Source organism: Piliocolobus tephrosceles, chromosome 2 (genome assembly GCF_002776525.5).
Source record: "Piliocolobus tephrosceles isolate RC106 chromosome 2, ASM277652v3, whole genome shotgun sequence".
Classification (NCBI taxonomy): Eukaryota; Metazoa; Chordata; class Mammalia; order Primates; family Cercopithecidae; genus Piliocolobus; species Piliocolobus tephrosceles.
This window is the reverse complement of record NC_045435.1, coordinates 168,185,014-168,329,192: the sequence shown is the minus strand read 5'-3', so window position 1 is coordinate 168,329,192 and position 144,179 is coordinate 168,185,014. Positions and strand designations below refer to the sequence as shown.

The 144,179-nt window shown below is 35.4% G+C and overlaps 1 pseudogene; it reads right to left on the bottom strand.

Annotated features, from left to right (window-relative positions):
• Positions 1 to 112,489: 112,489 nt before the first annotated feature.
• Positions 112,490 to 113,275, bottom strand: LOC111544749 (annotated as a pseudogene).
• Between the last annotated feature and the right edge of the window lie 30,904 nt (positions 113,276 to 144,179).

The window sequence follows — 144,179 nt, the reverse complement described above, 5'->3', positions numbered from 1 at the left end:
CACCTGAAAATGTGGAATTGACTTTGGAACTGGGCAACACGCAGAGGTTAGAACAGTTTGGAGGGCTCAGAAGAAGAAACACAAATGTGGGAAAGTTTGGAACTCCCTAGTGATTTGTTGAATGGCTTTGACCAAAATGCTGATAATGATATGGACAATGAAATCCAAGTTGAGATGGTCTCAGATGGAGTTGGGGAAATTGTTGAAAACTGGAGCAAAACTGACTCTTGTTATGTTTTAGCAAAGAGACTGGCAGCATTTTGCCCCTGCCCTAGAGATTGGTGGAACTTCGAACTTGAGAAAGATGACTTAGGGTATCTGGCAGAAGAAATTTCTAAGCACAAAGCATTCAAGAGGTGACTTAGGTGCTGTTAAAGGCATTTAGTTTTATAAGGGGAGCAGAGCATAAAAATTTGAAAAATTTACAGTCTGATAATGAAATAGAAAAGAAGATCCCATTTTCTGAGGAGAAATTCAAGCCAGCTGCAGAAATTTGCATAAGTAACAAGGAGATAAATGTTAGTTCCCAAGACATTAGGGAAAATGTCTCCAGGGAATGTCAGAGGTCTTTACAACAGCCCCTCCCATCACAGGCACAGAGATTTAGGAAGAAAAAATGGTTTCGTGGGCCAACTCCAGGGTTCCCATGCTTTGTGCAGTCTAGGGACTTGGTGCCCTGCTTTCTAGCCACTCCAGCTAAGACTAGAAAAGGCCAAGGTAGATCTTTGGCTGTGGCTTCAGAGGATGCAAGCCCCAAGCCTTGGAAGCTTTCATGTGGTGTTGAGCCTGAGGGTGCACAGAAGTAAAGAATTGAGGTTAGAGAACCTCTGCCTAGATTTCAGAAGGTGTATAGAAATGCCTGGATTTCAAGGCAGAAGTTTGCTACAGGGGTGGGACTCTCATGGAGACCCTCTGCTAGGGCAGTGTGAAAAGAAAATGTGGTCAGAGCCCCCACACAGAATCCCTACTGGGGCATAACCTAGTGGAGCTGTGAGAAGAGGACCACCATCCTCCAGATCCCAGAATGGTAGACCCACTGACAGCTTGTACCATGTACTTGAAAAAGTCAAAGACACTCAACACCAGCCCCTGAAAGAAGCTAGGAGAAAGGCTGTACCCTGCAAAGCCACAGAGGTGGTGGTGCTGAAGACCATGGGAGCCCACCTCTTGCATTAGCATGACCTGGATGTGAGACTGGAGTCAAAGAAGATTATTTGGGGCTTTAAGATTTGACTGCCCCGCTGGATTTCAGACTTGCATAGGCCCGATAGCCTCTTTGTTTGGATGATTTCTTCCAAGTGGAATGGCTGCATTTACACAGTGCCAGTACCTCCATTGTATCTAGGAAGTAACTAATTTTCTTTTGATTTTTACAGGCTCACAGATGAAAGAGACTTGCCTTGTCTCAGATGACACTTTAGAGTGTGGACTTTTGAGTTAATGCTGAAATTAGTTAAGAATTTGCAGAACTGTTGCAAAGGAATGATTGGTTTGAAATGTAAAAAGATGTGAGATTTAGGAGGGGCCAGAGGCAGAATGATTTGGTTTTGTCTCCATCTGAATCTCATCTTGAATTAAAACTCCCCTAATGCCCATGTGTCATGGGAAGAACCCAGTTGGAAGTAATTTAATCATGGGGGCAGCTCTTTCCCATGCTGTTCTCGTGAAAATGAGTAAGTCTCATGAGATCTGATGGGTTTTTAATTTTTTTTTTTATTTTTTGAGATGAAGTCTTGCTCTGTCACCAACCTCCGCCTCATTGCAACCTCCACTTCCTGGGTTCAAGTGATTCTCCTGCCTCAGGCTTTTGAGTAGCTGAGATTACAGGTGCACACCACCACACCTGGCTAATTTTTTTTATTTTTTATTTTTTATTTTTCTAATTTTATTAGAGACGGGGTTTCACCATGTTGGCCAGGCTGGTCTTGTATTTGTGACCTCATGATATGCCCAGCTTGGCCTCCCAAAGTGCTGGGGTTGCAGGCATGAGCCACTGCACCCGCCCCAATCTTATGGTTTTAAAAATGGGAGTTTCCCTGCACAAGCCCTCTCTTTTCCTGCTGACATTCATGTAAGAAGTAACTTGTGCCTCCTTGCCTTCTGCCATGATCGAAAAGCCTCCCCAGCCATATGATACTGTAAGTCCATTAAACCTCTTTTTTTCCTAATTTACCCAGACTTGGGTATGTCTTTATCAGCAGCATGAAAACAGACTAATATACTGCCCAAAGCAATGTACTGATTTCACACTATTCCTATCAAACTACCAACATCATTCTTCACACAACTAAAAAAAAAAAAAAAAAAAAAATTTGTATGGAACCACAAAAGAGCTCAAATAGCCAAAACATTTCTAAGCAAAAAGAACAAAGCTGGAGGCATCACTCTACTTGAGTTCAAACTATACTAAAAGGCTACAGTAACCTATCCAGCATGGTACAGGTATGAAAAGAAAGACATAGACCAATGAAACAGAATAGAAAACTCAGAAAAGAAGTTACACACCTTCAACCATCTGACATCTGACCAGACTGACAAAAACAAGTAATGGAGAAAGGACTCCCTATTTAATAAATAGTGCGGGATAATTGGCTAACCATATGCAGAAGAATAAAACTAGACCTTTACCTTTCACTATGTACAAAAAATTAAGATAGATTAAAGATTTAAATGTAATACTTCAATCTATAAAAAAGAAAATCTAGGAAATACCCTTCTGGATATCAGCCCTGGCAAATAATTTATTTAGTGTCCAGAAGTACCCTTCTGGACATCAAGTCCCCCAAAACAATTATAACACAAATAAAAGTTAAGTCGATCCTAATTAAACTAAAGAACTTCTGTGCAGCAAAAGAAACCAATGGTGTAAACAGACAACCTACTGAATGGGAAAAAAATATTCACAAACTATGCCTCTGACAAAGGTCTAATATCAAGAATCTATAAAGAAATTAATCAAACCAACAAGCAAAAAAACAGCCCCATTAAAAATTAGGCAGAAGGCACAAACAGAAAGAATCGAAAGAAAGAATGTCCTATTTTTCTATAGCCAAATGGATACTTATCACAAATATGTTTTCAACATAAACAATAATTAGATCTCAAGTAAGGGGATGTAACAGCACCATTTATTTTTGCACATAGTTCATCATAAATTCACCTGGTAATTGGGGTGACCATCTGCATTAGTTAATTGGTTTTGCATAAAGGAAGGATAAACTCACATCTTTATTATAGGAGATAGTTTTGCAAGTAAAAGCAAGGTACTAACTAAAGTTATACTCCCATCCTCCCACAGACACTAGGAGAAGGAAGTAGTACTATCTCCTGAAGTTTCATTTCAAAAAGATGACTTCCAGATCCTTGAGGAAAACATTCCTGGGTCACAAAGCTAGCAAGAGGCTTGTATAGCTTCTACAAAGATCTACATGCATTTCAAAGAAACTAAAATAATTTAAAAATATTTTCTAAAGTAAATTTTCTAAGAAGAAGATGTCTCTTCTCTTATTTTGAGCAGGGAGAATTAAACCTTTTTTTAAAAAATATTTATTTGTCCTTATACCCTATAATCTGTGTTTGTTATTAAATTGTGGGTTGTATATTTCTCACGGAACACTATGGATTAGAGAAGATTATTCCTGAAAAAGGGTGAGCTCAAGTATTCCATGTCTCATGAAGGGACACATGAAGAGAAAGTTGGAGAACATAATAAAAGAAAATCAAGATGGTTGCAAAGAGACTTTGAAATCTAATTTTACTCATTCACATCAGGGAGCGAAAGGACCTTTGCTACAATCTCTGGAGAGTTTGAGGACTCATCCTGAGAAAAGAAAAGTGGAGAAAAATAATATGCACTCCAGGGCACAGAGATGCTCTCTTAAATCTAGTATTTTACAAAACTTCGGTCTGCAGTTTGCACTAGGAATCCTCAAGTCTCCATCAAACCTGCAGATTCCCAAGACTACCATGCCTGATACTTAGCAGAAGTCTGCCCAAGACAGGAACCCCAGCTTCCCAGCAGGATGGTGATGGGCATCCCTTGTTTCTCTCAGTAGGAGCCCCCGCATGAGCAGTTTATGTAGCAGTTTGCACAGCTGTCAGGGAGCTATCTTCTCCCCATGAGAAAGCTCATGTTCAAGGAGAGGGAACCCATGTGGGACATGTATGGGAGCTGTCCTGTTTTAAAAGTGTCTGTTTAGAAGCTCCATGACCCGCAGAAGAAAGTATCTCTTATAACAACTGTATAGTTGTAGTGTCCAGGACCCCACAAGGGATAAGATTCACTGAATCCAGAGAAGCTAAAACTATGGTGTCTTCATCAGGCATTTGTAAATCATATGTAGTTTAATAGCATATTTCCTAGATATTTAACATTTAATGAAGTCACAGAGTTAAATGAAAATAAAATGGCAGCAGAGAAACCTTTGGTCCATAATGATCTTGAGCAAATCCTTCAACCTGTTTTAACCTCAACTTTTTATTTATAAAATGATGACCATGTCCTTATCTCAAAGTGTAAATTATGTAGATGTAACAAGACACTGTCGAAGAGATTATGGAGAGTATGAGTTCATCAGTAAGTAACTTTTGAAGCTGTCTATAATGGTCTGATAAGATGTGATAGTTCAGCTCTTCTCAGTAGAAACTTTTGTTTTACAGGAGCTATTGAGAGAGGAAACCTGGAAGGATACAAGCAATCCCCACCTTTAAATCTGGAAAATGTCTTCTCAAACTAATCTTCTGTAGCAGAGTTGTAGGAAACTCATGGTTTGCTAGGAGCTAAGGTGGATCGGAAGTTTCACATGAGTGATGTGCAGGGTGTGAAGTCAGGGAAGGTGGGTTTCAACCTAAACCCTCTTGGCTAGTTGAATAAAAGCATGTAATTTATTTTAAAGACATCTGAGTCACAATAAAGAGGTGACCTATTACATTTTAATATGATTCATGCTTGTATAGGTTGCTTGTGTTTGTATTAGTAAGTGGTTTATGTTTATGTGTACTCACATTGCACCTGTTCAGGCTTTAAGTTATAATGCTTTTTCTCTCTGATCTACGACCAACCTCCCTGCTCAGAATTCTTCTCATTCTTTAATATTTATCTTTCAATTCACCTTCTATGAAAGACCCTGTCCAGGTATCCTAGCCAGTGTTTTCTCTGATCTCTAAACTTGATAACAATATATTCACCTTTTGCAATCGCTAACATACCTACCGGATTTACATTTCTTAGAGAACAGAAAGGCAATTGAAGTACTCTTAATGTTCTTTCAAAAAATTCAGTACTCTATACGCAGTGGCTGAAATTTGATAATTGGCTGACAAAAGATGGTTAAAAGAGATTTATAAAAGAAGAAGGTAATCTGCAAATCCACTTAGTGAATAGTTTTCTCTACTCCAAATGAATGGCAGGTTAGATTAATTTGGTTCCTCGATTTGGAGACGTCTTCAGTTCCTTGAAATGTTCCTAAATACTGTTCTCTTTTTTTGTTGAATTGTATTATCTGTTTTAAAGTCTCAGTTCATTACTTTGTTCTCCTTTTCCGCAGCCTTTCCATGCAGTAATTGTTAATAAACTTCACCTGTAAATTCAACCCTGCGGCATTCTGGAGTCAGGGCAGATGGTATATCAGAAACCTCAGCCTCAGTTGTAAAATCTCAGTGCTCTCTTTGTTATAGTTAGACCTTATAGTTAACATGCCAAGACTGGACCTTGGTTTCATTTGAGCCTTCATTGCTAGTAGTTTGCCTAATTCTTGTCTTACCCTTCCCTGAACGAAAAGGGCATTTCTGAGTCCTGTGATTCTATCAAGCTTTGACATTCACCGCACTCCTATTAGCACCATTTATTTTGGACCACTCTTGCTCTTTCTAGTTACTTGACTGACTCTACATCTCAATTCGTCATCCAATACTATCTTGCAATAATGCTAACTTTTTCTAATAGGTTTAATCACTCACATTTAAAATAATTATACCTTTTCTTGCTTCAAATTTCCAACACATTCTTCATTTCCTCTGCCTTCAACATGAGCTGATGACAGTTCCTTATCCTTCAATGGGAAAAAAGCAGTTTCTTCATTTCCCGGATGAAATCTACAAAACCAGAGTGATTTAGATGCATCATCTCCTTCTTCCCATCTGTAACAGTAAAGGAAGTACCTTCATCACGGCCTATTAGGCTTTGCATGGTCTGACCCCTGTCTGCTTCTACAATTTCCTCTTATAAGTACTTACCTAAATACTCACTATACTCCAGCTTCTATCTGGAATACTCTCTTTTATAATTTTTAAAATTTATTATTATTATTATTTTGGAGATGGAGTCTCACTCTGTCACCCATGGCAGAGTGCAGTGGCACAATCTCGGCTCAGTACAGCTTCTGCCTCCTGGATTCAAGTGATTCTCCTCAGCCTCCCAAGTAGCTGGAATTACAGGCACCTGCTACCATGCCCGGCTAGTATTTTGAAATTTTTAGTAGCGATGGGGTTTCACCATGTTGGTCAGGCTGGTCTCGAACTCCTGACCTCAAGTAATCCACCTGCCTCAGCCTCCCAAAGTATTGGGATTACAAGCATGAGCCACCATACCTGGCCTATATGGAATACTCTTGTCTGTCTTTTCATGACTACCTTTCTCCCATTCATTGGGACCCATTTTAAATGTCACCACCTCAGAGATTGCTTTCCTGGTCACCCAGTCTAAAATAGATACTCCATTGTTATTCCTTTACACGTCAGTCTGTTATTTTTTCCTGCAAAGTACCTATACTTCATCAGTTGCCTCCACTAGATTGGAATTCTTCAAGGCAGGGAGGTGTGTCTCACTGTTCTAGTGCTTACCGTTCTAGCATATAATTCAATATTGGATAAAGGGCTGAATGCTATTTCTCAAACTGTGATATATGGACCTGCCGTCACCACCTCACCCTCTGCCTCCTACACACCCTAATTCAAATGGGCTTGGAGATGTTGAATCTCCATTAAATATTTTCTACATCGTGTGTTGTTGAATCTCAATTAAATATTTGCCACATCATGTGTTGAATTCTGAGTTGCTGTGTACGGAGACAACTTTAAAATAATGTAGGGCCATGTGAAATTTATATAGGAGGGTTCATCAGACTGTCCAATGGCACACATGCTGTCACCCGGGCACCTCATGAGCTCACAGTTCCTAGGTTTCCTTGATTTCTGGACCGGAGCTCTTGAAAGGCTGCAGAATGGGAACTTTTATCGGCATGTGAACACCTTGTACAGAAACCTGATCATATGTTCAGATGCTGCTTCTTATTTTAGACCACTTAACACCAGAATTGCACTGTTTGTCTGAGAAAACCTTATTGGACTCAGTCCCCAAGGCAAGATGTAGTTCTCCGATGCTGTCTGGGTTTGCCCCAACCCCAGCTCTGTGGCTCAGCTCCGCAGTTCTTCCATTCAAATTACTTGAGTTTACAAGAAGACAAAGTAATAATAATAGATAAAAATTCCACTTTTAATTATGTTTTCCAAATCATAGATATTAATAATATTAAATTATCACAAAGTGCTATAAAACAACCTATTGCATTTATTATAATTTACCAGCTATTAAAAGTAATATTTATTTTCTATTTCTTTCTTTTAACTTTACTAGCAAAGAGTGGCAAGAGAAAAGCCAGTCTTATATACAGCTGCAAATATGCATTGTATTTTATTATGGAAAATCTAAGCTGGCCTTGAAGATATAATAATTTTACTTCATTTTGTGGGATACTTAAAAACTTTAATTCCATGAAGAAAATTATTCATTTAGAAACAAAAAAAAATATACCTTTCTTTCTTCTTATTTTTTAAGTTTCTTACTGATTATTTTATTATCAATCTGTGTGGCCCTTGATTTTTAATTAGTTACATGGAATATAAATGTCAATTTTTTTATAAATGTAAATTCTGTGGTATATTGTACTTCCAGAGAACCATCACTTATTCTGGTTTATTATGACGTGATGTCAAGAATTTAAACATATTACTCAACTTTTAAAATAATCACTGTTGGCTACATATACACATGTACATGCACACACTTTATACAGACTCTAGTAGGATGGAAGATATTGAAGCAAATATATGGAAAAATAAACACGTCTCAGATCACTAGTTTTTCTTTTCTAAATATAACCATTTCCCAGATTAATGTAGACATATGCAAAAAATTTTATGAATTTAATTTAGGTACTAGATGAAATTAGCCTATTATCTCATTCAGATGGATTAGAAATGTCTAGTGGTATTATTTTATGTTAACATGTTTTTAAATTATGATCAGTGTGGGAGATGGCTCCAAATAACAACTGCCATTACATTGTGGGGGGAAAAAAGCCTTGTTTGAAGCCATGACACATGCTTGTAAGAAAATGAATGTTCCTACTCACACCAATTTTCATTCTTCTCATAAAAAGATGTTTATATTACAGATTCTAAATAAAAAGTTTTAAAATTTCCTTTCCTATTAGGTAGACCTGAGAGCTTTATTTCTGTACATATTCCCAGCCAAGACCATTAGCCTTTGAAATGAATTTCTTCATTAAATTAATATTCTTTTGGGAAGTGTTTCTGAAAACAATGATCTTTGTGGACTATTTATACCCACAGTAGCCTTTACCTTTGTGGATTCAAGCTTCAGTGTAGTGGTAGCTCATATGAACATTACTGAAAGTTTATTTTTTTGTTTTTTGAAGTCTGATTGTAGAACCGAACTCATTGCAATTTATAATGGCTTAATATGTTACTATTTCATACATTGTGTCTTAACACAACTTTTCCTATATACCTCAATAAAACAATGTCCACAGCAAATAAAAAAAGTTATTTGTGTCTAGCTGTCATTTGTCCCTTACAATCAGAAAAGTAATTTACTGATAAGAAGGGATTTATGACAGGTATCAAGATGTGATTCCCCTTCACTTTGGAATGTCCTTTACACATGAAGCTTTTATTGGCACCTATACCTGGAACTGATAAAAAGAAAGATCTTATCCAAAGAGTAACTTTCCTAGTTCCACAGATTTTGTGGAAATCCCATCATTAATCTTCAGTGTTGATCAGTTAAGACATAGAGCAAATGCCCTTGACATCTGCTTCAAAGTCTTTGTTTTTAATTGATTGATGGTGACAAATCCTGAGAAGAAAGCTGTAAGGCTACATAGGAGAATTTGTTAAATACAAAGTATGTTTTCTGGAAGGTTCTGGAAGTGTTTGGAGATATAATTTTATTTGGCATAATTTTCAATACATTTAGTACTGACTCTGTAAATTCCACATGTAAAACTAAGTAAACAACAGCATTTCATATCAGTGACGATTATGACACATTCACTTTGAATTCTTTACAGTGCAGAAGTTATTTGGTTCATTAGAATTAAGCTCTGTGGGAAAACAGAGAACAAAAAATAATAAATAATGAACCTGCTGCAAATAGTTATGTAAATAAAACCAAAATTCATGAGAACCAACAATACTTTACTAAGTGAAAAATATATTTGAAACAAAATTTGTAGTTAATTTTGAAAAATAACATATAAGAGAAGTTTTAAATACTAAATGAATTGCAAACAAAAAATATTAATGCTTAGTTTTGTTTTAGGTAAAAATTATGGAGTTCTAGCTTTGTAGTTTATATCAGATGCATTTCACTTCCTCTGTTACTATACATTCTCACTCCTTTCTGCTTTCCTCTCATCTCCAAGGCACATTCCTCTGAGGAACATTTCTTAGTACAGAGGTGAATTTAAAAGTTGCGCAATCCACGTGTCTTTTCCCTACCCTGTCCATCATCTTGGTAGTAGAGTCTTACAAAGTTCAAGACCCAAAGATAACAGAAAGGATCTTATTCCAGGGAATTCTCTTTTTACTTCAACTACTGAAATTTAATTTTTCCTGATGTCATTCAAGGGATGGTTACACTTACTTCCTTACATTTTGCTGTGAAATGAAAAATCTTTGTTTCAGTTAGAGGATCGTGAATTATCAGTAGCAGGTGGGCATGTGAGCCTATCTCTGAAATGATACAACAAAATGAGTCAAATATTCTTCCAAAAGAAGATAATCCCCGGTTCAAATTAGTCTAAAGAATGACCCTTAAACTGTCTGTGATATTAAAAAAAATTGTATAAACCAGTAGTAATGACAAAATGAGAAATGTGCATATTTGGTCTCTCTGCCAACTTAGCACGCAGCACATTCATCTTTATGCTTGTGAACACATTCTGTGGATAATTTAACAAATGGGAACCATTTCCTCTCATAATTATCTTTATTTCTACTCATATCATTATATTATTTTCAAGTGATGTCATTTATTGCTGTGATTTGATTAGACTCCTTCAAAACTAATACTTCATTTAACTGCTGTTAGTAGAGTACATTTTTATTTTATTTGGATAAATATGAATAAATATTAAAATCTCCTTTTCTTGGGAGAACTATATATAACATTTTGGAAAGTTGGGTAACAGAGATAAATAATCACTTCAAGTATCAATATAAGAAACCTTAATACTAAACTTGGACTTAAGGTACTACAGTATTGTAAAGGCCATTGATCCATGAATGAAGTAAGCAGTATTACATACACTTCTATTACTATGATGACAAGAACAACTACTAATAAAAAGTGCCCCTTTACAGTGTCTGAAAACTGTCAGATATATTGATAAGTGATTCACGTGCTGTTGTTATCGTTGTTATTTTAGAGATAATATTGCTTTTAAGATGACCGTGGTGAATTTTGCTCTGTGGATTGTGCTTCTGATTTGAAAACAATGTTTAATCTTTCTGCTCTTTGGCGCCTTAAAGCGATGTTTAGTGAAGTCAGGAGCCTGGACTTTGTCCTCAGCTCTGTCATAAGTAGTAGTATGACCTTGATATAACCAATTATATTCTCTGTGAAGGAATTTTCTCATTTTTCAAATAGGAGAAACGTGTGTTCAAACTGCCTCCCAAGTTTCTTATGAGGATTGACAGGATTAACTTATATAAATTAATTTATTAAAATAAGGATATATTATATATATGCTTATATAATATATACTTACACACAAATGAAAAAATATTACTACTCTAAATATTAAATTCTTCAGAAGTTAAATCCTATATATGGAGTAGTTTGATCTTATTGGTTATTGGATCTCAGAAGCTTTCCAATAATATAAACTTCTTTTCTACTATAAATGTTTCTGAGCGTGTTTACAGCTTAAAACTATGAAGATTTCTTGAAGAAGCAGCTGCTTTTCTCCGTGGGCATATAGGAATTATGCATTAATGGGAATTCTTGTTTCTTTTTGTTAAAAAAAATCATTTAAGAGCATTAAATTTATTTGACAGTAATAACGAATTGTTGTTCCTGCTCATTGAGTATTGAGTTAATTAGGCAGCTCAAGTGTTTCAAATCAGTAGAATTTTTGTAATATGACACATTTGAAATAGTCAAACATTTTTATTATATATACTATATAATTGAGAACATTAGCTGTCATTAAAACCATGCGATAGAATATTTAGTGTCTGAGCAACTGGTCAAACTATAAAGTTAGTGAAAATAAAATGCAGATTATATATCATCATGTAAAATGAATTCAACATCATCTGCATTATATATATGTGTGTGTATATATAAGCATAATGATTACATGAAATTATTAAGTATATATACATATATATCTAGATACTTATATAAATATATACACATATATCTAGATATTTGTATATTTATATATACATACATATATATCTAAATACTTATACATAATATATAGATATATATTTATGTTACAATTTACATAAAAATAACAGTGGGGTTTCTCTTAGTGGGGTTATGGATGATTTTTAAATCTATTTTGTGTTGTGCTTGGTAAATTTTTTTGTATTTTTTAATGAAAATTGTACATGCTTACTGTTAAGAGTCCAAGTGCTCTATAAGGTTTGTTTTAAAAAAATAACAGTCTTCCTTCTAATTTCTCTCTCTTCAGAGTTGCTCCTTTCAACTTCTCTAGCAGGTTTTGTGGCTTTTACCTTCTTTCCTCCAAAACTAATGAATTTTTTGTTGTCCTACCTGTTGACTTTTCAGTTTTGGTGTTATTTTTGGACTTTCTTTTCTATATCCCTCTCCAGCAGACACAGAAATCAATTTTCCTGATACTGTTATGTAGTACTTTTGGTTACATAAATATTCAGTGTGCAAATTTCATGATAATATAAATGCTTTTGTCACCTTAGTTATATAAAACACTATGATTTTTATGTCCTCCATTATTTTTGGTTTTCCTGGAATTATTGATGGTCTTGTTTTCTGTTTTCTTACTTTTCTAAGTATTTCTCACTAATGTAAACTTTTCATCAGTTATCTATTTCTACTCTCTAGGCATACAGACATATAATGCACTATGTAAACTGTATCATCTTTGGCTGTACCCTTCAGTATCTTCTGATGTCCTCCACTTTGGGCTGGTTGCCTTTGTACTACCATACTAGCCCCTTTCAACATTACCCTGTAGATAGCTTTGTCTTTTCTATGATTTTGGATCTCCTGTTCATTATGTCTCTACCTTTTCTTGGTTTATTCTCCTTCTTAGGTGCAACAAAATCTTCAGAGCATCCTGAGATAAGATGGGTGTTGAAAATACACTTCTCCACCCACATTCAATAGATAGTTGGAGTGCACATACAATTCTTGACATTGGAAATTACTATCATTCATGATGTTGAGATATTCGTCCATTGTTTGTAGCTTTTGTATTGCCCTTAAGAAATATGATGCATTCTGTTTCTTAACCTTTTGTTTATATCCTTTATATTTTTTTCTCTAACCCTTTAAAAGCTGCTAAGATAATCCTATTCCAAGTGTTTGGAAATTGAAAACATTCAGTTGTCTCATGTCATCCAATATGGGAGCATTTAATGAATATGTTTACCATGAAAACTCATGTCTCAGTTGTTTTTGTTTATTTATCTCCCTCCATTGTTTATGATCTCTTTCTTTCTGTAACTCCTATTATTCAAATATTAGACCGAAAGGCCTGTCATCTAATTTTCTTGTCTTCTCTTTTATATGGCTGTTTTACTTTTTGGTTATTTTCAGGGAAGCCTTCTTAACATTATTTCCAAAAGTTCTATTAATTTAAAAAATCTCTAGAATCAGTTTTTAATTTTCAAGAGTGTTTCTTTTTTTTTTTTTTCCAAATGTTCTCTTTCATAGCATAGTAAGGCTATTGATTTGGTTTTTGATTTTGCCCATTGCTGACTTTGTTTGTAAGACATTCTTTTATTTTCTTGTCCTTCTCTTCCTCCTTCTCTGTCTTGTCCTCCTTTTCGTCCTTCTGTCCTTCTGATTCTCCTTCTCCTCCTCCCCTTCTTCCCTTTCCACTCCTTCTCCTACTTTTTCCTTTTACTTCTTCTCCTCCTCAGATTTTGACTAGTCATTTACCATTTGTTCATTTGCTCTCTAGCTTATAAAAATTTCTGTTATTATCTCCTCTCTTTTTGTAGATTTATTTCTTCAAAATTTCTTTTACTTTTTTTGTATTGAGTATTGGGAAGAAAGTCAAATATTTGCATATCTGTTATGTTTGTCTAGAACAAATACTGCTATATATTTTATGATGAAAATACATTGACTTTGGAATAATAACTACAAAAATCTATACTATGTTACTTAAAAAATATTCCCGACGGATTTCTTTGTTTTTACCCATTTTTGTTTTATTTACAAGTATACTAAATATTTTCTGAGTCTCATAATAAAACAAGAGATGTTTCCATAAACCCAACACATTTAATCCCTTAGAAGCGAATGCTTATTTTTAAATAATATCAACAATATCCAAATTTTGTCCCCAAACTATGAAGACTATAAATCCTTGACTTCCTCATTTAAAGATACTTACTAGACATGTTCTCTGTTCTGGATCCTGTAGTAGGTTCTGAGAAATAGAAAGATGAGTCAGGACAGTCTCCTGTTAAGAAACTGCAAGACTGAACAGAGAATTCTGGAGATAACCTTTATGTTGGAAAAGTTACAATCCAAAGAAAGTTGATTAATATATCCAGGGTCACATATTTATTGAGCTGGGGTTGTGATTTGGGGCCCATTTGCTTTATTACAAATACGTGTGACTTCATCTATTCTATGTTTGTGTGTGATCTTGTGGTGCTGCCAGTAGGTTTGGTAAAACAGCTGTGTTCATGTTGGCTGTTCCAAGGGTGTGCTTTGATTCAATATCCCGTATAACCTAGGAACTAATGGTGCACATGAAGAAGACAATCTACCTATTTTGCTTCCTGTGTAGTTATAAGCATGTTATATAAGCCCTGTGGTGCCTTGATTTGTTTCTCTGTAAATGGGGATGATAATAGCAGCTAGTTGATAGGGGTATAGTGAATATTACAAGAATTAATATATTTAAGGGGTTTGGGAAAAATACTTGGCAATGGAAAACACTGCTCAAGTTTTAGCTATTGTTATGGCCTGAGTTGCACCAGCTTGCCTCTTCCAAATTCATATGTTGAAACCTTAACACTCAATGTGAGTACATTCAGAAATGGGGCCTTTAGGGAGGTAATTAAGGCGAAATGGGGCCATAAGGATGTGGCCTTAACTCAATAGGACTTTTTTCATTAAAAGAGGAGGAAGAGACCAGGTGCAGTGGCTCACACTTGTAATCCCAGCACTTTGGGAGACTAAGGTGGGCAGATAACCTGAGATCAGAAGTTTGAGATCAGCCCAGCAAATATTGTGAAACCCCATCTCTACTAAAAATACAAAAATTAGCTGGGCATCGTGATGGATGTTTGTAATCTCAACTACTCGGGAGGCTGAGGCAGGAGAAACACATGAACCCTGGAGGCAGAGCTTGCAGTGAGCCGAGATCAAGCCACTATACTCCAACCTGGGTGACACAGCAAGACTCTACTTCAAGAAACAAAGATAAATAAAGAGAAGGAAGAGACACCAGAGAACTTGTTTGCTCTCTCCATTCTCAGAAGGAAGAAATTGTATGAGGATACAGTGAGCATGCGGCTATGCACAAGCCAGGAAGGGAGGCCTCCTTAGAAACCAACCCTGATCACTCCTTGACCTTGAGATTCTAGCCTGCAGAACCATAAAAAAATAAATTCCTGTTGTTTAAGCTATGCAGTCTGTGGTATTTTGTTATGGCAGCCTAAGCAGACTAATACAGCTATCATTATTTGCCTACTGACTTGCATTGGATGTTCTTCCTTGATACTTGTCATCTATTCCATCCGTGATAGTGGTCCTTTTGTGACTCTGGTGTCATCCTATACTCTTCAATGATAAAGATTTACTTAAAGTGTTTAGCTAGATTTTTAGAATCGAAAGAGTTATTAGACATTGCCTGAGTTCTCACACTTAATATTTAATAAATTGGTCAACTGACAATGTTAGGGACTATTTTCCTAGGTCCAAAAAATATTCAGGGAGGAAACGGGTCTTGAAGTATAACTCTAAGGAATTATTGAAACAAAGTAGTAAAAATATTCAAATAGTCAGGTGCAGTAGTTCACTCCTGTATTCCTAGCACTTTGAGAGGGCAAAGCAGGTGGACTGCTAGAGCCTAGGAGTTCGAGACTAGCGTGGACCACATAGCTAGACTTCATCACTACAAAAAAAAAAAAAAAATACAAAAATTAGCCGATGTGGTGTCACACAACTGTAGTCTCAGATACTTGGGAGGCTGAGGTGGGAGGATTACCTAAGCCTAGGAAGTCGAGACTGTAGTGAGCTGTAATTCTGTCACTACACTCCCACCTGGAAAACAGAGTAACATTCTGTCTCAGAAAAATAAAAAATAATAAAGCAGAAATTGAGTGAGAACGTCTTAAAATTTGGGAAAATAGTGTCAATTTCTACCTATGTGTTCTTGGAGAAGCCACTTAACCTTGCTCAGTTTCAGTGTTTTATCTGTGAAAGACAAGGATATTAATAGTGCTTGATGAGTTGTCCATTTAAAAATTTCAAAATAGTTGACAAACAACATTTATGAATAATATTTGAAGATGTTTATCACATATTTGAGGTAAAACCAATAAAGCAAAAATAGAAGGAGATCAGAAAAATGTTAGAGAGAAAGGGTGGGTTTCAATTTCGGAGAACCCTATGGGTCAGAAGTTTTAGGGTCATCTATACAGTCCCAGCTACTCTATTGGCACTGAAGAAATCCTGAGTCTGTAAGCATGGACATGGTATGGTTTTAGGAAAATTCACCTGCAACCTTGCAGCAGAATATTTTTAGGCAGCGAGAAAGTAGACACATACAAATTAACAATGTTTTACAATATTCTAAGAGAAAGAGGAGATAGCTGAGTTTTATGGTAATTATAGTAGGAATACAAGAAAGAAATAGTATAAAGATAGTAGCTTTAGGTTTGACTACTAAATAGATGTGAGAAAGTGGGCAGAATCAAGTACGGTTATGAGATTTTTTAGCCTACCCTAGTATCAAAGAAAATGATGAATAATTTGTATTGCAGAGACAAATAACGTTATTTTTGTCTGAAGTAATTATGTGAGTGTATGTGTGTGTGTGTGTATAGTATACAAGTGGAGATACTTCAGCTATAGTTGACCGTAAAGCTGAAGGCAAACCCCTAAGAGTGAATTGTACAGCTGCTGACAACAGAAAAAAAAGACTTTTAGAACCTTACTGGTTAAGATGACAAAAGTATAATTTTTTGGCTGCTTAATCACTTAAGCAATGAAAATTTGAGTCTAATCAGATGTGGTTAGTAAAGCTTAAAATTAATCAAGTGTGGTGGTGCTCATCTATACAGCACCAGCTACTCTAGAGGCTGAGGTGGGAGGAGCGAGCCTTGAGCACAGATGTAGAGGTGCAGTGAGCTGTAATTGCATGACTGTAGTTCAGCCTGGACAACAGAGTGAGACCCTGTCTTCCAAAACTTTTTTAAAAAGGTAGTAACCCAAGACACTTCCAATTATAAAGACTTTATTTTTATGACAGCTTCAAACACAGGTGGATTAAAACAAATCTGTGTTGTTAAATCAAATACTCTTACATAAAACACAGAAAATTTAATCTTTTCTAAAATGTATATTGGTACAGTTCATTGTTCTTCATGTTTCTCAATTTAATTTTTAGATGGCTGGATTCAACAGAAATTTTGTCACTTGGTTAGTAAGTGGAAGGGAATATTACTTCAACTTAATCAAAGTGCAGCAGAGTAAATATCTGTCACACCAGCAAAGATAGGTTCTTTGGAAATTCAAAGATTTTCCAAAAAAAAATATTGAATACTTTGAGAACTCATTATAGCTAACATTTATTGAGTGATTACAAACTAAGATGCTGGATTTTAAAATATTGAGTCATTTACCCACCATGACAACAGCAGATGATATTAACATCTTTACTTTATGGATGAGGAAAGCTAGTTTTATTGTTTTAAATAAATAATTCTTAATCCCAGCACTTTGGGGCGTTGAGGAAGGCAGATCACGAGGTCAGGAGTTCAAGACCAGCCTGGCTAACATAGTGAAACCCCATCTCTACTAAAAATACAAAAAATTAGCCAGGCGTGGTGGCAGATCCCTGTAATCTCAGCTACTCAGGAGGCTGAGGAAGGAGAATCACTTGAACCCAGAAGGCGGAGGTTGGAGTGAGCCGAGATCACATCGTTGTACTCCAGCCCAGCCGACAGTTCCAGACTTCATCTCAAAATAAATAAATACAAACAACATAATAATGATAATTCTTGAACTTTGGTATATATCAAAATCACCTAGAAGAAGGTCTGGCCTTCTTTGCATTTTTATCGAGTCCGACAGATACCTCTGAATGCCACCCAAGTTTTAGAAGCACTGACTAATAGTGCTTCTGGCTAATATGCTAATAACTTACCCTCTTAATCCACATGCTCTATAGTTTCCAACTATATCTGCTCTTTCAAATCACTAGGATGTTTATATAGCTTCTAAAACAAATATCTAAATCACTCCCTCCTTTGAACAAAATGTACTGATGGTTTCTCATCATTTCGGTTTTTAGTTAACTCTATTATAAAGAAGTTTGCCATTAATGTTAGATAAAAACGTAACAAATATATGTTGTATTTTGGTAAACTGTCACTATAAGTTTTCTTATAGAAAAAGGATAAAGGTATTGTAGAAGTCATTCTTATATGGAAAGTGGTGTTTAAGTCAGTGAATTGCCAGATGCCTGCAAATTGTCGTGTCTATAGACCTGTGAGACTCTGCATGAGCCTCTCCAAAGCTTGAAATACAATACAGTGAACCTTGACTAATGAGCTGCCCTTAAACACTGGACATGCAAATAATTTGCACTATTAAGAGTATAAAATAAAGATAAACACTAGCATTAGTAGTTTAACATAAAAACAATCTACTATACTGCTCTTCTTCTGAATCAGTTTTTCAAATGAGATTTTAGGTTTTTATAGAAGCAGGAGTTTCAGCCCTCAAACTTGAGCCAACTAATTTTCTGATGAGACAGTAACAACAACTACATAGGTAGTTGAAGTTTTCTCTTTCTGGCCAGAAGGAATTTTTCCTGTATTTGGAGAAGAAAATGATTTTCAGTTTGTGGAAGATTCTGAAAAGGCTCTGAAAAGTAATGCGTAGGGACACATGACTATAGCACCCCCTGCCGATGACTTCTGGGATTGAAGTTCATGTGATGCTGACTTCAGCTCCAGGATTCCTCAAGTCATTTCACTTTACTGGTGAGACAGAAAAGTAATGTAATCTCAACTTGTCTTATTCAACAATTAAATTCTATTAGGTTTTCATTGAAATTCTAAAGCCTAAACTTTATTGGGTTATTGATAATTTTTATGACCTGTTGGCAATCTATTCATTTCATTCATCCATTCAACAAACACTGAGTGCCCACTCTGACTGTTTATATTTTAGTTGTATGAGGTATAGCTGTAAATAACATGAAGTTACTTCCCTCATGGTGCTTACATACTGGGGTGGAGTGGGGGAAGAGAAGGTTAAAGATAAAGAAAGAGGAAGGAAGGGAGAGAAAGAGGGAGGAAGGGAGAGGGAGAGAAGGAAACGGAGAGGGAGAAAGAAGGAGAGGGAGAAAGAGAAGGAGAGGGAGAAAGAGACAGAGAGGGAGGGGGAGAGAAAGAGAGAAGTTGATATACAGCATGTTAGATGATGATAAGCATTATGGAGATATTAAAAAGAAACAAGGTAAGAAGAAAAGCAAATGCAAGTGAGGATTGGGAATTTTTTTTTTTTTTTTTTTTTTTTTACAGGATGGTCTGCATTTTATGAGATTTTCTTCCCATACATCGAAATAATTCACTAAAAACAAGCAGTTCTCCCTCAGCAATTAGAGTAATAAAAATCCCAATCAGAAGTCAAGCACAGAAGGGAGGCAGCGTTAGGCATGGGAGTTATATCTGTTCATGGAGGGTAAGGCGTATTTTTAGAGAACCTTTTATATTCAAAATCTAACAATCTTGGCCTACCATCAGAACTAAATTTGAAGAAGTATGTGAGACCACGTTCCTTTGTTCTGTTTATTGTTTCAAATTCTGAATTGTTTGTCCCTTACAGAGCAAGGAGAACAGAGCACTGTAAGAATGATCTCAAGATCTTTGTAATCATTGTTACAAGGTCATAGCTGTTTGCACATAATATTTCAAAATCTGATTGTGATATGTTATCACAATCCCATTCTTAACATGAACACATCTATCCAAGGGTGGGGAAGGACTTTAGCTGTTTCCCTGCTCCAGTCCCCTGCCCTAGGACCACTCAGGTGGCAAGGGCCTCACCCTGACCATCTCTTGTGGTCAGAGCACATGGTGACCACATGTATGGAGCTCAAATGAGCCAAGTCCCAAAGCAATGGAATTAACAATTTGTTTCCACTTATGTTAATCCAGGGAAGAAAAAAAATCATTGAATACATTAAATAGCATAGGTCAATAGAAATAAATGGATTTCAAAAAGGATAATCTGTTGTGAACCGCAAGATGACAGCCATAGCTTAGGACGTTGACTGCCTTCAGTTGCCCTGTCTGCTCTCCCTATCAGTGCTACACCCAGGGTCAAACCCAACTCTAGATCAATCAAGGGTCTGCCTTTTCAACATCTACACCCATGCTGCTATGTATGCTCAAGAAAAATCACACACTTTTATGGGATTAGAAAGTGACAAATTCATGATCCTCAAAATAGCCTGGAAAATTCTCATTGCATTTCTAGTCAATTCCATCTCCTATTTTTAACTTTGGCTTTTCTTCTCAACTGCTGACCTTATCACAACCCTTCCCTCAGGAGAAGAGCTAACTTTTTATTTCAGGCAGAAAAGAGAAAATACCTGATTGTTATTCCCTAAGCTTCCTATCACTTATAAAGGTATCTGCACCTGCTTAATCCTTCCTAATTCCTTCCTACTTTAGTGGCAAAGGTCTTCTCCTTGCTGTTCAAGGATGATCCTTTCTCAAGTGTTCCCATATTCTCAGTGACATGGCACCATCCTTCGTCTATTCATCTCTTCATTCCTTTTGCCTACTGGCTTCTAAGGCTCCGTGAAAAATAGTAAGTCAATGGGCTTTGGAGAAAACCTGTAGAGAGTTCCTCTCAAACTCAATTTCCTCATTTGTCAAATGAGGATCAAAGCACCTCTCTTACAGTGTTTTTTTTTTTTTTTTTTTTTTTTTTTTATAAGGATTAAATGATGCAATATGCAGATCACTTGGATCACAGCAAATATTCCAGAAACCTGACAGTTTATGTTACTCCTGTTGCAGTGTACTACCAATGATTTTCCATAACACTCCTTCACAAAGCACGCTTACATGCCTTTCCAATTCTATCCTTACAAAAGCTTATAATATAAGCAGGACAGATCTAGAAATTGATTCAAAGTAACACATTTTCTTTCTCAAGGTCAAAGAGCTAGGTGGTGGTGGAGTTAGGACTCAAAATAAGATTTTCTGAATCCTGCCTGCTTCATTGCTTGTGCACCTACATTTACTGCCTCTTTTAGTTTCCAAATCCTTGTGGGAAGTATGCTATCATTTGTAGATTTGGACTCATTTGAACGTAGGAGCTAATGAACTGCTTTTGTTATAAAATAAAGTTATATTTCTCTGTGCAGATATCACTTGTTTTTCTCTTTGTATTGTGGATTACTTACAAGTTTGATGTGCTTTATGTATGCAAAGTGGGATAGTCATTAAGTGTATTACCTGAAGCAAAGACTACAGCTGTGTGAGGTTGATGAAACTACAATAGATTTCACAAAGTGCTTTTTGTGAACAAATTCTAAACACTTATGACAAAGGCTATATAACGTATGGTCTAGCATCCATTTAAATTTGCAAAGGTAAAACACACACAAAGAGGAAAAGTGTGAGTTTTATTTTCTTTTCCAGTTTTTTTTTTTAGTAGACTCCAGGTTAAAAGGAATTTGGGGGATTAAGTTAGTTCAGTTTGCTGTTTTTAAGAATATATATGGGTCACCTGAATTTCAAGTACTTCATAGTTTGTGTTAACAACTTATGTCACTATGAAATCACTTTATGGAAATGGTTTCTTTATTTTGTTTGGAGGAGACATAACTGTTTATTTATTGACCTACTAAAAAACTGAGATAACAAATGAATACTCAGGAATATGTGTCATGGTACTGGCATAAATTAAGGTATAGAGAGTAGAATTCAAAGAAGTTGTCAGTACCTCAGCACTTATTCTTCTAGATGCTGGAAGGGTTAGGATTGCTATGGTTGAAGAAAACTGCCTTATGTAAGATCACGCCTGATCCTAAGGGCAGCCCATATCCAGTGGCCAATAAATGGAATTGTATAAAGGGTTGGCCTTCTTGCCTCAATTCACAACTTCTCTGAAGGATGTCAAAGAGAAATATTTAATAGCACTAGACGCTTGTTAAAAGTGGCAAGACTTATTTATTCAGCCTTCTGCAGTAGGGAAGAGACACTCCATTATAAACTATGCTCACTTCCAACTAAGACAAAATTCACAAAGAGAAAACAGAGAGAACAAAAAATGGCTATAAGGAAGTAAAAAAAGAGTAACTGAAGGGGACTGGGGACTATGGAGAAGTGAAAAAATATGTAAGCGGGGATGAGTGGAAAATTATTGAAAATAATTTGGCAATGTGCATTGCGACAACGTGCACTTTATTGTCTGGCAGCATTACATTTTATTGAGCAAAGACTTAGCCTGGGGGCTGGTGCCACCTCTAGAAATACCACCTAGGGGAGGTAGGAGTCAGGCTAAAATTTGGCCAAGTCTCTCAGCGCTGTGTTCAGGCAGGTAAACTGCCACCTGGAAGTTCACAGTCCACAAGGTGCACACCTTTGAGACTGCAATGAAGTGCAACTTCTCCCTCGGCTCAATAGGTCCTCCATCCATTCTCCAGTCTTCACAGGTACGGATCCCAAGAGCTCTAATGAACATCCTGCATGCTAGACTCCATCTGAGTCTGCTTCTTAGGTCATCCAGCTTCTTACAATATGTTTCTCATAATTATAACCCATGGGCATTTCACACATTTGAAATGGAAGATTCTTTTTTCTCTCTACAGACATCTTGCCATTTAAGTAAAAGATTAGTATAGCCTTGGAACATGTATCAACTATAGGAGTGTGGCACTTCCTTTCTGCTAAAAAGATGTGGTTTCTTTTGGCTGACACATTTTAAGTCATTTGTGGATAAATTTCTACACATTCTACGCTTGACTTTTTGTATGTTTTTTTTTTTATTACTGCAATGATATATTATACACCTGAATAACAGAAATGGATCAATTGTTCAAAGGCCATCCACTAAATCATAGATATAGAGACATACAACATACTCATACAACATTACAAATATAATCTACTACCTTTTAAGTACAGAATAAATTACATGGCTATAGCAAGTAAATCTGACATGATGTTTTTACACAAGCAGTCATAAAAGTTGCCAACAGGAAGAAGAACTGTATATAATATAATTGGGTTTTACTGGACCAGTGATTCGTCTACCTCTATTCTTTGGAACATTGTTTGTATTGAAAGTTTGTCGAATAGCATCATGAAACCAAAGAAGCTATCACATATTTTTAAAACAAAGCACAGTGATCTCGCTATTAACCAAATTAGATATATTTTTTTAGAATAAGTGAAAAATATTGCTTTCTTTCATGCAATTTATCAATTTAGTTGCTAAAAATAAAGACTTAAAGTTCTAGTTCTTGAACAAGAAATATTTAAAAACAAATGCAAGGTTATATAGCCTCAGAGAGAAGTAGTAGAAGCAATTTTCAGAATTTGTTTTATTAAATAGTGTTGAAGAGCATCAAATAATACCAACTCATACATTGTCCAAAAGTAATAACTCTCTCAGATAGATAATCTTATGATGGGATAAATCCTTGAAATGCAGAGACTGAATGAGATCCTGGCACTTGTGTGAGACACGTGAGAGAGAGGTGGTCTATGAGATTTTGTTTTATTATGAGAATCCTATGGTATAGAAGAAGTGTTTTAATTTAGGTGATGATTACTTGGTGAGCCATAATGAAACCAGGGTAAAGTGTGCTTGCATTGGCACTAAAGAAGCACCATTTATGTAGCGGCAGCAGGAAGACCATTGCTACTTGAATGCAACTCTACATATAGCTTTACCACAAAGTGAATGTGTTATTCAGCAAAAAGTCTTTCTGTTGTTTCTATGTTGAAGGAAAAAGTAAATGTTTTGAATGTGATGAAATTTCAGCCATATAATTTAGTTATTTCCAGGATCCTAGAGAAAAGAAATAAGAACCAATGTAAGATTATTTTTTTTTTCTATTCTGAAGTAAGGTGTCTAGTAGAAAAAGGTTCATATCTAAAATTCATAAACAAATCTTTGAATATTTATGCCCCTTCTAGTATTAGCCCATTTTATTGCAATCCAATTACAGTAAAAATACTCTGTCTTTAAATGTTTTCCTTTCTTCGATATTTTCTCTATAGCCCACTCCAATAGGGTTTTCATTTATACAGTGAAATGACTCAGGGAAGCACTTTTGTCAATGACAAAATAGCTTTCATTTCAGCAAGCCCAAGAGTAAATTTTTAGATTTCTAATCAAATTTCCCCTCAATTGAATTAAATATGTGTCTCTCCCTGTGTGTGTATATAACATGAAAGGCTTTTAATAAAACACTGTCATTCAAAATCTCAAAATCTAACCTTTCCACTCTCTTTTTCTATTTTCAGAGAAAAATATTTTGAATTGTTTTGTTGTTTCTTCTGATATTTACTTCTTCAAAGGTTATTATTCTGAGTTCTTTCATTTAATATACTACCTACTGACTTTATTTTACCAAGATATTCCTATTCCATGACACATTCCAACCCCATGACACAATGCATTCTATCCTGAAACACTTTATCCTTAAACTTTTGGTTAAATCAACATTTACTCTTTATATTATAAATAGTACATAACTATGCACAGCTGAGTCTTCATGTATACCGTGATTACATTTTCCTTCTTTTTGTGACTTTTTTTAAAAAAGTAATAGCTACCTAATTTTATTCATTGGCTTAGTTTTTCTTGTAATTGTCATTAATGCATTAAAAAATATATACAAGAATGGGCCAGGCACAAAGGCTCACACCTGTAATCCCAACACTTTGGGAGGTCCAGCTGGGCAGATCATTTGAGGTCAGAAGTTCAAGACCAGTCTTGCCAACATGGTGAAACACTGTCTTTACTAAAAACACAAAAATTAGCCAGGCTTGGTGGTGTGCTCCTGTAATCCCAGCTACTCAGGAGGTTGAAGCAGGGGAATTGTTTGAACCCAGAAAGTGTAGGTTGCAGTGAGAAGACACCACACCACTGCACTCCAGCCTGGACAACAGAGTGGCTCCATTTCAAGCAAAATAAAACAAAACAAAATATATACAAGAATGATAAAGGCTCTTCTCAGTAATTCCAAACTCATTGTAATTTTGATCAGTTGCTGTTTTCACTTCAAAACCTTCATCGGAAACCCTTTGTCCTCTTCCTACCATCTCTACTGGTTATTTTCTGGCCTGCCATACATCTGTTCACCAAAAACTCCCTTCACTATTGTTTTGTGTTTCCTATACCATATTTGTGTAGAATTTTCTGGTTCTGAGTCTTTTCTCTTTTTCTTATGTTATTTCCTTGCTTAATGATGCATAAAGTAACTCTCTTAGAAAACATGGATGGAAATAAAATTATTTGATATTATACAGTCTTGAACAAGTCTTTATTTTAAATTCACAAAGTTTTTTATTGATATGGAAATCTGGTTGGAGATACAATTTCCTCACATTTTTAGAAGCACGTGTCACTATCAAATTTCCAACGTGGTTGTAAATAAGTACAATGATAGTAAGGTTTCAGAATTTTTTAGTGTGATGTGGTTCCCTTTCTGTTTATCTCCGACACACTCTTTATTCTACTTTTCTTGTCCTGATATTTTATCAGCGTAAGTCAGTTTTCCTTTACTCATTTTGGTGGCATGTGAAGAATAGTTCTGTCTGAAGAGTCATAGTATCAATTTATAAATTTTTATTTTATTATTTCTGTATTTATTTCTTTTCAAATATTATCTCTACTCTTTTCTTCTAATATTTATTAATGTAATACTGGACCTTCAGAATATATTCTAAAACCTCTCTTCTATTGTATTTAATATTTCTATGTCTTTTGATTTTTCTTTCTGGAAGATTAGTTAAATGTTATCCTCTGTGTTTTTTAAAACTGCTGTATTTTAAATCTATAGCAACTCTCTCTCTCTCTTTTGGTATCAAGAAGTTTCCTTAAAAAATCTTGTTATTATTTTTAAAAAGTAGTATTATTATATGAAATATCATACTAAGTATATTTTTTACATTTAAGAGATAAATGCAGCTCTGTTAGCTTTAACAGAACTTCCTCAGTAATAAAATCTAAAAGGAACCAATTTTTTCAAAGAGATAATCATCAACTTATCAGTTTTTCTCCTGAACTGATCCATTTTGCTAGAAAATTATCCTCTGATCTCTTTCCTGGGAAGGTAGAAACTTTTTGTTAACTTTCTAATCACTGAGAGAGGAACATAAGTAGCTTCTCATTTGATTATTTTATTTAAGTTAACTATTTAATTACCTTGTTTAGTCTTTCAGTTTTCAGTATGGTAAGTTATGTTTGATGTCTATAAAGGCAGTTGCTCTCACAGATTGTCAAGCTTCAGTCCACTCTTAACATGGTCTACCAAAAGATTTGCTACTCCCAGTTCATGAGATTTCTGAGGTTGTGCAGTGCTGATCTGCTAGTTTCTTCTTGGCCTAAGATCTGGAGGTGCTTGGTTTCAGTTGCTAAACTAAGTCATCTAAGTCTATGTGCTTTTTGTTTTCTTAAATCTTGTTGATGCCTCTCTTCTGTCACTTCTTTCTTTTGAATTTATTCTTCTGAGTTTATTTTTTTATTCATCTACTCTTATTTTAATGGTATTTTGGGAGGGAATGTAAATAAATGTGTGTGATTTATGGCCATATGTAACCAGAATTATCCCCTCTTTCTTCACGTTTCTTCAGGTATCTCTAGACACAGCACAATTTCTCACACACACCGTATATTCCTAACCACTCTTTCTAAAACTCCTTTTATAGATTATTCTCTTCTTTCCAACTTCTTCATTTTGGAGCTCTAGACCTGAGGACTCAGCCCTGTTCTCTTTCCTTCCTTCTCTATTTTTAGACCTGGGGTCTTATGTAATATCTCTGTACTAGTCCCCAAATATATGTCTGTAGCCTCACTTTAAGCCTACTTTAAGTTCCAACTAATTAATCCAAGCACTCACCAGACATTTGGCATTGCAAACCAAGAGGCCTCCAGCACTAGTACGCCCCAAGAAGAATTTTGTTTCTTTACTTCCCTACCAAATTGTCCAATTTTCTTTTTAGTTACTTTCCTATAGTGCCACAGCTTGAAAGCATAAAACATGTATTTTCACATTTCTCTTGCAACTAGATATGATTTAGGTTCTGTGTAAGATGTTGTGGGCAAGTTTCTGAGTTAAATAGACATAGAGGCAGCTCTGCACTTTGCTGGTGCAGACCTAATGGCCATTAGCTCTGAAGACAGTTCCTGGTCTTCAGATGTCAGCTGAAGCAGTGTGATACTTGGAGCCACACTTGTGTAATGTCAGCTTCTTATTTGGTGAATTGTAAACAAGGTGTATAACCTTGGAGGAATTTGGAGAATGGCTTGTAGGTTACCTGATTAAATGCTGACTTACCATTATTCTGGGTAGACCAGTCCTGTATATGTGTTCCTGGAGTTATTTTGAGGTCAAATTTAAAGGCTGCTGCTCTTGCTCATCCAATGACTTTGGAGAACATATACATTTCATATTTTTTTGCTTAAATATATTTTGGGATTTCTCTGTTCTGAAATAACCCTGATTGATACAGTAGGGATAGACATTATAGATGTCTACTATAGTAGTGCCCATCCTAAAGAGTTTGAGTTGGTGATGATCCACATTTCCTAAATATTTAACAGGTTAAATACCACACAAAAGGTGTTTTAAAAGTAGACAACTTTAATATAAAAATTGTCCAAAATATTTTTAAAATACTAATTTACTTTTGGTTATCACCATAAATTATGTAGAAACAATTTGTTATCTATATTTATTAGCATTTATGCTTGTTTCATATGTAAAATAAAAACATATTTCTATTGATAAATACTATGACTAAACACCTTAAAATATTTTAAAATAGGTAAAAAAATTAATGCATATGAGAGTTACATTTTACATTTTCTTTTAAGGCACAAATGAAATATGAGTAATTCATGATGCTGAAGGGTGAATGAACAGCTCTGAACTAAGACTGCTTTAAAGATCATAACATTGTTAGTGTTGTGGGAAGTAAGGGACCGCAAACGGAGGGACTGGCTGGAGCTGCTGCAGAGAAACATAAATTGTGAAGATTTCATGGACATTTATCAGTTCCCAAATAATAGTTTTATAATTTCTTACGCCTGTCTCTACTTTAATCTCTTAATCCTGTTATCTTTGAAAGCTCAGGACCACTGTGATAATTGTGTTAACTGTACAAATTGATTGTAAAACATGTGTGTTTGAACAATATGAAATCAGTGCACCTTGAAAAAGAACAGAGTAACAGTGATTTTTAGAGAACAAGGGAAGACAACCATAAAGTCTGACTGCCTGCGGGGTCGGGCTAAAAGAGTCATATTTTTCTTCTTGCAGATAGCCTTTAAATGGACATGCAAGTAGAAGAGATATCGCTAAATTCTTTTCCTAGCAAGGAATATTAATATTAATACCCTGGGAAAGGAATGCATTCCTGGGAGAGGTCTATAAATGGTCGCCCTTCTTATGCGGTTAAGATAAGGACTGAGATATGCCCTGGTCTCCTGTAGTACCCTCAGGCTTACTAGGGTGGGGAAAAATCTCTGCCTCGGTAAATTTGTGGTCGGACCAATTGTCTGCTTTTGAACCCTGTTTCCTATTGTTTAAGACGTTTATCAAGACAATACGTGCACCACTGAATATAGACCCTTATCAGTAGTTCTGTTTTTGCTCTTGGCCTTGTTCCCTCAGAAGAATGTGATCTTTGTTCCGATTTTTGACCTTTGAAGCGTGTGATCTTTGTACCTACTCTCTGTTATTACAACCTCTCCCATTTTGAAACCCTTAATTAAAACACTTGCTGGTTTGAGACTCAGGTGGGCATCACGGTCCTACTGATATGTGATGTCACGCCTAGCGACCCAGCTGTAAAATTCCTCTCTTTGTACTCTTTCTCTTTATTTCTCAGCCAGTCAACACTTATGGAAGATAGAAAGAACCTACACTGAAATACTGGGGGAGTGTTCCCCCACTTAGAAGCAAGCACGTGTTTGTTTCCATTTCAAAGATGGTGAAATCAATAGAGGAAATAATTATCTTGAAATTACATGACAGTTGAATCAGGAAGAGATATATGCATTTTGGGTCTCAGAATATATCACTTCCTATAGGAAGCCTATACTTGGGTTGTGAATACCAAAGAAATTAAAGTGTAGATTGACGATTTAACATTTTATCATCCTATTTAGACTTTCTCAAGTGGGCAAAAGCACTTATCTGTGGTAAGATGTTCTCTTCTCAGAAATACTAAAAACTTGCTTTTTTATAATGCAAATAAAGCACCGCAAGGGATAGTCATAAATATTGTGTAATTTAGCTTTTAAAGAAATAAAATTAAAATGTTTATAAACTAATTTAGATATTTAATCTAAAGGTATTAATATCCCAATACATGAATTTATTCTGTCAATACTCAATCAGAGGTAGGTTTTCAGTAATAAGAAAGTTGTAAATTTGTGTTTTTATAGTTATATGTGTGTATGTCTCCATATACATATAGATTAAGTATGTACTTTGTAAATATTTAATCTTTCTATGTGAAGATTTGCATATGTACTTAATAAAAATATTTCTTTGCATGATAAAAATTCAGAGGACTATTCCCATCAGGTGTCTTCATCTCCACAGACGTATTTCCTCTTGAAAAGAGCCACTCTTAGAAGACAAGAGCTATAGGGTGGAGTACTGGATGCAAAGAAAGCCCACTTTAATGGAAGAAAATACCTTTATACGTGTATATACCCCAGCTGGAGTAACAATCTGTATGGAAAAAAGCAGGTTGTAACTGAGTGCTCCACTTTTGTGAGGGTAGCTTTATGGCAAAGCTGTAATTCCTCTACCATTGCTTGTACATCTGAGATCCTAATTAAAAACGAAACAGGTTTGGATTCAAGTAAAGCCCCTTTTAAAATGTTTTAGTACATTCATTGTGCTGAAGTAAAGAAAAACTTCTTGCTTTTTTAGAATCTTAATTTTAAGTTTTGGTTCATCTAAAACTCAACATCTATTTTCTCCTTTGGGCTTCATTGGCATGTTATTTTAATTGGTAAGTTCACCTAGAGGCTACATCTCCCAGATGATAGAAAATAAATCAGGGCAGGCGTTTTCCTCTTGAAGCTTTTGGCTGACCTAACATTTTACAAGACACAATTGGACCCTCTTTTTGGGTCAAATCAGCCCTTCCTGTTGTATGTTCACTTTCTACTTTTCCCAGAGCCATATATGCTAATGTAAAGTCTCTGTCTATTTTTATTGAAACTGAGAGAAATCCATGCCTTCACTTTATAGATGAGTGTACATAGCAGAGTAAATAGAATGCCTGCATATGTCAGTTAATTTTTTTTTCTTTAGTGTCATACTTTTATTCTCCAAAACAATTGTATGATTTATTTAAGGGAAGTTCAACTCTGAACAATTTGAACAAATCAAGAAGTTAATCAGTTACTCAGGTAATAGATTATGGAGTACCTGCGGAATATTTTGTTGTCTGTAAAATGTTCAATGTCAAGCTATTTGAAGGATTTTTATAGACAAATGCTGTGTGATAAAAAGAACAAAGCAGACCAATGAAACCAAGGAAACATAAGCTTCTGTAATTTGTTTAAAAAATTACACTTTTGAGTAAAGCAAATGGAGGGAATGGATGTTTTATTAATACTTGTGAATAGGTTGGTTTATTATGTTGAGAAAGTTGATTTCTCTGATTCCAAACCTTTGTTCTGGAAACCTGTTAACTGGCTATGAGTGATACAGGTTTTTAGTGCATTAAACACTTTCATACAAATCTTTAAAAATGGGCCTGATATGTTTTTTTAATTTTCCCCCCACAATTGAATAAGGTGCAGAAATCTAGACCATGTAGTCCCTAGAGATTCTTCATAAGCTCTACCAGTCTCTAAATCCATTCAATTATAAGAACAAAAGTCACTATTAATTTTTATATTTAAAAGAGTTGACTTTATTGAACCTTTCCAAGCCCAAGATATTTACTAGCTAATCTCACCATAACTCTATGTACACATCTCTTATTTATATTTGATCTGAATTAATTTATGCATACATGAGTTCTGAAATAATTATTTCTTCACTCTTTTGTTATAAAGAAATAAAATAAGGCAAAAGTACCAAACCTAAATTGTACTGCGCCTGGGGAAAACAAAAGTCACTAGAATGTCTCAAAAGGTAAAGAGATCTACCATAGGGGAAATGAGATAAGTGGGCATTGCAAATTGATGTCTTTTGTAAAGTACTTTACGTTCGTGTCTTGTATGTATAAATTCAAAAGATGTGACACCAATCATAATACACCTCTGTTTATACATGTGGAGATCATCTGATCATTCTTGGGGTTTAGAGCTTTTTTTTACTATGACATATACAATATAAAGGATTCACTGCTTCTATGTTGAAGCACGTGGCTGTTAGGTAAAACTACCAGCAGTCAGGAAGGCCTCCCTGTGAATACCAACATCACTACTTAATAGCAGTGACGACCTTACTTGAATACTTGGTCATCAGTTTTGCTCATCGATAAAATGAAGAGGTTAATAAGCTAAATTTATACTCAAAGTTTTATTATCATTGATTTGATTATGATAACCACCGTAATTTTATTTTCTGTTTTGCCTCCATGAAGTTAGTTTTTGTTTTTTAAGGTTCTATAATATTTTGTTGAGGTAGTCTTATATATTGGCTATCTTTTATGAATCAGTAAGGAAATAATACATTCAAATCTGCTACTCTAGGTGTTTTCTGTTTTAAAATGTGTTATTTTTATACTAGATAGCTGAATGTTGAAAAATATTTTATCAAGAATGATTATAAGAATGTCCTCTAGAGGGATCCATTTTATTGCTTTATAGCCGTGAGCTTAGAATTGCCCTAAATTTTTATTTAATACTTACTAGAATGTAGAATATTTACTTCCATGACTATTTAATGGGAGGGAAAAATTGAAACAACAAATTCAGTTAAAAATTCAGTTTTGCAATGGAAGTGGAAGGTTCATTTTATTAAGATAAACATCTTTTAATACAGACTGAAACTGATGATGTAATAGATTTTCATGGAAAAGAGGAAATTTATTTTTCATACATAAAAACTCTTAGAAACTTTATTTAATTTGAATTTATAATGCCAATTAAATTTAATTTTAGTTCGATAAAATGTTTCTCAGTAAAATTAAGTCAGTAGCTATACTTGATAACCTTAAGAACAGATTTAACACAGTGAAAAATTAAAAAATACTGCCTCATTTACATATTCTTTGCATATCCCTGGTTATAATGTATTTTATTACTTAAAAAAAGCAATAAAGTTACAGCATGTCTAAATAAAATTAAGGATTTTTTTTTTTTTTTTTTTTTTTTGAGACAGAATCTCGCTGTGTCGCCCAGGCTGGCGTGATCTCGGTTCACTGCAAGCTCCGCCTCCCGGGTTCACGCCATTCTCCTGCCTCAGCCTCCCTAGTAATTGGGGCTACAGGCGCCCGCCAACACACCTGGCTATTTTTTGTGATTTTTAAAGTATTTGTGTGTAGGGATATAACTATGTTAGATAATTTATATGATTTCTTTATTTATAACTTTGTTTCAATTTCTTTGCAGCATTTTTAAAAATTTTTGTTTTGGCTTTCTAAAGTTGTATTAATAAAGAGATCACAAGCCATTTATAATATTAATGCTATTAAGAAAAATAATGCTAAAATTTCCTGCTTGTTTTCCTCTTTGTAATCCAAATGGGTTCTTCCAGTGAATTATATTGAAATAGAAAATTATATAACCTTTTTATTTCAATTATGTCATGTTTATCTTCCATCAGGTTTTTGATGTATGTGCAAGTATACAAAACATAGGAATGGTCTGGAGCTCAGAAAACACATGTCCTGGTGTAATAATCCTCTTTGGTCAAATGGCCTTGAACAAATTTCTCTTCAAAACTTAGTATCCCGAAATTTACAAATAGAAGAAGGAAAAAATCGAAAGAAAAGAAAATTGTTCTCCAGAGAAAAGAACCAAGGAGACAGAGAGATTATATCTATATATATTTTTTCTATATAGAGAAATGCATATAAATGTATATATTTTTGTTTATATATCATATATAGATATATCTAGATATATATTTTTATAGAAATAAACATATATATTACAGACATAAAATATATATATGTACATAATATAAATATATATTTCTATGGATATACATTATCTATATATAGAAAGATACAGAATCCTTATTATGAGGCATTGGTTCATATGATTATGGAGAGTAAGAAGCAAAATTTGCAGGCTGCAAGGTGGAGGCCCAGGAGAGTCAGTGTGTCGTTCTAGTTCAAATCCAAAGGCCTGAGATCAGCAGTGCCAATGTCTAAGGGCAGGAGAAGATTGATGTCCCAGCTTAAGCAGACATAAAATTTGCCCTGCCCTCATGTTTTTTGTTGGATTCGGGCCGTTAACAGATTGGATGATGCCTACACGCATTGGTGAGGGAGATATTCTTTACTCAGTTTACTGAATCAAATACTAATCTTTTCTGGAAACACTGTCTTAAACACAGCCAGAAATAGTGTTTAACCAGCTATCTGGACATTGCTTAACCAAGTCAAGTTGACATAGGCAATTAACCATCACAGTGTCCTTCCTATGTCATTTCTATTTTTTGAATGTCAATTAAGACCATGTATTCAGAGAAGCTTTGTAAACTAAAAGGAATTTCATAAAGAAAAAGCATCATTAAAAGGCATACGCGTCAGTTACAAAATGTTCTGAGCTCAAAAGTGAGGATTGCGAGAAGTCCTTGACATCCATTAGATGTTTAAAACACTGCTGTATAGAATGGAGGCTCCTTTTGAGGCATTTACAATTATGCTTTATATCTTTCTAGTCATGTTTCCGTTTGTTAGCAATTTGTTAACTTTCATGAAATTTCTCTTCTTCCTGGGTGAGGTTTCCTGTAGTATCTAGTCAATTTACAACAAAGAAGTTAGAGGATCTTGGTTTGCACTGGGGCCACATTTGAAGCCCTTATTACCAACTTTGAAAATAAAATGTATGCAAATTTTACTTAAAAACTAGGAAAACAGCTACAGAATAAATTTGAAAATAAGAGAAAAATTAATAAATATCAAAGGTGAAGTAAGAATGAAAACGATAGAAGGAAATAAAATCAACACATATTTTTGTAAAGGTTCATGACATATATAATATTTTGGCAAATATGTGAAGAAAATGTGAGAAAAGAAAATCAAAATCACAAATATTAGCAATGAAAAAGAAAACACAGCCATGAATATGGAAGTCAGTAAAATTATAAAGGCATATTTTATGAACTACTATAAAATAAAAATCTGTAAGAAATCTGTAAGATAAACTACAGATTTATGTGTAAGAGATCAGGTAAATTTATTTTTTAAACTTTCTAGTAAAATATGAAAGACCCAGACTGAACTCTGTAAGAGTAAGACATTTGAATATAATACTATAAAAAATAAGGAATATATGCTTCCTGATGCTTTTTCAGTGTTTTTTTCTCCTGCAAGTCATATTATATTCATTTTTTTGGTACTGATTCCTCCTAATAGGATAGCATCTTCCATCCTTTCTCTTAAGTAACCACAATATTTTTTAGCTGTAATTCTTGCTTCCTGTTCCTTCTTGCACCAATTCACTTACTGATGCTATTGAGGAAAATTTTGGAAGCTTTTCTATGAGTTATAAACCTAGAATGTCCTAAGTGAAAATATAGTTATCATCTTTAACTTATGCATTATTTAAAAATAAATTCTATGCTATCTGAAAAATATAGAATTCTCAGGCTATCTTATTAAGTTTTTATTTCTCATTTTCAGCTTACCTGACACAAATACTCTATATAATTTTCTAAAACAAAGTAGTAAATTCCATTTTAAAAGTATAAACTTTCACTTTGTAATGAGATAGTAGCAGCTTATGAATCTAATGTGCCTATTATATATTTCATCATCAAATAAATAATTGACATTTTAGTCTCTGATAAATAGAATATAAACAATTATGCCTCAATCTACTCTAAAAAGTACCCTCCTTCATTTTGGTTTAATACATATTTATTGTTTTTTGCCATTAAATTTATTTAACATTCAAATTTTACATATTGACTCATTCTTTCTAATGATTCTTTCATTGGAAAATAACTCTTGAATTCCACACCAAATGTTTCAGTTCAATGAACATTAATTATTCTTTTCTTGTTCTAAACACATATCTAACAGTATAAAGAAAATGGAATCTCAGCAAGCTTTTAAAAATAGGAAATTTAAAATTTTTAATGTTTTTGAAAATATTATAATAGTGCTTATTTTTTCAAAAACACGAGTTTTCAAAAACATTGTGAATGCTTTCATGATATAGTAATTGTCCCACATTTCTATCTCAGTAATTGATATTTTATTTTACCTTAATTCAATTCAACTTACATTCTTCTTGTCCCTGATATGCCTTACCCCTCCTTCCTGGTTAACCATCCCTAACCATGTTCTCCTCAATACAACTTTGTTCTTTGAATTTTCATTCACAAAGCAGCTTTAGTTTAAGTCCCTGTTTATTTTGTCTCTCTCAGCCTCTATTTTTCTCTCTCCCTTTCTCTGTCTCTCTCCCCATCTCCCTCTTCATGCCCCCATCTCTCATTCTGTTTTATGTTTTTCTTCTGCAACTACTCATTTGTGTTTACCTGAAGTTTTGAGAGGTAAGTTTTGGACACATCTGGGATATATTGGTTGTTCTTAATTCTTGCTTTAATAACTCTATCCAGACTTTCTTTTATTAACTAACTCTGGTTAAATTTGAAAGTAACTGCAGTCAGAATTACAGACTGCCTCTTTATCAGGTACCAAGCCTAAGCTTTTCAGCTTTTTGTCTGGCCCGTGTTCTTCCCTTATTTCTGATGAGTCTCCAGGCTGTCGATTGCTTGGCTTGACCCTATGACTATCTCCAAGGGACATTTTAAAATTTTCAGTAGTTAGAGGGGTACACATGGTTTTGATTACATGGATTAGTTCTTTAGTGGTGAATTCTGAGATTTCAGAGCACCTGTCCCCCAAGCAGTGTTCACTGTCCCCAGTATGTAGTCTTCTATCTCTCACCACTATCCCAACCTGCCCTGCGCCGGGTCCCCACAGTCTATTATATTGCTGTATATGTTCTTGTTTCCATATAGCTTAGCTCCCACTTATAAGTGAGAACATACAGCATTCAATTTTCCATTCCTAAATTATTTCACTTAGAATAATGGCCTCCAGCTACATGCAAGTTGCTGCAAAATACATTATTTCATTCCTACTTTTGGCTGAGTAGCATTCCATGCTGTATATAGACCAAATTTCTTTATCCACTCGTTGGTCGATGGGCACTTACATTGGTTCCATATACTTGCAATTGGAAATTGTGCTGTTACAAACATGTGTGTGTATGTGTATGTGTCTTTTTCAAATAATGACTTATTTTCCTTTGAGTAGATACCCAGTAGTGGGGTTGCTGGATTGAATGGCAGAGCTACTTTCAGTTCTTTAAGGAATCTCCATACTCAAACCTGCTTTCCATAGAGGTTGTACTAATTTACATTCCCACCAACCATGTAAAAGTGTTTCCTTTGCACCACAATCTTTGGACTTTTACATTTATCCAAAGATTTTTGAAGAAAAAAAATTGTTTTCATTATTTTAGACTGTAGCTCATCTTTAATATTAGTCTCCTTAATTCCTGCTTGCTTACCTGTTTTCTGACTCTTTATATGCCTCATTTAGTACTTTTAGTACTAAAAAATACACAAACTATTGATCTAACAACTCTGTGTTCCAGTTCAGGCTCTGTCCCACTGATTTTAAGAATTTCTGAGCCACATTTGTCATCAGTAAATGGGGTTAATTACATCTGTGTCACACACATTTGGGGAAACTTACTTGGAAAACATATGTGAATCACTTCGCATAATACCTGGTTAACAAAAAGCATTCAGTAATTGTTACAGCCTTTTCTCCCTTATATGCAGTCTTCTCAATTTTCGTCTTTTTAACGGTACATTTCTACCTATTGCAGTCAGACTGTGACTCTGTATTACACAATTCGGAATATATTGTTTGATGTATATTGGGTATAGGAGAAATGAATTATGGCATCAAACATTCCTTGACCTTTCTACCTGTAGTAACCAGTGAACTCTGACAGATGCTAATGGAATTTGCCTGCCTTGGAAAATTTAATAAAGACTCAAGGTTGTTTCATGTTGATGTGATCAGTCATGCCAAAAGAAATGCTATTTTGGTAAATTCTCCTAATGGCCAAAGGAAGTTTGCATACTATTAGATTAAATATATCTTGCCTAGCCATATTTCAAGGACATATTTAAGATGGGGGAATTTTTCCTCTTTTGAAAAACTCTTTCAATTTATTATTGTCTATTAATAATAATGTAGGGACACAAGAAATGCAAAAACATATAAGGGAAAAATTAAATATAAATGAAAGAGTGCTTGTATTTGAAATACAGCTTGGAAACTGGACACATTTTGACTCCTATATGAGTAAATAAACTAATTTTTTTCATAAAATATTCATGCATTATCATCATCCTCTTATAGTAGATAACAAACATGACTTAATACATATGAGAACTCCCTCTCACCTAGCTATCAAGTATAATCAGAATGTTCTCAGAGAACAAAAATCCCTAGGTCCAAGAATACCTGTTAATGCTGAAGCTTTCCACTGATTAGCTTAGGTCCCTATCCTTTAGAAGCCTGGTCTTCTGACACTCTCCTACACCTTGTTATCTAGAGTTAGGATGCTCATTTTAGACAAGCTGCACCTCAACCTCACTAACTGTCACAGAGCCCCTTAGCTCCAAGGCCTTTTATTGCAGCAGCAGGAAAGAGCACCTAGCCTACAGCAAGTCATCACCTGCATCTCCAGATTGAAGATGGATGGCACCGTGGGAAACACACTGCTGCGAGGAAACCAGGCAACTGCTTCTGATGAAGAATCAGGTGGGCGGTCACAGAGCCCTCGGCAAGCTGGCTGTGTACATGCTTAGAAAAAGTTGCTGTTGATGTTTTTCTTGTCTTGACTACAACTTATTTCTTCTGATTCTTTTGGAGAATGGTTTATTAAGTCACCAATGTTTAGAAGGCACGTGGCCCATGAAATAATTCAAACTTAATTTTATAAGTTATTTACTTATTTCTAAAAGAAAATAAGGCACAAAATATCATCCTATGGAAATGCCTTTTTTTTTTCTTTTCTTTTCTTTTTTTTTTTTTGGTCAAAAGGAGGGCAAAAACTGCATGAAAAGAGTTGTTGCAATCTGCAAACAATCCACCAGGCTGATGTTTCCTGAAAGTAAGGTAACAGTCTCAGTTTTATAATGAGGGTACTTTACCATTCAGGCATGTATTTTATCTAGTTCTTGCTTCACAAGATGTAATTTTCAAATTTTATAAACTTAGGTTAACTACATTTGTAGAAATGAATACAATATGGGACCTGCATATATTGCCATTATTTTAAGGTTATATTGAGTTACAATGACTACATATTTAGGTAAAAATAGAAAGTGATCAAATGGCACAGTATTTATTTCTATAATCTCAAAAGGTTTAACTTTTTTCCTGAATATATGCAGAGTTAAATACAGTGAAACTCCTGTAAAATAATGTTTCCCTATGCCATGGGTTCACTTACATTAGGAATCAATAGTGTGATGTACTGCAAATAGCAAAGGCTTTCAGAATTAAACACATTGTAGTGTGGAACTCAAGTATAAATATGCAGGTTATGTACTCCTGTGGAAGTTACTTGTCCTCTTTGAACCTTAATTTTCTTATCTCTCAAAAGTAAGAAACAGAATGAAATCTATGATCCAATATTACTTATGCAAATTAAAAACACATGCATACAATACAGTACTATATATTAACAAAAGCAATACATATCTAAGGTGATGGATGAAACACATTAAAATAAATGCTATGTAGAGAGAAAAAGGAATATGGATCAAAGATGAAGTGAGGCAGTAAAATGAAATTGGATGCTTTTCCCATAGCAGTTATGAGAGTGCACTTTAAAAACAAGTATATCATTATCTCACCTGGCTGCACCAGTGCTAAAAAAAATTAACATTTCCACAGTTGTTGGGATGATTAGAAATCACGTGTGAAATCCACTGAGCATGGTATTTGCCACACAGTGTAAATTAAACAAATATTATATTTCTCACTGCTGAATATTCTTAAAGTTATTGTATTTTACAATACAACTTTGAGTTTTGTGATGTACTAAAAGCTATTTATTTTTGGAAAAGTCTTTTATACAATTTATTTGAAATTAAAATCACACAAACTATTGATTTATTGAAAAGCACCAGGCCACCTCAAATTATATAAATGTTGGCAAAATATGACTAAAACATTTATCCTTATTTATCTATTGTTAAAGTTGATGTATACTTTCAAATTGGTAATTGGTATCAATTTTAATTAAAATTTTTGGAAAAATTCAGCTAGTGCAATTTTGTGTATAACTGATACCAGTCTAACTGAAAATAAAGTCTTTTTCCCCAACTTTCAAAGTTCTAGAAAAAAAATGGGCAAAAGGATACATAAATAGAGAAAAGCTTCAATATTGCAGACTGATGGTAAGTACCATTATGTATAAAAGTGCACTAATTTTTCCAACTTGCAATTGTGTTGTGCAGTGGGAGAATAAAACTTTCTATTGCATTGAAATCTTTTGTTCTCCACCATCCTCTTCCTTCCTGGCTGATAGATATCTGAACTGATAGTGCAAATTTATAGTAAGTATAAAATATTTAGTTCTTTCTTCCTGAACTAAATGAAATAATTGGGCAGAAATCCGATTTCCTAATAGAACTTCTGATTATAAGCCAAAATTCAGAAAACAGCTGCTATCCTCTAAGAATAGGAAAATAAGAAGATAAACAAACAACTTCTATCGCTAGATTTTTTAAAAAGATACTATAATTTTAAAAGAAGAGGTATCAGATTAATTATTTCCCTTGAAAAAATTAACTGAAGAAACATACAGAAAAATTATTTTAAAACGGACAGAAAAAATATTTTAGAAAATTTGTAAATTATTTTACCAAATTAGACAATGTGCATTTATGAACCTAGGATAAGCTAAGATTGGTAAATAATATTTGAAAACAAATAAGGACAAAGAGAGAAAAATGGTAGTTGTTAAATTAATAACTAATAGAGGCAGTACATGCCAATTGGATATTTCAGAAACCTGGTTAAATTATATGCAGATAGACCAGAAAAATGTTCCAGACTTCAGATAAAAGTGATGAGGAATAAATGAGACACAGAAAACACAATAATTCTCACCAATGTTGTTAAAGGAATTACAGAGAGATAGAACAGAAGAGATACATTTGAACAAAAGAACCATAGAATGTTTCTCTTAAAAAACATATCTTATTTTGAAAATTCAGAATGTATCTTTTGTCTAAAGGTACCTTCCTGAAAAAAACTCTATTAGACAGAAATTTTACATTTTTGTGAATTTGGAAGCAGTTTGAGTGAAAAAATGGGTAACCACAGAGCTCAAATGTAAGATTTTCCTTAGACCTGTTTGCAAAACTATACAGGTATTAAAAAAACGCTATCTTCAGAGATCTAATTTTAATATTTTGTGATCCCCCCAGAATGTTCTCAAAAAGTTATCATTAACGTAAAAATAAAAACACACACTCTCTTTTTCTATATATCTGTCATTTCTTGAGAAGTTATACCTATGAACAAAAATTATATGCTCACTTGGAAATAGTTTATAAAGTAAGAAATAAGATATTGTTTTGTAGCTTCTCCCTAACAGTATAAATTTGGACTTATTATCATTATTGTTATTTTATGTGTATGTGGTAAGAACACTTAATGTGAGAACTTACCAGTTTGATGTACACAATATAGAACTGTCAGCTAAAGGCACTACGCTGCACAGTAGATCTCCAGGATGAATTTATCTTACACTACTGAAATTTTGTACCATTTGACTATCACGTCATCATTCCGCCTCCTGCTAGCTCCTGAAAACCACCTTTCTACTCTGCTTCCGTGAGTTTGAATATTTTAGATTCTACACATCAGTCGTATCATGCAGTATTTATTTGTTTTTCTCTGTCTTATTTCAGTTAGCATGATGACATTTATTTTGAGCTTATCTGTATGAGAATGTAGTCCTTTGAGTACAGGATGTACTTGAGTGCAGGAGGGTAGGTAATGCCTCTTATATTTTAATCTTGAGCAGATCTGGGCAATTGCTTTATTGTCTCTTGTTTTTCGTGAATCTATAAAAATCACATATCAGTTCCCACAATTTAGCAAATGTCCCTAGGGCAATAGTCCTCCAGTACTATGATTAAGTTTTTGGATTTCTACTTTCATGAAGATTTTACCTGATATTTCTCTACCATTTGTTGGCTTCATGAGGCTTTTATATGAAGTTTTTATCTTCAAATATATTTTATGCAATGGATTTAAGAAATAATTTTTAGTGGGAAGTTTTTCATAGATACTTGGCTCTCAATATTACTGATTATATGTAAATACATATGTGTGTATGTATATGTATACATATGATAATTTACATATTATATAAATATTACATATTAAATGATAATCTGAGATGATAAGATCATCTGGGTCCTATCGATATCATAATTTGAATACTATTATAAATGGTAACTTTAACAATGCAACAAAACTCAGGGTGGGCTGCTCACTGCTCGAAAGCCAGACTGGATAGGAAAAGGTTGGTGAGAGGAAAAGCATGTTAAGCGCTGACAACCCGAGAGGATGGCAGACTAATGTCATGAAGACCATCTCAAGTTTCTCAGCCTGGCAGAGGGTATTTAAAAGTGCAAGAGACTTGAGAATCTATGTGTAGGAGTTAGATACACACAGTTCAGCATGTCTTGTTCCAATGATTATCTTGAGTAATAGGCCATCTAGTGTCTGGCTGGTGTCATCTAAACTGTATAGGATTGAAGATTAACTGCTCAGCATTTTTTCCAAGGGGGACTTTTCACAACTTTGGTTTTATCTTGAGGTAAGTTCCTGGAATTCCTAAGCAAGCACACAGTTAGGCATTGTAAAAGACAGAATGGCTATTTGGTTCTAAAATGAAGTGACTGTTTTGGTTATAAATTCCCCACTATTAATTTTTTATTCCGTTTCTTTGGAGAAAGGGATGTCAATTATACTCTAGCTACTTCCTGCTGAATGAGGTATTGATTGAGGATTTTGGAATGAAAAAGCTTGGCATAATGGAGCATATAACTTTTAGTCCCCCTTTTGAGGAGTGGAGGGATTAAGGACAATTGTTGGTTTTTGAAATTTGTTTATGTTTTCTGAATACAGATCATGACTAGTTTGAACCAGTGGTAGATTTCAAGACTAATTAGTATAGTTAACCCCAATTTTATTATTCCTGTTAGTAGAGATTTGATTCCAGAAGGTACCCAGGACTAGAAAATCATTCCTCTACTTCCTGAAGCAGAGGGCATAATGATATAAGATTTACTGAAACTTTGTGGCTTATTGTCTAATCTGGTCAATGCTGGTTTCTACTTGTGAGGAAACATTTATATAAGAACAAAACTAGGAATTAGTTGCTACACAAATGCCTCCTTGCTCAGCTAAGGTAGAATCCAAAGCTATTATATTATCTAGAATCACTCTTGCTAAAGTGATATTTGCTATTCTGGAAGCAAGCTGGTATTCTCATTAGCTATTACAATAAGGGCTTTTGAAAGGTTTCTTAATACATGTTGGTGAGCCACTACTCCCTACCATGTAAGTGAAGAGAATCTAAAGAACTATTCATCCTTGTCTGTGGTTCTTCCAGATAAATCATAAACAACTCCAGTGAAAAGCTTTAATGAGCTAGTCCAGAGTTTTGTATCATTTGCAGGTTGTAAGGTTAATGGAATTACGAGGGAACCTAACAAGCATTGACCTACTCGGATGTCATTCCATAAACAATGAAATGCCTAAGACTAGCCTTTTTTGCCTGCAAACAAATACGCACTCCTCAGGGGGACATTCCATTTTATGGGAAAATCTTCTACTAATTAGTAAAGCAGTTTTTCTTAGCCATGTTAGGTTAGCATTACCTTCTTTTCGTATGCTGTCTGATTACATACAGGCAAAACTGCATTCAAAGAAGCTGTCAGGTAGTTATAAGTAGGAAAGTGTGACACCATAATAGGCTGTATGGGGATGGCCAAACATGGGGCCTGCCAGTTCTCATAGGGCCAGCTAATTCTCATAAGCCAAATTTATAATCCTCACTCAGTATACAACTTGAAAAGCTTGATTTGAATCCCTCAGTTGACAGGGAGGGAACTTGTTAAAGCCATACACTGTAAGTACAAAAGGGTCTCCGTGATCTTCTGTGGATTGGTGCCAGACCCAACCTTCTGTCTTACTGATTGATGCAGCTGTAGCTTGGGTAATTCATGGCAAAACATTATTTTGCCATGCAGTTATGGGTGGGATATTGATTAATAGTAGAAAAAGTGTAAATGGTGCTACTTATCTGCTCTTATAACTAAACGTTTTAGGTCTTCTAAAGGTTCACAATTCCAGGTGCCCCCTGGAGCTGGGTCCGCCGCAGTGTTTGTTTCTTTTCCTGGCAGGGGCTGTTTTTACAAGGGTGTGATGAATCCACAGCTTGAAACCAGCAAATTTTAGAGAATTACGATTTGTCATAATTTATGTCACAAATTATGTTATAATTTGTCATAAGGCCCCAGTTCTTTCTAGGTGCCAATCTGGTCCTTGGTTGTTCCAGGTTTTCAGTAGCACTTTTTCACTCACGTGGAAGGGATGTAGAGGGACATCAGCAGGATACATTTGCTTGGAAAGAGCAAGGTGATGTATAATTGTTAATACTTGTTCTAAATGTTGTATATATTGTTTAATTTTTTACTCATTTCTTTAATCTAAGGGTGGGATTCCTGGCATGGAAGTTTAGAAAGATCTCCCATATACAACTTCAAAAGGGCTCAACCTAATCCCATTTCAGGGTGCTACTCTGATCTGAGGTATCCCACTTTAAATGTGTTTCTTGGCAGAGTTTTTCTAAGGTCTTTTTAAGCATGTGATTCATCTTTTCTGTATTCCCTGCTGATTGTGGTCTTCATAATGAGTGTTAGCTTCTGATCAATCTGTAATGTTTCACTTAGATTTATACAATCTCAGAAACAAAAGAAGATTCTTTATCGCTCTGTATAGAGCAGAGGGGGCCCAAAATTAGGGATTATTTTCTTTAGCAGAGCTTTGGCCACTTCAGTGGCTTTTTTTTGGATCTAGTTGGATAAGCTTCAACCCATCTGGAAAAGTTAGCTACAAATACTAATAGGAATTTATAATTTCTAGCTTTTCTAGGCATCTGAGTGAAGTCAACTTTCCAGTCCTCAAACGGTCACATTCTCTTTCTTGGGAGGATGTCAACTGGTCTTTGGGTTATTTTTGTTACAGATCTAACAGCTTTGAGTAATATTTTTAATGGTTTTCTGTAGGTGGGGCCCTTTAAGGTAGGCCCTTTGTCAAATGTTTAAGGACTGGACACACTTTTTAAACCTCAAGGAGTAATATCCTTCTGTGAGCATTACTTTTTCATAGGACATCAGAATCAGTATTAGTGAAATCCCGTTCTTGTGCTTTTTTTGTCTTGCTTAGTATAATGGAGTTTAAACTCAGATAAGCCAAATAAGATATTAGAACCTCCATAAGCTTGGCCCCCTTAGCAGCTTGTTTGGCTACCTTATTGGTGAGCTGATTCTTTTTAGTTATTTGGGAGTTGTTCTCCTGAAGTTCGGGGAAATGCATAACAGCACCCTCATTTGGAAGTGCTACTACCTATAACAGATTGAGAATTTCTTTCAAGTATTTGGTGTTTTTATTATTGGAAGTAAATAGCTCTCTCTCTCTCCAAATAGCTCTGTGTGCACAAACTATCATAAAGGCATATTTGGAGTCTGTGTAGATGTTAGTTTTCTTGTCTTTTTAGAGTTCTAATGCCTGTGTGAGGAAGATCAGCACAGCCTTCTGGGCTGAGGTGAGATAGGAAGGACATGGGCTTCTATTACTTCATTTGCAGTCACTACAGCATACTGAGTTCAATGCTGTCCATTTCCCATAAAACTGCTGCCATCCTTAAGTATTTTCCAGTCCAGTTGTAATAAGAGGTGGTCTATCAGGCCAAGTCTGCTTGAATAAATGGAGTCAAGGATCTCTACATAATTATGTTCGATCCCTGTATCACTCTCCGATGTTGGGAGTAGGGTGACCAGTTTAAGTATTACAGTAGTTTGTAACTTGACGTTAGGATTATCTAATATTATGCCTTGGTACTTGCCCATGTGCCCCCCTGTAAGCCAATAGTCTCTGTTTTGTTTGAACAAAGTCAATACTTGATGTTGCATGAAAATAGTTATGGATTGTCCCACAGTGAGGTTTTCAGCTTTTAAAATGTCACAGGTGGTTGCCACTGCTTGGAGGCATGGGGAATCATTCTTTTGTAGTGTGTTCTAGTTGCTTGTTGAAATAGGCTGTGGCCTAGGGGATATTTCTGAGCATCTGAACAAGCATTGCCAGCCCTATGCCATGTTCTCCACGTACATACAATTTTAAAGATTTCTAAGAGTTCAGGAGGCCCAAAACCAGATCCATCATCAAATTTCTTTGATTGTGTCAAAAGTGTGTTCACATTTAGTTGTCCAAAGGAAGAGTTCAATATTGGACCTCTTCAAAGTCTCATAGAGCAATTTTCCATTAGTTGAAATTTGGAATCCAAATTCAACAATAGCTTGCCATTGCTAGGAAATGCTGTAGCAGTCTCCTGTTTCCTGGTCTCTTAAAGAACATAATAATATTTTTCACATCATCCATTAGTCTTTGATTTCCTTGTTTTAATTGGAAGCCAAGGTAAGTCACTTGTTCTTTGCAAATTTGAGCCTTTTGTAGGGACACTTCATATCCACAGTGTGCTAAATAATTTAATACTTAGATGGTGTTTGTCAGATACTTATCATAACTTGTACTAGCTATTAACAGTTCATGAAGCATTGTAATAAAATTTTGTTAACCAATTGCAAATGTCTTAAATCTTTGGATAGGATTTCACTGAAAATGGTTGGATAATTTTTAAATCCTTGTGACAAAAACAGTCCAACAATATTGAAGGGTGATTTTTGTCTCTGGATCCTGCCATTCAAAGGCAAATACTAGTTGAGTTTTCTCTTCTATTAGAATACAAATGAAAGTGTCTTTCAAATCCTGAACTGAAGTCAATTGTAATCACTCAGTTTTGCCATCAAAAGAGTATATTGGTTTGGCACTGTTGGGTGAATACCCTGAATGATGTCATTAGCTGCCCTCAAATCTTGCACAAAGTGGTATTCCTTTGAATGTGGTTTCTTAATTGGTAGGATGAGCAGCCATAAGAGGATCTACAAGGCCAAATTAATCCACAGTCCAAAAACCTGTGCAGTACAGGATGCATTTCTTCTAATCCTTCCTTTTTAAAGGAATATTGTTTCTTTCTTTCTCTCTTCCTTCCCTTCCTTTCTTCCTTCCTTCCTTCCTTCCTTCCTTCCTTCCTTCCTTCCTTCCTTCCTTTCTTTCTTTCCTTCCTTCCTTCCTTCCTTCCTTTCTTTCCTTCCTTCCTTCCTTCCTTCCTTCCTTCCTTCCTTCCTTCCTTCCTTCCCTCCCTCCTTCCTTCCTTCTTTCTTTTCTTTCTTTCCCTTCTTTCTTTTCTTTTCTTTCTTTTCTTTCTTCCTTCTTTCCTTTCTTCTTTCACTGTCTCACTATGATACTTAAGCCCAATCTGTGTTCACTGCAACCTCTACCTCCCAAGTTCAAGTGATTTTCCTGTCTCAGTCTCCTGAGTAGCTGGTATTAGAGGTGTGTGCTACCATGCCCTGCTAAATTTTTTTGTTTTTGTATTTTTAGTAGAGACAGGGTTTTACCATCTTGGCCAGGCTGGTCTCAAACTCCTGACCTCAAGCAATTCACCCACCTCAGCCTCCCAAAGTGTTCAGATTGCAGGCATGAGCCACTGTGCCTGGCTGGGGTATTATTTATTATGAGGCATTTCTGCCCCTTTCTTTACTTCTATAACCAGTGGTTGTACATTCTGAGCTTATCTGGTCTTCTCTTCCCCCGAGATCATTTAAATCACACTTTTCGATAGATCTCTGGAGGAAATAATTATTTTAATTGTAATGGATGGACAAGCAACAGCCAACCTCTCTAGTGACAGTGCCTGTTGTGGTGGTTCTTAAACATAAATCTGCTGCTTATGGATAAAGGTTACTTGAGCATTTAGTGTGCAGAGCAGATCCCATCTTAATGATGGAATTGAACTTCCTGGCATATAAAGAAAATTATGCTGCAGTTTTTTATCTTCCAATTGACCTTCTGATAACTGGACAAAAGGTTTTTGTGTTGGACTTTCTATAACTCCTGTAAAGGGCATTGTTTTCTTTTTAATTTTTTACTCTGCTGTTTAAAAACAAGTAAGTTGCATCAGTATCTATTAGAAAGTCAACTAATTTGTTCACTGTCAATTGTAACTAGGACTCCTGTGGGGAAATTACAATTAGCTCTGTACAGTTGAGGGGGACTCCTAGGCCTCTTCCTTTCTTGTCTGTATCACAGTCTTATTCTGTTATCTGTTTGTGTATATTCTCTTTTTTTTAATATTCTTTGTCTTGGATTCTGTTTTTACTTTTTAATTTTGTGCACTCAGATTTCCAATGACCTTCCTCCTTGCTGTAAGCACGTTGATTGTTACAGAGAGATCCCTTTTTGTTATTTCCCTGTGTCTGTTTTTTTTCTTCTTGGATGTATACTGTCTCCCATTGTTTCTATACATAGAGTGGCTTGTTTTAATTTTCTGGCCTCTCTGTCATTATATACTCTGAAGACTATATCCACAAATTGGGAGAGATTCATGCCAAATGCCCCATTTAGGTTTTGTAAATTTTTTCAGATCTCAGAAGGAAATTGTTGAATAAAAGTTATATTTACCATTCTCATGTTCTCAAAGGCTTCTGTATCAGCATATATATATTTATAGTAAACCTGATAAATGCACTCCAGAAATTCAGAGGGGTCCTCATTTGTCTTTTGGAGAATTTCTTGGACCTTATTTAGGCTTTTCTGTTTGGGCATCCTTTTTTTTTTTTTTTTTTTTTTTTAGCCCTGATAAGACACATTTATTTTAATGGTCTAATCAGGCCATCCCTCCATTACTGGGGTCCCAGTTAGGGTCCACAAATGGAGCAGCCCTGGTAGGATTGAGGGCTCTATTTGGTTCTTTTTGATGGAAGTCCCATGCCTCCTCATTGGCTTTATCCAATACTACCCTTCTCTCATCTGCAGTCAGGAGAATATTTAGGAGGGCTTGTATATCTATGCATGTAGGTTGATGAGTTGCAAGAATAGAAGTTAAAAGATTGTCCATTTTCGGTGGGCCATTTAGATAAGGGGGTTTAGTGCTTTTTCAATTTAATAGATTGGATGTAAAACAGGTGGGAAGTTTAGTAATATCTGTCTAGTTGTCCCTAATATTTAATCCTCTGACAGGATATTGTCTTAAAAGAAATTGCCTTTCCTCAGGCATGGTAGTCCTCTGGTCAAATTGTGTACCCTGGTGGGTCTTAGATGAGGAGACCATTCATATAATGTAATTATGTTGAGGTATAGATGATGTTCCAACACCCTCTGAGTCCTGGGCTGTGTTTTGTGGCTCTTGGGGAGCCATCGCTCCCAGTGCCACAGGGAGAAGGGGATTTAAAACATTTATGAAATGTATATTGTCATTATCCCTTTTTCTTAGATTTTACTAGCTAGGAAGGCATTTTTATTTTGGCTTCTCTGCATCATTAACTTAGGCCCCATCATGAACCAAGTCTCTGTCATGTAATATAAAGGTTCAAACATATTGTATTTTATCTCATTTTCCAGACCCTTGGAAAAAATATAAATTGTAACATTATACAGTATTGTAATGTAAAGACTCATTCACTGCCATCACTGTTCAGATTATAACACATACACAAGCCAGACAGTGTTGCAATAAAACTCATTTTCTTTTTTTTTTTTTTCCATGGGTTCATAGCTATAAGCTTTCCAACAAGCCAAAATACAACCCAAAGACCTCTTAGATGGTATAGAAACTGAGCCACCCATTTTCAGGAGAGGAAACAAAGTAACACAAACACACACAAATCCAAAACAAACAACACACTCCATAACCAATTCCTATAGAGGAGGAAAGACTGGAGAGTTGTCTTTAGTAATTTATCTCAAATAAGTTGGTACTGCAGACAACCTGTAATGGGTCCAAATAGCATAAAAGCCTAGACGGCAGAGATAGAGTATTCCCAGTTGCACACCAGTTTTACTTACCGAGCCTTAGAGTCTGTTGACTTCCCCCAAATACTGTTTTCATTGCACTAACTAAGTGTTGTAGGCAGCTGATGCTGTGAAATGGAGAGAAGGGAGAATCCCCAAGACAAAAGAATTCTAAACAGGTGCTGGGACTTTCCTGGAATCCCAACCATAGGGCCAGCAATCCATGAAGAGCTGGCACTCATAAGTGGTTGTTTCCTTATCTGGTAACATGAATGGGTAAGCCCTAGCATGCTTCCATAGCTAATTGCTCCATCCATTGGAAACCAGTCAGGCTAGAGCACCCAAGGTGCATAGTCCCAACATCGGGTGTCATATTTGTAAACAAACTCATAGTCGACTGCTTGTAACTTGAAAGCCAAAGTTGGAAGACAAGGGTTGCTGGAAGGAAAAGCAGTTTTATTCAAGAGCCAGCTGCCTAAGCAGATGGTGGACTAGTTGCAAAGACCATCTCAAGTTTCTCAGGCTGGCTGATGGTGTTTTAAAGGGAAAAAGGATTTGGGAATCTTTGTGTAGTAGTTAGCTACACATAGTTCTACATGTCTTATTCTGATGATTACCTTGAGTAATAGACCATCTAGTGGTCTGGCCGACATCATCTAAACTGTAACACAATTGAAGATTAACTGCTCACTATATTTTCTAGGGTATTGGTTTTATCTTGCAGTTAGTTCCTGTAATTGTCAAGCAATCACATAAACTTTGTAAAAGAAAAGTGATTATTTGCTTTCAAAATGAAGTGACTGCTTTGGTTACAAAAATGATACAACATAAGATTATCAATTTTTTTTCATGAATTTTTAGACAAAATGTGCTGCACATTCCATAGTAAGGGGTCGCTAATTTTTCCAGTGTCATCAAGGTATGACATAACATTTGAGTTGTTCCTTGAAGAACAAGGGATATTTGAATGGCCAGAGAAAAAGAAAGACGGACTGTTCAATCTTATGGAACGTACTGTGATCTTAGCTGATGTGGCTACTCACTAGCAATGTGAGTAGCAATAAGGTAGCAATGTGAGTAGCAGTAAGGATAATATGACACGTCTTGGATTTATGTACCTGTTCAACTCTCATGTCAAATAGGAAGAGGGGCCTGGTGGGAGGTGACTGGATCATAAGGGCAGATTTCCCCCTTGATATTCTTGTGGTAGTGAGTGAGTTCTTATGAGATCTGATGGTTTAAAAGTGTGTGACACTTTTTTTTTCACCTCTCTCTTTCCTGCTTTTCCATGGTAAGATGTGCCTGCTTTCCTTTCACCTTCCGCTATGATTGCAAAGTTCCTGAGACCTTCCAGTCATGTTTCCTATTAAGCCTGCAGAACTGTGAGTCAATTAAATGTCTTTTCTTCTTTTTTTTTGTTTTTTTGTTTTTTTGTTTTTTTGAGGCGGAGTCTCGCTGTCTCCCAGGCTGGAGTGCAGTGGCCGGATCTCAGCTCACTGCAAGCTCCGCCTCCCGGGTTTACGCCATTCTCCTGCCTCAGCCTCCCGAGTAGCTGGGACTACAGGCGCCTGCCACCTCGCCTGGCTAGCTTTTGTATTTTTTAGTAGAGACGGGGTTTCACCAGGTTAGCCAGGATGGTCTCGATCTCCTGACCTCGTGATCCGCCCATCTCAGCCTCCCAAAGTGCTGGGATTACAGGCTTGAGCCACCGCGTTCAGGTAGTTCTTTATAGCAGTGGGAATGAAAACAGAATAATACAGAAAATTGGTACCAGGACAGTGGGGCACTGCTATAAAGATGCCTGAAAATGTGGAAGTCACTTTGGAACTGGGTAACAGGCAGATGTTGAAACAGTTTGGAGGGCTCAGAAGACAGGAAGATGGGCATAAGTTTGGAACTTCCTAGAGAATCATTGAATGGATTTGACCAAAATGCTGATAGTAATATGGACAGTGAAGTCCAGGCTGAGGTGGTCTCAGATAAAGATGAAGAACCTCTTGGGAACTGGAGCAAAGGTCACTCTTGCTATGCTTTAATAAAGGGACTGGCAGCATTGTGCTCCTGCTCTAAGGATCTGTGGAACTTTGAGAGAGATGATTCAAGATAACTGGCAGAAGAAATTTCTAAGCAGCAGTTTTCAAGATGTAACCAGGCTGCTCCTGACAGCACACAGACATATGTGTTCACTAAAAGAAGGTCTGTAATTGGAACTCGTATTTAAAAAGGAAGCAGAGCATAAACGTTTGGAAAATTTGCAGCCTGATCATGCAAATTGTCTGGGGAAAGCCTCAAGCCCACTGCAGAAAATTGCATAAGCAAAGAGGAGCTGAATGTTAATAGCCAAGTCTATTTTCCCTGAGGAAAATGTCTCCAGGGAATTCAGAGATCTTCATGGTAGCCCCATCACATTAGAAGGTCCAGAGGTCTAGGAGGGAAAAAATGGTTTCCTGGGATTGGCCCAGTACCTGACTGCTCTGTGCAGCCTTGGGATATGGCACCCTGCATCCAAGCTGCTCCAGCTATGGATAACAGGTCCAAGGTATGGCTCAGACCATTGCTTCAGAAGGTGCAAGTACTAAGCCTTGGCAGCTTCTATGTGGTGTTGGGCCTGCGGATGCACAGAAGGCAAGTCTTGAGGTTTGGGAACCTCTACCTAGATTTCAGAGGATGTATGGAAATGACTGGATATCCAGGCAGAAGTCTCCTGCACGAGTGGAGCCCTCACTGAGAACCTCTACTAGGGCAGTGTAGAGGGGAAATATAGGGTCAGAGCCCCCATAGAGAGTCCCCACTGGGACACTGCCTAGTGGAGGTGTGAGAAGAGGTCCACTATCTTCCAAACTTCAGAAAGGTAGATTCACTGACAGCTTGCACTCTGCTTCTGGAAAAGCTGCAAGCACTCAAGGCCAGCCTATGAAAGCAGCCACAGGCTGTACCCTACAGAGATACAGGGGCAGAGTTCTTCAAAGCTTTGGGAGCCCACCCCTTGCATCATCATGCCCTGGATGTGAGACAGTGAGTCAGAGGAAGTTATTTTGCAGCTTTAAGATTTAATGACCTCCCTGCTGATTTTTAAACTTGAATGGGTCCTCTAGCCCCTTTGTTTTGTCCAATTTCTCCCATTTGGAATGGGGACATTTATTCAATTCCTGTATCCCCATTGTATCTTAGAAGTAACTAACTTGTTTTGATTTTACAGGATTGCAGGTGGAAGGGATTTAAGTTGTCTCAGATAAGATTGGACTGTGGACTTCTGAGTGAATGCTGAAATGAGTTAAAACTTGAGGACTGTTGAGATGGAATAATTGTATTTTGCAATGTGAGAAGCACATGAAATTTGGGAGGGGCCAGGGGTGGAATGATATGGTTTGAATTTGTGTCCCCATCCAAATCTCATGTGAAATTAGAGGAAAGGCCTGATGGGAGGTGATTATATCATGGGGATTTCTCCTTCACTCTCTCTCCTGTACTGCCATGGTAAGACAGGCTTGCTTTCCTTTCTCCTCCCACCATGATTACAAGTTTCCTGAGGCCCCCCGTCATGCTTCCTTTTATGCCTGCAGAATTGTCAGTAAATTAAACCTCTTTTCTTCATAAATTACCCAGTCTCAGGTAGTTCTTCATAGCAGTGTGAAAATGGACTAATACAGCATGGGTTAGAGCTCTTGAGATTTGGTGTTGATATTTAATGATGCAAAGCACAGCCCTGCATTTGGCCCAGATTGCATTATCTCAGTGCTTTTTAGGAGAACCTGTAGTAGTAGTGGCTGGGATTCCCTGGAAACTGGCTTCTATGTAGGCCAATGATTTCATTTGTTGGACTACAGATAGATAGGACTTTTAGTTGCATGCAGCCTGTATAGATTCTTGTGTAGATAAGCCCTCCCCACTTTTTATTTTATTTGCTTCATTGGTTATCGAGAAACATGTGTTTTGGTTTTCCCCAAATGATGTCATACTAGAACATACTTACATTGCTGTAAAGAAATACCTGAGGCTGGGTAATGTAAAAAGAAAAGAAGTTTAATTGACTCATTATTCCTCAGGCTGCAGGGGATGCGCAGTGCAAGCATCTCATTCTGGTGAAGTGAAGCTTACAATTGTGGCGGAAGGCAAAGGAGGAGTCAGCATGTCATATGGTGAATGTGGAAGCCATGGGGTAGGGGAAAGGCATGCCACACACTTTAAAGCAACCAGATCTCCTGTGAACTAACTGAGCAGCAGTAACTCACTTATCCTCAAGGAGATGCTACTAAATCACTCATCAGGGATCAGCCCCCATGATCCAGTCACCTTCCACTAGGCCCCACCTCCAACCTTGGGAAACACATTTCACCATAAGATTTGGAGGGGACAAGCATCTACACTATTTTAGATGGCAATTTTTAATTTTTTCTTCTACTTTTGTCAGTTTTTACTTCATAAATAGTGACACAATTATTAGAAAAATACATGTATTATTGTTACATGTTCTTGGTTAATAATTGCATTTGTATTATATTATCTTCAAGCCTAAATAATGTCTTTAACAAAATGTCTACCTTATCTCACTGATATGGCTTTTGTCATTATTACTGTTGTACTTGGTGTGAATTTTTCTGTCACTTGGCTTCAATAATTTTCTCCCTTATGTTTTATACATATATGTTATAAAAGACATATGACCCAATTTTGCATTTTAGCCAATCTTTAAATCCACCATAAATGGAAAATTTTATCTATTTACATTTGTTGCTTCACTAATATCGTCAAGTTCACTTCAGACATTTGATTTTGTAGTATCTATTTGTTCTCTCTTTTCAGTTCTATTATTTATTCAAATATATCTATTTGTTTCTGCCTTTTTTATACTTCATTATCTGATGTGGATAAGCCTTGTTATTATTTGTTTGCCTTGAGGAAATATTTTATTCTAATCTTTATTTACTTAAATAGTGTAACCCTTCAAGCATCCCAGAACAAGATCAAGCCATTTTCTCCTTTTCTTACAACTAAAGCCCCTAGATCAGTGATCTCCAAACTTTTTACATACTGCATTCTTTTCTATTAAAAAATCTTAGATGTACCACAAACTATGAAATATTTAATTCTGAATTATAATCATATGCTGCTATATTCATGCATTGAAATCTACACAATCAAAAAATTAAAAAGTGATATTTACAATGAATGAAAATAGGTAGTTTAATGTTTTAACTTCCTGATTGCCTTATGCAGCAGTCTTTTGGCATGTATGTACACGTCTTGCTGGGAAATTGATACATTAGGTCCACAAATATCAAAAGGAGAAGCCATAGAAATGTTATTTCATACTGTCATTCTCCTCCTTTCTAGTTCTTTCTTCATCTTTGCCCCCTGGGGATTTTCTTTCTTCATGTTTCAAACTCTGTGATATATTTATAAATCTATATATACAGATATATGATATAGACTTATATCTATATAATATATGTATATATCTATATAATATGTGTGTGTGTGTACGTATATCTGTATGATATTTCCAAATCTTTTTCCCCTGAAGTTTCCTGGAAACCAAAACACCTACTAAACTCTCCATATTTGTTTACTTCCTAAATTCTACTACATATAAAACTGAATCTATTCAATTAATAGCCAAAGTATACCCTAAATATAGAAAACAATAGCAAGAATCCTTACCTACTTTATTATTGATCTTCTTATTTTAATAATTCATATTTAACTGATTACATACCATTTGTTTAATTGGTAAGTGTTTTTTGGCAGGAGAGATAGAAATGTCAACATGATATTCCTATAGAAATTACTTTCATCATTGTTGTTGCTATTGAATGTACAGTGTCTTAATATAATTGCGAAAAGTAAAATAATTCTTAAGAGGAATACCTAACATAAATTCCCTGGAAACAGGTTTTTAAGTGAATGCAGGATTCCAAAAATCTAATCATGCATACTGGTAACATTTTGTCAAATGATATGAATAATTAGGAATAATTGATCTACTGTAGTAATCCTGTGGTTTCCCAGACATCAGGGGAAAAAGAAGCATTAAAAAAACCAGGGTAAGACTATCAGAAAGTTGCCATCAGGAGCTCAGAAAATTTGTTCCCTAACGGAGCATATATTAAGGTGGTCAAAATTAGCAAAGACAATTCCTCAATCTTTGGATATTGGCCAACTAGCTTATAACACATTGAAAATTTATTCATCAAAATCAGTTTTGGGGATCTCAGATAAACAGTGGTAGGCCATGGAACAGAAGATAGAACTTCACTTGTATCCCCATAGAGCTGTCTGTAAGATTTTCTGTTACAACTGACTCAGCAGCTGAATGATTGTTACCATCTGCTACAGCTTCTTAGGGTTGAACATGTATTCAGAGTTGTTTCTGCAGCCTGAAATATCTCATTTTCCAAAACATACATGTCACGGTAGGCCTAATTTGAGTGGATGGTGGCAACCAGGTGATGGTTTCTCTTTCCCATCCCTAGCTCCTGCTACATATGAAGCATTTCAGTGGAGTAGCTGGTAAAGTGTACAGCCCATCTTCCAGGCAGAATTCTGAATTTCAGAAGAGTTGCTTCAGTGGGTTCAGCCAAGTGACAGTCCCCAGTTATTCAAAATCGGTAGAAGACCTATTTGAGGTTAATTTGGCAACCAAATGAATATTAGATAATCCTATCCTCCTTGACACACCGGGCTACAGAAAGTTTATACTAGGCAGTAGCAGTCAGACAGTGGCACAAATTCCTACTCTCATGCGCTTTCCACCCTCATGAGGGATCCTTATGAGGATCCTCACGCTCCTCCCCTCTCATGGCAGTTCCTACTCCATAGGGAGGTTCCAGGTGGGAAGCCAGTGAAGAGCCATTTTTCATCTTTTGTCATTAGTTCTGCTCCATTGTGCAGAGGTTTTGCCCAGGGCAAGGTAACCCTGGAGGAATTTATGTTCCAGGGAGTTGTTAAAAACAATAAAGGCTAACAGCTATGTTTGATACTAATAAAAGGAGACCAGTCAGAACCTAAAGAAGAGATCAAGAAAAGAGACACAATTAGCACAGTTAACACCACAATCATCTCTGATGGTCCGAAAGACTATGTGCATGCCCAAGGCTGTGACATTTGATAAGTGATGTCAGAGGCTGCATACTACGAGGAGAGTAGATTCACTGAGTAGTCCAGCCAGGTCACTAAGCAAGTTAATAAGCAAACAGCAATTATAGCAAGATCAGAGGTTGGAAATATTAGTACACAAATTGTTTCAATATATTAATTAAAATGTCAAGTTTTTCACAAAATATGGTGGGAAATGAAAAGAAACAGGAACGTGTGAGCCATAAATGATAAAAAGTAATAAAACTGCCTTTGGAGGGTGCAGATGCTGGTCTTAGCAGACAGAGACTTCGAAGCAGCTATTAGAAATACGATCTTTTATCCAAAGGAAATAAAATCTAGGGAAGTAATGGCAGATCTGCTAAGAGAAGCTCCTCAAATATAGAATATCAATAAAGATATATCTATTGTAAAAAAAAAAAACAAAAGGAAATTCTGAAGTGCAGAAGTATAATAACTGAAATGAAACATTCACTTAATAGGTTTTACAGTAGGTTTGAACTGGCAGAAGAATCAGTTAACTTGAAGATAAGTCAATAGAGATTATAAAATCTGAGTAACAGAAGGGTAAAAGAATGAAGATAAATGAACAGAGGATCAGAGACGTGGGAGGCCATTGAGTGCATCAACATATCCCCAAGAGTATTAAAAGTAGAGGGGAAGGAGAAAGAAGCAGAAAAAAGCTTCAAAGAAATAATGACAGAAAACTTCCAAAATTTGATGAAAGATAATAATCTAGATATCCAAAAAGCACAATGAACTCCAAGTGAGACAGCTGTACATTGACCTACATCCAGCCGTATCATAAACAAAATGTTGAGGGTCATAGACAAAGAGAAAATCTTAGATGTATCCGTTTTGAAAATTAATTAACTCTAAATGTAAGGACCTATTTCTGGACTCTGAACTATATTCCATTATCTAAATATTTATCTTTATGCCAATACAATGCTATTTGGTTAGTGTACCTTTTTAGTAAGTAAATAGGGAAGTAGATGATTGGTGAAGTTGGTAGAGTGATTTGGTAATTATTGTCAACTTAAAATATTAAGAGTTATAATCCATAAACACAGAATGCCTTTTCACTTATTTAGGTTTTTCTTAATTTATTTCAATTGCATATTATAAATTTCAGTGTAAAAAACAGTGTTAATAAACATAAAATAGAAGATAAATTGGCATGTCTCACCTTAATCACAGGAATATTCATTGCCTAAATTTCCCATGTTCATAGTACTCATTGCCTTAAAATATTCCATAGTGAGCATGGGCACTCTGATCCAGTGAATGATAAATTAATAGATTTAAGACTGGCCATGGCTTTTGGTCTCACCAAATGGAAATCTATAGTTTTGCCTCAACTCATCACAATTTTTAATACAGCCCAATATAGGTCACAAATCTATTATACAGGACCTATTTAGTGAAGGGCTGATTGTCCCCACTACTTCTCCATTTAACAACCTGTTACATAATTTGAAAGAACAATTAATTTGACCTGTTCTCAAACTTGGAATGAATGATATCTTGTAGTGAATTATTGCAACCTAGATACCTCTTAGGGCTACCATACTTAATATTAAATAAATTACTGACTCCAATAAACATCCAATAAATATTTTGCTGTTATGATTTGTCTAATACATTCTGTTCAGTTCCTATTTCATCAGTCTCTCAGCCACGGTTTACTTTAACCTCTGCGAAACCAAATACCTTCATGTGGATAATCATGGAATACCTTAACAGCTTTGCCATCCTCAGAACTCTTTGTAGACAGAATCTAAATTGTTTCCCACTTTATCTGGGAACATGGTATGACATTGTATTGATGACATCCTCCTCCAAGTACATGTATTTGACACACTCATTCAGGACTTATAAAGGAACTCATGAAAAAGATGGATCATTGCCATACACACAGTGCAAAGCCCTCCACTTCATTTAAAATCTTGAATATTATTTAATAGTCCAAGGGTTGTTTCACTTATGACATTGTTAGAAAAGAGCTATTAATCCTCTCAGCATTCATGGTGTTAAAACAAGTCCCAAACCTCCTAGGCCTTGGTTGGTTTCTGGAACCAACATATTACTAATTAATAAATTTTACTTAAAATAATTTATGCTACTATTTGCAAATTGACCCACTTTGAGTGAGACCTTTTTCAACAAAAGACTCTAGAATCTTTCCAGACAGCCATAGAACAAATGCCCTTATTAGTGTTCTGAAGGACTCCTTTACTATATAGGTATTAGCAACTTTCTCTCATGCTTTCTTAAGTCCCTAGACCATCCGTGATTCCTGTAGGTTGCTTATGAGTTCCTAAAAAGAAAATCACCTCTTTAGCCTTATCATTAAAGCAGCAATTATTGTTCAATATTGGGACATCTTGTAAATGGAATCTTTCATGGACCTTGAGCCCTTGTCTTTTTGTGTATGCCTGCTCCTTATGCTTTGGGTTTTGAAAGCAGAACCTCCCACATGTTTAGCATGGCTATAAAGACCTTTTTGCTACAGGATAAAGCCAAACTTGAGCCCTTTGGTATGTCTCACTTCCAGAAATGTATAGTTTCTCTTGACCTCAGTCCTTTGCTTGATACCTTAGTCCTTTTGTGTTGCTATAAAGGAATACCTGAGGCTGAATAATGTAAAGAAAAGAGGTTTATTTGGGTGATAGCTCTGGGCTTTACAGGAAGCATAGCCCCATGATCCAATCACCTGCCACCAGGCCCCACTTCTAACACTGAGAATTACAGTTGTAGATGAGATTTGGGTGAGGAAAGACCCAAACCATATCAGGTATATATAAATGTTTTGTGGTGAAACAGTATTAAAAATCAAAGTAGACAGAAATAGAAGAGCAAGGTAAATACCATTTGAAATACTCTATGTAATATATAAGAGAGGTATACTTTTCTGAAAAGTTTGTTATATGCTAGAGATTGTGTTTAAAATATTTTAACATTCACAATTACTCTGATGAAAGTATTATTATGCTCTTTCAACATAAAGGAAATCATTTCAGATATCATAAGAAACTTAAGGCATCACCTGGCCAAATTCTCCACAGTTAATAAAGTAAGGTTCTGAAATAAAAGGTCTATCTGCTTGCAACACTCACATGATTTTCACTAAACTTGTTTTCACTAATCAAATGAAGAGGATTCTATTGAAAATCTCTGACAGCCAAGCAGTTCACAGATGCATAATTCCTTCCTCATAATTGTGAAAATTATAGTGTGTGTGTGTTTTCTAGAAATATTATTATTATTAATGATAGTCTTCCTACTCAAAAATAAAACCTTTTCCAAACAGCTGGGGTAAACTATCACTTTCAATTTCCATATATTTTTTTAAATTAAAAACAATGTAGGAGGCAACAATAAGTCCATTTATGAAGTTTTTATTTTCAAATTTAACAAAGATTCCATTTATTGACTCTAAAATTATCATTCCTGAAAAATTATGGAAAGGGTTTTGGGTGAAAAGTCTGAAACCGATTTGAGCATCAAGTTAATATTGATTATGCTATACTAGAAATGGGTTTAGAAAATGGATTTTAAAAATGATTTTAGAGATATGTCGCCCAGCATACTCTTTTCATTTATTGTTTTTCTCTTTTGACACTAAGATAAATTTGTTGTATATGTTAATTCTCAGTGTTTCTCCAAAGTGCCATTCAGGTTACTTCAAATCTATCAATGGCTTAAAAATCCATGAATATGGCAGGGCGCTGTGGCTCACGCCTGTAATCCCAGCACTTTGGGAGGCTGAGGCGAGTGGATCACCTGAGGTTGGGAGTTCGAGACCAACCTGACCAACATTGAGAAACCCCATCTCTACTAATAGTACAAAAATTAGCCGGACATGGTGGTGCATGCCTATAATCCCAGCTGCTTGAGAGGCACAAGAATTGCTTAAACCCAGGAGGTGGAGGTTGCGGTGAGCTGAGATCGTGCCATTGCACTCCTGCCTGGAACAAGAGCAAAGCTCCATCTCAACAACAACAGCAACAAAAAAAGTCCAGGAACATATTTTCTGTCCTAGAAAATGTTTTATGAAGAACTTATAAAAGTATTTTATGAATCAAAGCCAATACGTATAGAATTGATACATATTTTATTATGATTGTCTAATTTTAGAAGTTGGGAATTTTATTTTTTCTGAAATTAAAATCAGAAAAAATAAATGTGTTCAGAAATTGCTATGATATTTAATAATGTCTTGCATCATTGAGTTAGCATTCATATTCTTTCAGAAATTTAGCACTATTTTTACTTTGTGAGTCATTAATAATTGCCAAATATTTGTCCCACCAATTTTAAAAGCAAATGACATTACAGGGCAATTTTTATACCTCATTTTGGAACTCTAACAGGCAGGACTTTGAGTTCCAGCTATGCCAGTAACTATGATCTTGTAAAATGTATTTAAGCTTTATAAGGTTCAGATTTACCATTTGTATCATATAGATGCTGAAACCACTTACATCCATGTAATCTAATAACGAATGATTAAATGAGCTAAATCCTGCCATGTGCTTAACACTGAGCACAGCAAATTCTTAATAAATGTTAGTTTTGATTGTTTTTATTATTATTACAAAAATATAATCATAAAAACAAAATTATTGCTAAAATGATTTGACTCTGTGTAAGGTTAAAATCCTGAAAATTTCCTACCTCCCCACAGTTTCCCTAACTCCCACTCCCTCATCTTGATTTTTGTGGAGATGCATCTAATGGTGACCCTGGGAAACCATTCTAAGTTGCCTGGACAACTAACCATTTGGGAACCAAGGCTATTTCTCCCAGAAGGAGATATGGCACCCAAGTTCCGAAAATTACGGGACCCAAGATCCTCATGAGACATCTGGTTTTCTCAGGCAATTCTTGTAAGCAAATTGCAGGAACCTAAATCCACGCTCACCAATAAACCTATTCTTTTCCAATAGAAGATTATTCTTTTTAATGCTTGTATATTTGCTACTCTATTTTTTTTGTAAGGTAAAGCCCCTTTCCTTGAAAATAAACCACACTCTTGGTCTCTGTGGCCCTTGAGAGAATATTAGACATTAGGGCACTGCACCTTTCCTTGCTAACCCTTGGCCCACAAAATGCCACAAAAAGCCTCATTCTTAACCAATACTGGGTATTGCTGCATTTGCTCCAAGCATTGCTAGACACCATGAAGGATAGATACTACTTTCTATGACTCTGCCTTTGAATTTGTTATTTTATTTTTAGCATCTGAGGCATTTTGAAATCTAATGTCTCAATATTAAGAATGATTTTATACTTTTGAAATCATAGTATTTATGTCAACATAATCATAAGATTTTAAAATATAAAAGATACTCTTTCCTTTAAAATTTATAACTTGAACTACTTTTTCTAGCTTTTTGCACATTCTTATTAGTGAAAACACCTTTCCAAAAATTATACCTGTGGAAATTATGGCAGTAAAAAAGATCAGACCTAACAGACGCCATCTTGCTTCTAACCTGTAAGCTCTCCTTGTTTATTCCTGGCATAGGCCAAGCTAACCTTGGGAAGGAATTTAGTTTATAGTTTAACTTTTTAAAAAAATTAGTAATATCCCTTTCCCAGAAAAACAAAACAAAACAAAACAAAACAAAACAAAACAAAACAAAAACCTTCTTGCCTGGAGACCAGCCTGTCTTTGTAGTACTAATGAATTAGCTGCAAGATTAGAAATTACAGTTTAGGTGCCATGTAGCCTTGGTCTGCAAGATTGTGAACCTCCCAATTGTTCCTGGGAATAACATCACTGTTGTAAAATTTAAGAGTAGTGCTCGAGACATTTTGTAGACCCTGTGTTTTAACACACCATCTAACACTGCCCAGACCAGTAATCTGGCTCACCCAGTTTTGTGATCTTTCCCTCAAATGGAAGACAGCAAGAAGAACACACTTCGACCCCCTGTGATTCCTTCTACAACCTGACCAATCAACACTCCCCACTTCCCTTGCCCCTACCTGCCAGATTAACCTTAAAAACTCCAATCCCTGAGTTTTCAAGGAGACTGATTTGAGTAATAATAAAACTCCAATCTCCCACACAGCTGGCTTTGCATGAATTACTACTCTTTCCCTATTGCAATTCCCTTGCCTTGATAAATTGGCTTTGTCTAGGCAGGGGCAAGGTGAACCCATTGGGCCACTACATTGCTTACTAACCAAATTGTTCCTTTGGATTCTAGAGATGCACAAAACTGCACTTAAGTTGTTTTTGTGTTTATATCAAATATGTTATAACAGAGAAATCCATATGTAGCTGTAGTTGCCAGTTTCTGCTGGATAAGCCTGCATTAACAAATCCTCCAAATCTCATTAAGCCTACAAAAGAGTAGTTTATTTCTCATGTTAGCAACTGGTTGCTATGAATATGTTGTGACTCTATTCCTCATGTCTTAGTATAGAATCCAGGCTGAGAAAGCTGTCACCATCTAGAACATGCTTGCTTTCATGGCAAGAAATAACAGCAAAGGAACAGGTGGAAATGCACAGTGGTTATTAAGATTCTCTTAAGGTGTGGCATGTGTAACTTTCTCTACAATGCTATGGACTGAAGCAGTGGGGTGAGGACTTGTAACTTCAGAGGGGGCCCTAGATGTCATGTGGCAATTGGTGGGGTTATATAATCCTCTTACTGGGAGGGAGAGCAAATATTTAAAAATAATAATAAAATTGATGATTGACTCTATTATTTCCACATTTGCTATTAAACCATTAAACCATTAAATAATAATACTTAAAAGATAGCATGTCATTTACTAAAAATAGAAAAAATGGTACATATGTAGCACAGAAGTGTAGGAGAGGCAAATCTTGACCTCTACTGTCTCAGAGTCTCCAGTTTGGTTAAATTGACAGATTATCAGGAGAAAAGCATGCCAATATTTTACATAAATATGTGAATCTCCACAGTAAAATGAAGATCCAAAGAAGTGGAAAAACCTTATGTGTTGAGTTGAACAAAGAGAATCAATTGTGGTAAAGTAACTAAAATACATGAAGAGACCAAAGAAAGATGAGTTATTTTAGTGTTCTGATTGTGCAGAATTCTCTCAGCCTTGACTTCCTATCTTTGGTGATAAGAATGTTTCTTTTATCCTGGTACAGGGATGGCATCTTTCAGTTGGGAGATTTATCTACTACTTTCAGGAAAAAAGGGAGAGGTCAGAGTACTCCTCCTGAACCTGATATTTTTCAAATGCCTTGAGCTCAAAATAATTTTTATGCCAAAGAGGCATATTTTGGAGCAGCATACTCTGCCATTCTTTACAGGGAAGGAAAAGGCATTTTTAAATTAGTAATCAGTGGTAACATTTAACTGTAGGAAGGGAGAAACGGTTTATTTTCTCTTTAAAAAATTTACCTATAAATTGCCATAATCATAGTGTAGGTTCAATGAATGGGATAATTAATATTATTTGTAAATTGCCGGTGAGCTTTCAGTAGGTGGATCTCATTTAAAAAGAGTTGAACCTGGAGGACAATGTTGAGAATTCAAAATACCTTGAAACCAAAATAACCCCAAATAGTTTTACTTGAAAACTAATTTTAATGTGGCCCTGAGATGAACAAAATATCTGTTTCTTAGATATCACTGCACGTGTACAGAGATATTTTCCATATAAAAATACATTGATTAGTACTAGAGAGACTATTTTAACATATGGTATAATAATCTTAATTTGTAAGCTTCTATTAAACTGTAATGTCACAGTTGTAGAGAACTAAGTAGTTTATAATGTGTTTTAACTTACAGTTCAGTTTTATAATTACTTTTTAAATTAAATATCTTACTTCATTTAATCCATAATTTCCATACATTTCAAAGGAAATAAATATTGTATGTAGGTATTTTGCTATTGACACAGTAATGTTTGAGACTGTAAACCAAAAATAAAATTTTAAGTCACCCATCTGACTGAATGGATGCCTCCTCTCAGCTAAGGGGATTCCAAAGTAAACTTGAAAGCCTAGTTCAGGCCATGATAGAAAGGAGGATTGGACATGCTTTATTATACTTTCTTCCCTTTGGAATTCAGGCACAAATTTCCAGTATTAATGTTAAAACAGGGATCTTAAGAATGACAAAATGGACTTTTTGTAGCCATAAGATACCACATTCCAACTTGACGCTAGTGAAGCATCACGTGACAAATAGCAGGCCCTGTATGGAGTCAAAGTACTTTATTTGAAATGATCCTGCAAAGCTCTCTTGCAAAAAAACAAAAACAAAAACAAAAACAAACAAAAAAAAAAACAAAAAAAACAAAAAAAAAACCCCTGCATTCTGTAGAAATTCTCTTTCTCTTTTCAAGTCTTTTCCTGATCCAGGAGAGATTTAATTCAGAGTCTGGCAGGCTTTAAAGTCTGATAAGAGACATTTACCATCTATTCTTTCTGAAGCCTGCTATCTGGTGACTTCGTCTACATAACAAGAATGTTAGTTTCTACAAGCCCCTTTATCTTAACCCCAAGTATTTATTTCTGCTGACTTTAGTCAAAACTTAACTCTTTCAAGGGACTGCCAATCAGGAAATCTTGGAATTCACCTATGATCTGTAAGCGCCCTGCCTCAAGATGTCCCACCTTTCTGTACTGAACCAATGTTATCCTTACATTTACTGATTGCTGTCTTTGCCTGTTATTTCTGTCTCCCTAAGATGTATAAAAGCTGTAACCCAACCACCTGGGACACACATTCTCAGGACCTCCTGGGGTTATCATGGATGGTGGTCTTTATATTTGGCACAGAATAAATCTCTTTAAGTATTTTTACAAAGTTGGACTTTCTTTTGTTGTTGTTGTTGTTGTTAACAAATCTTAAGATAGATATTTCCCTTCAAATCATGTCTTTGATATAAAAGAGGATGGAGGACAACTCATGGGTCTTTTCCTTACATTCTGCATATTTGCCCTCTTCTTCCATAAATATATTTTATAAGGATAGAGATATTTGCAAACTTTCCATATAATCAAAACTTTAATGTAATTTAAAGTGACACTTTCTTCTAATAGGAGTAAAAATCAACTTTTTTTTTTTTTTAGCATTTAACAATCAAATAAGGTGTAATTTGCCAGTAAGAAAGAAAATATGCTAAAACTCCTAGGAAATTATTTTTTGATAGTTTAATTTATATCAACATCATTTAACAAGTTTTTAAATAAAATCAGGCGGCCGGGCGCGGTGGCTCAAGCCTGTAATCCCAGCACTTTGGGAGGCCGAGACGGGCGGATCACGAGGTCAGGAGATCGAGACCATCCTGGTCTACACGGTGAAACCCCGTCTCTACTAAAAATACAAAAACTAGCCGGGCGAGGTGGCGGGCGCCTGTAGTCCCAGCTACTCCGGAGGCTGAGGCAGGAGAATGGCGTAAACCCGGGAGGCGGAGCTTGCAGTGAGCTGAGATCTGGCCACTGCACTCCAGCCCGGGCGACAGAGCAAGACTCCGTCTCAAAAAAAAAAAAAAAAAAAAAAAAAAAAAATAAATAAATAAATAAAATCAGGCAACTGAAATAATATATTTGCATAGGATAGATTTTCTAATCAAAATCAAATTATATTGAGCTAACCCAGCAAGCACAGAGTAAGTACTGAAATGCATTCTGTTCAGAATTAAGGGCTATTATGTGCAAGTCGACTTTTTCTGCCTCAGATATTAGCATAGAATTTACCATATTCTGGATAATCTTTGAATAAACATTATTGTTTTTTATTTTCAAAGATGTTGTTTCAAAATTGTGTCTAGTTCCAGCACTTTGGGAGACCAAGGTGTATGGATCACTTGAGGTCAGGAGTTTGAGATCAGCCTGGCAAACATGGTGAAACCCCATTCCTAATAAAATACAAAAATTAGCTTGGCATGACGGTGGATGCCTTTAATCCCAGCTACTCAGGAGGCTAAGGCAGGAGAATCGCTTGAACTGGGAGATGGAGGTTGCAATGAGCCAAGACTGGACCATTGTAATCCAGCCTAGGTGACAGAGTAGGATCCAGTCTAAAAAAAAAATAAAGGAAATTAAACTTAAAATAAAATTAAATTACATATAAATGTAAATAAATCTTTATTAGATGAGAACAAATAAAGCAGTGATTTTGACTACACAGTAATTTTCTAAAAATATTGGCTTAATTTATGGTTTCTGGAGGGTACAGTAAATATGTAACCATATATGTATTTAAAACCACTAAATTTATATCAATCACAGAACACCATTCTATGTTTATCTAACATGGTGCTCTTGAAATTTCGAATTATATAATGATCATTTTTGCTATAGCAGCATTGTTTTTCATTCACTAAATCTCTCCCGATCTATTTTGTATTGTTACTTTAATTGTATCTTAAATTTAATGAAATTATTATTTAGCTTAAATTGTAAACAACTGTTCTAGACTTAACTTTACAAAATGGGTACGCATTTATTTCTAGAAGTTGTGGAATTCCTGTTAGGAAGATATGGAAAACCTTTCATCAAAACATTACTATCACTGCTGATTATAGCAAAAAACATTATAAGGTATACCAAACCACATGACTGAAAAACTTATGGCCAAATAGAGACAGATTGTAATACTGATCAAAGAGCTGTGACCTAGATGGCAGGACATGTGAAACAAAACTCAGTCATACTATCAGAAAATAGAGCTGAGTTCTTTAGGTTTTAGATGATTCTTGTTTAAAAATGAGAAAATTGAACAATTTAATCAGTGACATCTTCCAAAATGATAAATCTGGAATTTACATAATTTTTGTAAATTATCTCATGTGATGAAGAAAATTCACCTTGACAATCCTTTTTAGATTTTGAAAGGTAAAATGTATGAATCTTATAATTACATTAGCAATTGACAAGTATGTATGTATCCTAAAATAAGAAAAAAAACACAAAATTCTACTTTTAACTGTGCTGCCTAAGTCTCTAGCTATTCTCCAATATTCTTATTTCTATAATACTTTAATATCATAACCTCCATATGAATCTACTCCTTTACAATTCAGAATAATGCAATTTTAATGTATGTATTATATAAAAATTGCTTGTATCTATGACGTAGATGCAAAATACTCATTACATTGATATTCTAACCTTTCTAAGGATCTCACAGAGATATATCCATTTATGAAACAGAGAAAAATCAGATACATTCAAATAAATAATCCTGTTTTCCACAGTGTCAAACAGAAAATCAGATGTAAAGAAGTATAAAAGCAAAATTCCAGTTAGAAAAACATTTATTGTTATATAATCAAATACGTTCAATGAAAGAATCCAGTACTATTGTTTAACAAATTTCATCTCCTTGAATATGTTTTCAATTATTTATAGCATTCAAACAAGCTTCTATTCAGTCATCAGCTTTTCATTCTTTCTATTTAATATTGCTCACTTCTTTCCTATTCTCATCAAATCCAGTATTCAAATACATGGAAAGGTGATTAACCAAAGCTGAGTGAAAGTTGGCTAAGTATAGAATTATCACCAAGTTAGATATCATTAGAATGGAAAATTAGTAACTTATAAAAAGCAGCATTGTAGATTTGCATGCGGATGTGAACGATTTAAGTTGTCTAATTCTATAACTCTTTAAACATTTTCATCATAATCCAATGCACAGATTTTACTTATACAAAATAGTTTAGCAAGTTATTTTCTTGGTGCTGTTTTGCAAAGATAATGCAAGAACTTTGTTTTAAGGCAGAACTCTGAAGTTGTGTTCACATTACAAATAAATTTTCTTATATATATATATATTCTAGTTTCTTTAAATGTGTGCATCTTTGATAGTTTTAAATTGTTGTAAATCATATCATACATACAAAAATACAAATAGTATATGCATATGTTTTAAATTAATAAAAAATTCTCACGCGAACCACCCAGCTTATAAAAGTGCATTATATATATATATATATATGTATGTATCTTTATTTATTTATTTTTTAAATTACTATTATACTTTAAGTTCTAGGGTACATGGGCAGGTTTGTTACATATGTATACTTGTGCCATGTTGGTGTGCTGCACCCATCAACTCGTCAGCACCCATCAACTCGTCATTTACATCAGGTATAACTCCCAAGGCAATCCCTCCCCCCTCCCCCCTCCCCATGATAGGCCCGGTGTGTGATGTCCCCTTGGAACAATGAGTCCAAGTGATCTCATTGTTCAGTTCCCACCTAAGAGTGAGAACATGCGGTGTTTGGTTTTCTGTTCTTGTGATAGTTTGCTGAGAATGATGGTTTCCAGCTGCATCCATGTCCCTACAAATGACACAGACTCATTCTTTTTTATAGCTGCATAGTATTCCATGGTGTATATGTGCCACATTTTCTTAATCCAGTCTGTCACTGATGGACATTTGGGTTGATTCCAAGTCTTTACTATTGTGAATAGTGCCGCAATAAACATACTTGTGCATATGTCTTTATAGCAGAATGATTTATAATCCTTTGGGTATATACCCAGTAGTGGGATGGCTGGGTCATATGGTACTTCTAGTTCTAGATCCTTGAGGAATCGCCATACTGTTTTCCATAATGGTTGAACTAGTTTACAATCCCACCAACAGTGTAAAAGTGTTCCTATTTCTCCACATCCTCTGAGCACCTGTTGTTTCCTGACTTTTTAATGATTGCCATTCTAAGTGGTGTGAGATGGTATCTCATTGTGGTTTTGATTTGCATTGCTCTGATGGCCAGTGATGATGAGCATTTTTTCATGTGTCTGTTGGCTGTATGAATGTCTTCTTTTGAGAAATGTCTGTTCATATCCTTTCCCCACTTTTTGATGGGGTTGTTTGTTTTTTTCTTGTAAATCTGTTTGAGTTCTTTGTAGGTTCTGGATATCAGCCCTTTGTCAGATGAATAGATTGCAAAAATTTTCTCCCATTCTGTAGGTTGCCTGTTCACTCTGATGGTAGTTTCTTTTGCTGTGCAGAAGCTCTTTAGTTTAATTAGATCCCACTTGTCAAGTTTGGCTTTTGTTGCCGTTGCTTTTGGTGTTTTAGACATGAAGTTCTTGCCCATGCCTATATTCTGAATGGTATTACCTAGGTTTTCTTCTAGGGTTTTTATGGTATTAGGTCTAACATTTAAGTCTCTAATCCATCTTGAATTAATCTTCGTATAAGGAGTAAGGAAAGGATCCAGTTTCAGCTTTCTACTTACGGTTAGCCAATTTTCCCAGCACCATTTATTAAATAGGAAATCCTTTCCCCATTTCTTGTTTCTCTCAGGTTTGTCAAAGATCAGATGGCTGTAGATGTGTGGAGTTATTTCTGAGGACTCTGTTCTGTTCCATTGGTCTGTATCTCTGTTTTGGTACCAGTACCATGCTGTTTTGGTTACTGTAGCCTTGTAGTATAGTTTGAAGTCAGGTAGCGTGATGCCTCCAGCTTTGTTCTTTTGACTTAGGATTGTCTTGGCAATGCGGGCTCTTTTTTGGTTCCATATGAACTTTAAAGCAGTTTTTTTTCCAATTCTGTGAAGAAACTCATTGGTAGCTTGATGGGGATGGCATTGAATCTATATATTACCTTGGGCAGTATGGCCATTTTCACGATATTGATTCTTCCTATCCATGAGCATGGTATGTTCTTCCATTTATTTGTGTCCTCTTTTATTTCACTGAGCAGTGGTTTGTAGTTCTCCTTGAAGAGGTCCTTTACATCCCTTGTAAGTTGGATTCCTAGGTATTTTATTCTCTTTGAAGCAATTGTGAATAGAAGTTCATTCATGATTTGGCTCTCTGTTTGTCTGTTACTGGTGTATAAGAATGCTTGTGATTTTTGCACATATATATGTATCTTTAAAGCCTTCTATTTGCCTCTCTCTAATTTTGTCTGCATTTCTCATTCCTGCAGTTTCTGAATTTTGTGTTTATCATTCTCTTGCTTTTCTTTATAGTGTTATTGTGTGTCAATGCATCCTTAACACTACACTGCTAATTTGCATACTTCATACACCCTACAGAAGTAGAATTGTATCCTGTGTATTATTCTGTGATGTTTCTTTTATTTAATATTGTGTTTTCTATTGTTACTGATGGATGAGGTGTTTAAGTTGTATTGCTGTATGCTATCCCATTATGAATGCTACCACATTTTATGTATCTATTCTCTTGTCAAAGGAGAATTGGATTATTTCAAAGTCTGGCCCTTCCAAATGGTGCTGCCATGAATACTCTTGTGCTTTTCTTCAGAACAAACAACTAAGAATGGAATTGCTGAGCCACGTTATATTCACATCTGTAGACTTACTAAATAATGCAAGGTTGTTTCTCATGATGGTTATATAACTTCATCCACTAGCAATTTATGTGTTGCAGTTATGCCACATTCACACTAATAATTTTTCCATGACATTTTAATTCTTGGTATCTGAGTGTAGAACTTTTACCTTACAATTTTATTTTCTCCTACTTACTAACCACTTTTCATATTTGTGTTTTCTCTTCTATGAACTATTTCTCCTGTTTAATAAATTCTTAGACTTGTTTACTTTCTGTATCTGTTTCTTTTTCTCCCATGCATGTTTTAGAGGCATTTTACTTTCTAGCTCACCCAACTGCAGTTGCACCTTGAGAACTACTTTACCTGGGAGTCACTACCCAAGCCTGGTCTAGGATATTAGGCTTGGTCTTCCGTGTGCCCTTTTGTGTGGTGGATTTGAGTAAAAGCCTTGAGACACCATGTATTACTGGAGGTTCCAGCTTCAGCTCCTACTTAGTTCTCCATAGTAATGTATTTTCATTGGCTTTAAAAGATTAAACATAATGCTAATCAGTATTTTTAACTGGATTATACCTGGAGGTTGTTTCAAGTCTACCACTTTTCTAGAAGAAGTTATTTGATTTATCTTATTCAGAAATAATTCATTTGGTGCAATATCTGTAGATGAAGAAGGTTGTGATATCTGTGTATCCAAGTTTTATTTGTGTTTATGTTCTCACAATATCGTATTACCTTGTAACTCAGTTAAAATGTCTATGTTTGTCATATCCTAATAATTCTTTATTTGGTGGTATGCTTGCTCCGTACTTTGCAATACTACAGCCCCCTCTCTACCACAGTTGCTTAAATTGGTAGTATCTGACTCAAGAATAGCTAGCATCACTGCTGATCTTCCCATTAGAATGTGGCCCAGTGTAAAATCGCTACACAAAGAAACACAGGCCTTATGAAGACCAGTTAGAGATTCTATTTTATATTTGTTCTGGGCAATATAGTCTCTGTCAATTGTTAGAAATGTGTTTGGTAAAAGTGAACTGAATGAAGCCAAAGCTAAAAGAAAGATAAGTTACATTGAGAAGACAGTGAGTTTGTTAATTACATCAGAAAACAGATTTGCAGAGCAGACACTGACAAATTACAAGAGAGAATAAATATTTCTTAACTTCTACTCTTGAAGGTTTATTAAAGATAACAAGTTTCCTGGAGCTTCCTTGTAAAGGTGTAGGGCACCCATGTCCAGTGCTTGAAAGAACAATGGTATTAGAATGTGGGGGAGTGCTATATGCAGGAAAGGACCAGACCTTTTTATTTCCAGCTTATTATTGATCAATAATTTAGTAAATCACAATTAAAATGAAATACTTGAAAAATGAGATAGAAAACAGATAAGCCAAATGCAAGGTCATATTTTTAAAATTAAATTCATCAGACAAAAGACGACTCTTTCAGGTTCCTATAAAAATCTAAATGGTTACCTCCATGTTCCTGAACTCATTTAACTGATTAGTCACATTGGCAGAACATGCACTGGCTGTGGACCACACTTTGAAAAGTACTGGTTTAGAGAAACTCACCTGTACTTTCCCTGTGCTTCTATTTCGGCACAAATAGGGAGGAGGGGGGCCATTTTTACCTCCTTCCCCAAGTTTTAGCATCTCCTCCATGGGACTGTCACTCTGTTTACCATTCTATCAGCTTCATCAGTTGGATCCAAGAAAAGAGGAAAGCCTACTCAAGACACCGTCCAGCAAAATCATAAGCTTACACTTTCCTATTGTCTTGGATGGTGTTTTTTTTTTTTTAATTTTAGAAGCGAAGAGTGCCATACCTGTGTATGCTTGCCTGTTTACTTTCTTTCTGTTCTACCATCTTGTAACTGCAATGTTGCAATTAAATTAGTTCAGACTCAAGTATAAATAATCTGTCATTTTGCTTCATGGTGGAGGAAGAACTTACAATGTGGAACAAAATTCTACATGTGGAGATTGAATCTTTTTGTTTGTGTAACCAGCGTGAACGGACATAATTGGGAACCACTGTTGCAATCAAGAAAGTAAGCATATTTTGGCTTCAGGATCTCACACTCAACAAGCACCTAGTCTTAGTTGTGACTAAAAGTTTACTTCTAGAAAAAGGAGAACTTCTGAAAGCTTTGAGTGCAATGGACAGTTTTGATTCTCCCTAAGTCCATATGTCAGGGTGAAGAAGGACAGCTCTTGTCTGATCCAGGGAAAGGTCACTTCAATAGAGGTTTTCTCAGAATTTAAAAAATTAACTTCTTCAGTTTCTGTTTTCATGCCTGATGCTATGGTCTCTTTGGCTTCCTTAGGGCAAGTCAAATCTTGCTGTTTCAAGAAAGCAATTTGTGGGAAGAAATATGTGTAGTGTCAGGGGATTAATAAAGCTAAACCAAGTCCCAAGGATTTAAATAGCTAGAGGAAGATAAGAAATGGATAAACCACATTGTGACAGTTATTCTCTCAGTGCGTTTTATTAGGGCACTGAGGGAATATGATCAGAGAGAGTCAAGAATGGAAGCACAGGAATAGGAAAGCCTTTGATTTTTTGCAACACTGTGGAAAATAGTAGGCAAAATTAGTGCCTTGGTAAGCAATTTCTTCTGGTTGAAATTAAGTTAATAACCAATGGAAAAGAAGATTGGCAACAAGATTGACATTTCAATCAAGACTAAAATGAATATGTATATAATTTTTATTTTTACCTTATCTGTCTAGGCTAAACCTTCTTTAGTCCAGCTCTTTTAAAATCCTTTCTATGTCCCATTAGTGGAAATAACCAAAATTCATTTTCTTAAAAAATGTTATTGCTCTGGCTGGGCATGTGGCTCAAACCTATAATCCTAGCACTTTGGGAGGTTGAGGCAGGAGGATTGCTTGAGCTTAGGAGTTTGAGATCAACTGGGCAACATAGAGAGACTGTGTCTCTACAAACAGTGTTTATTAAAAATAGCTAGGCAAGGAGGCATGTGCCTGTAGTCTTACCTCAGGAGGCTGAGGCTGGAGAAATGCTTGAGCCCAGGAGTTAGAGGCTGCAATGAAATATGATCATGCCACTACTCTACAGCCTGGGGGACAGAGTGAGATCCTGTCTCAAAATAAATACCTAAGTAAATAAAAATGAAAAAAAAATATATTTTGCTGCAGTGGTTATGTTTGCTTTTATATTTGATAGTGATTGAGGCTGATGTTAAATTTACATATTCTGCTATCCATTTTGATACATGGAATTGGTGGTCACTGTTACGGGCAGAATTGTGCTCCCTCAGAATCCATATTGAAGTTGTAACCCCAGGTACCTCAGAATATAGCTGCATATGGAGATAGGACATTTCAAAAGGTAATTAAGGTAAAATGAGGTCATATGGTGCACCCCAACCCAATGTGACAGGTGCCCTTATGTCCGGAGGAGATCAAGACACACACACAGACAAAGGAAATACCACGTGAAAACACAGGGAGAAGACAACATTTGTAAACCAGAAAGAGAGGCCTCGGGAAGAAACAGACAAACAAACAAACAACAACAACAAACTGTTGACACATTGGGCTCAGATTTCAGCCTCTGGAAATGCGAGAAAATAAGTTTCTGTCGCTAAGCTACCCAGGATGTGGTATTTGGTCACAGCAGCCCCAGCAAACTAATGCTAACATATAGAGACATATAAGGAGAGGTTTAACTTTGGAGAGGTGGAAGAAGTTCCTTTTACTTCAATAAAGAATATGTCAGGTTTCACTGCTGAGTAAATAACCACACTTCTACCCAGACATCAGAATATTGCTCATTTTGGCTTAAACTGAACAAAATATAAAATTTTAGAGGAAAAACATGCTGTATGTTAATTACTTTCTCATTAAATTCTATAAAGGAATGTGACTTTACTTGAGGGTTTTTATGTTACTTTGGGAGTTTAATAATGAGAGATGGTTTTAATTTAAGTTTTGAGCATTTGTTGTCTTATTAGTAGGTCTACTGTAAAATCTCCATTAATTATACTGGACAATATAGGAGTTATTTACTTGATTGTTTATAGTTGGGTATTTGGTGGCTAAATATGTGAGAGGAATGAATATAAAAGGGATGATGTGCTGTACCTTAAAAGGTCAGCATCCACGCATGATTCCCACTTTTCCCATTTCTGGTTTCTGTATTTTAAATAGTAGGAACTGCCTCCATGGGCTAGTCTGTGTGTGTGTGTGTGTGATGTGTATGTGTGTGTGAGTATATATATACACACACACACATATATACACATATATATAAATATATCTGTGTAACAAACTATCCTCAAATATTAGCAGCTTAAAAAATACATGTTTAGCATTTCACAGTTTCTGTGGGGCAGGCATAGAGGTTGTCATAGCTCAGGGCCTCTCACAAGTCCTTAATCAAGGCATCAGCTGTTGCTACAGTCTACTCAGGATTTGCTTGAGGCAGGGTTTGTTTCCAAACTCATTCAGTGGTTGTTGGCAAGATTCAGTTCCTTATGGACAATTGAACTGAGAGCCTCAGTACAGCACTGACTGTTGGCTGAAGTCCACCCTTGGTTCCTTGCCGTGTGGATCTCTCCATAGCAGCTTACCACATGACAGCTGGCTTTATCAAAGTGAACAAGAGAGACAGAGTGACTTTCAATAAAAAGGAAGATACAGTTTCTTATAACTTAATCGAGGAAATGACATGACCACTTTTGCTGTATTCAATTTGTAACATATTTGTTGGAAGCTACTCACTAGATCCAGCCCATCCCAAGGACAAGGGATTGCACAGGGGATCATGTTAGAAGGCTGCCTAACTTTTAGCTTTATTGCTTCTATTTCTGTAACTCTATGTGGATACTAGGTAGATAAAATTTTTCCTTCAGCTTGTTTTTCAGATTGAAATACTGTAAATTCAGTGGGATTTACTTTGATTCTCACGTCTCAGTAATGTTTTCAAATACAATTTTTACAAGTAAGACCTGGATTGTGTGAGTGATTTTTTTTTTTTTTTTTGGTCTATTAGTCGTGTGGTACTTTGTTTCCCATTGAGCTATTTTTCCTTACATACAATGGTTCCACATAAGGTTTTCAAGGGGAGTGTGGTCTCCAGAACATACATCAGAGGGTTTAGTAACACGAGAGCTACAAAATCTTATATTCAGCATCAAGGAGATAACAGTGATTTTCGTGAGAGCAGATTTGGTAGATGATTAGAAACAGAACATTGAAACACACTGAATACTGAAGATGACAGAGGTAGGGATATAGGAAGTATTAACTCATATTATTCATTTATTCATATATATTCCTTCATAAATATCCCTTACTATAAGACATCATATAGAGGCACAAGGGATACTGTGGTAAACAACTAACTCAAAGTTTCTAAACATCATTTTAGTCAGATGAACGATTTTAAATAATGAATTTTGGAGTATTTTTTTGCAATTGTGATAAACACTATCAAGGAAATAGAGATCTATGCATAAGAATGCATAAAAGAGCAACCCTTAGTCAGAGATTATGAGAGGAGGCTACCTAAAGGAAATGACGAATGAGCTGATCTCTTAGTAAAGATTAGGAATTAATTATGTGTAGAGGAAGGAGAAAAGGATCCAAGCAAATAGAAAACTGTGTGCCAGGATTTTTAATTTGGAAGCATCATGGTTTCTTGGAATAATAATAATAATAATAATAATAATAATAATAATAATAATAATAATAAAACAGGACACCAGTGGGCTATGGTATAAGTTGGGTGTCTTAGTCTACTTGTATTACTATAATAAAATACATCACAGGAATTTATTTCCCATAGCCCTGGAGACTGAGAAGTCCATGGTCAAGCTGCAAGAAGGCTCAGTGTACAAGGAGGATCTGGTCTCTTTTTCCAGGAAGACTCCTTGTTTCTATGTCCCCCAGACATGAGAAACCTTATGCACTCACATGATGAAAGAGATGGAAGAGGGAGGCAATTGTGTAAAGCTGCTTTTGCAAAGGAATTAATGCCTCACATTATCTAATCACCTCTCATGGGTGCCATCTTTTGATATCATCATCTTGGCAGTTAGGTTCCACATACAAATTTTAGAGAGACACATACATTTCAACCACAGCATTCAAGATATTAAGTAGGGGCTGTGTAAGCCATGTTAGAAATTTAGGACTTAAAACAATGAGACGCAGAGAAAGAACACGACCACAAGGTCAGGATTTCTTTAAAATGTCTGACTTTGTAGGGGGTTTAGGCAAATGTACCAAAGAAAGAATATCTGTGTATAGTAGGGAAAATTGTTATACCACAATTTATATGATGTAAAAATACTTTGCTCTTTAGTTTAATTAATTTTTATAATTTTCACGTAATTATCTACAATTTTACTGTTGAAACCCATCCCACTTAATTTCAGGGTAAAATATTCTTAAACTTAAAAGTATCTGTCTCAACTTACCAATCTCTTTAAACTCTGCTGAGTTTGGTTTTCAAGCTTTTTCTTCACTCTTCCTTTTGCAAAGAGCGTCAGGTTGTAATGTAAGGTTTCTGCCATTTCACGTGAATGAGGAATAGAGTGTTGACTGTGTTTGTGGATTTATGTGTTCTATGTGTCCTTGGTAGTTTTGACTGTAATAAAATAGTGAGATTTGAAAGCTGAGCCTTTTACACTGGACCACGGATGATCAGCGCAGCTTGCCAGGTTCTTCATGACATCATGCTAAAACCTGAGCATCTTGGCAGGGTGCTCCTGGCTGTGAAGTCTTTAAAAACTGAGCTCTTTTTATCACGGTCACAGATCTTGATGGGTCTTCTGGTCCTCTCAGTACTTCTATGTGCAGTGCTTTCCCAGTTGCGATATGCTGGACATTTATAATATACTGCAATTCTTATGTAACTTGGATAGATAGCGCCACTCAAAACATGCTGCATTATTGTTTTCCAACATGTTAGATGGCTAACTGGGGACCTTGAAGACTCCACTATGCTATACTTTAAAAAGCATGCCATTATCCACAGTATTTTAGATTTCTCCAAATCATTGGTATAATTCTACCATATGTTCTCTTCAAGTAGTATCGTTTATGTGAACTCATGGCTTCCTTAAGTGTCATTTAAGGAATTTAAAACATTATTTTCTCTTTCTAATAATCCTTGACTTTCATCTTTTGTCTAGATATAAACTAAAAATATTACTGTTGGAAGATTTAAAAGTCTGCATATTGTAGTACATTGAATTTCAGCTTTATTTGGAGACTTAGTTCTAGTTTCCCACATTATACCCTGTGTAGCTATTAAAACACAAAGCTCTGGGTTTATCAGGTGTATTAGTTTATTCTTGCATTGCTATAAAGAAATACCTGAGCCTGCATAAGTTATAAAGAAAATGGGTTCAATTGGCTCATGGTTCTACAGGCTATACAGGAAGCATGGAGGCATCAGCTTCTGGGGGTGCTCAGGGAACCTACAATCATGGTGGAAGACAAAGGGGAGTGAGGTTTCTCACATGGCTGGATCAGGAGGAATAGAGGGTGGGGAAGTGCTATACACTTTTAAAACAACCATATCTCCTGATAACTCATTCACTCACTATGAGGAGAACAGCACAAAGGGGATGGTGCTAAATCATTCATGAAAATTCCTCCCCCATGATCCGATCACTTCCCACTAGGCCCTCTCTCCAACACTGGGGATTATAATTCAAAATGAGATTTGGTGGGGACACAAATGCAAACTGTATCACCAGGCATGGCACAAACCCTGAAGGTTTATCATTGGCTTACTACCTAGAGTCATGACTGATCATGCTTATTTTTTATGATGTGTGAGTTTTAAATTTTCTGTTTTTCAAGTTCAGTTAATGCACTTAAACTATATTAGCTATTTGATAATAGCCATTCTAACAGGAGTAAGGTATTATCCCACTGTAGTTTTGATTTGCTCTTCACTGATGGCTAGTGACATTGATATGGTTTGACTATTGTCCACCCATATCTTATCTTGAATTCCCATGTCTTGTGGGAGGGACCCAGTGGGAGGTAATTGAATCATGGGGGCAAGTCTTTCCTGTATTCACTGTTTTGTGATAATGAATAAGTCTCACAAGGTCTGACAGGTTTAAAAAGAGGAGTTCCCCCATATAAGCTTTCTCTCTTTGCCTGCTGCCATCCATGTGAGATATGACTTGCTCCTCCTTGCCTTCCACCATGATTGTGAGGCTTTCCCAGCCATGTGGAACTGTAAGTCCAATTAAACCTCTTTCTTTAGTAAATTGCCCAGTTTCAAGTATGTCTTTATCAGCAGCATGAAAACAACTAATACGGATGTAGAGCACCTTTTCATGTACTATTTTAAAGTTTGCATGTTTTCTTTTGAGAAATGTGTATTCAGGTCACTCACCCACTTTCAAATTCTAATTATGTGTGTTTTTGCTATTGAGTTGTATGAGTTTCTTATATATTTTAGATATTAACTGCTTACATTCTCTTTCATTCTATAGGTTGTCTTTTCACTCTGCTTATTGTTTTTATTGCTGGGCAGAAGCTTTTTAGCTTGATGAAATCTAACTTCTCTATTTCTGTTTCTGTTGCCTATGCTTTTGGTTTTGCAACCGAAAAAATTATTGCCAAGACCGATGCCGAGAAGATTTTTCCTTATTTCATTTTATTTTTTGGTGATTTCACAGTTTTAGGTCCTAGGTTTAAGTCTTTAATCTGTTATCCATTTTGGGTTCATTTTTGTATATGGTGTGAGATAAGGGTCTATTTTTATTCTTCTGAATGTGAATATCCAGTTTACCTTAAACCATGTATTGTAGCAAAAAAGGATAAAAGGATAAAGAAAATGTTGCATATGTACAATGAAGTCTTGTTCAGTTTCAAAAAGGAAGGAAATTCTGGCATTTGTAGCAACATAAAGGTACCTAGAAGATAGTATGCTCTGTGAAATAAACCAGACACAGACACACACAGCATACTCTTACTTACATGTGAAATCTAAAATAGTCAAACTTACTGAAACAAAGAGTAGAATGGTTACAATGATGGTTGCCAGGGGGAAGAGGGAGAGTGAGAAGAGAAGTTGGTCAAGGAAACAATGTGTCAGTTACATAAGATGAATGACTTCTGGAGATCTAACATATAGCGTGGTGCGTATAGTAACAATACTGTACTATGTACTTGAAATTTGCTAAGAAGATATGTCTTAAATATTCTCATCATACACACACAGACACACACACACACACACACACAGAAAATAGTAATATTGTGAGGTTATGATTATGTCAATTAGCATGAATGTGGTGATCATTTCACCATGCATGCATTAAAACACTGTCATACCTCTTAAATATGTATTTATCAATTATATCTTGATAAACCTGAAAAAAATTAAAAATAAAATATCTCAGATATTATTTTAAAATGTTTTATTGTGAGAGGGTCTCTAGAATATTTATACAACAGGATTGCCCCCAAATTTGGCAGTGTCTATTCTTTTTTGCTCTTGCTGTAATTCCGTATTAGTTTTTCTACTATTGTTTCCTTGGCATTACTAAATCATTTCACTCTTTCTGTTGTTTTTCTATACCTTTTTGGAGCCCTTTTCTCTTTGAAATCTTCCTTTAGAGATAATATATTTTCTTTAAGCTCTACAACATAATTGAGTAGTGGCATATTTTTAAATTTCTTTGTGGTTTATATTTTTGTTATGTTTCTTCTTATAATTTACATACTTGCCTCTCTTTCTTTCTCCCATCTGAATATAGTCCTAATATTGGTTTCCTTTAGGTTCATACTCATAACATAATAATCTAACAAATGATTGAATGTGAGGAGACAGGCATGTGAGACAGACCCTGGTCAGCAGGGACTTGGGTTCTAGTCTGTGGCCCAGCCCATTCTCCCCCATACTCTGCTTTTGCATGTTTTCCCCCCAGGCTGATAGGAATTAAGGTCCAACTAGCAGGGAAGTTTCATGTTCATGTATCAGGTAGACTCTTAAGCCATCCTAAGTCAATTGCAGAGCTTCTTTATTGCCCACATTTTCTCTTTTATCCTGCAAAAAGAAAGTCTTATTCTTTCACACTTGACATGTCTGGAAGTTTCCTGGTTCCACCTCATTCCCCTTGCACTCAGCAGCGTGAGGCAGCATGCTTGTTTGAGTCTTCTGAACGTGCAGCCTACCTGGGAACAAGGCCTTTACTTAGTGTCTGCAGCATCTGCTATGGACAACCTTATTTTACCTCACTTTATCTTTACTGTTATTGATAAACCATTTTTATGGATTATAGCATTGTTTTGGAACTCTATCTAGTTAAACTAAATGTTATTTTTCCTTCTTATTTTAATTCTTGTTGACCTTTTTTGTTGTTTGAGAGAAGAAATTGCATTGCAGTGTTAAAAAAAATTCATGATACATTAAAACGGTAAGGCAGGTTTTATTTATACCGTTTATTAAAACCGTAAGGCAGGGAACTATCATAATAGGTATAGGGACTACTGGAGTGGGATTTACAGTACAGGGGTAAGATTAGGCTCAACTCTGAATACAACAAGGAATAGTAGGAATTTATAGCCAAGGAACAGGAGTGGGTGAATGAAAAGCACTAAGAGAAAACATCAAGGATAAGGGGAGATGCTGGTTAAATCGTCCTAACAGAAGTCAGGCCACAGTAATCAGACATCACTTGGGCTATGGTGGAGGATAAAAACCCTGAGCAGATATTGAAGGTGATCAAATATGAGGGTGGGGTGTGTGTGTGTGTGTGTGTGTGTGTGTGTGTGTGTATAAAACTCGGCAGGATTCTTGCTAAACTAGCTTAGCAGGATTCTTGCCAAAATTAGGTGATGCAAAGATGTGCCAAAAGTCTAAGGCCTAGTTGGAAAGAAGATTTAGAGGTACCTGACTAACATTTGGTCAGAAAAAGGTTCTGTGTCTGTAGCAAAAATTGAAAAAAAATACTTCTGAGATATTTAAAGACAAACAAGACAGTGCAATTTGAGCACTAACCTAAATGTGTGTGTAAACAAAGTCCAAATCGTCTTTCACTAATTCCTCCTTTTCTCTCCTTCCTCTCTTCATTTATTCATTTATTTTCTTATAACAGACTCTAAAACTCCTCAAATACTCTTTATTGAATATAAGTGAAAACAAATAGGAAAAAGGCAAGAAAATAAGATCCTTTATGAGGTAAGTAATGTAAAAGAAAGGTTTCATATTAATATTAATTTTCAATAATAAAGATAGATCTGTCTCCCCCATTGCATTACCATGAATATGGTTCATTATGAGAAAAGTAATAACTCATAATAATCGGTAGATTATTAAGGGGTACCTTAAAGGTAGAATTATGTTTCTATTAAGACAGCTCCGTTTCTCTTGCCATTCTTGTTACAATAGTGTTTCTTTTTCTTTTCTTTGCTTTGCTTTTTGTTCTGTCTTGAAAGACTGGGAAATGACCATAATAGCTGTTTTCTTTAAGCTGTAAGCAGTGAGTGAATGTTGAGCTCCCTGTGGACTAAGCATTTTGATGCAAATTTCCTCAGAAAAAGAAACAGTGCTGTTGATTGCTGCAGAACCATTGTACCTCAGAGTATGGGATGCTTCAGTGCTCTCTTATCCTGAGGCTGAGTATTAACTACACTACTGAACAGCAAGTGCTTATCATCCCTGCCACTCAGACCACATAAATCTCTGGAAAGAGACAATGTCCCTCCAGGGAACTTAGCTAGGCCACAAAAATGTCACATACACAAAAATCAAACTATATTTAGCCTATAGAACTGCAAAGGCAACGGTAATTGTAGCTATTAAAAAATATTTATATTACTACCATATATCAAAGCAATTGATTTTTAGGGAAGCTTTGTTTTTCAGGCAAAAAGTAATATTTTCTTTAAATAAAAGTATTTCAACCATACAAATGGGAACATTCTACTATTCTGTACTAATTTTGCTTACTGTTATTGTTTTATTGCTTTACCAAATTATTCTTGGATATCTACTAGGTCTACGGAAACAATGAGGTAGACTAAAAAACTGTAAGATTGGATTCTACTCTCTAGGATTTTAACTCTTCCCAACTCTTATAATATTTCCTAATAATGGGAGTTGCAAGTCTTTATACTTTCCCTGAGGAATCAGGGAAAAGGATTAAGACTTGCAGCTTTCAGTTCACATTGTGGAGCAATGGAAACAAGATGGGTTTTAGAGTCATACAGAATTATTTGTATTATTATAAAATTAATCTATTACAGTACATTCATTGCAATTGGCATTTTATGAAAAAAGAATAATGCATGCATACAGTAAAATAATCTAACAGCCCAATTTTATTAAATTAAAGATAACTTTCCGTTGTTCCCAGACCCCTACTATTATTCACAAAGGCAAAGATTATTATATTTCCATATGGCTAATATTTTTTAAGTAGTCCACATATATCCAAGTAGAATATACACAAGAGTATATACATACACAACAGTTGATATATGTGTACAGTTGATCCTTCAACAACATGGGTTTGAACTGGGCAAGTCCACTTATATACAGATTGTTTTCTCTTTTTGCCATTTCCAGAGGCAGTCAGACCAACGCTCTACTTTCTTCTTAGCCTGGGTCAATATGAAATCCAAGAATGAAGATGTTTATGAAAATCCACTTCCACTTAACGAATAGTAAATGTATTTTTCTCATCCTCATGATTATCTTAATAGCATTTTCATTTTCTCTAGCTTAATATATTGTAAGACTATTGTATATAATATACACAATATATGAAATATGTGTAATTGACTATGTTATCAGTAAAGTTTGCAATCTATAGTCAGTTATAAAGTTAAAAGTTATAGGTAGATTTTCTACTGCATGAGGAATTGTTTCACTTAACTGTATACATACATGTATACACATGTGTCAATATATAAAAATATATGTAGGTGGTGAAGTTCAGGCATGGTACCTCAAAATATGACATCCTGATATTTGAGAAAACAGTAGAAGCAGTAAGGTCATCCTCAACTTGACCATACTCTTCTCCCCTGAAGCAGGTCATAAAACCTAGGAAAGACTTTTTGACCTTTCCCTGAAGCAGTTTATAAGACTTTAATGTAAGAGGTTCCCTCTACCCACCAAGGAAAAGAACATGTTTATTTCTGAAGACACAGGGTCATGGAGAAGAATCTGAACTAACAGATCTGTATTTCCTCCATTTTATAACCATTAGATCATAGTTTTTTAAATCAAGCCATACTTCTCCATGACTATCCACTTCTCATCACAACTATCACAAAAACACACAGATTTATCCACTACTTTGGGTCTTTATATACTCATGAAGGCTACTCCTTCACCTTTCGCCATGATTGTGAGGCCTCCCCAGCCATGTGGAACTGTGAGTCCACTAAACCTCCTTTCCTTTGGAAATTATTTGGTCTTGGGTATATTTTTATTAGCAGTGTGAGAACAGACTAGTATGGTCCCTCACAGAGATTTATGAGCATGTCTTGCAAACTCTGTCTATTAGACAATAAGGCTTCTAAGAATCTTCATGCCATTGCCCCACAGAAAGTTAATGTAAATAACAAGGTAGAAAAGGACTTACCTAGAGCATGGATGTAGGTTTTATGTAATAGAGTGGGTTACAAATCAATAGGCAAAAATCCCAAAAGTGTTTGAAGAAATTGTACCAGCTTGGACTTATCAAAGAGACTTGGAAATATCAGAGAGACAGTACAAAATAAAACGTTGCTTTGGACACCCAAAAGACTGAACAGGAAGCAGACAGAGAAAATTTCAATCACAGATTGTTTCTTAAGGAAATATAAAGTGGCTCAGAGAAAAAAGTAAAGAATCCAGAGGGTGGAGAAAAGAGCTACAGAGGACAATTCACAGGAAATAAACTCAAATCTTAATCAAGTAACTGGTAATATGTGTCTGTCTGTCTTTGTTTCATATTTTTAATATACTGGTAACTGTTGTGTTCTTCAAATTTCCTTCTTTTTGAATATAGTTCTCATAACAGTTATCCTATCCTTATGGCCTATCCTGGCACTGTATATGTGTGGTGGAGTAAATAATTTATCTTTTTAACTCTCTGTTATTCAGGTTAAGATAAATGGTATTTAAAAAGCTGTATCTGGGTAGCAGTTCCACAAAAGCTTGATCCCCATCTGGACTTGATTAAATGACAGATTCTAGACTTCAATCTGATGTTATAATGGGATAGATCTCATGGAAAAGGAGAATATATTTTACACTTGGGAGGGATCTAAATTTTTGTGGTCAGGGGATAAACTGTGACCTACTATTTTCTGAAAATGGCTGCCAAAACATCTCCCATCTCACATGATCTCAATACAGTGTAAGTGTGATACTTATTCATTTAAAATCTTGGTGCCATGTTCCTTTTCCTTGGATTTGGATGGGCTGTTATACTGTGATGAAAGTAGCACTTTGTGACTTCAGGGGCCAAACCATGAAATGTGATATTGTTTCTGCCTGGTTCATTTGGGACACTTGCAGGAACATGACCACCATGCCCCAGGAAAGCACAGCAGCTCAAGGAGCGGTCCAAGTGGAAAAGAACTAAGGTTAGTGACCCCATCTGAACTTCCCTACCAAGCAGCATCTACTCATCAGCTGTAAGTATTTCAACTTAAAAGTGAATCCCCTGGCCGTTTTTTGAGTCACCCCCAGTGGACCCTGTATGGGAGCAGAGAAGAGATGTCTCTGTCAAACCTTTCCAAATTTCAGAGTTGTGATAAAAAGAAATGATTTTGCTATTGGAAACATTTTGTTATGTGACTGAGCTATCAGGATTTTCTGAGATCTGAAAATTATTTGAAGATTCATTAACAATGGGAACAAATGGAGAAAATAGGCTCTAGGTAAAATTCTTATAGATGTGAGGTGTTTCTATTGTTTTACCCTTTGGTAAAACAAATCCTCTTCCTAGGATTTGTCTGTGATGTTTTATATTAAAGTTAAATTATCTCCACTTCTTCAGAGACCATGGGTATAATGTTTGTTTACTTTAGATGTAGTGCTTTCAATGCAGTCTCGAATGAAAGTAAAAAAGCTGAATCTCATTTTACAAAATTTACATATCTTAATATTGTCAACATATGTCTCTTGATCTTGAGAAAAAAACCTAAACCCCTTCCTGAAAAGAGTGCTTCAACTATGAACTCTTTGGTATAAAACAACTTAGCCATAATGAACTGGACAATTACCTTGCTGGTATCTGGAATAAAGATAACATTATCCATCAGTTACCTGCCTGACAGGTACTGCATTCCAAATATATTGAAGAGCATTTCAATAAAATGACATGAAATGAAAGCATAAGCCAGTCCACGACTTACAGTATTCCTGAACCTAGGAGCTATATTCTATTGTTTCAAGGTTTATTTTCTCTGAAAAAAGTACGAATGCCAATTTTCAGTGACATTTGGTATTGTGAGAATAACAAAACATAATAAACATTGGAACATATTTTCAAAATTACATTAATTCTGTAAGGAGACCAACTGATGTTATTGTGTGGCCCTATTTTCATTGAATATATTCAATTTCATTAAGTTAATTCAATTTCATTTCATTAGTGCCAGCTGCTAAACCTTTTCCAGTGTTGGTTTCTTTCCAAATGTAAAGAAAATTCTTGGCAAATCCACTGTTTCTTATTGAATTATGAAAGGTAGAAAATGAATCTTTATTGAAAATAGTATGTAAGAATCTGTTTACAAAATTGGGTGTAATTTCAAATTGTAACTGGAAAATCAGATTTACTGTGTTGGAGAAATAGCATTACATGGCAAAGCCCTCGCTTGGGGACACAGGAATATAAAACATCTTCAGGATATATATTTCTTTCATACCCACATGATAATTTACATGGAGAAAAGAACATACTAATAACGTTAATTAATATTTCCTTGGAAAGGCTATTTCACTGATAAAGTCATTTAGTGGAACATTAGCTCCATTATGAAAAACATGCTTTTTGCTTAAAATGAAGTATTTCATATGTCTTTCTATATGTTTAAGAATTAAGAAATGCCCACCTATAACTTCAATCATAAAGAATTTGAGGTTTGGTCTTCTAATAATTTTCTAAAAGCTTTAATTTAGTTTACATTGTCTTCACTTTTCCCCTTCACCTTTATTTTCATAATAGCTTGTTGACTTAGGTTGCTTATATTATCTTAATGTTTTCAAATGTTTTGCGATGTAATTTTTTAATCTGTGATTTTTAAAGCACATATATGGCAAAATGCCCCACGTAAGATTCTTTTAAGCAAAAAAAGAGTCATGAAGATTTTAATTTGTTTGATATAAATGAAATATGTTGCTAGTTTTAAAAAAATTTTATATAAACTCATTATACAACTGTAAAACATCATATTTAGATTAACATGGCAAAAAGATAAATGTTTCTGATTTTCATTTTATTTTTCATATTGACATCTTTCAACTACATCTGACCTCCTTGCTAAGATATTAATATAATAACTAAATATATTGAACATTAAAAATGGATATAAAGGTAAAGGTGGGAAGAAGGAGTATATAAGAATTATAATTGATTGTCTCTATATGAATTATCATGACACAATCTTTCATATTTTAATAGGGCCATAGACATTGCAAATTTAAGACTAACCCCAAAACATAGCTTTGTTCTGAATGGATCTGGACCACAGACTGTCTGTAGGACATTTTGTGATTTTATTTTAAAATTAAAAACAAAAAGAGTGAATTAAGCATTGTTTGAAGGTTTTAAAAAATGGTGAATTAATAGGTTTAATTTGTATAATAGGTACTTTAAAATTTAAGTTTTTGGGGTTTGTTTTTTGGGATTCTTTAAACAATTGTGATGGTTAGTAGATATTTCTAATACAAAGGTAAAACTATTGAGAATTATTGAGTAACCCTCTCATTAGTCAGTTTTGCATATAACAACGATTTGGTCACATAGCACAGCAATGTCAAAGACAAAACATACTGTAAAATTTTGTTTGGCTATTTTCTTAACGGGTGGTATTGAAGCCACATACCTAAAATTTCCTGATAACAATCAGTACTATTATTTTATCAGTATTCAAATTATCCGTGAGTTGCTTGCAGAAACCTATCAATAAAATATCTCTTATTGAACTTCTAAGTGACATGTTCATGCATTTTTAGGCCCAAGTATTGAACAGGATTTTTTCTTACAAAACTAAAAAGAGTAATACATTAGACTTTACAAAGTTGACATGCTGGGCACTTGAAACAGATTATCTTTAATCCTCACAACAATCTTGTAAAGTAAATATTACCATCAAAATGGTTTAACAATGCAGAAACTAAAGATTGTAAATGTTAGAACATGTTCAAAGTCAGACTTTGTCACAGCCAGGATTCCAACTCATTTCAACTCTGGTTCCAAAGTCTATGCTCATTCTTCTACATCCTCCTTCTTTAATACAATGATGATAACGATAATGATGATGATGATAAGAGGTACAATTTTTAAGTGCTTAGCATTAACTACCATGCTGAATGCTTAGTGTACTTTTTCTGATTTTCTTACATTATCTCTTTAAGTCTCTTTGTGATGATGAAAGATTTAAGAGATTTTTTATTTAAATCCTCCATTATTTCAGAGGAAAATATTACAAATTATTTAACTCTTCTTAATGAAAGTTAGAACAGTTAAGTAATTTGTCCTAAATTGTGTAGCTCATAAGCAGACCTGCTAGGACGTAAACTATGACTGTTTGAAATCACAGCTAAGGCCTTTAACCTTCATTCAGAGTAGATTTCAATCTGAGGCTTTGAAAAGAATAAAAAGAAAGCTGAATGCATTTATATAAGATGGGATCATCCTTCCAAATAGCTCTCACTACTTCAAAAAGATTCACTAGTCACTGACAAAATTATGTGGTGGCTACAGTCAAAGTAGGAACATCAATATTTTTCTCTCTTTCATTTGTTTGTCTATTAAGAGAATTTGATCTCATTTTGAAGAAAAACATTCAAGGGTTCTCTTTAGTTTTCTAAGAAGAAAGTGACAAAAAAGGAGTGTGTGTGTGTGTGTGTGTGTGTGTCAGAGAGAGAGACACAGAGAGAGAGGAAAGAGTGTTTGCGGCCTGTTAAGGGATAGTTCTAGAGGTAGTCATTGTCTTCAGTGTACAAACTATCAGAGCAATTTCAACCATACATTTTATAGGTATCTTTAATATTTGAAAAGTCTAAAGCAGACAACCAAAGAAGGACAATAAAGTAGAAGAAGCAGCTTTAGAGTAATACAAACTGTAGCCCTGCTGCTATGTTCCAGTTAAAGAAGAAAGTGCAAATATAATATTGCAGGCATTGGAGAATTCACACTCTGCATGTTTACGGTGAAGTTGTCTGTAATGAATTTGAAAGTATCATAGAAATAAAACTGAACACTACGAAAGTATAGAATGCTGCTTTAAAAATATTTGAAACATTTATAAGGTGGATCCTTTAATTATGTGTTTTTATAAGGCAATTATCCTAACAGAAAGTAAGTTGTTGTGTTAAGACAGATATAAATATATATAAATTCAGGTGCTATAATTTTTAAAATATGTATGATCTTGTGCATTTACTTAACTTTGATGTTCCTGTTTTTTTTTTTTTTTTTAACTTTTGAATAAGAGTAATGAAGTGAAGAAAAGTGCAAAGTAGGGAAGTAGGGAGGAAGACAAAACATCCCATTCCTTATTTTTGCTTTGTAGTCTTTCCGAGATGCTCACTAAAAGAGGAGAGCAGATGTAAATTTAGGTTTGAAACATTAATTGCACTGTGTTTGTATTCATTGTCTATTACAGTATAAGAAATCACCATAAACATTGTGGCTTAAAACAGTACAAATTAAGTAGACACAGTTTTCCATGTCAGAAGTTCAGCACTGCTTACCTGGGTTATCTCCTTAGAGTCTCATAAGGCCAAAATCTAGGTGGTGACCAGGGCTACGTTCGCATTTGGAACTTGCAGTCCTCTTCCAAGCTTATGCCCGTTTTTGGCAGAGTACAGTTCCTTGTTGTTGTAGAATTTAACCCCCATTTCCTCACTGGCTGTGTGCCAGGGACCTCGCTCATCTCCTTAAGAGCAACCAACTTCTTCTCTTAGGCTCACTCCATGTTTAAAGCCAGCAGGAGCACATTGAGTCCTTTTCTGACTTTCTCTTCTGCCTCAGCCTGGGAAAGTCTTTGATTTATGGGCTCATGTGATTAGCTCAGGAGTAACCAGATTATCTCCCTATCTAAAAGTCAACTCTGCCATATCACATAGCACGAATAGAGAAGTGATATCATTTTCAAGTTTCTCCAAGATTTCTGTGGGAAATCTCCGGGGGTTCATTTTAGAAATTATGCTTAATACAAGATTGAGACTAATTATTAAAACAATGTCATTTTCTCACTCAAAGTGACTAGACAGCTTTTCATTGTCTGAGAAGAACTAATAAAACAAAAGGCTCTGCAGAAGATTTGATTAAATGAGGAAAAAAGAATTACCTCCACAAATTGTGGCTAAGTGAACAGTAGTGATAGTTGGTAAGAGAATGTTCCTCTTATGTTGCTTGTATCATATGGAGGTTTTGATTTAAACCAAATGAACAGCCTTAAATAAATTATGGTTTGTGGTAGAAGGATATAACTCACCTACAGAGCCCTCCCTGACCCTCCCCAAGGTAGAGCCAGAGAAATGGATGTGATCTTACTTTCTTTTTAGCCTGAGATATCCTGCTGTCATTCCACCTAGGTCAGAGGGCAAGAATCTGCAGTAATTTATTTAAGTCTGTGTCCTGATGCCCAGAGAGGAATGGACAATGGGGTGAGTACATACGGAAGGGCAAACAAAGAATTTATTCTCTCATATTTCAGCCAGAGTTCTAAAATCAAGGTGTCAGCAGGATTGCTTCCTTCAGGAGACTCTGAGAAAGCATCTGTTCCATGTTTGTCTCTTAGTTTCTGGCAAATCTTGGTGTCCCTTAGCTTGTACACACATCACCCCAATCTCCACGTCCATTTTCACATGATTTTCCTCTGTGTCACTGTGAGTCAAGTCTCCCACTTCTTTCTATTACAAGTCCAGCCATTGGACTTAGGATTTACCCTAAATACAGGAGACTTTCCTTCTGAGATCCTTAAATTACATCTGCAAATACCCCATTTTCAATAACATCACAGTCACAGGTACAGGGGGTTAGGAATGCATTATTGAACTTACTACTTAATAATTTTGCAGGGGAATGTCTATATATGGTGAATTCAACAGACTCATATGATCACTAATTATCTAAACCTTGTCTGAAAAGTATATAGTGAAGATGTGGTTTGATAGGTGACTTGATAAGAAAATAAAATGATCAAATTGTAGCAGGAAGTATGTTTGAAAAAGACAACTAAGGAGGAAAGAAAGATCTGTCAAAGGGTCCCCCATTTTGCAGTCTGTGGGCCTGCGTCCAGATTGCCTCTACTTGTGTTTCAACAATACCTGAGGTATTTATCCAGGTAGAGCGGAAGGTGTTGTCAATCACACACTCCTCCCAGTTAGGCTGAAAGAAGGTCTAGAGCAGCTCTGTTGTCTGAAACAACCTTCTCAAGAGAGTTGAGTGATGTCTTCTGGGCTGCCAGGGAAGTAGCAGTGGAGGAGGCAACATCCGCCATGGTCAGGGTCAGGGTTCTTATCATGTTTCATGAGCACCGACTGCTATGTATACAAAACATCTTGCAAAGAAAACAAACTCAGATTCGATCAAACCTCGTGGCACATCCCTAGTAAGCCTGATGTGTAGCTTTAGGCTGCTGGCTTACTTGTGCACCTCATTCCCGTAGTGATATCCAGGCACACCCCCAGGACTCCCAATGTGCCGTAACCCACCGTCTGCCAGCTTTCCAGGGATCACATTGCCTATCTGTTATTTGGGTCGCCCTGTACTGTCCACAGAGAAGATGTAGTCCTTGGGTACACACAGCACCCCTTCACCTGTTTTCTTATTCAATGGCATTCATGGGTTGGTGGCACTGGCTTTTGCCAACTCCTTACTGTTGACACAGTTGCACAGGCTCAGTTTCCCCCATGCAATATTATTCATGAACCCCCTACACAAGATCACACTAGTTTAGTGCTTGTTTTTGTCATTGCCATTGAGCACTTATTTTTCAAGTAATCAAAGGAATATGCTGCATCAAAGTACCAGCCCAAGAAGGTTTAGTTACTTGTAGTTTTAGTTGTGGGCCATTTTGCCACAGAGTCAGTTAAATTAAAACGGGGCACCTGCATCTCCCTACCATGTAGTGGGTGCCAGATCCTCACTTGATAATCCAGGACTCGGGTTCTGGCGATACACCCTCTGGCCGTAGAAATGCTGGTGTCCTTTGCTGCTGGCAGAATGAGAGGGTGGTTGTGGTCTGTGACGGAATGAGGTCTGGGATAGCAGATCCAACACTTTGTCAGTTTATACACAGTGGCCACAGCTTGGGAGACCCTAATTAAGACATTATGATTTTGGGTCTTTATTGCCATGTTCCTGTGGGAGAAAAGCAGACTGACAGATTAGTTCCCCACCCCATATCCCTCTTGGGGTCTCAGGAGTTTCCTACTTATCAAATGGAAAATAGGCTGTCTTGCTGTAGTGACCCAGTCCTGTCTGTCCCAGATCCAAGGCTACTATACTACCTTTGTGGGCACTCATTGCCCTTTGTGGGCCCTGTGGCTTGACTTTGATCTTTTCATTCCTATCCTTCAGTCTAGGAAGGGAGATCATGTCCTGTACAAACTTGACATATTTCATAATGTTGCTATTAGACTGGAAGGATCAGATGTCCTTATTGCCAACAGAAGGATCCTAACACTCTAGTGTTCCTTAGTCCTATCCCCTCACCCGGTGAGATCCTATAGAAAGGGGTCACCCTGAAGAAGTATTGCCTCCAGATTAAGTTGGGGGTCCTGCCTGAGGTGCTAGGGCGAGTTCAACAGCAAATAGTCCCCACCACATGTACTTTAAAGGGAAAGAGGAAACAAAATGGTTTAGAACACAGATTAGAGTTTTCCTAGGTACAGCCTGATCAGGCAGCTGCCTGGTCCACCTCTGTGTTTCTCAAGGTGAGCTGCAGTGCCATGTTTCCCTTCCATTGGAGTGCCGTGTTTAGTGTCCATACTGCCCTAGTCCAATTCCTCCACCCTCCCTATTCCTTTTAACCAGCTTTACTTTTATGTATATTACCTATCATTTTATAACATATTATAAATTTATTATACATTTGTATGTTATCTTTCTAATTTTTAAGCAAATTTGATCACTTTTACCACTTAATGGCACTTAAATAATAATGTGATCATCAAGAATGAGGTAATCTAAATCTGAAAGTGCAAATAGGGTCTGTGTGAATTTGTTATAAATGCTATGTGATTATATAAAATATAAAATCATGATTTATAGCTTTAAAAATGCTTTCATAGTATTTGCTGTCTTGGCAGTTGACTCACTAAATTAAAGATAAATCTTTTCACAAGAGATGTTAATGCCATGTCATGGAATAACCTAGAAGATTAAAATAAAAAGAGGTGAAGTTGCCTTGGGGATGAGAGAGGATATAATGACTTCAAGATAATTTTAAGAATTTAAGAGTAAGTTTTATTTTGTTTTGTTTTATTTTATTTTATTTTATTTTATTTTGAGACAGGATCTTGCTCTGTAGCATAGGTAATGGTGCAATCATAGCTCACTGCTGCCTCAAACTCCTGGGTTCGGGTGATCTTTCTGCCTCATCCTCCCAATTAACTAGGACTACAGGCACACACCACCCCTGGCTGATGGTTTTCAATTTTAATTTTGTATAGTTAGGATCTCCCTATATTGCCTAGATTGGTCTCGAACTCCTGGCCCCAAGTGATCTTCCTGGCTTGGCCTCCCAAGTGCTGTTATTTTAGGCCTAAGCAACCACACCCGGCTGGGTGTAAGAATTTTTTAAAAGAAGCAGTTTTGACTAATGTATGCCTTATGATTATTAATAACATTTTAAGGGCAGGACATCTGAGAAAAATTAGGGTAATTATTTTTAAGCAAATTATACAAAGATTGTGATATTATCATACATAAGAATAATTTTCTTTATAATTCATTTAGAGTTTTGGAGACATTTTTCAACTATTTGGACATTGAATGATGCTTTAAGAAATCAAAATATAGCCTAATTCTTTCCTTTAAGTAAATGATTTGCTTTTTCTTATAAATGTCCAAATAATTATCTCTTTATCCTTCAGTTTTAATGTCTTCTCTGATTATAATTCAGAAATTGTTTTGTTTGGTGAGGTTGTGTTTCCCTGTATGTAGAACAATCACTGGCAAACAGCTTGCAATTGACAAATATTTATTGAATGACTAAATAAATAAATTGATGCATAAATTTAAACACCATAAATTTTAGTGATAATCCTATTCTATCTGATCTGGAAAAGTTATGCCCTTTAGAATTTCATGATTAAAGCTTTCTTCTTTTTTTTTTTTTTTTTTTTTTTTTTGCTTTTGTGTTTTGTTTTTTGAGACCGAATGCAGTGGCGTGAACTTGGCTCACTGCTACCTCCACTCCCTGGGTTCAAGCAATTCTGGTACCTCAGCCTCTGGAGTAGCTGGGATTACAGGCATGTGCCGCCATGCTAATTTTGCATTTTTTGCAGAGACGGGTTTCGTCATTTTGGCCAGGCTGTTGTTGAATTCCTGACCTCAAGTGATCCGCCTGCCTTGGCCTCCCAAAGGGCTGAGATTACGTGAACTTTCTTCATTTGAGAAAAATTTTCTAGTATATCTTTAATAGTGGTCTATTAGCTATATATATGTGATAGTGTTGTTTATATTTTATCAATTTCTTTACCTTTTCAACCATTTATTTAATTTATTGCTTATTCAATTGTTTTACCATCTCACCTTATCCATTATTGTTTTTATTTAATTATTCTAAAATATAAAACCCTTGAAGTAATTTTCTAAAAATGTCTGGACTGTATTTTCTTTTGGAATTATCATTATCACTTTAGTTATGTTTTATTTTGTTTCTTCTCTTGGGGTATATATTTGCATAGTTGTCCTCTTAACTCTTTTTATTTTTCTCATCATTAATGTGGTATACCAGATTGAATTATTTTTCCTGATTATTTGCTTCTTCCCTGTGACGAAGTCACATGCTCTTTGTCATTTTACTCTGTTGTGCCCTCCTTTTAAGTAGAATATACTTCCTATCATACTAATCTTGGGATTGAGCATGTGACTTGCTTGGGACTTAACATGTGACATTGCCAGTGGCATATGAGAGTATGACATTTGCCACCTATTAGCAGATATTTTAAATGACTTCTATGGTTTGCCTTCTCCCTCCTCCCACATTAGGTGGTGGTGTTGTTTTAGCCTGGGTTCCATAATAACAAGAAATAAGAAATAGAGGTGAGCCCAGTGGAGTTCAGCCTAAAAGCCTCGTGCAACATGAATTAGAAAAAATATATATTTATTTTAAGCAACTAAGTTAGGAGATTGTTTGTTTCTAAAGCAAAAACTCATACAGGAGGACTGATACAGCCAAACTTCTAATGTATTCTGATATTGGACATGTGTCTTAGTCCACTTGTGCTACTCTAACAATACCACAGACTGGATAACTTATAAAGGAAAGAAATATATTTTATCGAAGTTCTGAAGGCTGGGAAATTCAAGATCAAGGGGCTGGCAAATTCGTTTTTCTGGTAAAGATCCAGTCTCTCTTTCAAGGTGGTGTCTTGAACACTGCATGCCCTCACATGGCAGAAGAACAGAAGAGAGAGAATGCATTGTAGCAAGTCCTTTTTATAGCAACATTAATAATGAGGGTGTAGCCTGTATGACCTAAACACTTCCCCAAGAAACAAACTGCTTAACACTGTTAAAATTTGGCAGACACAGTGAAACTACAGCAATAAAAGAAGTATTTCTTCCCACAAGTCATTTCATAGCTATGATGTGAAAACTAAGAGTTTCCTTTTATTTTATTTTCTGTAGCCTGAGGACCAGTGTGGGGAACGTTTAGCCTTTAGGAGGTCCTGGTTGCTGCTGCTACTTCTGTTAAATGCTCCAGGACTTATTCCATTAGGTTCGAGGACTGTACCTGCCCTTCTAAGGTAATATTCTGGAGCATTAGACCATTGCTCCAATTCTTCCTGGAAGTAAAAGCCTTGCTGAGTTGAAAGGCAGACTAGTTTATACGTTTGTCACATCCACCTTTCTCTTTTGAGAATCAGCAGGGACTGGGAAAACTTGATGAATAATGCATGGGTTTTGATGTTAATCGGTTCCATGGGAAAGATAAAGTAGAGGAGACTTCAAGTGGGGCTTACATGGTCACTTTTCCCTGAGATTTCTGCTCCTTCAGAGGATCTTATGTATGAGTTTTTGTTGTTTTTATTGTTGTTTTTTGCTTTTTTTGAAAAACAAATAAAGTGAGTATTATTGCTGGGGAGTGATAGTTCTGATACTAAGATTATTCTGCTTTCTTTTTTGGCTTTCTGCACAATTAAGATATTCAAGACATCTCAATGGTTCCAACTTGATTGATAATTAGTTATCTATTTATTTACTTATTTATTTTCGTAGAGATGGAATTTTGCCATGTTGCCCAGGCTGGTCTCAAACTCTTGGGCTTAAACCATCCACTGGCCTTGGCCTCCCAAAGTGCTAGGATTACAGGCGTGAGCCACTGTGCCCAGCCTTCACTGAGCATTTAATTGACAGCTAGAAGGTAGGGATTCCATGTTTGCATTTCTGCTCCTCTTCTCAGTAGGCTCCATTCCCACCCACCACATTTTTCCTTTGTACTACCTACTGTGTCCTTCATGTGGTTCTCTCTAAATATAGTGATCATTAGTAACATTCAAAATGTTTACTACTCATATTCTTCCATCTGTTTCCCTGTGGAGTAGGGATAGAGGGAAAATTAGAGGCTGCTTCATTCTCAAGTCTTGTCTTAGCTATCACTTTTCCTTGTTTGGATCCAGTTATATTTTTGACTACTTATTTTAATATCTTTAAATACATTTTATCAGAAACCGAGAAAGGCATAGTCAGTGATCCAGTTTTATTATATTTATGATTATATTTTGATTTGAAATTAATATAATAGAGGAATACATATATGTAATAAATAAAATCTGAACTTATCTCTGTCTGTTTAGTAACCAAGATATTTATCAAACTTCTAAACTTCTTTAAATAATTATGTACCAGGCATATTTTCTTTTTCTATTTGGAAACACTTTATTTTGAACTAGAAAATAAAAATAAGAGTTACCATTATAATGTAGAATATCAATATCAAATATGTAGTTTAACTATTTCAACTAGATAAATTTTTCTTCCTTTCTTTTTTCTTCTTATTACTCTGCATTTTCCCTTATTTCTCCATTTCTCTCTATCTGCTTTTTTCTACCTATGTTTCGTCTCTCCTGTTTTCCCCATTTACCAATACTTGAGAAGCTGTTGTATCTCTCAGAATTACAAACACAAAAGTGAAAATACATATATAAAAGAAATGGTAACTTATGGGTCATGAGAACAAACTAATTTTACAATGGTAAGGACACTACAGAAGAATACACATAGCTTTTGTCAATTAATTCATTTATTTGTGGGTGTATTTGTTTATTCAAAAAGTTTATTGACAACCCAGAATATTCCATGTACCTTCCTATACTCTGAAGAGTATTAGTTCTATATATGGACATAATTTTTGAATAGAATGTTATTAGCAGTCCTTTTTGGTATATGAACAATTACAACATTAATAAGACATTAATCAAGTGACAAGGCAAATAGATATTCTATTAAATTCAGACAATTAAAGAAAATTGTATGTATTTTGCAAATGATTTGAGGTGACATATTTAGAAAGTGTAGTTATTTTACTCTATTGTGTTTTTGTGTGCTAATCTTTGAATTCCTTTGCTGAGAATTGAAATTGTGCTGTATGATGTCAAAACTAATGTCAATTAATAATTGCTATTGTTAAGCTACATACAAGTAGAAATTTAGGTTGAAAAACTCTTTAGGAAAATGGCATCGTAATTTAAACCTTACATAACTGATCTTACATAACTTAAATAACTGAAATATGAGTAGTATACACTTTTCAAAAGCATACTTATTTCATGTTCTCTGAATATGAAGCTTCAGTTTAATTTGACAAGCTAGAATTCAGATTTGATTTTTTAAGTATTATGACTGAGATTTCTTCTTTTTACAAATTGAAATTGACAGCACTTAAATGTGTTTATAAACAAAACACATTAATGAGTGCATTAACATGGAGAATTGCATTTAGAATTCTCCATAAAAATGTAAAATGTAATTATAATCATTGTTCGGTAAAGTTGAGTTTAGATGCAAAATGAATAGCCAAAATGTTAATTTAAGCATGAGAATATAAATTCAAAATAAATCTCCTTTGCTTCATTTATATTGCCCTTCACATAAATTTATCTGGTCTTTGGTCTTCGCTTGAACAAAAAATTTTTAATTAATTTGATTCTTATTAAATACCTGCTTAATTTCTTTTCCAATGTAAAAGGATGTGAATGAAATGAAATGGATTAGGAAAGAACTGGAATTAGGACTAGGACTAAGTATTATTTCCATTTTAGTTTTTTAGTTGAAATTTTGCCTTAACAGTTAACAATCTAAGCCACTGAATTTCAAATTAAAAAATCAAGATACTTTAAGGAAACTTTGAAAAGTCATAAATAACAAACTGATTTTTTTTTTAAGATTTTTGTTTTGTTCCTTCTCTCTCAAACTTTTATTAAGCAACATAATTACTACTCTTCAACATGTTCGCCAGTGTCATAAAGGCAGACACCTTCAATAAGATTAGCAATCCAGTCGGGAACACTTATTTCAAAGACATTGAGGCACAAAACAGTTAAATCATTTGCTTAAGTTATGAGGTGAGTAGCAGAGTTTTGTATGAAAACGAGGATTTTCTGACATTCAGTAAAATATGACTTGGTCAGTTTTATAATTTGATGTTCACAGAATTTAGCCATGTTCCGAATGGCTGGGTGAATTGGAGAGTCGGCTGAAAGACCTTAGAGGTGATGAATTCTGATAGCCTCAAAAGTGCTCTGCTTCAAACAGCCTGATTATGCACATTCTAATTCCCCACAATGCAGATCTAATGAGTGGCAACATCCCCACAGTACTTTACAGATAAATGCATATTGTGTTCAAAACAATTCTGTGAGAATTATAATAAGTTTCTGAGCTTACATAGGAGAGCATGCCGTTATCTGTTTTGCAATCCTCATTTAGAAATGGAAATGTAATAAAGGAAAGGAAAAATAGGTATTGCACATAATCCAAATTATTTAGCCCAGTCTATTTCTTTCTACAATGGAAATCGGGTTTATAAACAAACTTTCTTTGAGGTTGATAACAGTGTAATGTTTAGATAAATGAGTGAAAAATCAGTTATGCACCACTGCCTGTGCAGAATCTAGTCACTAACTTCAATGCGTTCATTGTTCATTCGGTGCCTTCAGTACAGACAAACCAGATAAATGAAGATGTATCCTTTGGGTATAGCTTTGTTTCATCTTTTATCTTATCATATCTCTAGAGGTGGTGATTATATTTTATCCAAAGCAAACAAGATTCTCACATCTACAAGATGTCCACAGTTTTCCTATATGAAGTGACACTACAGGTTGTGCTGCTTATTATTCCTGCATCCCTGGTGCACCACTTGTCTGTTTTAATGATGTATGGTTGCCTCAGTGATTGTTAATCTAATGATGGAATCTGTCCCTAGAGGTTACAGGTACCATTTTCTGAGCCTCTTGCCTCCAGACTGAATTATAAGATGACTGATACTGTAATTTATTTTATTCTTTACTAAAATATGTGTACATTTGCAATAATAGGAAGTTATAGCTATGATCCTAATAAGAACGCTTTCCAGGTAAGCATGCTGCAACTTCTGCAGAGATGGCCATTTTTTTCTACAATTCAAGGTCTTTTACTGACATAGAGCATTCTCAAAAGACAGGGAAGCCAGGAAAATAAAAATGTCAGCAACTTATGCATTCAGATTTCACTGCAACTGAATTTCAATGTAAATATATTAAATATGCATTATGTAAATATATTTAAATATGTATCACATATTCCCATTTAAATGTAAATTGAGAAAATTTACATGTTAGATTCTGAATGTCAGTCATTAAGATACACTGATTTCCTGACCCAAGGTTACCAATCAGAATGATGTATGCATGTATGCATATGCTTCTTAATTAACCATTTACTGAGTACAGGAAAGGTGAAAATGCTGACCCAGGTGTATACAGTAATTTGCAGGATGATTCGCTCCTTAAACTAGCTGACAATTGGAGTTTGTGAGGGTAGGAAGAGATAAAGGTAAATATAAGATAAATACAGAACTAAAGCATAGAAAAACAAAATTGAAAGGGAGAATGTAAATGTGCACTTAGTATTGCATCGAGTTTCTGTGAAAATCCATACCATGATGACTGTCAACATCTGGTTTTAGAGGAGTGGTCAAGTAGTTAGTTCATCTAGGTAAATAGGTAAATAGGAAACATAAAATATATGTGCACAGCCCTCTAATAACAATAGAGCATGAGATTCTGCCACATAAGTGTTAAGGGTCCGTCAGGAGTGCTCCCTGGTATAATTGTTCAGATTTTCAACAATCGTTCTACATATTTTTCAGGTAGTCTCCTTTCTCGTCTCTCCGTCTTCAGGTATGACATTCTGCTGTCTATTTCACACTATCCATCTTTTTCTAAGTAATCTTGCTATACAAAAAAGTGATCACATTACATCCTCTTTTACGAGTCCAGTAATTTCTTAACGGCTTCAGTCTATAATCCAAACTCCTTTAAATTTTTTTTTTTTTTCCTTAATTCTGTTCTTTTGCACTTTTTGGTTCTCAGTTTCTGCCATGCCTTGAAACAGACTCTATAATTCTGCCATTCCAAATTAAATGACACTAGCCATGTTTTTCTGGCCATATATATATATATATATTTTTTTTTTTTTTTTTTTCCTGAAATATTCCTTTCCTGTCAAGGGTGATTTCCTTGGAAGCTCGTTATCTCCATTATCCCAAAGCACAAGCACACTGCCAGATTCTTCTCCCCTAGGTTTCGTAGAGGAGTGGGGCATCAAAAGAAGATAAAGTTGTAAGACATTCAAAAGTGTGTGAATGTTGAAGTTTATCTGAGCCCTGTGTTTCTAGACAGCAGCAGTGGTAGAGTAACTCCTCCACCTTTCTGTGTTTTCAAAGATAAGACATATCTTAATCCTCTCTCTTGAGTCTTTAATTTTTAGAAAATCTCAGAATTTATCTGTTTTGAGACATTCCTCATTGAACATTCTCTCTTTTGTAGTAGTAGAAAACTATCACCTCCTTAGCTGTCTTGGACATTTTGTCTTTCACAGTGGGCAACTTGGGGCTCTGTCAGTGAGTTCTGCAGAGTGCTTACATTTTATTGTAACTGTTGGTTTTTTGTCTGTCATCTCCATTAGACTGTGAGTTCCTTGAGGGTCAAGGAAATGGCTTACTTATGTATTCCCATCTGTACTTAGTACAGTGCCTGGCACATAGTAGGTGATAAATAAATCTTTGATGATTATTAAGTCAGAGTTTGCTACATGTTTTCACTTTTTTTCTTTTACTAGAGGAAGAAAAAAATCCTGCTTCTTCTCCCTGTTAGTGTCATTTTAGCCCCTGACCCAGGCTCAGCCTACCCAGCTGCACTTTCTTCTGAAATGATTGCAGAAAAGCTTACTTCTCCTGTATACTAAAATGGCAAATGCAACTATTTACTAAAATCTCTGGGGTTTCCAGCTAATTGTTATACAGGAAATAACCCTCAGACATATCATTCATTATATGTCAGATTCACATATGTTGGCATATTTATAAAAAGGACTCATGATAGGGGAGTAAGGCATCAAAAAAGGACAAATGCGCAATAGGTATGAGAAAGAGTGAAAGAAAGAGCTTTCCAGAAATCTAATTTCTGGAAAATTATGCAAAGCAATGGGAGAGCAAACTTTAGGAAAGAGACATGATATATGCAAATATAACCCTAAAAGTAGGAACGAATGTAGAGTTAGAACAAAATGGTGATGCATTGCTTTCTCTATCCATGAAGAAAGTAAAGAGGACTGGAAAATGAAGACCAGTTGGCTGATACAGTGGAACATTCTATCAAGCTTGTTGAGTATCCTTTTCACTGTGACAATTTGAGACTCAGAGTTCCACTTGAGACTCTGGGATTTCAAGATTTGTAATAATTTATAACCTACGAAGGTATGCTAAAGATTAAATTGTGTGATAGTAGGCATCTGTCCAGGAAGTTCGCCTACCAGTGAGTGAAGCTAGCTTACCAAATAGCATTTCAACTGGGATGCCTCATGTCATCTCTCTATGGGCCTGCTTCCTAACTAAGAATACTATGAACTTGTTTGTCTATACCTCTGTGTGTCTATTACTGAAATATTATTCCAGAAATAGTGCCAAGTATTACTTACCTAGTACTGACATATTTCATGAGCATACAAACAGATTTCAAGATAAAAAGGCAAGGTAGGTTTTTATTTTTAGATATAAAATTCTTATACTGTAAAATACACAGATGTCAAGTGTATAGTTCTATGAGTTTTGACAAATGTATAACCATGTAACCCCAAATCCCATGTATCATCTGAAAAGCAGATGTCAGTGGGATTAAATGTGCAAGAGATTTATTGAGGGAAACACCTGTGAAATACAAAGAGGAAGAGGGAAGAAGTAGGCAGGAACAGCCTGACATTGATGAAAGGAGAGAGCAAGAAAGAATTAAGTGACTGTTTCAGACCACAGCAGAGGTTTGAGAATGTTTCTAATGGAGAGTCCCTGAGCAAAGATTGCTCATTGGATTATTCTCATATTGAACAGAGATGGGAGCTGGGGCTGTCAGTTAGCTCTGCTATCTACAGTTGGTCAGGGCAAGTATCTCTGAATGGTTTCTGAGAGGTGTATCTCCATTCCCAAGATGCGGAATATTTATATCACCCCAGATACCCAATCCACCATAGTCAGCCATCGTCCTAATGTGCATCACTATAGATTAACTTCGCTGGTTCTAGAATTTCACATAAATGGAATCATAGAGTAGACTCTCATTTCTTTTTTGCTGGCTTACTTTGTTCATCATAATGCTTTTGAGATTAACTTCTACTGTTGCACAGGTAACTAATGTATTCATTTTTATTTCCAAGTGGTATTACTTTATATTTTTTAAAAAGAATATGCTTGTGCTCGTGCCCAGAGCAACTAGCTCTTCTTACCCAAAGTTTGCTCTTACAATTAGCTCATTTCTTCATGTTGCCTTCCCCTAAATTTATTAAGTGACTCTTCTATTTGTTTTTTTTAAAGCAGAGTTTCCAATTTGCTTACACTATACCCAGCCAAGCAAAATGTAGGCAGTTCATTTATTAATAATTTAGGTGACCTTCTTCATGAGATTTCACTCTGCTAGCTAAAGGAGTATATTTTAAGATCTACAGTTATGAACTTTCTGCTGATGTAGATAGTCTTTTTGGTAAAGTGCTCATTCTTTCAGACCTATATTGTACCACTCCTACTTCTTTCACAAAGATATCATCAAGATATGTGAAGATAGAGAATTTGTGAATGTAGGGAAAAGAGACAAACCCCTGACCTTGTGTTGTTTCAGGCAGCACATTCATCAGGATCCACTGAGAAATGTATGCTTTACCTGATATATATATATATATATATATATAGTTTACTCAAGTCAGCTGCTGACTATGATAGCTGATATTAATGTACTTGCTTGCTAGGGTTACCATAACATAGTACCATAGAGTGAGTGGCTTAAATAACAAACATTTATTTTCTCACAGTTCTGGAGGCGAAAAGTCTGAGATCAAGGTATTGGAAGGGTTGATTTCTTCTGAGGTCTCTCTCCTTGGCTTATAGATATCCCTACACCACCCAATTCTCTAATAACAGATGGGTATCCTACAATAGTCTGACAATAGTTACTTGAAATTGACATTCCATTCCACAAGTTAAGTGCTCAATCTCAAAAGACTGCCCCCCACTTCAGATCCAGGCATAAGTCCTAGACTACTGGAACTTCTGACTGACCAGCTATAAATTCAGAAGGTTTCCGCAACCCCTTCGTAAGATTTAACAAATTGTTAGAATTAGATCACAGAACACAGGAAAGCACTTCACTTACTATTACCATTATATTATGAGGGTACAACTCCAGGAACTGCCAAATGAAAGAGATACGTAGGGCAAGGTGGGGGAGGAGCACCCAGAGTCTCCGCGCACCTTTTCACACTTTATTGGTGCCTGGAGGTGTTCATTAACCAAATGTTCTATGAACTCTATCAATTAGGGTTTTTAATGGAGGTTCTATCACGTATGCATGATTGATTATATCATTTGCCATTGGTGACAAACTCAATGTCCATCCAGCTCCCCTTTCTCTCCCTAAAGGTTGAGAAGAGACCTGCAAGTTTCAACCATATAATAATGCCTTTCTTTCTGGTGGCCAGCCTCCATCCTGAAGTTATCTAGGGGCCTCCTGCCATCAGTCATCTCATTAGGATACAAAAAGACCCTCGTCACTTTGAAGATTCCGAGGGTCTTAGAAGCTGAGGCCTAAGACCAAATATTGTAACCAAAGATGCGCCCATCATGCTCATTACTTAGGAAATTCCAAAGGGATTTTAGAAGGTTTTAGAAGCTCTGCACCAGAAACTGGAGACAAAGACCAAATCTGTATTTTTTATTATATCACGCTATCACAATCCTTTACCCAGCTCTTGCCTGAAATGACTCAACTCATGTTTTGCCATGGTGTTTTTACATGCAATCCTCACTTTTGGTAGTCTCACCTTCCTGAAAAGCGTGGAAAGTTTTGGGTGCCTTTCTAACACATGAGCATTAACAAAGGCTTGGGAGTCAAAACTGGGGCCTTCTATTCACCAATAAAGTTTCAATCTTATTATTTGAATATGGCTACCTTATTTTGAAATGAGATCATCTTGCTTAGGTATGTACTCCCAAGGTCCCAAATGTGAGACCCTTTTAATTCCATTTCCCCACTGGGACCAAATGCATTCTACCCTCATCATTCTCTTTAACGTGTCTTAAACACATCACCTCTTGATCCTGTGATCTGTCAAAGGTTGGTCCAGGCACTATTGAATTAAGGTATCTCTGCTTCTCATAATTCTGTTGTCATCCCCAAATTCCCTAGGTTAAAAGGGGTATGTTGGAATGTTTACTTCCTTTAGGTCATGTTGTCTTTATATCTTAGAGCAGGTAACTTTATGACCTAAACGTCATAGGCCCAGGGGATGCACTCTCTGTGAGATAAATTCTATAATTTGAGTCTTCAGGACTTGGCTTTTGATAAGTTAAATGGAAATTAAATACATTTAGAATTTTTTCTTCTTTTGAATTAAGCATAGCTTTGAAGACCATTTTTTTAATTAAAAAATTTCATTTGCTATATGTTTTTATTACAACCCACAATGTAATAAAATATGGTATTTCTTTTTATATTTATTATAAAATACATTTTCCAATCTCTCACACTTTTCCTAAAACACATAAAAAATTCAGATAAAGCAAACAGAAAGTAAAATAACTGTAAATACAAAGAAATACACGTCACTAATATTATGCTTGGTATGATCTTATTGTATGTTTCATTTTATTGTATTATATGACATGTTTTTGGGAAGCAATCAGGGAAAAATAATAAATATGTAAGTGAAATTTGTTTATTGCTTACATAATCAACAACTCTTGGATAAGTTCTTTACCCGCTGATATTAACTGCTCAACACCCTAAAGGTTCTTACTGCTTAGTCATTTGTTTTATTTATTTATTTATTCATTCATTCATTCATTCTGAGATGGAGTTTCGCTCTTGTTGCTCAGGCTGCAGTGCAGTGGCGCCATCTCGGCTGGCTGAAATTCTGCCTCCTGAGTTTAAGCGATTCTCCTGCCTCAGTCTCTGGAGTAGCTGGGATTACAGGCAAGCACCGCTACGCCTAGGTAACTTTTTGTATTTTTGGTAGAAACAGGGTTTCACTATGTTGGCCAGGCTGGTCTCGAACTCCTGACCTTGTGATTTGCCTGCCTTGATCTCCCAAAGTGCTAGCATTACAGGCGTGAGCCACCATGCCCTATACATGTTTTATTTAGGCTCTACTTTTCTCCCTGGTGGGAGTACAGTGTATCTATGCTTGGTAACACCAGCATATTTCTCCTTAGAAGAACCAGAGAATAACCAGTGTTTAGAGCTTGAATCAGTCAATAAAAATTAAAAAAACTATGAAGTGAAGTTTTTAGTTTTAGATTTTATTTTGTAAATTGTAAGTTTTAGTTTTGCAACTAATCTCACCTTCAAAACTGCATACACAGCTAAGTGAGTCACCAGTTGACTTATTGCTAGGACATTTAACTACTTGTATCTTATTTTGAGGGCTATTGTTATAACTGTAAAGTTGAAGTAAAATTAAATACAATGCCATTTTCTCTGACAAATGAAATTGTGATTGAAAAAGAAAGCTAACTTAGGCCAAGCTGGAAAACTAATGTTAGGTAAAATTCGGTGATTACTTTACAATTGCACAGTATTGTCTCATTCTTAAGCTTTATATCAATTTGAATTGTGAAAAAAACAGAAGTCACAAGTGAGATTTGTCTTGTTTGTTGGTTTTCAGTTAAAAATTACTCACATTTGGAGATGTGAGGTCCTCAGAATTTCTCAAAATGTTCTCTGCAGATCAAGGGTTTTGGAGCCCATTAAAAGATACATTTTACAAAAGAATTTCCAAGATCAAATAAGTTTGATAATTCTTCATTAACAGATATTAAAAATTATAATTTCTTATATTTCCTTTTAGTGTACCTTCAATATTTATTTGAGTAAGGACACCATTTTTCTCAGAACATGTTAGAAATAGAATGAAAGAGCAATCATAGGTTTCAATGGATTTATTTTAGGATATATTCCATTAACTCATCATTCGTATGGTTCATTGATATAGTTCACCAAATTACAGGTCTAGGCTATTAAAAGTTACAGGAAAAAATGAATATTGTAAAATACTTAAATATCAAATTGAATTTTATGCTAGTGGGATTATTTTTAAGTTATTAATTGGCTTAAGTCTGAAATATGGTTTCAAGTAAAGTTCAAAATAAGGCAGTCTATAAAATTGGATAGTAAACCATGGTTCTGATTGAATTTCTTATAGAGATTGTGGGTGTAAAACTCAGTAAACTTTGGACATATTTATGAGCTTACTAAAATGTCAACGGATTAAAGACTGAAAGTCTTTAAATGGCCTGTCAAAAATTCTGTCTTTATGAACTTTTATTCATCTAAAAACGTAATTTTAAAACAACACTGAAAGATTAGCTTTCCTAATATTTTAATAATGGTTTTAGAAACTCCAACCCAAAAACTAGAGAGAGAGACAGACAGAGAGAGAGAGAGAGTGAGAGAGAGACAGACAGATGGACAGACAGACAGAAATGCAACATTTCCCACTCCTTAGGTAGCAAAGCTAAACTGAAAAAATGTGTTTTTATCAAAGTAAAAAATTCACAGTATATTAATGCCATAAAATATACATTGGAATCTTTCTTTGTCAGAACTGAATCAATAGATGAATTCTCAATCTCCTGAAATAGGTTAGATATGGGAATAGCTAAAGGAAGGAAGGGTAAGAGTATCACCAGCATAAGGGTCTTGGCACTCAATGTAATAGAAATTAACATGAGGTGAGAAAATTTTTTCCCAGACAAGTTTTATGGCTTACGCCTGGAAAGACTGGGCACTGGGGAGATAATCCAGAAAAAAAAAAAAGTTCTCTGGCTGACTCCCCTTGGGGAGTGCATTGTGGTGTCTTAAGGAGGGTAGCATGCACAATTCATGAGGTAGATGAGCATCGTTGCATTGCGGGGTGGAGTGCAGGGTGCACAGACTTAGTAAAGAATACTGCTAACACATAGGTCACATGATCAGAAAATGGCAAGAAAGTCCTTTCCTGGGCAAGGATTTCAGTGTTATACTGAAGCATGAGTTGAAAGTTGGTTATTCCTCTGGTCTTATGTGCATGTGGTCAATAAGATTAACTCCTTTGAGTGAGATTTACGTTGAGATGTTTCTTATTTTAATTTGTCCAGGTCCTGTGGTCACTGTGGTCAGCAGGTGTGGCAACTTGAGTAAGACTTATGGTAAGATGCTCTTTATCTTCGTTTCTTCAGACAGCTTGCAAGGCTTGGACAGCAGGTATGTCTAGAAAAATACATTAGTGGGGATAGGACAAGTGCCATCCCTATTCTCCTTCTCCCTGAGAGATTTTACTCTCCTTATTCTTAAGGAGAAAGTGCCAGAGGTCTAAGATCAAGGTATTGTCAGGGTTGGTTCCTTTAAGGGGTGTGAGGGAGAGCCTATTATCTATCTCTATCTCTCAGCCTCTAGAAGTTGGCTTGCAACCGTCTGTGTCCCTTGGTTTCTTCTGCATCATCCTGATCTCTGCCTTAATCTTCACATGACATTCTGCCTGTGTGCATGCCTGTAAGTCACATTCTGAAGTACTGTTGGTATTTCAATGTATGAATTTGGAAAGATGCTGTTCAACGCATAACAGTCTCCCTGGGTCACATGTTCTAGAGACCCATCCTTTAAAGCAGTGGTTCTCAAACTTTTAGAACACCCCTAGGCAGCAATCAGTCCGGGACATTCTGATTTAATATGTGTGGGGTGGGTCTAGAAATTAGCAATTTTAAAAAGTCACAGGTAATTCTAATACATGTTCCAAGCTGCAATCAGTAGAGATGGTGAAGCAAGGGGTTTCAAATTTCTTCTGTTTGTGGTTTTGTTTTTTGCCACTATATCCCTGGGCACTACTATGTAAACTACTCATAACTGAAGTAAAAAAGAATAGAGTAAAAGAAAAAATAAATTACAATAAATTATAACATGAAATGAAATGCTTATGACTCAAAGTTTAAAAGTAAAGTAACAGGCCAGGCCTGGTGACTCACGCCTATAATTCCAGCACTTTGGGAGGCCAAGGTAGGGGGGATCACCTGAGGTCAGGAGTTTGAGACCGCCCTGGCCAACACGGTGAAACCCTGTTTCTATTTTAAATACAAATCTCAGCCGGGCATGGCAATGCGCACCCGTAATCCCAGCTACTCAGGAGGCTGAGGAAGGAGAATTGCTTGAACCTGGGAGGTGGAGGCTGGAGTGAGCTGAGATTGAGCCACTGCACTCCAGCCTGGGCAACAGAGTGAGACTTTGTCTCAAAATAAAATAAAATAAAATAAAATAAAAATAAAAATAAATAAATAAATAATGTAATAAATATAATACATGTAAAAATAAATTTAAGATTAAAACAGTTTAGAGTGGAAAATTTAATAATTTAAAAATAAATAAAAGAAAATTATTTTAAATTAGTAAAAAATTAGAAGTAATGACGAAAAGTTGAATGTATAAAATTGAGAAATTACATTCAAAGCCAGCATATATATAATATAATATAATGTGTAATATATATTTAATAATATTATTATTATTAAACACATTATATTATATAATAGCATATATTCTATTTTTCTCTTTGTTGTGATCAGGCAGAGGGTTTAGAGGTCCATGACACCAAGCATACACGCTCTTTTTTTTTTTTTTGAGAAATTACATTCAAAGCCAGCATATATATAATATAATATAATGTGTAATATATATTTAATAATAATATTATTATTAAACACATTATATTATATAATAGCATATATTCTATTTTTCTCTTTGTTGTGATCAGGCAGAGGGTTTAGAGGTCCATGACACCAAGCATACACGCTCTTTTTTGTTTGTTTGTTTGTTTGTTTGTTTTGAGACGGGGTCTCGCTGTGTCGCCCAGGCTGGAGTGCAGTGGCGCGATCTCGGCTCACTGCAAGCTCCGCCTCCCGGGTTTACGCCATTCTCCCGCCTCAGCCTCGCGAGTAGCTGGGACTACAGGCGCCCGCCACCTCGCCCAGCTAGTTTTTTGTATTTTTTTTAGTAGAGACGGGGTTTCACCGTGTAGGCCAGGATGGTCTTGATCTCCTGACCTCATGATCCGCCCGTCTCGGCCTCCCAAAGTGCTGGGATTACAGGCTTGAGCCACCGTGCCCGGCCGCATACACGCTCTTAAGAAGAGCTTAAGCTCTTCTTAAGTTGGCCAATAGGGAGTACCAGTAAGTATTTGGGAACAAGATGAAGGAGGGTTTGAGTAAGGCACTGATTTAAGTGCTTTACAAATATTGTTGGCTTGAATTTTGATTTTTTTATGAAATAGGTACTATTATCTTTCCCACAATTGGTCTATGCCCTCACATCTTGAGAGGCATGGTTTGCATTTCTTACTGCAATAATCTACCCACTGGGTTACAGTGATAACTCTTTCTCTTTGCCCTGTAGTTGAGTCACACAGGTGACATCAACTCCCAGGTTATATTATTTCTGGCTTCATTGCCATTCCTTTTTATTTCCTTAACTCAAACCAGACCTCTGCAAATAGTCCCTTCCCAGCGTTCTCTTCAGCCACGATTTTCAGTTTGTCAGATCTTTTTTGAGTATCCCTGCCATCTATTTCCTGTCAGGACTTTGACTGATAAAAGAACATAAATAAATATTTAATACGAAGAAAAATAAGAAGTGAAAAGAAGAAGACTAAACAACAAAAGTAGAGCTTGCAGTTAGAAATAAGAAAAGGACACTCATAATAGCAACAACATACCAAATGATAATGGGCTACTATTCTATGCAACTAAACACAGACACACATATATCCACATATAAGTGATCATTTGGAAGCAAAAGAAGAAAGGAGGGGAAGTGAGGCTAGGGCAGGATAAGAAAATTGAAAGGAAATTAGGCCAAAGATAAGCTGTCTGGAAGTTTCTTCTGGATTGAGACGGTTATTAGAATAGAAATTTTCTTAAATTCACTTGGCCTGTAGGCTGCCTTCTCTTCTGGAATTTGGTCACAGAAAACTTGATGTCAGAGCATCATATTTTCCTTGTGCCCTAGGTATTTCTTCTCTCTCCTACTTGAGTCTTTTTTTTTTTTTTTTTGAGATAGAGTCTCACTGTGTCACCGAGGCTGAGGTACAGTGGCACTGTGTTGACTCACTGCAACCTCCGTCTCCTGGGTTCAAGCAATTCTCCTGCCTCAGCCTCCCGAGTAGCTGGGATTACAGGTGCCCACCACCATGCCAGGCTAATTTTTGTATTTTTAGTAGAGACAGGGTTTCACTATGTTGGCCAGGCTGGTCTCAAACTCCTGACCTCAGGGGACCCAGCCACCTTCGCCTCCCAAAGTGCTGGGATTACAGGCGTGAGCCACTGCGCCAGGCCTTGCTTGGGTCTATTTTTAATTTGTCTTTCCAAGAGAATATGACAATATTTATTTATTTGCAACTTAAGATTTATTGTTATTCAGGCTTCAAATGAGCCCAGAATTCAGGGCTGATGTGTGGTTCAGAAGTTGTTACGGTGTAACAGGATGCTGGACAAATCCAGGCAGCCTGACATGGAGGCCACCCTCTCTGCCTTGGACCCCTGCTCGAAAAGCAGCTGCTTCTGGGGTCATCTCTTTCCCAACTGCCTCATTCACCTGACAGGACTCCAAGACTGGGGCATGCAGCCTCGTGATCCCCACAGCTAATAGCTGAGAAGCTGCCCACACCTCTCCTAGCACGGAAGAAAGAACCTTCCCTTGGGATCAGACACTATGGCTTCGGCCCTGTGGAGGGAGAAATGTTGCCACGGGAGTGGTCTTAGGAACACAAGGCATGCACGGTCTGAGGTCAGAGGTTGCGAATTGGCCACCCATGAGTCAGACTGTCCCACTGATGTTTCCGTTTGGGACATATCACACCACACAGTGTTTAAAAAAAATTAGTTGGCAATATTTTAAAATGATAAGATTTCATATAAAAATCTGGATTTTTGGCTACTCTGGAAATAAACATTGAGACTATCTGGCAATACTGGACCCACACCATTCTTATTTGACACTGACTGGTCATAGCTAGGTAGCAGTTGACTTCACAGACTGGCTATGCACTCTCCAATCTGTGCCACCCTTAATTGTATTTCCAACTGGAGGCCAGGCCTCAGCAGCCTTGTATCAACGCACATGTGCTATGACTTTCTTTATCGTATAAGAAATATTTACATTGTAGTATTATCTTTAATCAAAAAGGAAAAGTCAAAGTCAAGCCTGGAATCAACCTATTTCTCATAGTCCTTGTCACTCATTTAAGTCTCTTGCTAAGCCCTGCGGGTACCTGAGTTTATAAACAACAGAGCACTCCTAATATCTCCCCCAAGGGATTTCTGCCCCACACACTCTACCTCTGCAGGATATGCTGTGCCCTAATATTAATTGGGCAAATCTACAAAGGAAATCAAAATTAGCTACGGAAGTTAAGGGAGGAATAGACTAAGAGCAACTCCTTTCGCCCCTTTTGCCCCTTGGTTATAACAGGGGGCTGGTCGTTAATACTCTCACTTTGCCTTTAACTTAGTGGAAAAAAAAAAAGAGTGACAGAGAAGAGAGTGAGAGAGAAAGAGACAGAAAGAGAGAGAGAGAGAGAGTCATAAAGATTCTTCAGGTCCTAAAACACTGGTTCCCATTCCTCAACTGCTTTGGAAATGAATGAGGCTCTTTAGAGAGAATGTCTAATGGGGATAGGTAACTCGGTTAGCCTGCAGATGCCCTGGGCTATCAAGAACTGTCCAACTCATCCTCCCTTAGGCCAGGGCTGCTTGCCCCAGCCTAAAATGTAAATGGCACAAAACGATTTTCAGTAAGGGTAGGGGACTCATTGTAGGAAGGGGATTAAAGAGGGGCAGAGAGTGGGAATTTGGCCTTGGCAAACACAAGACAGAGGAAAAGGAACATTCCTCACACTCCTCCATTCTGCTGTGGCGGATTCCACGCTATATGCCCCGGTGGTGAGCCAGCTGGGCAGCTCCAGGTCGGGCACAGTGAATTTGCTCTTGGGCAGTGAGTAGGATCCTTCTTTGAAGGGATAGTGGCAAGGAATGCCATAGGTATGTAGGGGCTCTGGACAGGGCCCCCCAAACAGCTGTACCTGTTCAAAGGTACAGCTGCCGTGAGGTCTTGATCCAGAGGCCAGCCACTTCCTTCTCCAAAACTAAGTCCATATCCAGATGAGAACTCAGGGGAACAGTGGTGCTGCCCAGGAGACTGAGGGTCACGTTCTCAGGAAGGATGACGGGGTCAGGTTCCACAGTTATGCCTCTGATCACCGCAGGGTCCTTCCCTTCATCACAGTTATTCCAGGGAAAACTACTGAGTTTTATCAGGTGGGCTTGCGAGAAGCAAGCCCAGGGCGATCTGGGGCAAAGCCTGCATTAGGGATTGCGTTCGAAGGGTGGGTCCGGGCGGAGTTAACTGCAAGGGTCTGTGGTGGCAGCGGCGCCTTTAAATGGTTTCCTGCATTGGTGGTGAATATAATGACCTTTAAAAGCAACCGTAGATTGGAACAGGGATTGAGATGCTCATGTATGTTGAGAGAAATCTTATTCTAGGAAATAATAATAATAATAATGCATCCAATAAGTAAAATCAGTGCTCACAATTCAGTGAACTAGTTTTTAAAACAAAATTTCTTATTTATGAAACACTTATGTTTTTTCAAACTACGTGTAAGACATTTTTCTAAGTGGTTTACAAGTACTGCCTGCTTGAATTTTCATTCTCTATGAAGTAGGTACTGTTATCCTTGCCATTTTACAGATGAAGAAAACAAGACATGGAAAAGTTAGGCATTTGACCAAAGACTCAAGCCTAGTAAATGGTATAGAAGGTATTCAAACCTACACAGTCTGCCTGCAGATATTGTACCCAATTGCAATTGCTGAATCAATAAATATGAAGATCTCAGCATTGTCTTCAGAGAGACAATTAAGTTTCTCAAAATAGAGGAGATATATATTGATCGTGTCATCATGAAGATACTTTGGTCAGAAGTCACAGAAGCAAGTCAAAACTAGCTAATAAAAAAGAGGAGATGTTATATGAACATCAAAAAGTTATTTTAAGAAAACTAAGAGACAAAAAGAAGCCCTCAGGATTTGAAAGAATAAAATATCAAAAAATAAAAACAAACAAGACATCCTGGGAAAACTCTCTATTTATCCTCTAATTTCTTTCCTTTTACTTCATTCTCTCTCAAACTACTTCCTCAACTTCTAGCTCCATGAGGCATGTCATGTAGAATATAGTCTTTAGCTTTCAAGTTTTTATATCTTCTCCATTCAGGATCTCAGGGCTTGGTGACACTTTCAAATTCCTGAACAGAATCTCTATTGTTTGGCTTTGGTCTGGTGTCCACTTCTGGTCCAACTGACAGGAGCAAGTTGGTGAGGGACACAGAGCAGAGTTATGACAGCTAGGGGCAGTTCTCAAGAGAAAGGAGGTCACTTGTTTTGTATGGGATACTGCTAAATGTGTTTGTCAAAGATAGTACCTTAAAAACATGATGCATTGCTCAAGTGGGCATTCAATGTAGGGGAAGCCTGGAATAGTGTCAGGCTTCCAGCTTTGAGAGTGGTCTTTGGGAGCAGATCTCAGAACCATGAGAAATAATTTGATAAAGAGCAAGGAAGGCAGCTAGAACACTCTTAGGAAAATACTTAAGGCTTAAGAAAAAAATGTAGCTTGAGGTAAAACAGGCACTTGTTATGAAGTGCACTCATGGATTTGTTTCTAATTTGCTTTACTTTGTATTTACTTATTTGTTTATTTAATAATTGTTTTTGAACATTTAATAGATAAGAAATATCATGCTGTTTTCCAGAGTCATAGATGACTAAGGCATGTACTTCCTTTTGTTGAAGGGGATAATAAAATATTACTTTAGTTTACATCACACAATTATAACATCTATCTATATATCTGTCTATAAAAAAACCTATAGGAAAAAGAATATCTACTCATTTCACCATTCTTATTTAACATTATTCTAGAAATGTTGGGAAAAGGAATAAGACCAAAAAAGAACTTAGTCATAAGTTTGAGAAAAATATCAAAATATAATTACCAACAGATTATGTATTTACCTAGCAAGAAAACCCAAGAGAATCACCAGAACACTTTAAAATGTTTGAGTTCAGTATGTTAAAACACAAATATGAAATTGTTATCTTTCTACTATTTGAGAAGTAATCTCTTAAATATAAAATAGAAAGTAAAAAAATATAAAAAACAACCTAATAATAAAACAAAAATAATTTAATAATTAATAAATATAATACCAAGAAAAAATTTAAGCATAAGTATACTAAACTGTGCAAAACTGTTCAAAATTCTTAGCCAGAGTAAAAGAGAGGATTTTAATGAGAGAACATAAAGCATTTCTCTACTGGAATACAAAATAAATATTTTTCAATATAAGTAAAAGAGGTATTTTTTAAAAGAACTGTACTCAACGTAATTGTGAAGTTTATTTAAAAAAAGGTGTGAGCTTAAAAAAGAGTAATCAAGAAAAGCTCCTAATCATAGATTTTAAGATATACTATAATGCCATTATAATTATTGTGATATTTATACATTATTACATAGATCAATCGCAGAAAAGAAAGTTCAAAATCTTTTCTCAGAATATATAAACATTTTAGTTAATCGTAAAAGTCATCTTACAAAAGTTGTGAAAGAATGAATTATTCAATAAATGTCCTGGGGTACTCTGGATCACTACTTGGGAAAAATAACTGATTAAATCTGTTACTCTAATTATAAAATACATGCACATTTCCAGATGAAATAAATTCATTAATATTTTAAAAAATTCAACCTAAAAAACTTAAAAAATACAGGTAAATATTTATATAATCACATAGACTTGATCTTTATAAACATGAAATGAAAGACAAAAATCACAGTAAAAATATAGACATTTTTGGACTACACAAAAATACAAAACTTTTTATGAGAAAAAAAGTAATCTGTTAAAAGATATATATAATCATTAAATTAGCCAATATTTGCTTAGACCTAGAATTTAAGAACCAGAAGACATTTCACCTTTAAATGTTAAACGTATTCTATACTAATTAGTTTTTTAGGGAGAAAAATAAATTTTCTTGAAAATGCTCATATCTTATTATATCATATATCACCATATTTTAATAAAATTATTCTCAGATTAAATATTTGGCAACTATTCATAAAAGTTTCAAGTAATCTATTTCAAATGACCTCCATTTTTTATCTGAATCAATGACAATAAAAGTTTCCAAATTTTATCTTATAAGAGAGATTTTTTTTTTGTAAGGTCACTATTTGTTTTTTTCCTCACAGAAAATACCACAATGGTGCTTTTGTGACTAAACTACTAGGGTTATTGTGCTCATCACACTGGCACGAATGACAATGTTGCTGATGATGATATCTTCAGGATTCAGACTGTTAATCCATCATTGTACGTAGGTGAATACAACAAATTACTTTTTCGCTGTTATGAAAATAAAATAAATCCCATGAGAGTAGGTTTCTATAATGAAACAGATCATGCATAGAAGACTTTGAAATTTGGTGCTAAGGCAATAACAGCTTCTGTCAGATCCTGGTAACTTCATTTGACAGGAGTAATGGTTCTACTTTGTCTTCATTTAGGACAGCTTTGCTTCAGTGACTGGGAAACATGACAATGAGTTGTAATAATTCAAACAGCTCTCACAATGGAATCATGACGTGAAGCCAACCGACTTCTGCAAACAGGAAAATTAATGGTTTTCTTAAATTTGTCCCTCATGGCATTATATAACTATAATTTTTTAAAAGATAGGTATGCATTGATAATTGAAATAATAATAGCAGCCACAAAGAATATTCAAAATAAATTTAAGTTAGAGGCACTCTGGCTTCAGTGGATATTTCTATTTGGAAATGCTTGTCAAAGTCCAAGATTTTTTCTGCAATGGTTTTATTCAGCAATGAGCTTGGATTTTAAGTCAAGCAAGCATGTATAGATTTCCCCAAGGACTGAGGCAGAGTAGTCAGGGGTATATGTTGAAAACCTGTTACTGGAGAAAACTAAGATGTTATTTTGGCTTAATTCTAGACAGAGATAATTATATTTAAGTTACTTAACAAATCTTTGATTCTTCAGAAAAACACAAGGTGAGATGTTTTTATTACATGCTGAGCTAGGTTCAGGAGTCGTGAGCTCTAAGTCTTTTGCCGGTTGCTAGCTGTTTGACCTCGGAAAATTAAATTTACTTATTTGGGTTAGGATTTTTCATCTGTAAAATAAAGAAAATCGATTTAATTTATCCTGTCTATGAGAGGTCACTCTGAAGTATCAATGAATATTAAAAGGATAAGTTTTCTCAACGCCACCAATGTAAAAGAGAGTGAAGATATCTAAACACAGGCTGTAACATATGACACACATATGACAAAAAGGCAAGCGGGGTTACTTATGCTCAAACAGTGATTAGGAAAAGTCTTTTAGATTGGGCCACCAATGAAGGCAATAACTATGTACAATAAGCTTATTTGCAGTGGTTTCTTCTGCAATACGAGTAAAATTTAGTTTTCTTGCTCTTGCTTCAAGGTAAGTATCAGTAGTTTTGTCCGTTCAAAACACTCACAAATTCAACTCAAACAAACCTGAGAAAAAACCCAAGGTAATCTTTATAATTCAGTAAAGGAGAATTATATCTCACAAAACAGAGGAAATCTTTTAAAATTCACATTCTACCCCCAAAATTCTATACACGACAGCTAATAAAATAACCCTATGACCCCAAACCCGAGTAATTTTGACTTCTTTTCACTTTTCCCTTTTCTTAGTTAGAACCTTCTTCTCTTTTGAATATTCATTTCCTAACATAAGTTCTCATCTTTTCTATGAAAGCTTACACTGAGGTAAGAAATCGTGCAAGCCAAAATGAAAACAATGACATTTTTAGAGCACCTATTATAGCTAGTCACTTTACCTTAAATGATTGCATTTAAGCCTCCAAATCAGCCTATGATGTAGGTACTGTTTTCATTCAAGCATTAACAATGAGGAATTAGTTTCTGAAAGAGGTCTGACAACCTTTGAAACACTTTATAGCTTGAAAAAGGTTACTTTTGCAAGTGGAACACATCAACTTCTTTCTAATTCTTGATATATGGATTAGAAAAGGAAAGATTTTGGTTTGATATATTTATTTCACATGGTAAACTAATATAAAAATAAGATCAGATTTTTAAAATAATATTAATACCATCTCTTCAGAAATAAATATTTTCAAATTAAAAAATCTAAATTTAAGATTTTTTTCTGTTATATATAGATATCAGTATATGTTTGTATTAGTGCATATGTGCACATGTATGCATGTATATGTGAACAGATAGATACTTAGTGAAGAAATAAAACGAAGAGATTGTACACAAACACACACACACACACACACCCCACAGCATATGTTAATATTTACATAAAGAAGGATTAGCCGGCAAAGAAAGAGAAGGAACAATCAGAAGTTGGAGAAAAACATGAGAGTGTCATTTCATGTGGACTTCTGAACAGTCTTCCACTGGGGATAATTTGTGAATTTCGAACTTTCTGAGCACTTGCACCTATCAAAATATCTATATTTTCACCTCAAAACTTGAATTGTAGATTGGGCTGATTTTAGGAATCTAAGTTGAATATTATTTTCTCTTAGAACATTGAAGGCTTTCCCTATGGTCTTCTGGTGTTCTGAGGAGCCATTGAGAATTTCAAAGGCCACACTTATTTATATTCTATTTTACATAACTGGCTTTTGGTGACCGAAAACCTTTAGGATTTATTCGCTATCACTGGAGTTCAGCAATTGTGCTATTTGAATATTTTAGATGAGGAAGGTGTCTTTAATGTTCATTCTCCTTAGCATGTATTTGACACTTTCAGTATCTAGACTTATTTCTTTCAATTCTGACAGATTTTTTTATTTCTCCCGCTCTAACTTTTATTCTTTGTCTTGCTGGAATTCCTAATATTGGATGGGGACCTCCTAGATAATCTTCAGATTGTAATCTATTGTTGCCTATTTCACATCACTTATCTTTCTGCTCAACTGTCTTTGAAATTTCCCTAATGTTGTCTTCCAAATGTCCAGCCTTTCTAATGATTATATGCATAGTGTGTTTAATATATACACAAATAAATATATGATAAATATTTTATTTTTTATGTAATTACTGTTAATTTCTGGTAGCCCATTATTTTTAAAGAATCATTCTCTTTTGATTTTTATTTATTTATTTATTTATTTTATTATACTTTAAGTTCTAGGGTACATGTGCATAACGTGCAGGTTTGTTACATATGTATACATGTGCCATGTTGGTGTGCTGCACCCATCAACTCGTCAGCATCCATCAATTCGTCATTTATGTCAGGTATAACTCCCAATGCAATCCCACCCCCCTCCCCCACCATGATAGGCCCCGATGTGTGATGTTCCCGTTCCCGAGTCCAAGTGATGTCATTGTTCAGTTCCCACCTATGAGTGAGAACATGCAGGGTTTGGTTTTCTGTTCTTGTGATAGTTTGCTAAGAATGATGGTTTCCAGCTGCATCCATGTCCCTACAAAGGATGCAAACTCATCCTTTTTTATGGCTGCATAATATTCCATGGTGTATATGTGCCACAAGTTTTCATCTTCTGTTACTTTCTTTCTGTTTAGGATGTTCTCCATTTATCTCCATAAGATTCACTCTGTATCCTTCTTCCCCTCCTTTGTGATCCTAGATGATCCCTGTGGTCTGAGTCATATGGGTTGCATCACTAGAGCTCCCTTGTCCTCTGGCATCTGGTTGAGATTTAACACAGGGGGTCATGGGCAAGAGATCAGAGGATGGACAGAGACATACTGGAGAGTATTTATTCTCCTCACTTCCTCCGGTCAGGCTGTGGATTGGCAGTAAACTGTTTTCTCTTTCAAAGGACACAGCTTGTGTCTGGAGTCCCTCTTTTATATTTACAACTCTCTTAGTTCTTGATAAATATGTTTTCCCAACCTCTTCAGACCTAGGAGTGATCAAAATTCCATGCCTTTTCTAGGCCAGGGATGCTTTAGCGTCTCTTGTTAGTTGCTCTTAATGTTAAAAACTGGTAAATAGTGCCATCATTGGAGTTTCCCTAGTCTCACATTTTGTGTGTATGGTATTTTGTTGCCAGCATCTTGACTAATCTAATGTATTGATCTAATGTATTAAGAATGCATTAATGTATTAATGTTTTTGTTTTTTTGCCAAAGCTTTTCAAAATTTTTTACTCCTACATTATCTTTGTTTACTTTGGGCTTCTTTTTCTGTTTTTCTTTTCTTTCATCAAATCCTTTGTGTATTTTTGTTCATAACTAAAATAGAGGTACTAAAATTTTGGTAGAAACTTGTTTTAAACAGAAGGCTTCACTTTAGAGTGATTGAGACAAAATTTGATTATTTTATTTATGGATCCCTCAATAGTAGGACTACTTGTGTTTCCTTTTCTCTGGGAATAGTCAGTTTCACCAGAGAAGCATCTTCTAATGTCTTACCTAGAAAGTGTATGTCTGACTCCCACTATTCATGGGACAGACCAATGTGTCTGGTTGAATTTCCAGTAGGATCCTCTTCTGCTTTCTTTACAGTGCTTGGTGTCCTTGGTCTGGGGCACCTATGCTTCCATTTCTCCGTAAATGAAACCTTTAATTTCCTGCTTAGTAGAGGAGTGATTACACGGCAGTGCTGAATCTGAGAAAGGATCAAAGGTTTCACTGCTCCTTATACAGACTTTTCAACACTATTCCTGATTTCAACCCCTGCTTCAACACAGTATTTTCCACAGTATTTCGTGCCATTAGTTCCTTAGTCCTTTCAGAATATTACAGTATATATATTGGCCTGATTTTCATGTCATCTTCAGGGATTTGATCATCAATTTTTTAAGAGATGTATGCTTTTTATAGTCTAAAATTACACTGATATCTTTCAAGTCTTCTTGTCCATTGTCTTAGTGTGTGTTTATGGTAAAATTATTTCTACCTTTGTTATGATATATTATTAGAAGGAGTTTAAGTTCTCAGCAGCAATCTGAACACAGCAAATCTCTGTAAAAATTTTAAACTTGTTAAGAGTGTGGTGGGCAGAGATCATTGTCTCTAATAGACACATCCCCTCTAAGAATTTTATGACTTCCGGAAGGATGGAGAATTAAAGAAAACAACTCTAAACACTTCCTACAGAGTTGTTTTATGGTTATTGTACATCCCTGACTTCGAAGAAGTATACTTAGAGATAAAACATCAGCTTCTGTTGTTGCAGGAAGTCAGGGACCCCGAACAGAGGGACTGACTGGAGCCATGACAGATGTACATAAATTGTGAAGATTTCATGGATATTTATCAGTTCCCAAAGAATACTTTTATAATTTCTTATGCCTGTCTTTACTTTAATCTCTTAATTCTGTTATCTTTGTAAGCTGAGAATGTATGTCACCTCAGGACCACTATTGTACAAACTGATTGTAAAACGTGTGTTTGTACAATATGAAATAAGTGCACCTTGAAAAAGAACAGAAAAACAGCGATTTTCAGGGAACAAGAGAAGACAACCATAAGGTCTGATTGCCTGCAGGTTCAGGCAGAAGAGAGCCATTTTCTCTTCTTGCAGAGAGCCTATAAACAGATGTGCAGGTAGGGAAGATATCACTGAATTCTTTTCCCAGCAAGGAATATTAATAATGAATACCCTGGGGAAGGAATGCATTCCTTGGGGGAGGTCTATAAACAGCCACACTGGGAGTGCCTGTCTTATGTGGTTGAGATAAGGACTGAAATACGCCCTGGTCTCCTGCAATACCCTCAGACTTAGGATGGGGAAAAAACCCATCCTGGTGAATTTGAGCTCAGATCGGTTCTCTGCTCTTGAACCCTGTTTTCTGTTGTTTAAGATATTTATCAAGACAATACGTGCACAGCTGAACATAGACTAGGATTTTTTGATTTTTGCCCTTTGCTTGGTGATCTTTGCTTTGCCCTTTGCCTTGTGATCTTTATTGGCCTCAGAAGCATGTGATCTTTGTTCTCCTTTTTGCCCTTTGAAGCATGTGATCTTTGTGACCTACTCCCTGTTCATATACCCACTCCCCTTTTGAAGTCCTTAATAAAAACCTGCTGGTTTTGTGGCTCAGTTGGGCATCATGGTCCTACCAATACGTGATGTCACCCCCGTAGGCCCAGCTGTAAAATTCCTCTCTTTGTACTCTCTCTCTTTATTTCTCAGCTGGCCAACATTTAGGGAAAATAGAAAGAACCTATGCTGAAATACTGGGGGCACTGAAACATTTACAATGCCAAGTATATCTTTGTTTATAAGATCAAAATAATATGGTTGGTGTTTTTCTGCTGTACATTTAATAATTCACTTTTATCAACTGCAATGTGAAACAATATCAAGAATACAAAAAACCTAGAAGTGAATTAAACATACACACACATCAACTCCATAATTTGTTTTGCTACATTTTTTTCTAGGTCCTTTGTTGCTTGGGTTTATCCTAATTCTTTTTTATATGCTTCAAACTCCTTGAATACGTATTGGCAACAGTAAATCGTCTTCTAATATAGGGAGACAATTATTTTCTAAAATTATTTATTTCTGTAATAGCAGCATATAAATGAGAATTCCAAAATAAAACAAAAATATATTCTGGCTGAGGGCCAAGCTCTTTTTAATATTTATTTGTTGATTGATTTATGAGACAGAGTCTCACTCTGTTGCCCAGGCTGGAGTGCGGGGGTATGATCTCAGCTCACTGAAACTTCTGCCTCCTGAGTTCAAGCAATTCTCCTGCCTCAGAATCTCAAGTAGCTGGGACAACAGGTGTGCATCACCATGCCTGGATAATTTCCTTCTTAGTATTTAAATAAAAGTTATAACATGAATAACAATTTTTTATGAAATAATTTTTGTAGCATACCTTTACTAATGAAAATCTGAAGCCTCTGTAAAATTTCAGTTTAACTTTAATATGACACCTAGCATTTTAGAGTTTTTCATGTAAGAAAATTTGTTGGGCAATTTAGTCTTGAAATACCCTAATGATCTTAAATTATTTTTTGTATGACTTTAAACTTTTATGCCAAATATGCTATATAAAAACATAACTATACTGCTTACTTTTTAAAGCACATTATTAAAGAAGCCCATTTTCATTAAAATGTAAGATTTGATAATCTAAGACATTTTTCAATTAACTAAAATATTGGAGCTGAATGTGGGATTCTTCAGTAATACATATATTACTACTATATAGTCAACATATAGATTATCTTCAAATATTATATTAATGTTTGTGAATAGTCATACATTTTATGCAGAATGAAATATGTCCAGTAAGTGAAGCTATTTGAGATTGAATTGCATTAGCAGTTATAGTCAGAAAATGCACTGTGGGTAATGAAAAAGATTGATATGTTAGGGAATTGACCTACAAAGGTACCTATGATAAATAATTACAGCTAACATTTATAAAGAATGTAAAATGTGCCAGACACTGGGCATATATTTATTTGCATAATTCTAAAAATAATCCTTTGAAGTAGATACTGTTATCATTCCCATTTTGAAGGTGGAGAAACAGAGGACCAGAAAGGTTAAGTACTTTGTTCAATGTCACAGAACTAATAAGTGGCTATTGCAGGATAAAGCATGTGATTTTCAAGAAAAATGAATTTTCTGATTTCTATATAAATGTAGAACATTTTGGTTAGGTTCACAAATATTTTATAGACTTAAAAGACTGGATAGTATTTTGGCAGGTCTTCTAATGTATCCCGCATGTTCCAAGAAAGATTATTCAAGTATCAGCTTAAAAACATATGTATGTAATTTTGGAAGTTTTATATATATATATGTCATCTGAAAATAAATTATGCAAGTTTTATGCTTTTTGAATATTTGATGTCTGAACACCACATATTTCTGAGTTTTTGAAAGACAGTAACAATTCATGAAATCAAGCAGTTTCTAAGGAATGGGTCAAAAAACTTTTCTTCAAAGGCCAAATCACAAAATAGGATTTACATACAAATACTCCATTGTTTCAATGATCTATTGCTGCGTAACAAAATAAAGGGCTAAAAAACTGATCATTTCATTTCATTTGGTTAAAATGCATAAGTATGAAATTCAGATGGCGCTCCTTTGGGCAATGTTTCTGCTTTATGTGACTTCAGCTGGGGTCATTTACTCTGTTGCATTCAGCTGGTAGCTGGGCTGTGCTAGACGCTTCAAGAGGATTCATGCAGGTGACTAATGAGACATCTCCACATGGCTTTTCTCTCTACATGAAACATAGTTCTTTTTATGTGTGATTGTCAGAGTTTTTCAAAGAGATGTGCTTTCAAGGAGACGAAACCTGAAAAAAAAAAAAAAAGCTAAAAGATACATATCTCACAAATATTTGTTCATACATATTTAGAGAGTTTGCATAAATTTTTATAGGCATTGTATATATATTTATATATACATTATACAAGTTAACAATATACATGTTTGGACACATAATTGTACATATTTATATATTTTAAATTTTTATACATATCTATAAATTTATTCTCACATGAATATTGTACTAATATATTAAAAGCTTTGGACTTGGCTTGTAAGAATGTCTTTTATCATCGTATTTAGAGATGTTAAATAAATTACTGGTATGAATATTATATGACCTTAAAGTTTTGTCTTTGTATTCTGTTTGCTTGAATTTTAAATGTCTATAAATCATTATAGGTTCATATAATTTGCTAACATCTCAATGTACAATATAAACTTAGAGGAGTATCCTTTTTTAAATATTTCAAATGGCTATCTTGGTAATTTAAAAAGCATTTGGGCAGCTTTTTTTCTGATGTGATTAGGTTTTTATCCTGTCTTCTGGTCAAATTAGAACTTCCTGGGAGAGAAGGGAAAGCACCAGCTCCTATTTTCTCACTGCTCATGTGTGTTTTGTTATTAGCATAAACCTTAGTCTTTAGCTTATTTGCAAAGAGCGTTTTAAAATATTTTTTGAGACAGAATCTCGCTTTGTAGCCCAGGCTGGAGTGCAGGGTGGCATCATCTCGGTTCACTGCAACCTCCACCTCCTGAGTTCAAGCAATTCTCCTCCTGCCTCAGCCTCCTGAGTAGCTGGGATTACAGGCATGCACCACCATGTCTGGCTAATTTTTGTATTTTTAGTTGAGACAGGGTTTCCAGTAGAGCTTTTTGACTGTTTCAACCTACAGAGTAGTCAGGAAGTGACTTCCAAGGGAATATAGATTTCCCCTAGCTTCTCTCTCTCTCTCTTTCTCTCTCTCTCTGTCTCAATGCTTCCTTTTTGATTGCAGCCACCATGCTGGGAGGCCATGTGTAGTTATTCTTGCTGACAGTCTCAGCTGAGAGACAATATTAATTGTCAAGCATGTGAGTGAGGAATCTTTTAGATGCATCTCGTCTTCAACTGCATTCCCCAACTGATGTGCAGAGCAAAGACAAGCTGTCCTCAGCGAGCCCTGCCAAAATTGCACATGCATGAGCTAGAAAAGTTATTTTACTGTTTTACAGCACAATATTGTTTTGTTTCGCAGCAAAAAAAAAAAAAAAAAAAAAAAAAAAATACTATATTGTTTTACAGCAAGCTTCAGGAAGTCTTTAATTTTGTACTTGTTAACTTGAACAAGAAGGCAGTATGTTTTGCTTATGTTTCCATGGATTGTCTTGCACACACCATTATGATAACAGTCGACCCAGCTTATAATTAAGAAATTCACAATTAATTGAGGTTTGGGCAAAAGAGCAAAAATACTTCCTTCTGTCAATATTATAAAACATGAGCTATTGTTTAGCATAATGAAAACCCCTATATACAAAACCAATATGTTGACCCAAATATCATTCTCTCTGAGACGTCCCCCATGACATTTATTTCTTGGATAAATATAGTGTTATCATGTTGAAATGAAGGTGCTAATGTATTGAACTCTTATCAGATATGAATAAATGAAATATTTCATATCCTAAATTGTTTTTCACCATTGAAGTATGTGAACTGAAAAAAAGAAGAATTTTTTATTTTTTTTAGAGAGGGACTTAAATGTGTGATTTTCTGGAGGAAAAAGATATTTTGGAAACATAGGGTGGAGCTGATGAAACTCTGATTACTTGTAGTGAAGAGCAAAAGTATCAAAGATGTGTAACAAAGCTTTGACAGGAACCATGAGTGACTCCAGGACAAACTTTATATCTTAGACATTTTTGTTGAAATAGGTTTGCTTACCTCTGTCCAAAGAATTCTGACTGTAACGTATTTTTTTTCCTATTCTGTCAGATTTAAGGGCTCATTATTGCTCAATAAAAGTTACTGCTGCTATTGTACATATGATTGTTAGGAGGACAGAAAAGTGTTAACTGGAGACTGATGTTTTTGTTATTTTTACTAATCCAGGCATGTTTGTGGCCTTAGGGCTTGGATAAGCTTGTAACCATTGAAAAGAACAGGTAGAGGTAAATATCAGGGATCCACAAGACAGTCTGACTCAATATGGAGAATGAAAAATGAATCCAATAAAATATGTATGTGGGCTGGAGGTCCCTGATGCAGCGAGTCAAGATATGGATTATTTTAGAAATGGTATAAATCTGAGAAGTATAAAAACTAAAAGACTCTTTTATTTACCTTGAAGCTGCAATGAACATATATGACCTAATGTTCAGTCCATTGCTGACACCTTTCATACTAGTAGGCCTGTTTTTTTGTTTTGTTTTGTTTTGTTTTGTTTTTGTTTTTGGTAGAGAAATAATCAGTTCCTTCGCACTGTGATTGTTAAACCAAAACATTCAATACTCTCTCTATCCAAGCAAAGATTCATTTTATTGTAAATGTCACTAGCGTTCAGCATTGCAAATTTCTTCACTAAAATTTTGCTTATACTAAAATATAATCCCTGGTAAATAAAGTGGATACTTTATAAAAATATCTTTTCCTTCCACATTCCTTTAGACAGTTTAATATGTTTTACTCTATATTAACATCATCTTATTATGTTAGCTAAGCAATTTTAATGTGGTAATTTAACATATAATGAAATCACAATATAAGATACTCTTAATGAAGCACATTTGTATTAAGTTAGTCATGGTTTGTGATTGTGCAGTTATAGATGATTTACCTAGTATACATTTTTAATAATTTTCTATCTCCAGTTAGTAAAAATTAAAGAATTCATTGTTTTATGATAAGAAAACTTAGTAATGAAGATTTCGTTGATGCGAATTTAGGTAAATTTGAATTTTCCCAATTCACTTAATTCAAGAGGTTCTACTATTAGAAAAAAAAAGCTTCTTACCCAAGTTTAATGATTTGACAATAGTTAATTTTTTTTTTGAATCATCTTAGAATTCTTTTTTAGTAATGGTGGCAAAGTCTCAAAAAATTTATTTATTTTAAAATATACTTTACTTTTCAGAAGAGTTTCAGGTTCACAGCAAAAGTAAATAGGAGGTACAGACATTTCACATATACCCTTTGACACCAAAAATGGACAACTATCCCACTATCAAAATCCACCACCAGAGCAATAGTTTCTTTTCAATTAATGAACCTACACTGACACATTATTATCACCCAAAATCCATAGTTTTCGTTAGGACTCACTCTTGGTATTGTGCGTGCTGTAGGTTTTAGCAAGTATATGATGACAGGTATCCACCATTATAAGAATACCATACAGAATAGTTTCACTGCTCTAAAAATCCTCTGTGCTCTGCCTATTCATCACTCCCACTCTCCTAAACATTGGCAACCACTGCCTATAATTTTGCCTTTTCCAGAATGTCATATAGTTGGAATCACAGTGTATATAGGGCTTTCATTTTGGCTTATTTCGTTCAGTAATATGGATTTAAGCTTTCTCCATGTCTTTTCACACTTGATAGCTCACTCTTTTTTAGTGCTAAATAATGTCTTATTGTCTGGAGGTATCAAAGATTATCCACTCACCTACTGGAGGACATATTGGTTGCTTCTCGAGTTTGGCCAATCATGAATAAAGCTGCTGTGTTCAGGTTTCTGTGTAGACATAAGTGTCACTTTTGTGTGAACAAAAATACCCAGGAATGAAATTACTGCCAACAAATGGTAACAGTATGTTTAGTTTTGTAAGAAACTGTCAAACTGTCTTCCAAAGTGGCTGTACTATTTTGAGTTTTCACCAGCAATAAATGAGATTTCCTATTTCTCCATATGGTTGATAGCATTTGGTGTTGTCAGTATTTTGGATTTTGGCCATTCAAATAGATGTATAACGGTGTATCATTGTTATTTTAATTTGCAATACCCTAATAACATATGATGTTGAATACCTTTTCTTATACTTATTTGCTATCTGTATATCTTCTTTATTGAGGTATCTGATCTGGTCTTCTGCCTATTTTAAAATGGGGTTGTTCATTTTCTTATTGTTGAGCTTTAAGAGTTCTTTATATATTTTGGATAACTGTCCTTTACAAAATATGTCTTTTGCAAATATTTTCTCTCAGTCTGTGACTTGGCTTCTCATTCTTTTGACAGTATCTTTGGTAGAACAGAAGCTTGTCACTTCAATGAAGTCCAGCTTATCAATAACTGTTGTTAATTTTCTTTTACAGAAAAAGTCTCCTCATATTGTCCTGTTAACTGCATAGCTATTTACAAATCTGGTCTAGATGTAATTTTATTTCTTGGTTTGCTCCTTTCAAAAATGTTGCTGCTGCATTTCTGTAGTTTATATTCAGTAATAATACTCTCTAATTTCCCTAAAACCAAATATATAAGGTGCATCCATGATACAAGCTCTGTTTGTTGATGAGTGAATAAGGAATGAGGACTGGGAGAGAGATTTAACTCAGCTTGTGATATGAAAGTGATGTGACTTTAGTTTATTTTCTACATTTAGGAAAAATAATGTTATGATTCAATAGAGAAGCAGAACCAGTAGGAGATATACATTATATGTTGTTTTCCAAATAATTTGTTTATGTGATCGTGGGCCTGGCTAAGCAAGTTTGAAATCTGTAGAGGAGGATGTCAGGAAGGGCAGGATAGAGCTATCAGGCATGGGCTAAAGCTGATTTTTGCAGGTGGAATTTCTTCTTCAGAGAAGACCCAGTTCTGATCTTAAGACATTCGGATTGATTGAATCAGGTCCACATCTTATACTTTCTTTTACTTAAGGATAATGTCTTTTACTTAAAGTTAACTGGTTATGAGCTTTAATCATCTGTACAAAATTCTTCACAACAAAACTTCGATTAGTATTTAATTGAATAAATGAGTACTGTAGATTAGCCAGGTTGACACATAGAACTGACCATCACAATCTAACTTTAATCAACTTGGCATCCATAAATGTCTGTTTAAACTTGATTTAATCTCCAAATAAAGACAACAATGAAGTCATACTTCTACTTAATATAGGACAACTATTTTGCATTCCACCAAAAACTTGCTAATTCTTTCCTCCAAAAAGAAGGAAAAGTCCTTAGGTGATGTTCACTCATCTTCTTTGATACCCTAGAGTTAAATACTAAGATATAAAGATATTTATCATCAACAGATCTTATGTTAGATAATAAGAGGATGAGAGAGAAAAATAAAAATGTTTGATTTGTATGTATACAAATATATTTATAACAAAATAAGAAAAACATAATAACTATTACTGTCCTCCCATCTATAACTGCTCACGTGATCATAGTTGGTACCATTAGTAACAGAACTACCTTCTTTCTATTCCCATTCCATATCCTCTTTGTCTTCAGCAAGCAGCTTAGCTGATTGTGGTTCTTTGCTTGGGTGGGTTGACCCAAACTTCCATTCCTGAATGAATTTCTGACTTGAGATTCCATTCCTGACTTGAGATTTTAATAGTCCAGTCTGAATTGGGTCACTGCACTTTTCAATTAACTCTAGTCATAGGACATGGTAGAACTAAGAGATGCTCTAAGAGATCTATTGTACTCCAGACATACTCTTTCTTACCTCCATTATGAAGTAGCAGTTGCATTTCCCTTTGGCAATCAGGATCAATCACTCAAACAATACAGTAACCCCCTTCTTTGCTTGTAGATTCAAACTCATAAGTAGCCCAAATTGGGCTGGTAATTTGAATTTCCAATAAAATCATTACTGTGTCTCCTAGTAGAAGCACTTATCCATTTGAAATTGAAAACTCTAGACGTAAAGAATCTAAGATTGCCAAGACAAGAAGCAAAAAATTTTGCTAGTGGATTATTGCTGGGTAATAAGGAGCCACTCCTATTTCCACCTTTTGATTCCTCGATGATAAATGCTGGTTACGGGGAAAACACCACCACTTATTTAATGTTAATTAAGAGCTTGTACTATATCCTGGGAGACATTGCCCCAGCTCTATAAGGTGTGGCTACCTAACTCATAACATAACTGAATCTTCAAAAGGCCATTCTACTAATCAATCAAGGCAGCCACTTCAGAATGGTGCATCCTGAACATGGTAAGACCAGTGACTTCCATGAGCATGGGCCTGTTGCTCTACTTTATTTACTGTGAAATGAATTATTTGATGAAAAGGAACGTTACATGGAATACCATGGTGGTAACCTAGACATTCAGTAAGTTTGTGGATGATAGTTTTTGCAGAAGTATATAGTTAAGACAAATCCTTATAAAGTAAGTATTTATTTCAGGAGGAAAAAAATAATTCTGCTCATTCCATGATAGAAGCTGTTCAATACAATCAGTCTGCCACCAGAGAACTGGCTGATCATCTCAGGGAAATGTACCGTTTGGAGACAGAGTGTTGGTCTTTGCTGCTGGAAAATTAGCAACCTCACGGTGGAAATAATCAAACCAGCCTCAGTGAATGGTAGCCCATGTTTCTGAGCCCATGCATAACCCCTATTCTTCTCACCATGCCCACTTTTTTCATGAGCCCAGTGAGCAATGACAAGACTGGCTATGAAAGAGACTGGCTGACATCCACAGGAAAGGTCAGCTTAGTCACTTTATCAGTAAAATCCTCCTGTACTGAGGTCACTCTTTGGTAAGACTTCACATGGGAGACAAATATCCTCATATTATTTCCCCTGAGAAAATTGTAGCCACACACTTCATCCCCACACCTTCTTGTCACCAGTTGTCTGATCATTTTCTGTCCAAGTCTTTGACCCACCTAGCCAAACTACTGGGCACAGCCCATAGATCTAAATAAACGTATACTTCTCTCCATGTCTGCTTTCAGGAAAAATAAACAACCAAGTGGACTGTTTAAAGTTCTGCCCTATCCCGTAGGGCTGTTTCTTAAATGGGTGCAGTGCTGCAGCTTTGCACTTTTATCTGGTCCCTGCCAATTATGCAAAATAACTTCTAAACTAGGCCTGAGTTTTCTCTTTCTCAGTCAACTGATATTAGAGTACTGTTCATGAAACCATCATTTTGCCTATCACAAGTAGAAAGTTAATAACTAAGATTTAAAAAGATGTATATTATACGTATATATGTAAATACATATATGAGAATTTAAAGGTGCATGATGGAAAGAGACAGGATAAAGATATTTGGCATTCATTGTCTACAAAGGAAACAGATAGTAAAAAATATGAATGGTGAATACAGCTGTGTGTATACACATGTACTAAAGAATAAAGTTTAGACAGTAGTAGTTTATATGTTTGAGTAGATAGCAACAAGTAGAAGTATGTATTAATATAGGAAATATTATAGAATAATAAATTTGTGATGTCTGAAGTGGCCTGAGAAATTGCCTCATCCAAATTCTTTTTGTAAAGATTCCTTTTTGTTATTTTTCTAATAACCCTTTCTAGGTTTCCCTTCTCAAGCTGAAATTGCCAGTAAAGACAACCGATTTGAATTTACTTAGATGTAATATTTTTTCTCTGTTTTCCTGACATGCCCTGTGCTTCCAACTGCCATTAAGAGTTTATATTTATATATAGCACAATGATAGAGAAATAACCAAGCATATTTAGTTTCTAATATTGGCATTCACAATCTGTGTCATGTGAAAAACATGGCTAGAAAAAGTACTGCAAACTAAAACTAGCCATTACATTTAACCTTGGACAACACGAGCTTAAACTGTGTAGGTTCACTTGTGTGAAATTTCTTCTGATTTTGCCTGAGACAGTGAGACAAATCTCTCCTTTTCCTCCTCCTCCTCACCCTGTTCAATGTGAAGATGATAAGGAAGAACTTTATGATGGTTCACTTGCACTTAATGAAGAGTAAATCTGTTTTCTCTTCTTTATGATTTTCTTAATAACATTTATTTTCTCTATCCACTATATTAATAATACAGTATATATAATACATATGAGATACATGATCTATCAATTTTCTGTTTATGTTATTGGTAAAGCTTCCAGTCAACAGCAGGCTATTGACCTAGTTGCCTATCAACAGTGGATTGGATAAAGAAAATAAGGTACAAGCGTATCATGGAATACACAAGCATAAATAAGAACAAAAGTATGTTCTTTACAGCAGCATGGATGAAACTAGAGGCCATTATCCTAAGTGAATTAATGCAGGAACAGAAAACCATACAGCAGATTGTCACTTATAAGTGGGAGCTAAACAATGGGTAATCATGGACATAAATCCAGCAACAAGAGACAGTAGAGACCACTAGAGGGGAAAGAATGAAAGGGAAGCAAAGTTTGAAAAACTGATTTTGAGTATTTTTAGTATTTTGATTAGTACCTGGTTGATGTGATCAACTGTACCCACATTCTCAGCACCATGCAATATACCTAGGTAACAAGCTAGCACATGAACCCCCTGATTCTAAAATACAAGTTGAAATTATATAAAGACAACCTTTAAGGTGATCATATGTCATTTAAACCATGTTGACTTTTAGAATAAAGGGAGAACTATTAATAATTACATAGGACCAAAAGGTATAAATTTCAACTGTTCCTGGAAGATTCAGAATGATCATGCTAACCTTACTGCAAATATTGGAGTGATTGCCCGAACTCTACTCCTTGCAATGAACTTAAATAAGAGGAGAGCAAACCTCTCTCAGAATTGTAGATATAAGGATTTATAGGACATCGAGTATGCATGTAATGTTTTTCGAAAAATAATTAGAGAGAATAAGAAGGAGGAAATAAGAGTGTTCTTCGTATAATATTATCACTATTGTTTATTTTTTCCTCTTTTGATCTCTTGGCTTTTTTCTATTCTTATTTCATTGGCTTTTCTCTTCATGCTTGACTATTTACATTGGAAAATATAGATAAATAATAAAAACTGTTCTTTATGTAGCATTTTTCTGAAATTAAGCATATTCAGAAATATCTATATGCCTAAATATCTTAGAAAATCAAGGCTTGGAGATTTATTAAAACTTAATAGAACATTTTGTAAAATCTTTTTTTAATTGCAGAGTAATATTTTTTAAAGAACATAATTGCAAATATTTCCCACTCCATTTCCTCAAATTATGCAAGAAAATGCATATTTTTGCTTTCTAAGTCCTCTTAGAAAATTTTAAAAGGTAGAAAACTCTTAATTTTAAAAGGTATTCTTTTAATGCCATTTCTTGATTATAATTATAAATAAAAGCAACACAGTTCTACTAGGGATTATTAAAACATATCATATTAAGAATGAGAGCCCTGTTTATTTTTCTCAACTACAAAGCCTGAAACCTTTTTACTGAATAAAGAAAATTTAGCTTATTTTCAGCCATAAATAGTGCTTCTGATGACTTGACAATTTCGGAGTTTCTGCTTATGGCTAGTAATTTATTCCACATGTAAATGCAAATTATCATAAACTTTACATCCATTTGTTAAAACTCCCATTCTGTCATTTTTCCCCTTTATTGTAAATTTCAATCTTATAAGGCCAGGTTTCTTTCTTTACATTTACAACGTGACTTTTCTCAGTGCTGGTGAATGACCCTTAACAAAATAAAAATGATAAAGGACTTCCTTCTTTCTATACAGTTGTATTTGAGCAAATAATCTTCTGCTTCTTAATTGTTCTTAAGATATTTCCAACAAAGAAGTCTTAGAGAATCTCTGGATTTGGGGATTATTTTATTTCCTATGAAAACTATGTTTAACCTCTCAATACATAATATGATTGAAAATGGTACTTTAGTGGACATCACTGTTTTCTGAAAGATATAAATACTTTCATTTTGACTTTTCTTAGGTAAAGATAAGTTCTTAAGCACTTCCTCTTCTATGTGTAGAGAAGTAAAACAAAATGTGAGCCTCTATTAGGTTTCTTTTATTTCAATAAAAATTTTGAAAATCTTTGAATATTTAAATTAATACAAGTTTCACAAAGAGGCAGACTTTTCTCCATACAATTAAATGTTGAAGACTGAAAGAGTTAATGTACTTTTGCTACTATTGTTATTTTAAATTTATTGATATGATACTTAGGTAATCTACGCATCTCATTTCAAAATAACAGCAACTAGACATGAGGGTACAGAATGTGTACGTGAAGGTTTTATTCTCCATACTATTCCCTTTCCAAAGTCTCACTCTTCTAAGATAGTTATTTTTTTTTAGTTCTTCGAAAGATTACATTATACATTTATATTTTTATATTTAAAGAACATAATCACAAGTATTTCCCACTCCATTTCCTCAAATTATGCAAGAAAACACGTCTTGGACAGAAACACATATGGATGAGGAGTAGGCCGGTGGATGAAGATCCCCAGGATTTCCAAATGCAGAAAAGTTAATTTGAGGGTTAGATTTCACTGTTGCTGTCATAGCTTAAATTTAGTTTGCCTCAGAGACTATGGAGGTCTAAGAAGTTTCTAATCCTGCTTAGGCTCTCTCTTGCATAGCAACTTGCCAATAGTTCAGTAAAAAGCAATGCAGAAAATTGTGCATCCTTGGCAATGAGAACAGCATGTGCAAAGACACAGAGGCAAGAAAAAATAAAGAGCATGCATAGATTGAATTAGCTCATTTTATAGGAACAAAGAATGTGTTCTGAATTTTCTCCTCTGACATTGTCAAGATACTAGAAATTCAAAGTTTAATATGGCCCTCAACTTATGAAAATTGCTCGTTTTAATCAGAAAGTTAGTGAGTGTGTGCACAGAGGTAGGAGAGAATAGAATAGAGCTGTTCTGTACTTCTCTTATCTGAAACATTTTGTCAACATCTGATCAACTGCTTCTGATTAGCTTGATTTGTCTATACAGAGGAAGTTTCTGCTTTACAAAAACAAGAGTTCTTCCATTTATCTCTCTCTTCTTTCTGTCTCTTAAGTAATATGAGACTAGTTCTCTACTAGGATGGTTTACATCTTCTTGAAACTAAATAAACATCACAAGAAATGTGTTTACCTATACTCTGTATATAGAATACTAGAGAATTGATAGAGGCAAACAAATTGTATCCCTCTCCCAAATCTGGACTTTATTTGCAAGTATAATCAACCCTCCTTGTCTGTGGATTCTGCATCAATTATTTCAACTGATTATAGATTTCAAAAATTCCAAATAAAAATTGTATCTGTACTGAACATGTACAAACTTTTAATTCTTGTCATTATTTCTCAAACAATACAGTACAACTGCCATTTATACATTATTTAAATTGTATTAGGTATTAAAAGTAGTCTAGAAATGATTTAAAGCATATGGGAGGATGAGCATAAATTATACACAAATACTGCATTATTTTATATCACTAACAAGCATCCATGAACTTTGATATCTTTGGAAATTCTAGAAATCAATCTTCTATAGATCCTGAAGGACAGCTCATACCAAGTCAGCCACCATGAAGAGACAGAAAATTTAATGATGATAGTGGTCATCATGTATCTCAAGTTCTTCCTTTTATTTTCTGGTTATTATCGAGTTTGGTTGTAATTGTGTGGTTAAGTCTGGCCAATGAACTTTAAGTAACGTGATCAATATTAATTAATAGGGTTTTCCAAAGAAACAATACCAACAGTAGATAGATAACACAATAGATAATACAGCCACACACACACACACACACACACACACACACACACACGGAGAGAGAGATCAAGATTTTAAGGAATTAGCTTACATGATGGTGGGGCCTGGCATGTCCAAAATTTGTAGGGAAAGCTGAAAGGTTACAAGTTCATTTAAAAGTAATGTTGCAAGTTTGAGTTTAAAATTACTTAGGTTTTGTATTTGTTTTTTTTTATCATGCAGTGTTGAGGATAATTCCTTCTTCCTCAGGAAAGCTCACTCAGTCTTCAGGCCTTCAACTGATTAGATAAAGCCCATCCAAATATGGAGGGTAAGCTCCTTGACTTAATTTACTGATTTAAGTGTTAATAGTATAATAAAAATAATTTCACAGCAATTTTGCTTTTATGCTCAAAAGGTTGGGAGCGTTTCCTCTGTAGCTGATGCACATTGTTGCTTATCTTCTGGCTCATCTCCTTGATATGGGGCAGCAGCCAGGCCTGCCACTGCATACCCCCAGGTTTTCCTTCATCTTCTCCAACTCCATGGCCAGCTACTTCCATTTTGAACCATCTACTTTGTGGATTCGGCTCTGGCATCTGATATGAAGACAACAGTCTTACAGAGATGACATCAAAACTGAGGTTGACATGCCTCAACAAGCTGTAGCTGGCATGAGAAGGAGGAATTGTCAATGGAGGTATTTGCAACCCCAAAGCATTGTCATGGAATTCAGATGTAGAGAGAAGCAACATTGGCAAGATGGCAGAATGAAAGGCTTTCCAGCATCACTCAGTCAAAAAAAGTACAAGTAGAAATTATTAAAAGACAAGAATGCCATACGGAATTCACCAGAACTTGGATGAGAAGCAGACAAACTATTTATGCCCAGAGAACTGAGAGAAGCCACAACTGGAAAGAGGAATGGTCATTTTCAACTGCACCATCTCCTCCACATAGCTGGCATAATGCCACTTACAGAGAACTTCCTTCCACCCACAGTTTTGAAGGTGGAAGAGAGGAATTGCAGATTGATGTTTGATCATTTCACCAGTCTGAAAATATTCATGGAAAGTCAACTCTAATCTCATCTCATGAAAGCCATTGAGAGTTCCAGGAGAGCTGAATCACTTAGTACTCTAAGTTGAGGACAAAATTGGGGGTGCTGATTGAGGTGACAGGTGCATAGGTCTCAGCAGAGATGTCACACTGAGGAGATTGGCTAGCACCATAACATTGCAGGTAGGTATGATTTACAAGAAGGCCCAAATCCCTGCCCCAAATTTCCACAAAGTCTAAGTGCTCACATGGAGCTTTCCTCTGACCTGCAAACAACTGAAAGATTGACAGGTAAGATCTTGTGCTTGCTAAAATCTTTCTCAGACCTGGAAATAACACCAGAACAGGTAATTTAGTTCCAAAGCAGCATTGAAGTTCCAGAGCTCAACTATAAGTCTTCTCCAGACTGAGAAGCAATGGCAGGCCAGCAATTAACCAATTAACCTCTGATATTAAGTAGTAAAGGTTTTGCACCACTAACAAATACCTTCAAAAGCTGGAATAATTGGCCATTTCTGCAAATGTGCAGGCATTCATGTAAGGACAGAAAGACTGTAAAATTTCAGGGAAATATGACACCACTAAAAGAAACCAACAAAGATCCAGTATTGGACCAAGAACTGAAGACCTATGAAATGCTTGAATAAAAATTCAGAATAAATAATTCTCTTAAGGAAATTCAATGAATCACACAAATGCATATAGAAAACTAAATAAAATTTGGAAGACAATCCAAGAACAAAATATAAATTTTGACAAAGAAAGAGAAACCGTTTTAAAAAACATAAATCTCAGAAATAAAAAATGCAATATTCAAACTGAAAACTCATTAGAAAACTTCAAAAGCAGAGTTGATCAAACAGAGAAAAGAATCAATGACTTCTAAGACAGAACATATAAAATTACTCCATCAGATAAGCAAAAATGGAAAAAGAATCAGAAAGCATAAAGAAGTCTTATGAGATTTATGGGAGAAATATCAAGTGAACTGACATCCACATAATAGGAGTTTCTCAAGTAGATTAGCCAGAAAAATATTTGGAAATTGTAATTAAAAATATGATGCTGAAAATTTATCAATCCTGGAAAAGGAAACAGCATCCAGGTACAGAAAGCTCAGTAGTTACCAATTAAATTCAGCCTCAAAAGAAAATCCACAAGACACATCATAATCAAACCTTTCAAAATCAAAGATAAAAAAAAAATAGTAAGAGCAGCAATAGAAAAGACTCACATCACATTCAATGAAGTTCCAGTACAGCTTTCAGAATATTTCTTAACAGAAACACTGGGGAGAGCAGGATAATATATTCCAGGGGCTGAAGGGAAAACAATAACAACAACAACAGCAACTTAAAGCCAAGAATACCATACCCAGAAAAGCTAATCTTCTAACTCAAAAGAGAGACTTTCCCAGGCAAACAAAAGCTGAGGGAATTCATCTATGCCAGATTTCTTGTAATAAATGTTAAAGAGAGTTCTTAAATTTGAAAGAAAGGGATGCTAAAATATAACTAGTAAATATCTGAAGGTAAGAAAATTCACTTGAAAAAGTAACAATTACAGACACATTCAGAATAATCTAAGGATGTAATTGTGATGTGTAAACCACTTTTATTTTAAGAATGAAGATTAAAGGACAAAACTATTAAAGACAGTAATAACTACAACAATTCATTAAGAAATAAGCAATATGAAATTATACAAATTGAAACATCCTAAAGTCAAAATGATGGGTGGGGAATGGTGTTAAATTGTAGAGTTTATTTCTGTCACTTTTATTTGAGATCAAAGTTAAGTTGTTGTTAGTTTAAAATGAACTATTATGACAAGAATATTTTATTTGTAAGCCTCATGGTAATCACAGAGCAAAAAACCATAATAGGTACCTTAAAAGTTAACAACACAGAATCAAAATATACTAGAGACAAAATCACTTAACCAGAAAGGAAGATAGTGAAAGATAAAAAAGAAGAAAAAATGTACAAGACAATCAGAAAACAAGTAAAACAAGTGGCAGTAATAAAGCCTACCTATAAGGTCACTGATAACCTTGAATGGAAATGAATTAAACTATTCATTTAAAAGTCATAGATTGAATGGATTAGAAAAACAAGACCCAACCGTATGTGGTTTATAAGAACTTCAATTCACCTATGAAGACATGAGTGACAAAAAATGAAGGAATGGAAACAGATATTCCACAAAAATGGAAACCGAGAGAGCATCTTAGCCATGCTTATATCAGGTAAATAAACTTTAACCTAAGAACAATAAGGGAATACAAAGAAGACCATTATATAATGATAAATAGGTCAATACAGCAAGAAAATATAACAATTATAAATATATATATGCACAGAACAGAAGAGTACCCAAATATGTAAACCCATATTAATAGGCCTAAAGGGAAAGAGTGACTATAATACAATAAATTAGAGGATTTCAATCTAGACCATCTAGATAGAAAAACAACAAAGAAACACTGAATTTTAAATTCTAGACCAAATATACTTAACAGATATTTATATAACATTCCATTCAACAGCTGTAGAATACAGGTTTTTTTCTTCAATAGTACATGGAAGTTTCTCCAGGATAGACCATATGTTAGCTCACAAAACAAGTCTTAACACATTTTCAAAAATTGGAATCACATCAAGTATCTTTTCTGACCACAATAGAATAAAACTACAAATCAATAACAAAAGAAATATTATAAGCTGTATAAGTTTATGTAAATTAAATAATATACTTCTGAACAAAAAAAATGGGTCAATGAAAAAAATAAAATTTAAGAAATCATCGTGTGAAAGGAAAACAGAAACATGACATAACAAAACCTATGGGATATAGCAAATGAGCTCAAAAAGGAATGTTTATAGGAGTAAATTCCTACATAGAAAAGTAGAAAGATCTCAAAGTACTTAACATTACACCTCAGGGGAACTAGAAAAGTAAGAAAAAAAACAAAACCCAAAATTAGCAGGAGGAAAGACATAACAAAAATCAGAGCAAAAATATACAAAATAGGGATAAAAAACCACATACAAAATATCAAAGGGTTTTTGAAAAGATAAAAAAAACAACAAACTGTTATCTACAATAAGAAACAAGGAGAGAAGACTTAAATAAAACCAGAGATTAAAATGGAGACATTACAACTTATATGATAGAAAAACGTAAAATCATTAGAAAAACAATTGTGAACAACTATATGCCAACAAATTGAAATATCTAGAAGAAATGGATAAATATCTGGACACATACAACCTACCAAGATTGAACTATGTAGAAATAGAAAACCAAAACAGATTAGTAAAGAGTAATAAGTCAATGGGTACAAAGTTACAGTTAGACAGGAAGAATAAATTATAGTGTTTTATTACACAATAGGTTGACTACAGGAAATAACAACGTAGTGTATATTTCCAGATAGCTAGAAGAGAAGATTTTGAACATTGTCACTACAAGGGAATGATAAATGTATAAAGTGATAGATACAGTAATTACCCAGATTTGATAATTATGCAATATACACCTGCATTGAAACATCACACTGTACCCCACAAATTTGGACAACTTTATGTACCAATTACAAATAAAAATTAATGAATAACAAAATACATTCACAGCAGCATCTAGACTGGTGTTTGACCAAGCAATTATGCACTGTAATCCAGTGAGAGTGATGCATAATATTAGCCATCACAGTTACATTGAGCCTGAGCTGTTAAGCTGTAATGTCCTGTGCATTCTTCTTTATTTCCACATCAACCCTGGGGATCACATGATTAGCTTCAAGATGGAGCAGGGATATCTACTCCTCATTTTTTTCTGTTTGTTTGTTTGCTTCCTTTTAAATAGACTTTATTTCTAAAACACTTAGGTTCACAGCAAAATTCAGCAGAAAATACAGAGAGTTCCCATTTACTCCAGGCCCACACGTGCACGCACACACAGCCTTGCCCACTATGAACATCTTTCACGAGAGTCATACACGAGAGTCAATGTAGGTTCATTTGGTTGATGAACCTACATTGACACATCATTTTTACCTAAAGCCCATAGTTTATATTAGGGGTCACTGTTGCTGCTGGACATTCTGTGGATTTTGACCAGCCTCTGATAACTTGTATCTATGATAACAGTGTCATAAAGAATAGTACCCTGTCCTAAAAATCTTCTGTGCTCTGTTTACTCATCCCTCCTTTACCCTTAATTCCTGGCAACTTTTGATCTTTTTATTGTCTCTATGCTTCTACCTTTTCCAGAATGTCATATAGTTTGGAATTAGATAATATGCAATGTTTTCAGATAAGCTACTTTTACTTAGTAGTATAAGTAATATACATTTAAGTTTTGTCCATTTTTTAATCCCTTTATAGTTCATTTCTTTTTAGTACTGAATAATACCCCATTGCATGGATGTACCACAGTTTATTTACCCGTCGACCTAGTTGGTTGCCTCTAAGTTTGGTGATTGCAAATAATGCTGTTGCAAACATTTGTGTGCATGTTTTAGTACAAAAATTGGGCTTTAAAAAGTCAGAAACAACCCTTTCTTATCATAGGCACTGAGTTTTGAGTTTTGGAGGCAGGTTTGTTGTAGCCACTAGAATTAATTATATTTAATAGAACTGGGCATTAATTACATTGAAAATCTTGCTCAGCACCTGATTTTGCAAAGGAATTCCAATCCTACAAACCTATCTTTAAAAAAAGAAATTTGCCTTTAATCAACAATGCAAAATACATTTCAGCCTTTACCAATACTTTTATGCCTCAATTATTTATTGTTCATTGTCTTTTAAAGCCTAAGTTAATGTCAGAAGACATACTTTTTTATTGTTTGTTTGTTTGTTTTTGTTTTGAGACGGAGTTTCGCTCTTGTCAGACAGGCTGGAGGGCAATGGTGTGATCTTGGCTCACTGCAACCTCCACCTCCTGAGTTCAAATGATTCTCCAGCCTCAACCCCCCGAGTAGCTGGGATTACAGGTGCCCGCCACCATGTCCAGCTAATTTTTTTGTATTTTTAGTAGAGACAGGGTTTCACCATGTTGGCCAGACTAGCCTCGAACTCCTGACCTCAGGTGATCTGCCCAGCTCAGCCTCCCAGAGTGCTGGGATTACAGGTGTGAGCCATCGTAGCTGGCCACAGAAGACATAAATTTATCTAGATCCTGAAGTCTTAGCCTAGTATCTATAAATAAGTCTTAAGGAAGATATGAATCCCCTAAAATGTTATGCAAAGTTTCATGGTGGTGTACATATATGTCTCTTGTTTTGGAGACTGTTCACTTATTTCATCAAAGTTCTCAAAGGTTTCTTTTTTTTTTTTTTTTTTTTTTTATACTTTAAGTTCTAGGGTACATGTGCATAACGTGCAGGTTTGTTACATATGTATACATGTGCCATGTTGGTGTGCTGCACCCATCAACTCGTCAGCACCCATCAATTCATCATTTATATCAGGTATAACTCCCCAATGCAATCCCTTTCCTCTTCCCCCTCCCCATGATAGGCCCCAGTGTGTGATGTTCCCCTTCCCGAGTCCAAGTGAGCTCATTGTTCAGTTCCCACCTATGAGTGAGAACATGCGGTGTTTGGTTTTCTCTTCTTATGATAGTTTGCTAAGAATGATGGTTTCCAGCTGCATCCATGTCCCTACAAAGGACGCAAACTCATCGTTTTTTATGGCTGCATAGTATTCCATGGTGTATATGTGCCACATTTTCTTAATCCAGTCTGTCACTGATGGACATTTGGGTTGATTCCAAGTCTTTGCTATTGTGAATAGTGCCGCAATAAACATACGTGTGCATGTGTCTTTGTAGTAGCATAATTTATAATCCTTTGGGTATATACCCAGTAGTGGGATGGCTGGGTCATATGGTACATCTAGTTCTAGATCCTTGAGGAATCGCCATACTGTTTTCCATAATGGTTGAACTAGTTTACAATCCCACCAACAGTGTAAAAGTGTTCCTATTTCTCCACATCCTCTGAGCACCTGTTGTTTCCTGACTTTTTAATGATTGCCATTCTAACTGGTGTGAGATGGTATCTCATTGTGGTTTTGATTTGCATTTCTCTGATGGCCAGTGATGATGAGCATTTTTTCATGTGTCTGTTGGCTGTATGAATGTCTTCTTTTGAGAAATGTCTGTTCATATCCTTTGCCCACTTTTTGATGGGGTTGTTTGTTTTTTTCTTGTATATTTGTTTGAGTTCTTTGTAGATTCTGGAAATTAGCCCTTTGTCAGATGAGTAGATTGCAAACATTTTCTCCCATTCTGTAGGTTGCCTGTTCACTCTGATGGTAGTTTCTTTTGCTGTGCAGAAGCTCTTTAGTTTAATGAGATCCCATTTGTCAATTTTGGCTTTTGCTGCCGTTGCTTTTGGTGTTTTAGACATGAAGTCCTTGCCTGTACCTATGTCCCGCATTGCCAAGACAATCCTAAGTCAAAAGGACAAAGCCGGAGGCATCACGCTACCTGACTTCAAACTATACTACAAGGCTACGGTAACCAAAACAGCATGGTACTGGTACCAAAACAGAGATATAGACCAATGGAACAGAACGGAGCCTTCAGAAATAATGCCACACATCTACAACCATCTGATCTTTGACAAACCTGACAAAAACAAGAAATGGGGAAAGGATTCCCTATTTAATAAATTGTGCTGGGAAAATTGGCTAGCCATAAGTAGAAAGCTGAAACTGGATCCTTTCCTTACTCCTTATACGAAGATTAATTCAAGATGGATTAGAGACTTAAATGTTAGACCTAATACCATAAAAACCCTAGAAGAAAATCTAGGTAGTATCAAAGGTTTCTATAACCAAAGAAATTTCAAAATAATTATCTTAGGAATTCTGACTAGATTTTAATCCTTGAATCATAAAGCAGAGTATCAAATGTATATAGCTGAATCTTATGGTACTTACTCTCTAGAAAAATACTTCCATTTTTGAGCTCTATTTGCTTCCTATTTACATCTCTGTTTATTCCCAACTCAATGGGGACTGTTTGAATTGAATTGTCTCTTAGTGGTACATATGCCTTCATTGGTGGATACCATAAAAAAAATCTTATAAACTATTCTTACATGTGCCATATTAATATCCTTCAGATCACAGCATCTCTCTGCATAGTGTAAATGAAGACTTACATGAGATTTAAATATCTGTAAAGCTTACTTTGGTTA